Source organism: Trachemys scripta, chromosome 4 (genome assembly GCF_013100865.1).
Source record: "Trachemys scripta elegans isolate TJP31775 chromosome 4, CAS_Tse_1.0, whole genome shotgun sequence".
In the NCBI taxonomy this organism is placed as follows: domain Eukaryota; kingdom Metazoa; phylum Chordata; order Testudines; family Emydidae; genus Trachemys; species Trachemys scripta.
Window position 1 is genome coordinate 102010152 of NC_048301.1, and position 144179 is coordinate 102154330.

General features: G+C 40.9%; 2 protein-coding genes and 2 non-coding genes across 7 annotated transcripts; all 4 read right to left on the reverse strand.

The window, feature by feature from the left end:
• Positions 1 to 14281: 14281 nt before the first annotated feature.
• RPS13 (ribosomal protein S13) lies at positions 14282 to 19037 on the reverse strand. Its single transcript, XM_034770173.1, has 6 exons — positions 18930 to 19037; positions 18183 to 18231; positions 16416 to 16494; positions 15830 to 15999; positions 14988 to 15088; positions 14282 to 14378 (listed from the first exon to the last, which is right to left on the reverse strand). Exons 1-6 carry the CDS (start codon positions 18950 to 18952, stop codon positions 14345 to 14347), a joined length of 456 nt encoding a protein of 151 aa, XP_034626064.1. The 5' UTR covers positions 18953 to 19037; the 3' UTR covers positions 14282 to 14344.
• Positions 14589 to 14684, reverse strand: LOC117877499. Its single transcript, XR_004645725.1, has one exon. It is a non-coding gene; the product is annotated as a small nucleolar RNA SNORD14 (small nucleolar RNA).
• LOC117877498 lies at positions 16068 to 16158 on the reverse strand. The gene has a single exon (XR_004645724.1). It is a non-coding gene; the product is annotated as a small nucleolar RNA SNORD14 (small nucleolar RNA).
• Positions 19038 to 24330: 5293 nt separating the features above from the next.
• Positions 24331 to 112885, reverse strand: PIK3C2A (phosphatidylinositol-4-phosphate 3-kinase catalytic subunit type 2 alpha). Of its 4 annotated transcripts, none has more exons than XM_034770169.1 (33): positions 112762 to 112885; positions 96269 to 97444; positions 83939 to 84039; positions 81126 to 81283; positions 79216 to 79336; positions 76784 to 76895; positions 75367 to 75446; positions 75164 to 75227; positions 71633 to 71776; positions 63880 to 63922; positions 63580 to 63793; positions 63365 to 63487; positions 61390 to 61557; positions 53593 to 53704; positions 51547 to 51689; positions 50116 to 50304; positions 49307 to 49400; positions 46998 to 47092; positions 46434 to 46614; positions 45713 to 45817; positions 42980 to 43072; positions 42092 to 42221; positions 40399 to 40535; positions 38969 to 39138; positions 34875 to 35031; positions 34412 to 34521; positions 33338 to 33545; positions 29475 to 29599; positions 27427 to 27544; positions 27260 to 27341; positions 26618 to 26727; positions 26220 to 26345; positions 24331 to 25600 (listed from the first exon to the last, which is right to left on the reverse strand). In XM_034770169.1, the coding sequence occupies exons 2-33, from the start codon at positions 97376 to 97378 to the stop codon at positions 25418 to 25420; spliced, it is 5106 nt and encodes a 1701-aa protein (XP_034626060.1). In that variant the 5' UTR covers positions 97379 to 97444; positions 112762 to 112885; the 3' UTR covers positions 24331 to 25417. The 4 variants fall into 4 exon arrangements, with proteins under 4 accessions (XP_034626060.1, XP_034626062.1, XP_034626061.1 ...); XM_034770171.1 differs by lacking the exon at positions 112762 to 112885 and adding an exon at positions 112722 to 112737; XM_034770170.1 differs by lacking the exon at positions 112762 to 112885 and adding an exon at positions 102290 to 102326.
• Positions 112886 to 144179: the final 31294 nt, after the last annotated feature.

Here is a 144179-nt window from a genome sequence, read left to right on the forward strand (position 1 = left end):
TTGCTCACTCCAAATTGATTCCCGACTGACCGGTAGCTGTCTGGCGTTGCAAGCTTCCAGAGGACTATTGCCACTCGCTTCTCAACTGTGAGGGCTGCTCTCATCTTGGTATTCTGGCGCTTCAGGGAAAGGGAAAGCAAGTCACAAAGTTCCATGAAAGTACCCTTACGCATGTGAAAGTTTCGTAGCCACTGGGACTCGTCCCACATGTGCAACACTATGCAGTCTCACCACTCTGTGCTCATTTCCCAGGCCCAGAATTGGCGTTCCACGGCTAGAACCTGCCCCATTAACAACATGATCTCCAAAGCGCTGGGGCCTGCGGTTTGAGAGAATTCTGTGTCCATGTCCTCATCACCACACTGCAGTCACCGCCTCCTCCTCGCCTGGTTTTGCAGGTTCTGGTTCAGCATAAACTGCACAATAATGCATGAGGTGTTTACAATGTTCATGACTGCTGTCTTGAGCTGAGCGAGCTCCATGCTTGCCGTGGGATGGCGTCTGCACAGTTCACCCAGGAAAAAGGCACAAAACGGTTGTCTGCAGTTGCTTTCCCGGAGGGAGGGGGAGGATGTACTCAGAACCACCCACGACAATGTTTTTGGCCCCATCAGGCATTGGGATCTCAACCCAGAATTCCAATGGGTGGGGAGGCTGTGGGAACTATGGGATAGCTACCCACAGTGCAACGTTCCGGACGTCAACGCTAGCCTTGGTACATGGATGCGCACCGCCGAATTAATGTGCTTAGTGTGGCCGCATACACTCGACTTTATACAATCGGTTGCCAAAAATTGAATTCTGTAAATTCGGAATAATCCCATAGTGTAGACATACCCATAGAAACTCAAACAGGTGAAGCTGACTGAAGATGGGGGTGCAGACAGGCAGGAGGTAGCTGTGGTTGGGGAACCCAGCTATAGATAATGAGGGAGCAGTCTTGGGTGGGGCCTTGCATTTGTAAATTTGCATAGAGCCCCATAAAGGCTAGGGGCTGCCCTACAACAGATACAACAGAAGTGGCAGACAGGAATAGCCTTAGGATCCATGAGTCCCATGAAAAACATCAACTGGACTGTTGTACTCTCTGCACCTTAATGAAGACTATGCTAATCTAAAGCAGGGTTTCTGCTGTGAAGCCTCTTGGCATTAGGGGTCCGCACTGTCACACTCTGCAAGCACCATGGATAGTGGTTAAAGCAAAGGTCTAGGAAGAATGAGACTGGCTCACCGTGCAATCTCAGGCAAGTCACATAATCTCCCTGTGCCTCTGTTTTTCCATGTGTAAAACTGGGATAAAATTATGTAGCTACCTTTTGGGTCTGACTTTATTGCAAAGAGTTGTCTTCAATGGGACTAGCTCATATGCTTAATTTTAAGCATATGCTTAAGTGCTTTGCTGAATCAGGGCCATGGGAAAGCAATCTGAGTACCTCAAATTAAAAGTGGTATGTACATGTTATAGTGATGTTATAACCTTACTGTAACAATTACTATAATTTCATGTGTATATAGTTATGAGGCTGAAAATGTCTCCTCATGGCTTAAAGCAAGCCAAGAACAGAGTGACAGTTCACACCTCATCAGGGCAAGGATGGGACAACCCAGCCCAGCCTCACAGGAACAATGGACACTGAATTAGGTAGCAACAAAAGAATCTGTTAGACCCTCGAGGGAGTCACCCCCTTCCTTTGGGCAGTTTGGGACTGAAAGAGAGAAGGGGGGGCAAAGCCAAGAGGAAAGAAAGGACATGATAAAGGGAGACATTTTGCCATGCTCTCTCTCTTCCACCTATATCTGCAGACACTACCATCAAGCCACTGAACCACTGATCAAAGGGGAGAGCCTGACTGAAGAGCCAGCCTGGGGTGAGAAGCATCTATAAGTTTGTAAGGATATTGAAAGTGTTAAGAGCAGCTTAGAGTGCATTTTGCTTTTATTTCATTTAACCAAATCTGACTGGTTATGCCTTGACTTAAAAATCACTTAAATCTATATAGTTAGTAAACCTGTTTGTTTATTGTACCTGAAGCAGTGCGCTTGTTCTCCCAAGGGGAGTCTCTGGAAACCAAGCCTAGTACATATCAATTTCTTTGTTAAACTGACAAATTTATAAGCTTGCAGCGTCCAGTGGGCATAACTGGACACTGCAAGACAGAGATTCATAGGGTTGTTTCTGGGACCGGAGATATTGGCTAGTGTCATTCGCTAGCAAGTAGCTGGGAGCAGCTTACATGCCAGAGGCTGTGCGTGAACAGCCCAGCAGTGGGGGTTCTCACAGCACAGCAGGATAAGGCTGGTTCCCAGAGTCAAGGAGTGGAGTGGCCTAGCAGATCACCGGTCCAGACAACACCAAAGGGGAATGTCACAATCCCTTCATACAACTCTGATAAAGACTAAATAACATGAGTAAACAGAGCAACTGAATGTAGTTCCAGAGAATGAAACTTATGTTTTTGTTTTCCCAAAAAGAGAAACTTGCCACTCAAGTCAAACTCCTGTCTACATAAACAGCACTCCACTTCTGTATATTGTAGGATTATGTGTCACTCTGGACTCACATCTGTTTTATTACATTTTATATAGTCTCAATATCTGTGGTCTGACATTTCTGATTACAGTCACTTGCAGACAAGAAATGGCTTGAACTTTTCAGTTTTGGTGGGGGATAAGAAAAAAATCTAATTGCTCCTGAAGTCGAAAGCAACACTGCAGTAGGACGTGATTGTGTTGCTCAAATGATATCATTGGTTCATTAAAGTGCCCCGGGCTGCTGCAAGGGATGAACGCTTCTCACGTCATAATCAGCCCTATTAAGCTGATCTGTGGATTAGATCAGAAACAGGCTGAAGGGCAACCAAATCTCTTCTGTCTGAAACAGAATCTTTTGTACAAGCTTGTGACCCTTAGAAACTTATCATACAGCTGCAGTTGGTGATGCAATTGCTGTTTTCTAGAAATGGAAGGCAGATAAGCTGAGCATTTCTAAAGATTCCTGAAGCAACCACAGGCTCTGCATAGGTTCTCAGAGGAACTATCCATATAAGGCTGATAACTTGGGGTTCTATTGTGTAGTATTCATAATTTAAGCATTTCAAAGGATATTGTATCAGTCAAGAGGTTACAATACTAACAACTGAAGTGACTCAAATACAGCACATCCAAGGCTCCCAACTTCTCTGTTTTAAGTGGCCTGATTTGTAACTTTCCTCATAGCAGTATATGTAAGGACGAGATTAGTGGATTAGATAGGCACCTGGCAGTTTATCCTGAGTAAGGGGCAGTGGGTAGCTGAAAGGCCCCAGGAATTGTGATTCAGTTTGATCCCTGCTTCCTTGTTACTCTATGGAGGAAGTTACTTGTGCCTGCCCTATTGCTAGTACACCAATTCTCCTCTCCACAGCACTATAGTGATGCTGTGTTTTGGAGCGGGGGCTGTGGCTCTGTCCACTCCTTGCCACTGCAAGCCCACAAGTACAGGAGGGGGAGTGAGAAACAGTGGCTGCTGTTGCCCATAGTGTGACCTGCAACATGGGTAACCCACACAGGGGAATAAGGAAAACATCTCATGCCTGCTACTCTCATTTGTGGGTATGTTGTTGTGTTATACAACTTCATACATTTTCCCCCTACACATAAACATCACTAAAGGATTATTTAATGCTTTCATCTACTAAACTGAATAATAGCACCACCTAGCTCTTACATAAGACTTTTCATCCGTAGATTTCACAGTGGTTTACAAAGATCAATAGCATTATCCCCATTGTACAAGGGGGGGAAAAACAGACAAGGAAGTGAAGTGACTTGCCTAAGGTCAGTCAGCAAGTCAATGACAAAGCTGGGAACTAAACCCAAGTCTCCTAAATCCCAGTGCAGTGATCTACCTTTAGGTAGCCACCCTGCTTACCCAAAAACAGTTTTAACAAAAAAACTCCCTCAGCAGGGAATTAAAATCTGTTAAGGATCTGACTTTGCAGGCCTGATACAGACAAGGCTCCTAGGAACATCAGTGGGAGTTTCCCTTTGGCCCAGTACCTACGCAGGTAACAGTTATGAGGTTTTTCTAGCATTGGAAGCAATGAGACTCACACAGAACCCATGCTACAGAATTTTATTTTATTTTTTGTATAACTGGGCTAATATCTCAGAGGCAAAATAATCCATTTACTAAAAAAAAATTAAAAAAGTAACAGGATTAATTTATGGGAAGCATGTCACAATGTTCACACAGATGCAAAAATTAAATAAATAAAAATTTCCTATGATGATGACAGAGTTTAGGACTAACCTCTTTTTAGTAAGAGGCCCTTAGTGCTTCCAGATAATTTTACAACCAGAGGAGCAGCAGGGCAGTTAATTCTGTGCTACATTTGACAGACTAATTTGAACAGACATCTTATTACCCTTTTGCATTTTGTATTTATAGTTTATTTGCCTTTTATTAACTGTTAGGGTGACCAGACAGCAAGTGTGAAAAATCAGGATGGGGGTGGAGGATAACAGGAACCTATTGTGACAAAGTTCCTCCTCTATCTTGGTGGGTCCTGCGCTTATTGGCAGATTTTCTTGCCTCAGAGATTCACCATGTGGGTTGGGGAACAGCCCAGAGACCTTCCCCTCTGGAAGAACCCACAGTCCAGGTCAATTGGGAGGTTTGGGGGGAACCCAAGCCCACCCTCTACTCCAGATTCCAGCCCAAGGCCCTGTGGACTGCAACTGTCTATAGTGCCTCCTGTAACAGCTGCATGACAGCTACAACTCCCCAGGCTACTTCCCCATGGCCTCCTCCAAACACCTTCCTTATTCTCACCACAGGATCATCCTCCTGATGTCTGATAACGTTTGTGCTCCTCAGTCCTCCAGCAGCACACCCTCTCACTCCCAGCTCCTTACACCTCTTGCTCCCAGCTCCTCACACTCCCACCACAAACTGGTGTGAGCTCCTTTTAAAACCCAGGTGCCCTGATTAGCCTGCCTTAATTGATTCTAGAAGCTTCTTCTTAAATGGAGAATTTCTTAATTGGCTCCAGGAGTCCTAATTAGCCTGCCTGCCTTAACTGGTTCTAGCAGGTTCCTGATTACTCTAGTACAGCCCCTGCTCTGGTCACTCAGGGAACAGAAAACTACTCATCCAGTGATCAGTATATTTGTTCTCTACCAGACTTCTGTACCCCACTGGTCTGGGTCTGTCACATATCCCTCCCCCCTGCTCAACGCCAAGGGGTTGGGCAGCTTAGGACACCAGACAGTGCACACGTGACAAGCCATCGGTGTTGCCATGACGGCTCCCTGCTCTGTGTTGCACATGGAACTGGAAAGGTTGGAGGGACCTGTACACAGTTGAGTGTATTTTGCTAACTGACATACTGTCTGCTTTGGTATAGGGCTAACATTTGTGTACCGTTAGCATCCAGCCAAATGAAGCAAGGGAGAAAGACTGTATATTTTATATGCAAAGAAAAAAAGAGAGAGAAAAAACACTGCAAGGGTAAGGATGAAAAATTCAAAGGTAGTACTCTGAGCGCAAAGGACTCGACCCAGCAAATATTTACTCCTGGGCACGGTGTTAACAGCTGCTGCATTCCAAACCACAAGTGGCTGCATTACAGTCATGGCTAGAGTAACATTTAAATCCCCTCTACCTACCTCACAGGCACGCCAGGAAGCTTTATTAGTTAATGCTTGTAAAGCCTTTTAAGATCCTTGGTTGACACTACAGAAGTATTGTTGTTAGCCAATAATGTAATATAGAGGTAGTGCTAAGGAGGCAGGGTTTGGGGTACTGGCCTGAAAGCCAGGAGACCTGAAGTCTGATTCTACTCTCACTTACACCTGTAAAAATCAGGAGTCATTCCAATTAAATGAGAGGATATAAATGATATACTGTAAAATGCAATGATATAAAATCAGTATGAGAGAGCTTAAAAAAGCAGCGCTGGATATTCCTGGCTCTGCTTATGCAGGTCTCTGTGCCTCATTTGCCTCCCTCCTACAATCTGTAAATTGGAGATAACCATACTTATTTTCTTTTGCAAAGTGTTTTGAGCTCTATGAATGAAATGCCCTATACTACTCCTAAGTATTATTATAGCTGCAGTTTATAAACGGTTAATAATATTCAGTCCTAATTTGTTTATGCTGTTTCATAGAGGTTAGCAAGGATGGGGGTGGAATTTTGTTTTGGATAGAGCATTACATTTTTCATTGTGGGGGAGAGGGGAAAGTCAGGGTTTCTCTTATCTGAATTTTACCTGCCCAAACGCTGGATATATCCCAACTGGCCATCTTTAACAGACCCACTTACATAAAGTCTTCATGCTTTTCCACCCCTTTTCCCAAAATTTGTAAATGCTTATCCAAATCCCAAACTGCCAATATCATCCACTTTGGAACTGGTTCTTTGGAATTTGGCTCAACTTAACTGTTCAGTTAACCTGAACTTTTTTTTTTGTATGGCTATTGTACTTCCCACCACAGCTGATTCAGTGACAGTTTCTCCAGCACAAGATAGGAGTTGCCCACTACCTACTCCAAAGTAACATGGGGTTAAGGGATCTATGCAAATTACTAATCTCCATCACAAAGAACTTGCAGGAACCATAAGAGAGACTAGTCCCCAACAGCCCTGCTCAAACTCCCTTCTGGGCTCTGAAGAATGAGAATTCTGACCCAGACAAGGGTCCTAAGTAAGCAGCATCAAAGAGAATAAAATATTAGCTCATAAAACCAGCCCAAAGGCCCTTGCTAGAAAACCCAGGCAATGTATTTTAATATAGGTACTACACTTGCTCGAAGCAAAGCTAGCAGTAATTAGTTGCCACACTATATCTCAGGCTGACCGGTAGATGTAACAAGGCATGCTTCACTTCCTTTTGTCCTAAAAGCTAAATTAGTTAGTACTACTCAGCAATCTCCCAATAATTCTATGCCAGTGAGACCATTTACAGTTGCCTCTGGTATGTGTTTTGCACTGCCATTAGCATTAACCTTTTATATTTATGTAATTCCAGTTACTTGACCTATGCAGGTTAATGTTTTTAATAAATGCTGCCCGTGAAAGGGAAGAGGTTGCACTAGTCACCACACTGTTCATTACAGTGTTATAGTCTTCCAACTTGCATCGGAGGAAAAAGTTGTCACACAATGGAGAGGGAGGGAAAAAAGCCTTAGCCCATCAAACTCAAAAGTATTTAAAAAAATCCTCCAGAAGGATAAAAGGGCAATGAGCACAGTTTGCAGACATCCCATTTGTACAGTGAATATTGTTGAACTATTTCCTGTTGCCAAGGCATGCAGTGACTGCAGGTTACTAGGGTAAGGCAATGTATTATCATGCAGATTATGCAGAGTTATTGCAAGGAACTGCCCAGCAACAGAGCAAATTTTTCACTCGATTGATTCCAGCATTGAAAAGGAAACAAAACAGCTGCATGAATGCACAGCTGCATTGGCCCAAACCAAACCCACCAGCAACCCTGAAAACTTGGGAGCCCAATCCTGCTTTCAGTGAATTTAGTGGGAATTTTTCTATTTACTTCAATGGGAGTGGGAGCAGGAGGCGGCCCTTGAACTCCAGGAAACGCGTGCAATGTTTTTTAACTACACTGCTTGCTGTAAGGGTGGCATTAACAGTGAAGAAACTGACTGATCAGAAACCCTCCAGTCTGAAAGTACTAATGATGGGAGGAGCCAAAACACAGATCTGTTTTGAGTGCAGGGACATTCACAGCTCTGATAATGCTCAAAAAGATCTGCGGATGGGCATATTTATTCTCCAGTGTATTAGCCAGGAAGAACAAGACTAGATACCTCTTTTCCTCTCCCCAGAGAATCAGGAAGATCGGTTTTATACACATTTTGTTATTTCGGATTAATTTACATACAGTGATTTGAAGTCTTCGAAAAGGTAGCAAAACGTTGACTGAGAACACATTCTTGAAGTTCTGTATTTTTTCCAGAGAAAGCAGAACAGCATAACTTGCAGCCTTACATTTCTAAACACCATTAATCTGCTCCTGCCCTGTCCGATTGTTACAGTCATAGATGTGCTGAGAGGTGGTGTTTTGTTTTTCTCTTAATATTTTCAGCAGTCTAGAGGCAGCAATGATTTATCACTGAGATAATCTTTGTTTGTGTTTCCTTACTTGAAATAAATTACCTGAGGAAAAGTCATCTATTTTTCATAGAAGCCCTTGAAAATGGAGCTCTGGACAGTTATAAAATTTTGCAAATATTAAAGGTGGTTCTCACAATCTGAGGAATGGTTCCCCATTATTTATATTTCACAGGGGAGGCATCATAAAATAAACAGTCACATACCGCAGAATACTTCAGGATAATAATATATACTTAGCATTCAAACAGCACTTTAAATCTTTAGAGCACCCTGCAAACATTAACTAACCAGAGGCTTCCTTTCCTTCCAGGCCTTTATGCAGGGCAGGGGTTTGTGGTGTTGCTAATCTCTCACCTTTATATTATCTCCCATACCCACACCTTTTCTCTAGCTCTCTCTTAATGATTGTAGGAATTATGCATGCATATCGAGTACATATGGATTTATTCCTAGGGATGTAGGACTTCCATTCCAAGTAAAACTGTCAGCAGCTGCAAAGTGATGTCTCAAAAGTGGGCAGAGGTGGTACTAACATGTGAAATTATGTTCAGACTCAGATTTTACAGCGTGATAAATCAGGGTAAGCATTGCTTAACCCACCATGACTTCACTGCACACTATTGCTCCAGGATGATTGTTACATGCTCAGCAGAGGTGGATGCTTGATGCTTTAGAGGAAAGGAACAATCTTTTCCCCATAGCTACATTAAGGGATCAGTGTCCACATGGGTGCTGCTCTGACCCTGGTGCGTCAGTAGGACTTCTGGGGTTCTATCCCATGGTGCTTTGCACTGCACTAGGTTGCACCGTTCTATGATTCTTTCCAAGTGAATTGTGAGAGAAACTGTTTCTGGCTATATCATGGAAATTGTGGGAAGGTGTTGGATTATGAAGTCCCCAAGTGGATTAGTCTGTGTCTTCACTGCAAAGTTGGCAGGTTACCATCCCAGTTGAAAATGGGTTTTAGCCTATAACTCCAGACAAGTCAGCTTTACAAGATGTAAAGCACCCCCATACTTGGTGAGAGGTTTTTGTATGAATGGGAGCTAGGTTAACTCTGCAGTGAAGACAATCCCTGTGTGTGACAGAAGAGGAGAGCACTCCCAGGCCAATGCACTACAGCTGCTATGTAACGGGGACACCCCTCCTTTCTCAATGGTGGTTAAGATTCTGTCACATGTATTTTTTTTTAGTAAAAGTCATGGACAGGTCACAGGCAATAAACAAAAATTCATGTAAGCCCATGACCTGCCCCTAACTTTTACTAAAAATACCCGGAGGCGTGTGGGGGGGACTAACAGTGGGAATGCTGCTGGAGGGGGGCGTGCTGCTCCAGCCCCAGGGCTGACCACCGGCCAGCTGCTCCTGCCCAATCACAGACCCGGTCCCCACTGTGCTAGGCACACTGTACAAACGCAGAACAAAAACACTGACCCTGCCCAAAGTGCTTATGGTCCATGTGTAAGTCAAGAAACAACAGATGGATACAGACAAAGGGGGGAGCACTAGGAAATAATGAGAGGATACTGGTCAGCATGATAGGCAGTGATCTTGGCCCTCCAACAGCCAGTTTTTGTAGGCATGTCCAGAAATCTGAGATTTGATTGTTCAGATGAAATACAAATTAGTCCTAAAATTGTCCAACCTTTTTAAAATAAATCTAGTGCAGTATTTTACTTTGATCAGTATCAGCATCTTCAGGCCAGCTAAATCCACTGTGAAGAATACACAGGCTCTGTTCTGAATTTACCTTCCATACACATTCTAAATTAAGGTGTCTGAAACAAACCCTGCTGCAGGCTACCACCTCTCTCCCCACCCAGGTCTGTGATGGGCTTCTGTACTTTTAAAATACTTTTTCCAACCTCCTCTTTCCCTTAAACACTTTTCAAAAGTTGAGAAAATTTAAACATTTGAAAATAGCAGGTTTTAACTCAGGCTCCACTTTGGCAACACAGCTCAGTAGATATAGCAGGGAGAATGGACTGAGCTCTCGTCACTCAACAACATGGCCTTAGAGACTATACTGCCTGTCTTCAACTCCCATGGCTATTCCAGCTGTCATGCTAACTTGAAGGTGGTGAGTACGGGAATGGTTCTGCAATTTATAAGTCAGTGAGGCTACAGAAACTTCCCCCCAGCAAGAGCCAGAAGGGGTACCTGCCTCTTCATCCTTCCCACCAACTCTGCAAGGTGCTGTCACATCAAAAGATATTAGCTGTTGACTTCGCTCTTGCACCTCTATCAGCACAGTAGGCCAGACCTGTTAGGTGCTAAGGGAAAGAGCTGCACATAAAGAAGAAAGCTATTTGCAGCACACCACAAGAAGTTTTACTGGTCCTACAACTACAGGCCCTATGCTATATATTCTTGAGCGCCACCTACCGGGACTGTGCCTGTTAAGACATCTCATAACACCAAAGATAAGTACTCGGGGTGTATGGCTGAGATTAGAAGTGTGGGTATGTCACATGCAATCACTGGAGGCAGTCTTCTACAGATTACAGTACATACATCTCCCCTCCCCAGGCCCCTGTGCTTTTCAGAGGTATTATGTAATTGTGAATTATAATTTTCATAACTAATTGCATTTACATCTCAAAGTATTTTACATGCTGAAGCTGCCCATAAGACAGACAGTACCGCTGAAATGCAACCACCTCTAGGGCAGAGGGCATCAGGCAGGCAAAGAACAAGTCCAAGGAAGTTTAGCAAGAAGGAAAATATTGGCAAAGACATTGGGACAAACAGTTACAAAAGTTGCACAGAAGGAAAAAAAACAGCTCAGGCTCACTATAAGGCTATCAGTCTCCTTCAATTGTATTATTTTGCCTATAGCATCCACATATCTCCAGCACTGAATTATTAGAATCCAGGAGGATGGCTGGTGGGAGCTAGACACAACATTGGTAGTGTTAGGAATGAACTAACATTAACCCATAGGGGAAATTTGGATGGTTTCCAACTCAGCATTTGAACTACAAGGGTTGGTCTCATCTCTGTTGATAATTACTAACCTTCATATAGTCAGCTATGTAGCAATACAAATATTTATAGAATGGTAGCACCCAAAGGCCACCTGGCATTGTACATACAGAAGAGAATCTGTAGCTTGAAAGCATTTGACAGCAAGAGTATTACAAATCCTGAAGTTTGGGGATCAAACTCAAAGCATCAATAACGTTTTGCTTTTATTCTAGCTGCATATGGAATAACTTTTATAGTCAAAACTTTCTTTACATTTTTTTCTGTGGCCTTTCATGAAAAATATTTTATGAAGCATTAGGAATATATGCACTATAGTAATGTTATCAGAGTCCTTTTTAAAACTGCATCCTTTGTTCTCTGCTCCCAACTCCAAAATGACATTTCTGAGGAGAGACCTCTAGAAGATTTTTGGCAATTAGTCCACAAATGTTTGATATGGACTATGAACATTAAAAACCACCATTCAGTATTTTTATATAAATAGCACAATACCAACATTTGTGTTAAGGGAGTTATCTCACTAAGGGCTTGTCAACCTATGTTAGGTCAACTTACAGCCACCACAGTAATTACTGCAGTTCTTCATGTCCACATCACCCTCCTTCTGTTGGTGGTACCTCCCCTCACCAGGAGCACTTGCACCAACTTAGAGGGGCAACACGGGGTGCTGAGAGCTCAGGATGTCTGCTCAGACCACAGCTAACAAGCTGCTGCTTCAGCTCCCCACTACCCACAGAGCTAACCAGCTGTACCCCAGCAGCCACCCAGGCTCTCAGCTCCCTGGGGCAGCAGCTGGAGCCACCCACCCTGGGGTGACTGCCCAAGCTGTGAGCCTAGCCATGTTCACAGCAGGGAGCCTACCAGCTTTTCTTGTCAATTTCACAGCTGCCTCAGGCTCAGAGTAGCAGTGGGGGCTCACTGCTGAAGCAGTGAAATTGACAAGAAAGGCTGGTAGGCTCCTTCTTGTGACATTTGTGCCCAGCACTGGGCTCAGACTTGGGGCTGTTACCCCAAGGTGAGGGTTTGAAAGCTCCAGCTGTGAATCTGAGGCCAGGCTCAATTTCATGGTAGGGAGCCTATCAGCCTTTTTTAATTTCACAGCTTCAGCTGTGAGCCCCTTGCTGCAGAGCAGAGCTGTGAAATCTAATGCTGTAGTGTGGACCAAGCCTAACATCGAGACAGAAAACAGTGGAAGAGGGTGGTAGCTGCAGAAAGATAAAGGATGGGCCTGTGGTTAAGGGACTTAGAACTTTACTAATTCTTCCAGATAACATCAGATGCCAACATTTTTGGTAATGGCTACAATTTTGCCAATGTATGTCAGTTCCCCCTGTAAAATAGGGATGATAAAGCTTTCCTACCTGGGGGTAGACCTACAGAGAAATGCAGTAGTGTTTGTGGGCACAAAAACTGGAGCTGTGAAGGGAGAAGCAATTCTCCACCCCCAATACGCTTTGGCCATTACTAAGTAAATTTAAAACAGAGCTTCAGCATTAACAGTACGGTGCATGGTGGGTATCTTGCCCCTACAGAACAGTTCTTTTAAGCAGGCATTTGCAGAACTAGCAGGGTCAAAATCTCAGAACTCCTTACAGTTACTATTGCTTGCACCTACCCTTTCAAAATGGAGTAGAGATTAGGGTTGCTGGGCAGTCTCTGCTCACTAATTCTACTTGGAAAGAAGTTGTTGTAATGCAATCAAGATGTAAGATGACCACTGAAGTGTTCCACTGGACCAAGTAGGTTACAAGGAAAAATCTACTGCATGAAGTTCTTGCTGCAATTTAACTTACTTGGGCACCAATTACCATAAAACCTGAGCTACTCAATCTTTGATATATTTATCCTCATAACACCCATGAGGTAGGGCAGTACTATTATCTTAATTTTACAGAGGAACTGTCATACAGGAAGTGGGACACAACCAGGCCTTGATAGCCAGTCCCAGGATAGCATCCTAAGCCAACTGGATCTCACAAGAACAGCCATACTGGATCCATTTAACCCAGTATCCTGTCTTCTGACAGTGGACAATGCCAGGTGCCCCAGAAGGAATGAACAGAACAGGTAAACAACAAGTGATGCATCCGGTCATCCATTCCCAGCTTGCAGCAAATCTTTCTACTATATACATAAAGCAACCTCAGCTGCTGTACTGTGTTAAGCTTTTTTAGGTCAGCACAAGTCAACAGGAACACAGCTGGACTGGAGAACTGCCACTGAGGAAGACCACCCTTTCTGAGAGCTCAACTTACAACAGGTAAGGATCGTTCTGTGGAAGCTTTCAGGCCCCTGTCTAGGTCCTCCAATAAAACAGGATACTAGATTTAACATTTTAAGGCAAGAAATTCTGCTTTATATGTACAGAAAGTCTAAGGGGCACAAACTTTTCCCTTTGTCAGGCCATCTAACCAAAATATTTAGAAATTGTAACCTTCCAAAAGTGTTTTGAAAACCTGCTTTTTTAAAAAGGCAGTGAGCAGGGCAATGGACAGATTTTACTGGCACAAGAGCAGGATTACAACTGGTTTTCTTAATCTATTAGAACAAGATGGATCAGATACCACTATATTCAATCAACCTGTACAACTGCAACTGGGTTATTTATTTTTCTTGTATCAGTGGCTGATTTAACAGCACAGACCCTAGATTCAAATAGTGCTAAGGGCATGGGAATCTCTGCAAAATTCATATAATACAGAAACCATTATGGGTATTAAGAGGGTCTAACGAATAGTCAAATACCAGTCAATTTCTCCTTGCAAGGGCTAGATTCAATTATATTTCCAACCCTTTCCCAGATTGAAATGCAGCAGCTCAATTTGAATTTGCCACATTAGAAAAGGCAAATCAATTGTTTACCTGTTTTCTAAGTTGTGGCAGCAAGAGGAACACGTGCTATTGTAAAACCACAAGGTAAGAACAAATAGTTCAGAAACTGGGGGTACAGCAGCAAGATGGCTACTGTCACTAGCTTCACAGATCGGGCACAGGCTTCAATGAGAACCACATAAAATACGTTCAAGCTGGTATGATCCAGTTCACTTCACATCCGTCCAAATATGATCCAGTATACTACACATACCTCCATTTTTTAACGAGCACCCTTCTGTAATATTAGATATAATTTACACCAGCTTCCCAAAACTTATTTATTGAAACTTCCACACAGAATTTAGAAGACAACACAGGTCTTTAATGTGACTTTATTCTTTCAGTAAAAAGAAGAGTGAACTCTTATGCGACCAGAGCAGAGGCAGTGGATGACTCGCTGAAAAAATAAAGAAAAGAAAATTATTTCCCTCTCATTTTGGATATTGCCAGTGCAGTGGCAACTTCTCAGATAAGTTAGTTGCCAAAACAACAAACTGTTGCTTCAAATCAGCTTTGTTATATTTGACTGGAGCAAAGAACAGCTACAATAGCAGTAATTTTTAACAGTCTAACCAGCTGATTTTAGGCTTTCCAGAATTACAGGAGCTCACTCAGACATCCAAGGAAGGTTAAGCCAACACTAAGGAAAACCTTTCTAGTGGAAACTGCAAATGGTTGAAAAAAAAATCAATCATCATAGTGAGCTGTCTGACCTGAGCAATGGAAGTAATGTGGGAACTATAGAGAAAGGCAATTTTAGATTAAAAATATATATTTGAAATAAGGTAGATGAGATAGCTGTTTATGAATGATACTGTATAATAAATTAATCTAGCTGATGCTGGTCACTATAGCAGCCTACAAATTTACTGGATTTTCTAACCTAGCTAAGTTTGTTATCTGTCAGAGTCCTGCCTAGAATGGGGGTGGGGGATTCAACTCCACTGTCAACTAGGCCTGTGGGACTTCCAGGTTGGAACCGACAAGAGAACAGACAAACACTTACTACTTCCAGTTGGGTGGCAGTACTCTCTTGGTCTTGTAATAGCGAGCCAGCCTGTGAATTCTGCTCTCAATCAGAATCAGACGAAATTTGGCATCTTTATCCTTAAAAAGGAAAGAAAGATACAATCAAATCAAGAAATTCACATTATAACATCCAAAGACATATACTTACACTTAAGACAAGCTTTCGTGAAAGGGGAAGTATTTCAGTATTACCCACAGCTATTGTAAAGGGCCACTATCCCCACTTTTGAGTTCAATCCTGCTCTTTGACCCATCAAGTTCATGCAGACTTAAGTATAAGATAAGCATTTGTGCTAACAAGACAGGCAAGTCCAAAATTGTTTGTATTGTTTTATAAAAGTTTTAGCTTTATCAGCTGTGCCCTTTACATTTACTCAGATGAAGTAATGGCCAACATTTCCTGAAGCATACTGAAAATCTCTGCTCAGGCTGCAAAGTTACTAGTCATGTAAAGATTAGAAAACAAACTCTACACTAAGTATCAAAAACTGATCTGCACTTTGTATAACTGTATATAATATTAATTCAAATATGTATAGCAATTTCAGAACAGTATCACAAGGTTCATTTTCAAAATTCAATTACTCTAATAAAATAAGTAAAGCCACAACAGAGTTGCTATTTATATATTTCAAAAAACAAATTAAGAAAAAGCAAATAAATCTTTATAATCCAACTGATTATCGCAAAGTGTAAAATTAGTTCAAAGACTCTTCCAGATTTAGCGTAAGTTTTTAAGGTACTTTACCTTGGTAAACCCCCACTCCTTTTTTTAAAAACACTTTTGCCACTCTCAGACCTTGGCCAATGAAAGCTTACCTTTCTGTTTCTCTCAAGATGTTTACGAACAGCAACAGCTTTCTTGATCAAGTGGTACAGATCCTCTGGAAGGTCTGGGGCAAGTCCCTTGGACTTAAGGATCCTTAAAATTTTGTTGCCAGTGACAAAACGAACTTGGGCGACACCATGAGAGTCCCTTAAGATTACACCTGAAATTAAAAGTTACATACTTTATACCAGAAAAAACATGCCAACAAGTGCTACTAATTCTAAAGGCTCACTCAGACATCCAAGGAAGGTTTAGCCAACATTAAGGAAAACCTTTCTGGTGGAAACTGCGAATGGTTGGAAAACAATCATCACAGTGAGACCTACATCTTACCAGAGCAATGCAACTGCTGGACCACAAAGCACTTTACAAACAATTAAATTAACCTAGCTCCCCAGACCTCCCATATTGTACAAGGGGGAGGGGGGGGAGAGGTCGAGAAGAAAATCAAAGCAGACAGACATTAAGGTTTCACATTAAGATGTACAGTGTCACCAAGAAGTTTTAGCGAAAGTGAGAATTAAACCCAGATTTGCTGTTTAAAATCCATTCTTTATAAGAGTTCAGAAAACTTACCAATCTGTGAGGGAGTCAGACCTTTCTTAGCCAGTTTGTAGATCTGTTCTTTTACATCATCAGAAGTTAGTTTTAACCACTAGAAAAAAAATTGTTGTAAAGAGCCACAGTGATGAATAAGTATAGATTGCATAGGAGAAACTACACCGCTAATAGTTTTGAAATGCAATAATAGTCTATTAAATATTTATGTGCACCATAAAGGGGATATTCTTAGCATTTTTCACTAATAGCATGTGGCATGCATGGAACAGTCAGTGCTAATCATCAGAAGCATATACATGATTACTCTACAATCTCCTCTAGAGGCTGGAGGTAGACTGCTTTGTGGTGCCCAAGAGCACAACAAAACTTAGACTGGCACTACAGCATAACAGTAAAGAAATTATATCACCAGGGAGTTATCACTGAGCCCATAGCAACAGTGCAACTACCATGATCATGTTGTACATTGTGACATATAAAAAACCAGTTCTGGTGAGTGAATTGTTAAAAGGCATTTCGTGGTTTGAAGTAAAAGATTGCCTTAGTGAACAGAACACTAGCTGACAAAACGTGGAGAACTAAAGTTCCACAACAATCTGATAAGAAAACCTAAAAGGAACTAAATGGACTCAGATTTGTAACACCAAGGACCTTCCTCTCCAATTGGATCTTCAAATATGGTCTCCAGTAGTTACCTGGTTTTACTGTCTGATTTGTCAAACAAAACAATCACGTACTAAAAAGTAATGCAAATCTATAAAGTGAATTTAGCATTACTGAAATTTAACTGGAGCCTTAGAGGATCTCAAACCTAAAAACAGCCAGTTTGCCTTATCTATTACTCAATTATCTATCACTAGAAATTAAGATAGAGAAAAGTTACTCCATATTTTTAGTTTAATTTGTGCATGGGACAACAATTTCTGCCTAGTAGGTTAATGTTTATGTAGTTCTTTAACTTAAAAGGGTAACTTGCAAAGGAAAACTATTTTTAATAAAAATATATTAAGTTAAATGACTAACATTTCTAATGGTCATCCTTTTAAGATTTTCTTGAGGAAAGACTACTCTGGTAGCAGCACTGCAGGGTTCACCTCAGTGCTCTAGTCATAGCTAAGGTCATTCTTAGAGGATGTTCAGGAAAGTTATCTTCAGTTACTTCAAGTTATGACTGTAGAACACATTAAACTCCTGTGAGAATGCTCTCTTTCCGAAGTAAAGTGGCCTTAGTTCACTTTAGCTTAATTCACTTACTTCACTTTAGCTTAATTGTGTAAGGCCACTACATCTGGACAAAGGCATTTGCATAAGTGGTTAGTGTGCTTTACATTTACACCTTCAGTTAAAGTTTCCTGTGTCCATGTGCAGACATGTCTTTAGGAAGCCACATATTCTCCAAGTATAGTCAATCCCTTGTCTTTGATACTGCCTACAGAAGTTTTGTGAAAGTAACTGAAAAGATACAGAACTGTCCCATAAACTGCAGAGACCACAAACTCTTTCCAAGGAAATGGGGTAGCCACTAGGACCTAGTTTTCTATTGAAAAGCCAAATTCGTAAGATTTAGACACCAAACTATCTGTCAGCACATGCAACTCATGTAACTAAATATCTACGCACTACAAGCTGTGCTTTGTTTTCACTGGGGGCATAATGCTGCATCCACCAAACTGGAAGCGTGTGTGAGAAAATCAGATCCTTTAACACTGTACACCTGAGTCAAGTCAAACCAATGGTCAAGAGGTGAAAGTAATATGACAAACAACCAAAATGTTTACTTACTGTGGGCACACTGCGCCTATAGGGCAAGGCTGACTGGGACAGGCCCTTCCTGTTGAAAAGAGAGGCATGCGATACTGAGTGGAAAAATTAAAGGAAAAAAAATCTTTACATTTTAGACCTCAGGGCGGCACATACATGTGGCAACCCCCGGGACTGTAACTTACACGGTCACTACTGCCGAGCCACTCAGTGTATCTGCCCTACTTTCCCGCACTGCCCTTTCCCCCTCCTTTGGGGCAATGTATCTATCAACCCCCACCAGCGTGGACACCCCATTAACTGCTCGGCGCTCCCCACAGCCACCGGCCTCGCTGCTCTGGGCTAGGACGAGGTCTTTAACAAGCGCCACTATGAAACTTGGGGGGGGGGGTAAACAAGCGACACTCGGGGGGGGGGGGGGGGCTGGGTTTATCCCTGCAGCCGGGCAGGGGCAGCCTGCGGGGCGGGTGGTGCCAGCACCCAAATACCAGCGCTGCCCTCGGCTGCGAGCGGGATGCAGGGCCCAGCGCTGCCGCAGAGCCCCGCGGTCCGAGGCCGAACCCGACACGTGCCCCTCGCGCCAGCGGGGCTCGAAAGCGGGACTCAGGCCCGCGCAGGGCCATGCCGGACGCCCCGGCCTCACTCTGCCCCCCCGGCCAGGCCCGTCTTCTGCGCGGCGCGGGTCCGGGACACTCCGGCCGCTCCCGCTTCGCTAGGCGCGGCCCCCGCGCGGGGCCCCGGGAACAGACCGGCGCCGCCGCCGCTTACCCCGGAGCGTGCATGCGACCCATGATGGCGCCGGGCAGCGAAAGAAAGACCAGAGAGAGGCGGGGGCCGTGGCTCACCCCTTCCGCCAGAAGAGACGTCAACGCGTAACTCCGCCCTGTCCGCGCGCCGGCCAATCAGAGAGGCGCTCTCCTCACCCGTTCCGAGGGAGGACCATGGCTCCCAGCATGCACTGCGGCAGGAGGCGCCTTCCCAGCTGGCGCTGGGGCCGGGCGAGAAATCCCAGCCTGCACTGCGGCTCCCCCGGCACAGACAGGCCCGGGGGGAGGGTCCCAGCCCCGCTAGCTCCCGCCGCGGCTGGCCCGGGGAAGGGGGCGGGAACAGCTGCCGGAGCGGGACTCCTGACGGGGGAGCGGCCTGGGCGCCAGCGAACCGCTTCTAATTGACCCTCCCCAGCGCCGGTAGCAGGCAGCAGGCGTAAAGCAAACCCCGGGAAGTTCTCCACGCAACGCGGGCGCGGAGCGCGGGGCCAGGGGGCTCGTGAAGGCCAAAACTGTAACCGGGTTTACAAAAGCATCAGCGACACTCGTGGAGGTTGGGTCCAGCTGGTCAGATACAACCTCGTGCTCGGGTGGGCCTGGCCCGCTGGCAGGAGCTGGGGGAGGGCTGGATCCCCTCGAGCAGCTCTCGGCTGCTCATTGCCTCTAAAGCAGCTGATGCCAGCCACTGGTGGATGACAGGACCCTGGGCGGGACAGGCCTTTCGTCTGACCCGCGCTGGCCGTGCTTATGGTGGGAGCCTGCGCAGCAACAGCCCCACTCGAGGCTCAGACTCAAAGAGGCACTGTGTGCCCCCCCAGCACTAACCGAGACTCCAGTCCTCAAAACAAGGCACACGGTCTCTAACCCCTGTTAAATTGGGAAAGTAAAAGCCTGGGTGCCCACAGCACCTTAGCCTGTGTCAGAAGCAGACGGGGCCTGCGCCCACACCTGCTCATGTCACACTTCTCACCAAATCCAGACTAGGCCCCAGGGCACTCGTCTCTACAACTCTGGCAAGATGCAACAGTTGTGTAAACAGCCAGGGAAGAAGGTGACAGCAAGCATGAGGCCATCTGCATAAGTAGCCTCTGTGGTCAGAGTAGGCACAGGGAGTGAAAAATATTTTTCTTCCTAGGAATAAGCAGCACTGCCAATTGTCCTAGCCTGCCAAGCAATATATTCCTTACCATTAATCTAGTACCCTAGAAAAGTATTGCAGTTTCCTAGTCTGGTTAATGCTCAATGTTCTAAAGTGGCTATTTTCTCCTGGTGACATTTCCACAGGTATTGATTAAATTCTTTAATCTTGCCATTTCCAATAATTTGTAAGTTTCATATGCAAAAGATTAGACTATGTGAGATGGTTCATTTTTCCTTGCAAGTCAGGACACTGAGTGCTGCAGTTTATACAGTGCACTCAGCTCCTGCCAGGGGAAGAAACCCCTTTCTGTCAACCCCAGCACCAGATGGGCCATGCACAACTTACTCTTGTAGCATCCAGCAGGTGTTTTGCTCAGAACATCTGTGCATCATGTTCACCAGGCTGCAGTGCTGTTAGGTATTGGTAGTTGAGACAAGCACAGACAGCTGCATCTGCACCACTATCCTATCCCTGTTACTCCCATCTGTAAAAAGCAATAAAGAGTCCTGTGGCACTTTATAGACTAACAGACCTATTGGAGCAAAGCTTTTGTGGGTGAATACCTACTTCATTAGACGCATGTGGTGGAAATTTCCAAAGGCAGGTATACATATGCAGGCCAGAATCAGTCTTGAAAGTTGTTTAATCCTACCACTTTAACCACTACGATTCTTTTAGAAAAAAGTTGGTGCAAATGTGATTCTGGAAGGAGGAAAATACTAAAAAAGTTGAAGGCTTCAGAGGAAAGTCTTTTGAATACAAGTAATATTACTTTATCCATTATTCACTGAGTGTTACTGGACTTCTAACCCAGTAAGGACAAATTATAATTAACCACTTTCCATTGACCTGAGTTGATTGTTTGATACAGGTTTAAAAACTCTTCCTAGAGGTTAAGCTTAGTTGCCCTTTTTTAAAAAAAAAAGTATCAGGTTGAAGGAAGAAGAAATATACTAAGTCAGAATCATACATGCATACCTAAGAAATGGAAGGATTAATTCCTGAGTGAATTAAGTAGTATTTATTGATTTCATGAGATATAGTAATAATTGGAAATAGTAGCTTTTGGTTTTTGCTGCTGATTGCCAGTGCATTAACTAAGACTTTCATAGCTCTATGTACAGAGTTTAGGTTTCCCAAAGTTCAGGAGAGGGCTAATTTATTTTTATTGACCACTTTATTTTTCTTCTATACTCTCCCTTCCTTAAGGTTTCTAAGGATGATTCCAGCCCTTCCCCACTGCCCATCTGTAGAAATAAGTGTTTTGCATTTTACATGCACACAAATATAATTTGGTGGGATTATCACCATGCTGAGGTTTCCCGGTGAGAAGAGGAACCCTAACCCCGAATTTGATAGAATAGGCTTAAGTGAACCATAAGTTAGGCTACGATTTAGTCATGGGTATTTATAGGACAGGTCATGGGCAATGCACAAAAATTCACGGGCCTGTGACCTGTCCATGACACACTAGAAATACAGAGGTTGCTGCTGCAGCACTAGCTGCCTGGAGGGGGGCGGGGAAAGGAGCGGAAAGGGAGGAGACCAATGACCGACCACTGCCCCAGGGAAGTGGCCGCACCAGCTGCTGCTCAGGCAGTCCCCAGGGCTAGTTTCCTAGGGCTGCCCAAGCAGTGGTTGGTGTGGGGCGACTCCAGCAGCAGCAGGTCTGGCTGTCCCCGAGGCCACCTAAGCAGCTGGCCCCAAAGCCAGCTGCTTGGGCAGCCCTGGGGTCAGCCACACTGGCCCCCACAAAAGTCACAGAATCTGGACTTCCATGACACAAACAAACCCCTAACCATGGAAGATACCGGCTAAATCCCCTGCACTGAAAGTTTCAACTAGGATGTTTACAATGCTCACTATTAGGGTTAATTTAATACTGACATACAAAAAAAATAATCTGCTGTTTTTTAGCTTTATAGTCAAGCGTGCACAATACAGCACTAGGTATTTTGAATACTTAAGGCCAAGTTGTATCTTGACACATGTAGACTTTTCCTTTTGGCTTTCAAATAAAGTTGCACACATCTTAGGGTAGAGTTTGGCTTCAGAGGTTTCTGTTTGAGTGGAGAAGGGAGGGAAAAGAGACAGCACAAGTTTTTTTTATTCCAGAATAGTGTTTAATGTAATCTTAAAACAGTTATGGAGTCACATTTAACCCATTCATTACAGGTAGGGTTTTGATGGCAATATTGTGCATCTTTATTAGTTATCAGTATAATTGAAATATTTGGTTCTTACAGATGTATAGATAATGTGAGGCAAACTACCATATTTGCTCCCAATGAGTTTTACCAATACCATCTATGAAATATTTACACTATTTTAATCACAGTATGTGAGTAAATAGCATACAAGGAAATTAATTTCCTGTGGATTATGAGAATGGTGCAACATTGCCCAAACATTTTTCCCCTCTATGTAACATGCATATCCTGCAAATACCAGAAATAAGATTTATTTAATTTGAAAAAAAAATCACCATATTAGAATCCTAGAAAGAGCAGTCACTTTAAGGCAAGATATTGAGATGTCTACACAACCTTATTTTTAAAAATAGAGAAATGAACTTTTTAATCAAAGATCACACATGCTTCTACATATAGGTACCTGTAGATCATAAAAAGGCAGTAATAAAAATATCAGTGCAAAGTCCTAGGTTAGGTTATTTAGTAGAGAAAATGAGGTGGTAACTGTTCGTAGAGCAAGCTGTTATTTTCAAATATCAAAACATATGCTCCTTAGAGACAATTCTATTTCTGGCTGCAGGCCACATATGTTGCATAAAATGTAATCTTTTTACTAGATCAAACAAGGTATAAAAAGCTGTTGAGACTATATTCATTTTAAAACATCAAATGAGTGTTCTGACAAATTTCATCCCAATTTTAGTATGTTCCTTTATCGTGCTTATTTTTGTTTATCCTTTAATAAGAAAAGAAAGTTTCTCAAAAGTCTTGACCACTGATTTTTTTCTAACCCCTCAAGAATAGTGCAAAGAGATGCAAATTCAGTGCTGTTCCTCTAGTATTTTGCTGAGGACCCAAGACTAGATTTTACAGACAAAAAATAAAAACATGATCCTAAAAAGCTTGAGCCAATGTGAATTTTGTGAGGGAGGGAAAGGCACAGAAATCAGTTGAGCTATGAAGAACACTGTTAACCAGAAGTCAGGACAAATGCTAACAATCATACAGTACTACATATTTTCTAACTGAAGTCCAGACAACTGTCAGTCGCAAAATCAAATTTATAAAAAAGCATCAAGTTTCTACTTATATTTTGTGCTGTAAGACACTGTGCTGTAATAACACTGCAAAAAGGCAGTATGTATTGCTTTCAATTTATTTAACAATGGAACGTTTCACAAAAACAGTAGTCTACTTTCCTGTGTCTACGTGACTTGTGGTTTTGATGATGGAATGGAATAAGTCTCAAAAGCATCAAGTGAGCAGGAAATAAAATCTAGTTATATTTACTGTATGTTACTATTTACATGCTATATACTGAAGGAAAAATTATGCACACAATAGCTAATAAAACTGGGATTTCGGATTTTATTTTAATTAACTCCTATTAGTAACAACCCAGTTTAACATTCAGAAAGACATTCTTAGATTTTTATTGTAATAATTCCTAAGAAATTGGACCATGAATGTTTTAGGCACCAAAAGAAGATTTAAGTGTACTTTTCAATTGTACTTTGCTCTTCTGGGTTGGAAAGATGATTGGTCATTGTACTTGGGGGGACGGAAGAGGAGGGGGGGAATCTAAAAAGCATTTTATTGCTGGGCAAATAAAATAGATTGTGACTTTCCTGTGCTGTGTCTTCATCATTGCATATTTTACTTTAAGTTCCTTGCTAGTGACAGTCAGTACTATAGTCTATCACGGTCAGCCTTCATTGAAAAGTGTTTCTAAAATAGTGCTAAAAATTATAGTGTGTGATTTTACAGTCTTCATACAGTTTTGTCCGAAGAGAACAGACTGTGGTCACCATAAAACTGATAGGTGAATAAGAAACCTATACATGTAGTGCAGCCAGACCCAGTGGAGTAACTAATCACATGCATGAGACAGTAAATTGTATTTGCACCCTCTGAATTTAAATATTGTTGTATCACATAAGGGAATAAAATTTATCAATAGAGTTATTTTTACAAGAGGTGAGGGACTGATAATTCTATTATGAGCCAAGTATATCTGCCAATGCAAATCATTTCTGACCTGCAACATATGTGCTCTTGGTGTCCTGTGATTTTCAAGTAGGGAGAATCAATTATGTGAAGTTGTGGGGTAAAGTATTTTCTTATGTGTAATATCATTTGTGACCCGATGTAGGGACTTGGGTTCAACTATGAATCGCGAATGCATTTGCAGACTGCACTACGGAGGTCCTTGAAATTTTAAAGAACCGTTTTATAATGCTGGAAGACCACACACTCACATGGCACCACAAACAACCAGTCTTCATTCAAAGTTTGCAAATCATCAGTGACTTGCACAGAGGACTTCACTTAAAATGAACTGACTAATCTTACTCAGATAGCTGGTATAAAACTCAAACTCTGTCTAGGAAACTGAATAAGTTTCCCAAAGAAAAGATTCAGTAGGTGGTGTCATGCATCTGCCTCTTTTAAAGAGCTGGATAAGAGTTTGTTAAACCTGGCTAACAGGTAACTATTTTTAAATTTCAGAAATGAGGTACAAGAAGCATTTGAATTATAAGGTAAGGCACCATTATTTACAACTTCCATTATGGCACTCATTCTGATAAATGTTTCAGATGCATTTAATCGCAAGATTCGAATGTAACAATTTTTCCAGCTGTTCTGTCCAATTTCATTTCTGACAGTCTGTGCAACCACTGATATTTTACTGATCATTGCTGCACCAATGAATGGTGAATAGCGGATATATCATCAGAAACCCCCCACATCTTTCCTCTGGCATTCTACAGCACCTTGCCATATATAATGTAACAGGTAACAGAAAAGATTACTTATACTATATCCACAGGGCAAGTGATTAAATGTGGTTGAACTGATACAGTAAAGCCAGAATAAACTACCTGAAGATTCCAGGGATGGTTTAAAACTTTAGTTACCCACAAGTACTAGGATTACAAAAATTAAATTTACATTAATGCTTGGATATTATCACATAAGCCTAAAACAGGTGGTTTCTAGAAATCCTGTGGTTTCAGCTTGGTGAGGGGTTGGTCCAACATGTGTTGAAACGCAGAGTCTCATTTTAAAATGTCCAAGTTATTTTCAAGTAGGAAAAATGCACCAAACACAAGTGTGCAGAACTGGTTCACTTTTGTGATTTTCTACTGTAGGAGTTCACAGATATGGCACTGCAGTCAGCTGATACCAGTTAACAGTCTCCTTCCTCAAGTTGAAATCCTTTAGGGACAGCATAACTCCACCCAGAAAGAAGTTCTCACGCAACGATTCTGCACTGAGCACACTTAGCTGAAGTTCCCTCTGCTTCAAAGTCTCCTTACTGTATCCACTGTACACAAGCTATGAAAAAAAACACAGCCAATGAAAGCCAAGACATTTTATTTGTTAGATGTCCAGAATAAGTTATAAGGACTGCTGGTGGTTAAAGCAAAGGATGGGCTCCTGGGTTGTTCTCCTGGGTCTACCACCAACTTGCTGTGTAACCCTGGGCAAGTCTGCATCTCAATTATCCTTTGTAAAAAGGGGATGTTTGTCTGTTAGAGGGGTGTTGTTTAACTTTGTTTAAAGTATCCTGAGGAGCTCGGATGGAAGATGCTGGGTAAGTGAAATGATTGCTAAATCCAATCAGTTCAGAGCAACCAGAGAGCAAGTGATGCGGATTATGGCCAATGCATTTTGTGAATCCTAATTAGAATATGCCAATCAATATTTGTCTAAGATTTTTTCCCCCTTCCAGAGTTACAATCTATTTTGGATTATGGGGTAAGAAAGGGAGGGAAAAAATCTGGAACAGGAGTGTGCACATTTATAAAGGTACAGAGCTTTCAGAGGGGCAAAGCAATTTACTGAGATGTGTTTGACAGCAATTTACCAGAATTTCAAATAAATTGTAGTCACCAGCATGTATTTATGAAAGAAAATATTATGGAATCTTTACCAGGTAACTGATTTTTCTTACCATTTCATTGAATGTTGGGTTCCTTGTTTTTCGTGTGATTTTGGTTTTGCGTTTAGATGTTTTGTTTATATCTGGAAGTAAGTATGTTTTTACATAAGGATTTGGATCTGCACCATCTTCAGTAACCTGTAAATACAGAGCAGAACAACTAGCCTTCATTCTATTTTAATGTATTCCATTTGAATATCTTTTCCTCCAAAGAAATGCATTAGAGTCTATGTTCACCCCAATTACCTAACATATGAGCAACTGCTCATAATCAGACTAACTGAAGACAAATGTGTTTTAAGAAGATACTTCCATTCTGTCTCACATACACACCAAGATCCCACAGCATTCTATATCAGTCATTCACATAATACAAGTTTGTGAATTTTTGGTTCACTTTCTTCACTCACCAGGTCTTTAATGTGCATCACCATGATAAACAGAGTGCTATTTCTATACGAGATAGACAACTTTACTTCTCCTCCCACTTTGCCTGAGGTAGGACTTGATGGACTTGCATCTAAAAATATGGACACATGTTATTATCCGTCACACAATTGTCCATCAGTACCACTGTACTAAGTTAATTAAGTGTACTGAAAACTGACAAATGTAAGACTTATGCCAAGTTCATGTCCTTTTTTCAGTTTTTAAATCAGTGAGTCAGGAACTTTTTACCTCCAAAATTGGCAAGGTCTGGGTACCCAGAAAGAATAGATATTCTAACAGGAATCAACATGGAGGATTAGAGTGAGAGAATTGGAGTATTTATTTGATCTGATTAATAAAAGCATTAAAAATAAGCAAGAAATTCAGTTATGTGCAATTTTTATTTTGATTGATCTGTAACCATATGGTGTAGGATTTACCTTGAAAGACATTTTCAAAGTAAAGGAGGCTTGAATTTGATATGAAGACTGATTATTTTTTCATGAGGGGAAAATGATTAAACTGAGGAATCAAAAGATGGATTTTATACTGTGCAGTACTTTCAAGTTTTTCGTGTTATATTGCAGTCATTCAATTTACCCCCAAATAACTTGTGTGCCTACCTGCAGGCTTAGCTATTCCATCTATTCCTTCAGCTTTCTCATCACGAAGTAGAGGGTGAAAAAAAGTATAAACAAGATCACACTGCATTTGGGGAAAAAGTTACATGTTAGCTTAAAATGTACTAAAATGTGAGAACTAATTGTATTTAAATGCTTTGAGCAGTCACCTCTGCCACCTCTGCTGAACTGTTCATCAAACTCTGTATGTAGCTGTTCAGCTCTACTTTTCTTTTGGCTGCTACATCCTTTATATGCGTTCTTCCCAGAACCATCTTATTAGGAAAGCTGCAAGAGAATGACAAGATGTATTTTGTTGCTAATTTTACTGACTTAAGTGAAGATTTAAGTACAACTTAAATCCTGAACTGGTGATATGCATTCTTGGCGATGACTTGAGACAAAGCACAGTAGTGTATTTGCTTTATGAGCACACCATTACATTTGCTATATTCAACATTACACACAAAAAATACATTCAAACAGCATTAAGGTTGCAAAGCCACATGCTCGTAAGTGTCAGAGTCAAGGTGCAAATTGAATTCAACTCCTTTGTGTATATGCGTTGTGATGCAGTCTAAGTACATGACATACCTTCCTCGAGACCCTTGCCTTAGTCAATGCACAATTAATAAGCAGCTACTTACTATTTTGTTTTCTGATTGTTCAATGTAGTTCAGAGAACCTTATATGTTTAAAGCATAGCTTCCACTGACTTCAGGTGCAGCTGTCCAGCCCTTCTGCAAATTAGACCCCTGGGTCTAAAGTCAAGCACCCAGAAAAAAAACTGAACACACTATCTGTGTTAAGTGACTTGCCCAGCATCAAAGGAACTCTGACAGAATGAGGGATAGAATACAAATCTCAAGGGCAGCATTCAACTGCCTTAATCAGACCATCCTTTGTCTTCCTGCCCTCTCCAGCCTCATTCACTACACACACCTACCACCTTATGAAGCAGGGGTCTGACACACAACAACCTCCTTCACCACATAACCCCCTTCATCCCAGAGCAGGTCCAGCCTGTGCACTGAATGAGGCTGGGGTCCTGTGAGAAGAAAAAAAAAACGCATATGGTCATGTAACCAATGACTACATCATAATGCTTATACACAAACCGAATTAAGGTTGCCTGGCCACCCTTAATTCTAGCACTGCCTAACTTCTGAATGCTTAACTTTGCAACCTTAACATGGGTGTGTGCACGCGCACGTGTGAGAGAAACCTAGGTTTTTAAAAAAAGCTAACTAAAGACAGAAGTTCCATATCGACACACATGGGTCCTCAGCAGGGTTGGAATCTTGAGAGCCATCGCACAAACTTCTACCACTTGAGCTAATGGAGTGATTGACAGCAGGTTGATTGATAGGTTATCATCCTGCATGTGGACTAGCACCATAGCGGGATGGGACACTTGCTCAGTGGGTTTCACAGATCTTTTCTGACAGCAGAGATAGGGAGACTTTATCCCAGTCTACCACCCACAGGTGCAGCTCTTGTCTGAATCAGGTAGCTTCTTCCTCCATGCTACCTTGGCCCAGCAGGGGCATCACAGAGCACAGAAAAGACAGGTCCCTGGTCTCAGATCCAGCCCTGGTACAGCCCACAGCAGCAATTGCAGAGAAAGTACTCATCAGTTATGGGCTGAAGCATGCTCAATGTGGACAAAGTCTTTGGGGAATTTAGCTGCTAAAATATAAGAAGTTTCTACTGAACATATGCAAACTGATTATTCAAAGGTTTAGATCTTAGTCAAATTCGAGTGGATTTTTATAGGGATGGCAAAAGGTACATCCCTTACAAAAAGGCCACTTGCCAAATTTTCATTATAATTTTATCAGGGTATCGTGGAAATTGTTGTGACCCAAATGTAAGCAGCTCTGAAATGCTTTCAAAAGGGAACTAAAGATAAGTCTTAAAATAAGAAATGCTTTGTAGATCTGAATGATCTGAACTTAGGAAAACCAAGTACAGCAACTTGATGTCTTACTAAGCAAAGAAACACCTCCCCTCTTCAAAGAGAGACAGTGGCTAGTTTTTCTGTCATCTATGATTAGCTATATTTCTGGATGTGAGCCCAATAGCAGAGTAAAGGGTGAGAACTTCCCCTTTTAACACTTATGCCAACACTGGAAAAAACTCCATGAAAGAAAATTTAATATAAAATTCCTTTGTCTATATAAAGGACAGGAGGTGTCTTAGTTAATTAGGAACATACCCTGGTAACTTCCAAAGAGGAAAGAGAATACCGAGTTTGTTGTGAAGTTCCTGGAACTCATCAAATGTCCGGAAGACAAACGTTGGTTCAACTTGTCCCTCTCTCAAGACTCTCACCACATAGATCTGCCAATAAAAAAAGAATACTTAAAGACATTAATTAACAGCAGCTGTTTTTCCACCCAAATAGATTTTTCTGTGCAATATTTGTATTCCAAGACTAATTGTGGCGAGCGAGAGCAAGTACGTACACACACACACACCCACCCCTATTGTCTTCATAAAGGACATTAAATTCGTTCATCCTGTAATGTAGATCTATGTATTAGTACATACAGATGAAGAAAATTACTGAGCCAAACTGGCACTGTTACTCTACCCTTCTAAACCTGGAGGTTCTGGGTTCAGATCCCACACCAGGACTTGGGTTTGTATGGATAAAAACACGAAGCTAGTTTTAATAGAGTTGTGAGTTTAGCCTTTCATCAGTTGGGCAAAATATCTGGTCTGCAAAGTTCAATTATCATGAATGCTGATAATTGGTTATATTGATAGGATTTAGACTAGGACACTAGTTTAGGAGCTCTGTGAATCAAAGAGTTAAAATACTTTTGAAATGTATAAGCAGAACATAATTTCTAGGAGCGAAAATACTAAACCTGGAGACCGTAAATAACGAACACCTCAGATTCTCAATGATTCAACATTTTTTAAAAAAAATGTAATATGGCTGGCAGACTGCAACTTCATAGAGCCCTGCAAATCTGCTGATATCCACAGACCATGTATGCAGTTTGGACGTGGATACAAATTTTGTATCCACACTGGGCTCTACAAATACAGTTTAATCACTATGTGGCAATAAAGCAAGCTAGAGAGTATGTTCCACAGGGGGATAGGGGTGGGGAGGGGGGGGGAAAAAAAAAAAAAAAAAAAAAAATCAATGAACCCATGAGACTAGTGGGGAGAAGCAGTTAAAGGAAAACCAGATATTAGATTTTATTAAAAGGATAGTATACACAACATGTAGAATTCAATATACAAATCTACATAAATCCATTCATAACATTATGTGTGGTACTGGTCACTAAGCCATAGGATGGTTATTGCTTAAGAGAGGGTGCTGTGCAGGGCAACAAAGATGACAGCAGGTCATCTTAAAGGTTAAGAAAGTTCTCATGCTTGGGCAGAAAGGACAGGAAAAACAAAAAGAATTTTAAATTGTCAATAGGAAGATGTTCATAGTGTCAAGGGTTTGCAGTTTAGAAATTTGGTTAAAGTTTAGTAAATTAAGAGTAAGAACTCCAAAGTTTACCTGATTAGATCAAGGAATACCAGAGACCCTCACTCATCCAGCAACTTTATAATTCTCACTAAGACTCCCGGAAGTTTCACCATACTTTTTGAAGTTTTAATAGTAGTAAGATGTATTACAGTGACTCCATTAGTATATTATGAAGTATTATAGTTTATCTAGACCACATGTGTCAAAGTGATGCAAGGTTGATGAAATAATCTAATCTTCTCACTTTTTCTTCTAGTTTCAATTAATCAGCCTTTAGTGTAAATTAAGGAAGTTTATTGCAACTGAAAGGCCCTTTCCCAATAAGTTTATCCCTATTCCTTTTGATTTCAGCACTAATCGTATGTAGCTACTTGAAGATTGCTTATGGCAGCTGGCTTTTGTATCTGGCATGTTGGAGGATCTTTATATATTTGCAGTACTGGAGCGCTGTGGGTCTCAGGAGCTGCCGCTGGATACCCTGCATTGGTTAGCTGGATCAAAATTTAAGTTCAGTGACTTCATTTGTAGCACATGAGTTAAGTATATCATGACTTCTAAACACAAGGTGTGGCCAGTATACATTAGTGATCTAGCCCCCTTAAAAACAGAGGGACAGCTGGAGTTGTCATCTCCAGACATGATGGAGCGGGGTCACCTATGCATTACATGACTGGCTGCTGGAAACTATATAAAGAAATTCTCCAGGCTCAATCTGGGAAAGATGAGGGTTTAGGTCAGACCCTGAAGGAAGCCACTCCATGGGGACCTGGCAAGAGACCTAGGCATTAGCAGGAAAAAACTATCCTGGGGGAAGGTTGTGCCCTCTCCCCTCCTAGCTTGCTGTAATCTAGAAAGGCCTCTGGTGGCTGGGACCAAGCATTTAATTGTTTTGCTTGATTTGAATCCTTTTGTGAGGATAAAGCCAGACCTGAGGAAAGAGAGTCTTGCACCAAACTGTTGTCTGGGCTTTATTTTACCTTTCCCAGCTGGTGCATCTGCCCCGGACTTACAGAATTATTCACATCATTTGAACTAGATGAAAGATATGTATGATATATACTTGGTTTTCAGTTGGTATCTACCGTATATACTCGTTCATGAGCTGAATATTTTTGGTAAAAAAGTGATGCATCAAAGAACGGGGGTCGGCTTATAAACGAGTCTACACCGAAATTTAATGATTTTAAACTCTATGGAATCATTTAATTGAATATCTAATATATTGTTGTTTTGTTTACCTGGAGCGTCTGCAGACATGGAGCCCCTCAGCTCCCTGTGGCCGCGGTTCACCGTTCCCAGCCAATGGGAGCTGCCACTTCCCGCAGCTCCCATTGGCTGGGAACAGCGAACCGCAGCCACAGGGAGCTGAGGGGCTCCATGCCTGCAGACTCTCCAGGTAAACAAAACATCCCCATCCCCCAGCAGCTTACCCTGACGGGCCGCAGCCAAAGTCTTGCAATCCCTGAAATATAGGGTCGGCATATGAAAAGGTCATACAGTTTTTGCTATTTTTACTTATCCATTTTGGGGGGTCGGCTTATAAATGAACGGGCTAATGAACAAGTATATATGGTAATTCATTCTCTTACTTTAGAACAACAGTTTAGAGGAAATTTTAATTAGGACAACAGCCTGAGACCAGTATTCTAGACTAGAGCACTATACAGTGGATCAGAAATACAACACTAACTTTGGAAATTGGACAATTCTGGTTTCAGATTTGCATAGTTGTACTATGTTCCATTTAAAGTTGAAAATACAAGCCTGCTTTTTCAAAGATCATGGGGTTCTTGAAATCATAGCCTGTCCAACATGATCAAGATCTGTGGCTTGAGTCCCCCAATTTTGGGATGGCAGATTCCAATGTTTGCTGCCTCTAGAGTCTGTGTTCTGGTTCTCAAAACCCCAAGTGAAAGATTCTGAACAGACTGGCAGAGCAGCTACATTCCAAGAGGAACACGATGGTTTGTTATATATTTTATTATACACTAGAAATTCAGAGTTAAACACATTAAAGGTATGGAAATGCAGTTAGGGCATTGCAATAACCATAACTGTAGTGACACCATGCGGAAAAAAAAAATCTAGTGAGTCTTTAAAAACAATTTAATCTCAGTCCACAACCTTAATCATATTGTTATTGCATAGTGTTACTACAGGGTTGTTTGGGTACACTAACTGTATTTTCTCCATACCTTATCGTGTCTTTTTTTTTTTTTAAAAACCACATTTAATCTTAACTCTTAATTTCCTTATAATTCTTATAAATGTTTGATTTAGGAAGAATTATAGTAAGCCTGTAATGTATTCTACACTAAAATTAATTATGTACACTATAATGTTCTGTTCCCATTCTTGATAGATAAATATGCGGCTGAGAGAAACAATGGAATCAAGCCATTTAGGAATAGCTATGTTTTGCTTTTTTACTTTTGGGGCATACACTAATTCTCTGCTGATGAGTTGAATTTATTTGGAGGAAGAGAACATGTGACTAAAGTGAACAGTGGAGAGGAAGTATGGAGGTGGCAGCGAGCACAGTGAGTATTTACAAATTGGAAAAAAATCCATACACTTACATAATGTTTATCTGGGTTGTACCTCTTTTGGTACGTAAACACGGACACTTCCTTGATTCGACCATCTTGTCTAAGCGAATAGGTTTTGGGAGAAAATGAGAGAATGGGTTCATCATTGGAAGGTAGGCCTGAAAAACGCAGCTGAGCCAGGTTGTGAATGAAGAAATTAAACTTTGTGGCAACACTTCCCAAACTGGATTCAATCAGCCTATAAAAGAGAAAATAACTTCAAATGCTAGAGCACAATTACATATTCAGAGCACACATTCCAATTTTGTTAGAACCTTAAGCTTCCAAGTTCTAAAATATATCAAATCCTCACTGAGGTAAAAGGACACATTATGTTTTGACAAAAAATGGTCACTGGTCCATTGACATGACAACATTTCTGCATGTACTAGGATATCCAATACTCCAATTTTGGGTAAAGTTAAAGATTGAACAACAAAGGTCATCCAGAGGTTTCTCAAGGCTGTATGCATATAATATTTTTCATTAACTTAGGTTAAATGATCAATGAACCATATACTGCAGGAGATCCAGTAGTTCACTTAATGAAAACTGGATACAGTGAAAATATTTATAATTAGATTTCTGAACTGTTTCCAAAACATGGCAAACTGCAGTTCCAGTGCGAGCTGTTCACAACAAGAGGGTTCCCACTGTAAACAGCTTTAGAAGAGTCATATTAGCTATGGAATCAATGTAGGGAATATTTCCTCATGAATGTGCAAGTCTGATGGACAGCTAAATAAAGCTGTTACGCTATCACTACTCCCAGCATTTTATGTATTAGAATGTTCACTATTAGATTTTTTTTTTAAATAAAACAGGCTCAACATTTTAGCCCAACATTTAAGCATTTGAGAAAAAGAAGTTATGTACATCTCTCAATTAGTGATAGATAACAGATTAGTATTTTATAATTACGATAATTTCAAAACTACTGAACTTTTATAAGCTGTAAGTATTACAGTGTGTCAGTGTTTTAGTACCACAGTGCAGAGCTTCTAATAGAAAAAAGTAGTGAGTTTATATATTTTGGTTCTGTTTCACTTGTCACTTATCTAGTACCTTGTAAAGAAAATAGTAGCTTCTGCATCCGTAGTTTGGGGCTGAAGAGCATCTTGGACATATTTTAAGTCTTGAAGTCCAGTAAGTTCTGGTAACCCTGAAGAAAGCATCTATAGAAGACACAAGTTACTATTTTTACCTGGGAAAGAATATCAAATCTATTTTTACATTTAAATAATTAAAACACTAGGGCCCCAAACTTGATTAGGGAATTGTGTACTACATTAAATACTATTGCTATTAACCAACAACTACTCCCACCACCCTCAGTATTTCCACAGGAACACTACCAAATTTCTGGCTCGTAACAGCACATGTTTAGAAGTGCTTCTAAAGTATAAATGCCAACAATTTAGATTTTCTGTATAGACTGGATTTGTCAGAAGCTATAACTTCCTAGGAGTGAACTTAATAAAATCCACAGTTAAACTACAAGAAAATTATGTGCAATAAAAACTATTACCAGTGAAAGCAGGTTAAGAAAGAGGTTTGCATGTTTCCTGATCAAATTGTAAGCTTGGCAGCAGAGATCCACAAACAATTGAAAACGAATAGTAGGTTTTTCACCACCATTAATGACATAGGCCATATCTGAGGTTAGCACAAAAGGAGCCCGATCCCTGTTTAAAAAAAGCAAAATACACAGTTTATTAAAATAACTGTTTCTTGGATTTTCATGGACTTTTAGTTGCAATTTACTAAATGTAATTACTACTCTAAAACAGTATTTTTCCAAGAACTTGAACTACATGCATTCATCAGTCACTGCACTTGCAGGGAGCACGTCAGTCTCACTCACAGGGTATGATCCATTCTTGCTAATTATAATGTTACAGCCATGATTTTAAAGGGAAGATTATTCTTTCCAAAGAAATCATATTTAATAATTCATTAATACAAAGTTTTCCTCTGTGATCAGGTAACATCAGAAAGTAATAATTCCCAGCCAAAAAACAACTTTAACCTAGCTTAAAGTTGTAAATGTAAATCAATTATATTTGAAAACATCCAAACACCAGGGAATTAAAAGTTAAGTTCTTCAAGTGCCTGTTCATGTCAATTCCAATCAGGTGTCTGCGCACCACGTACACAGTTGTTGGAAAGTTTTCCCATAGCAGTTCCCGTCAGGCGCCCTCTAGAGTGGCGCCTTCATGGCGCTGGATACAAGACCCTGCCGACCCCACGTCTCCTCAGTTCCTTCTTACTGCCAGTGACGGTCGTTGGAACTGCGATCGCTTGCCTAGCAAGTGCTTCCCTTAGCGTTCTTTCCATAGCATAGTTAGTAGATAGTGTATATAGTAAGGTTTGGGAGCAGGGTTTCCCCAATCCCTAGCCCCCGCCTTGGGCTCCGGGACACGCCGTGAGCTTTAAACCCTGTGGAACCTGCAATAAGCCTATGCCAACGAGCGACCCCCACGACGTGTGTCTGAATTGTCTAGGGAAGGCGCACCAAAACAAGATTTGCAGGGCTTTCCACCCCAGAAAAGGAGCGAGATTTCCAACAAACAGTTGCTCATGGAAACTGCTCTTCATCCCCAGTCTGCTGCGGACCACCAGGACCCGGCACAGAGTGCATCTGTATGTAGTGCCCCGACATCGGTATGTGACATGGTGCCGAGGAAGGACTCTAGTCTAAGAGATCCTCAGCACTTGTGCACTCTGGCACCGCATGTTAAGGAGACAACCTGGCCCCCATACGAATACCGAATATTATCCAGCGCATAAGAATGATCCATCCATCCAAACATGAATTCTGTTCCTCTTCACTTTATCCACTTGCTGACAGTCAGAAACATGGATGTTTCAACTCATCCTCCATATACGTTATAGGAAAATGTTCTCATTCAGCATTGGTCTGTGACCCAGATAGTGCAATTTACTTCTTGCACGCTCCAAAGTCTATAGCAGATAAAACCCTTGGGTCCTCTTTCAACTCCTGATAATGCTTAGGGTACTCCATCGTGCAATATACAATTGTATGCCCTCCAAAACAGCAAACAGAAGCTATGTCATGTTATACACAGCTATTCCTTGGTGATCATAGCTATGACATGGTAGCTGGGGTCAGAATTAGAATTCCCCCAAACAATCTCAACATTTAAAAAGGCTACACTAACCTCATCTTAGAATATCCTGGTTTCAAAATGTTTGGTTTTTATAACAACTTTATTAGGTTTTTCATTGATTTGTGCTAAGCTCTTTTGGTCCAGGAAATTCACTTAAATAAAATCCTTAAGGAAAAAGTGATATTCCTGAAAGTATAGAAATGAAATGTCAGATGACAGTTGTGCCAATTGGCACATTTTGGTCTTCCAATTGCTGGAACAGAACTACTTTAAAGCTACACTTGTGCATCTAGTTTTTAAATACACAGAACATCTCTAGTATGTAGGAGCAGCCTTCACATCTTGGCGTTCTTCAAGCAGACTTGTAACTACCAAAGTTGACGGCCAGGGGGAGATTGTAGAGACTTTTCAGAAGCACAGTAGTCTACAATGAGAATCCAAAATAGATTTTTGAAATTGGGTAGTTCAACCTAAAAGAACGGATACTTACCTTACAGTAAATGATTTTTCTAGATGGTCTACGCATGTGGATCCCACCCCTGGTGCACTTGTGCCCTCTGCACAGGAGTTAAGAAAGTTCTTTAGCAGTGTCCACTAGGAGTCATGCATATTCTTTACGTGCACTCTTGCTCCCCCACCTAAGAGCATATAGGGAGGGGTGACCCCAATTGCTACTCAATTTCTTTTGCTGCCCAGAGTCCCAATGATAAAACTAAGCTGCAGGAATGGCGGGTGGGTCGTGGGATCCACGTACGCAGAACATCTTGAAGCATCAGTTACTATAAGGTAAGTAACCATTCTTTCATCTTTGAGCTCCTGAGCACGTGGATCTCACTTACTATAATTAGTGAGCAGTTTGATTATTTGGAGGTGAGCGCTACGAGGTTATCTGAACAAAGATTGGAGAACAGCTCTTCTCTAAAGAGTAATGTCTACTAAGTGTGTGAACCAATTACCACAGAGCTGCTCTACATATTTCTATCAGTGGAAACCTGCTGAAGCAAAGTGGTCTGACCTGAGCCTTTTACCATATTCCACAAATAACCTAAGCTTCGTCCTCAACCGTCTTGTTTTGTTTAAGATAATACAAGGGGGCTCTTTCTGACATCCAAAGTGTGAAGTTTTGTTTTGATTATGCAGGAGAAGCAAGAGTCCTAGGATAGAAAACTGGTAAGTGACTATACTGGTTAATGTGAAAATCCCCTATTAACTTGGGTATGAATTTGGGACGAGAGCTTAATGAAAAAGCGTATGGGGGGTAGACGTGAGAGCTTGGATTTAGCTAACTCTGGGGGCTGAAGTAATAGCCATTAGAAACTCAACTTTCATGGATAAGTGATAAATAAAACAAGATACAGACTCAAAAAGACATTGCATTAAAGCCACAAACACTAAATTCAAATGCCAAGGAGGTGGCATTTTTCTAACTTGTGGAAACAGAAGATATAAACCTTTTAGGAGTGATGACTGATGGGGAAAAAACTGAAGGTCCTTGTCACAAGGTGAACGCACTGCTGGCGCCTCCTCTTGGCCATCCTAGGAATTAGCTCTGCCAGGTGCTGCACCCTCCTCCAGCAGCATCTCCCCTCTCACTCCAGGAACTGCAGCCTCTTTTTGTGACTTGGCCCTCTGACTAGGTCACTATCATGGTTTTCCTTTCTGGGGAGGCAGTTTTCTTATGCACTGCCCTGCTGGTGTCACTTCCCCCGTGGCTGGTTAGGAAACACAGGCCCACACTCTACTCTGGGTTCTGGCTCCGGGATCCTCTAGTCAGCAATCAAGAACTGTTCCACCCCGTACCATGCTGCATTTCCCTGAGCCCTCTCCAAATTTTCTGGTTCTCCCTTCTTTCTCTGGGTCTGCCAGTTTTACTGCTCCCTCCTTCCAGGGAGTAACTGCAGCCCACACATCTCTGCAGCCTCCAAACACTTCTCCCTCTTCCCATGTGTGTTTGTCTTCAAGTGGAATTACTCTTCTACGCAACAGGCAAGATTTAAAATCCGGTAAGCATGGTTGAGACATCATGGCCAAAACCCAGTATTGCTACCAACTACCTATAAAAATACAATTTTTTTTTTTTTTTTTTTTTTAAAGCCAAGAGGCAATAAAAGAAAATATCAAAAACTAATTAACTTTCTCCTAAACTACAATCTTAAAGCTGTAAAAAAGAGATACTCAGAAGTTCCAACTCTCTGCCAGGATAGTCAGAAGGAACGGACTGACAGTTGGTTACCCCGCCCTTTATGGTCTTGTGTGGGGAAATGGAAGAGCATGTCCGACCCCTAGTGGACACTGCTAGAGAAAACTTTCTGCATTTCTGCGCAGAAGGCACAAGTGCACCATGAGTAGGACCCACATACACAGGAGCTCTATGAAGACAATACTAAGTTCACACTGAGGACAGTGATAAAAATTCAGATGTTTAATTGTGTGAGGAAAAATGCAAAAGGGAAGTTGCTTGCATTCTCAAATGCTAAACTGCAGGAGATACCTTTTAAAGCTACCAAACGTCTGTGCGTGGCCCAAAAACTTTCCAAAGTCAATATGGAACATATGTCCCGTGGTTCGAAGCATTATGTTATCATTGTGACGGTCACAGATTCCCAATACGTAGGTGGCTACGCAGCATCCTGCACAAGAATAGATGAAGTTTTCTGAAGCCTGAAATTAGCAAAAAGTAATGAAATCAGAATGAATCTACCAATGGGAAAAAATGCACTTCAGTTTATCGTTCATTCAGAGTTCACTTTTTACCAGAGGGATGTGGCTCTGGGCAGCTGACAGTTCTTAAGTAAACTTCCCTCAGACTACTTGGGAAGCTATTCATTTAGGAAAAATTCTGTATGCTGTACTGCTAAGGGGAAAGGCAACTTGATAGGTTTTTGGGGACAAGAAGGCAGATAAGGTAGAGAAAAGGCTGTTCAGAGATAAAGCACAAGCAAAGGCCAAAGACATTTGTTTACCAAATCTGCATACCCCTGCCTGGTAGAGATGAAATGTTGCATCCAAAGGAGAAACAGCATGAGAAGGGGCCATATCTTCTAACCCAAGATTAAAACTGAGACCTGTTCTACCCTATAGAGTTAGATCAACTTAAGGCAGCTTACGTCAACCTAGTTATGTCAGTGTCCATACTACAAGGCGGATTCCACTGATGTACGTCCTCTGCTACACCACCACAACAACTCCACCTCCACGCAAGGCGTAGGGCTTATGCTGAAATAGTTAGGGCGATGTATTGTCCATGTAGACACTGTTACTTACATTGCCTGTTGTCTGTCAGCCTTGAATTGGGCTGACAGCTGAAGCCGTCCCCACACCCTCGGCTCTTACAGCCAGACCTGCCAGCCAGGCACCAGGCTCACAGCTGTGAACCCCGTACCTGTCTGACAGTTTGGACCATCAGAGCTGGGGGTGTGGGGCCTCAGCTGTGAGCCCCAGGATTGCTGGGATCCAACTGTCAGTGTCCCACAATGCCCCACATCAGTTGGCAGAAGCACACCTGGTGAGGACGTGCACCGCCAACTGAAAGAGCAAGTGTGGCCGTGAACCACTGCTTCAATTACTGCGGTGGCTGTTCGTTGACTTAAGTAGACTTAATTTTGTCATGTAGACAAGCCCTGAATGTCATGCTTCCCCCCACTTTTAATTTTGGAGTGAAATTTTTTCTACATTTAGAAGGCATTTCCATAGACCTTTCTGAAATGAAACATTAAACTGCTGTTTCCAAAAGACTCCTTTACAATCCTACAGTCAATTTTGATTCCTTTTCTGAAATATATACAGTACAGAAGAGTCAACTTCCCAAATAGCTTAAAACAGATTGTTAGAAAACTTATTTAGTGGCAGAATCAGAATAAGAGTTGTATTCTCCTGTAAATTAAAATGTTTACCATTGTAAAGGAAAACTATGGAAATTACCTTTTCATATTCCTCCTCTGTAGGATTATACTTTCGCAGCCATTCTGCAAGTGGCTTGTCTTTAAAAGATCCTGTCACTCCATATTCCACTTGAATTTTCCTAAGTGTATCTGAAGCAGGAACAAGTTCCACCAATCCTATATATAAAAATTAAGTTGTGTATTATATATATAGAGAGAGAGAGCACACGAGAAAGACGACTGCTCTGGTTTAAATCCTGTTTTTACATTATATTTTCCTCCACCTCTCATTTGGTATGAAGTCTCTTGAAGACATTTGATTTTAAAAATGTAGAGCCCAATCCCAGTCTCAAACAGTGAAAAAATATTTCTGAACTTTGTTAGTCTGATAAACCTCTCTGCAGGCAATTTTACAATGTATACTACAAAATATATGTAGCCAAATTAGGCTTGTGTTATTACTACAATCAGTTAAGGTTTGTGGAATATTGTAGGTAACTCCTACTTTGATTTCAAAAGCCATCAGCTGGTTAAATATGCAATGTGTGTAAAACTCGTATTGGGTCTAATCATTACTTAATGACTGTAAAACATCTCACATGCACTCATAAATAATTTAGATGTCTAACTCTGTAGTACAAGTGAAGTGCTGAGTAGAAGCTGCTCCAAGTTGACATTTCTAGAGCAACACAAAATACTCAATATGTGGCACTACAAAGGGCCTTATTTAGGAGAAAGTGGCTATTAAAAAAAATTTTAAATTCCTTTAGCTAAAGCACAAATCCCTATTTGGATAGTAGGTTTTTTGTTTTGTGGAGAAGGAGGGGAAGTAGCAGAAATCTGTAGTAGAGCTTCCATTTTTGTTTAAGATTGACAAGAAAAAATGAGGCATTACAGGGTATGCCAATCTAGAGCACAGTTTTAAGCTGGGAAGACGTGCTTTCTGTACATTCCAAAAGCAAAACTTCCGTATTCCAAAAGTAATTTATTCTCAGCCACATTTATCTGGATGCCAATATTTATAGTACCTAAAGTTGTCATTTGTGCTTTTGTGGGTGCCTTTGGGTCAGACCCAACTGACTTCAAAGAGAGTTGCAGGTTCTCAGTGCTGCTCAAGATCAGGCCCACAATGCATTAGTCAATCATCGCCTGTGAAGGACACCTTCCACTATTTAAGTTCCAAGGCATTTAATGGATTGTGAATCCAATCCAGACAGAACGATGTTGAAGAAAAGGGTGCCTCATTCCTGTCTAAACATTATAGAGTATGTGGTGCAAAGTTTATTGGATTTTTAAAATTTTCCTTTTAAAAAACTAAAAGTATTAATACAGGTACACAAGTACTGATTTTAACCTGTCTCCCTGTGAGTTTGATCATCTTTTCTGATGGACTGATGTAATGGAAGTGGCTTCAAACATTTTAGCAGTTCAATTTTGATCTAAATAGATCTCTGAAAATATTATATGGGGTGCCAGAATTAGCATTGCTCCTGTATTCCCTCCTTCCTTCTCAGTTCTGTTTTTCTCCACTGCATCTAATTTGTGTTTCTCTTTCATTTCCCGTTTCCTTCTGGGGGGTCTATTGCTAACGTTCATTGTTACATATGTCTGCCATTCACGAGAAACCGGTGGGTTTTTAACTGATTGAAGCATGATGCCAAGAATGTGTTGTAGAGCCCTTTAAGGGGAGAAGTGCAGGAACACATTGGGCAGTGTCTATCTGGCTACTGCACCTCGATCTTTTCCAGTTGAGAGGCACTTGAAGATAACCATCCGCAGGTCCAGTCCCTCCTGCAGCCAGATTTTGTCCATAATCTTTATCATTTGTAAAGCCAACATATCTTGTCGCAGATCTTCTCCGACCTTAAATAAAAACAAGTAGAGAAAGGATACTTTGAACAATGAACTAGACAGATTATATCCCCAGTAAGAGACAAACCATACTTTTCTTCTTAAATTGTGAACGACTTGTTTCCTCGGGTGTAGAGAAAGGGTAAAATGATGGGCCATAATGAAGCTTGTATAAACTGAAAATTGGCATTTTATATTTACAGTATATTCAGACATCTTAGTTAGCCCTTGAAATACACTGTTTGAAAGATGAACATAGTATTTTTCTTTTTAAACGTTACACTTTCACTCCAAGAAGGGGAGGAGAGGTAAGCTGGTCTAGTTGTTAGAGTACTAGACTCGGCCTTGGGAAACAGATTCAATTCCTAGCTCCACTATGGACAGGGTGTGACCTTGGGAAAGTCACTTACTGTGTATCTGACTCAATTTCCCATCTGTAAAATGGGCTAATAGTACTGCCCTACCTCACAGGGGTGTTGTGAAGATAAATACATTAAAGATTGTGGAGCACTAAGATATGACCATGATGGGAGCCATGTAAGTACAAATAAGTTTTCAACTTTCTACAAATGTGAACCACCCTTGTGGGGTTAGCTATTTTCATTCATCCAATTACGTAAGTCAGTTTCTAAATATAAAGAGAAAAGACTTGAGATGCAGTTAATAGCCTGTAGAAATGTGGCAAAGCTAGCTAGTTTTGTTGGCATTAGCTATCATAACCCCATATCTTTCCTCCAGTAGAAAAAGAGAGAAAAAAACCAAAAACTTACTTTAAACATAACATTAATTTCTTCTCCCAGAGGATCTGCATTCACCAATGTGACTTTTAGTGGTACTGCATTAGAATTGAAGAACGAACATGCCTGCAAGTACATGATAGTTTAATCCTTAGAAGGATAATTACTGATAACATTTCTGGCTTTCAAATCAAATAGAATGTCTAGTTTGAAGATGAGATTTCAAATTGCCAGCATGCCAGAAAAAGTTACTAATACTTGGAATGTTTGCACACCCTATAACAGCGCAAGTTCTGAGATCGATGAAGTGGCAATATATCACAAAGTAGTATCTCTAGAGTGCGTGGTCTCGTACTCCCATTCCTGAGAGCATCACACAACCAGTAACTAAAAGTTGCTGCTTTTGAGAGACCCGCAAGATTTTTAAATTGTGGTGTTGATATTTAATAGACTCACATCTGACATGCATATTTAAAAAAATCAGGTTAAAATCTTTCATTGCCCCATGATTCACCATACGATACACCTAACATCTTGGAATGGAGTTTAATCTTCCATTCACTATCTCTTGAATGCCCAGTTCTGACATGCCTGTTCGTTAACAGTAGTGACAACATTCCTCCTTTTGGTCATCCTGCCTCTTCCCTAACAATGTCTTCTATATGCTTGTATACAATCAATTGACATAACATTTTATTGGCATGTGTATTTTAATATGCAAGTATCACTAACAAATATATTCCATAACTTGAAATAGATATTTAAAAAAAAAAAAATCTTCAATAGGTTGTCTTCCAAGTTGGAACCATTAATTGTTCAGAAATCTGCACACCATCGCCCATTTCTCTTAAAATATGGTGGCAGGGCTGCAGAGAGCTTTTTGGAGTCTGGGGCAAAATATGAAACTGAAGCCTCCCACCCCTCCAAAAAAATTACCACTAAGCGGAGGTGGGGTGTTGGAGAGTGTCTGCATCATGCTAATCTGGCAGCAGTGGCTCCTGTCCCACGGGGCTGGTCCCAGCTCCCCGCTCTGGGTATTGCAACCCGGCACGCAGGGTCACACTGCCACTCAGCTTTTGGCCCAGCTGCCTATCACTCACAACGGAGAGGCCACCAGGCCAAATATCAGTGAACAGTGCTGCGACTGTGTGCACCAGATTGCAATGCCACTTTGTGTACTACCCTTTTTGCCCCTCCCTCTTGGTGGCCCTGTATGATGGACATGACGATTACCTTGAGTTTGGTGGGATAAACATGCCCCAAAGAAAACATGTCCATGCCTCTCCTTATGTGCTGTCACAACAGCTTAGATAGTCCGGACACTTTAGACAAAAATCCCTAGAGCTGAACATCTCTGGGCTAGAGATAGAGCATTCTCCATATGCCTCATGATTTTTGGATTTACTGGCTTTATTAGACGGAAGGTCAGTTTAGACAACCAACAAATGGTATAAGTCCATGCAGGTACTCAGGCTCTTTCACCAAGATGATTATGGACAATATATCTGCTTACTTTGGGCAGAAACGCCTTGACTTATTTATGAAATGTTTGTACATATGCCGGTATTGCAAGATAGAAAATATCCTAACACACAAAATAAAGAATGAATAAAAACAGGGACCGACATTCTAACTGAAGAAGCTATTCAAAGTTGGATTTACTGCTGCCTCTGAACTGTAAATTTGAGATCCGAAGAGAATACAAAGTTTGGAGCTTTCGCATCTCTCAGTTTCCAACTTTCTATTGATTACGTAGTATGGTTCCTTCAATTCACTTTCTCCACCAGGTCCCTCATGGGGATTAGGACCAATGTTCAGTACATGTGAGTTTGTTTTGGTATCAATTTATTCAGAAGTTTTACAGATGGTCGTTTCTCTGCCCTACACCCCTTAGAATCATATTACTGTAGCTTTCTCCTGGAAAATTCTTGTTTCTATTGGTTTCTGATTTAAGTGTCAGCAGTGTTGAGGCTTATACAATTTCTGAGATACTGTTCCTCTTTTCACAGCATGAAATTCAGAACACCAATGTTTTCTTGTTCCAGACAGTCTTCTGCTTGCATTTATAACTTCAGCCTCATAAGGGAATGGGATTATAATCTTATTTTACAACCTTAGTATATGTATTGTGTAATGCATAAGTGTTGTATTATTATTAAGCATACAGGACAGTGTATGCAACTTATGCTTCAGAGGCTCTGAAGACTGTCAGAACTTGCATGTTTTGCAACTTCACACTCACTAACCTTCCCAGTTGCATAAAAACTCTTATTTTAAAATAGAATCTTTGCCTCTCTAGCATGGAGTATCTGAGAAATACATCCAATCACACAGCTGGTTAGCTCCATCCCACAATATATACTTCAAAATATTAACAGCCAGTCTTGTACATTTCCTTCTCCTTTGACCATTGCTGGAGGCTGTCTAACTTTTCCATTCACATGCTTTGAAACTTCCTCTGTTCTCACACAATGTTTTTATGACTTTCATGTATGACCAGGTCCTTGCTGCTATGTAAGGAGAGCTCCACTAGTATCTGATGAAGTAGCAAATTAAATCAGACCTTGGTCTGTGTACCAAATATTTCCATAATCTTTGTCTCTTCTCAGCTAATTTAATTTTATTGTCTGGTTCTAAAGGCTCTTTATTAAAAAGCTCTCCCACCAGTGTAACACTTTTCATATACATTAAATACTCCTTTCTACACGTTGATTTTCTGGAATTACAAGCATGTAATGCTGATTTAAAAATCTTTCCATACTGTACCTTGACATTTAATTCTTTTGCCACAAGGCTGGGATTGAGAGGCAAACGGCATTTGTTCTTCATGAAAAAGGACTGTACACGTTCCATACCACTTTGCAGGACAACCTGAGAGCAAAAAAAAATAAAAATGCAGAACTGACATTAATCCATTAAAATACCTACAGGGAAATTTTTGACAAGCAAAGTAATTATGCAGAACAGCAGAGCCAATGCCCTAATTCCTGAAGAGTGCCATGGGACTTTAAGTGACCACAGTCATAATGTCTATTTTACTTCTCATCCAAAACAAAACAAAACAAAAAACCTACACAACCCCACCAGTACAGCCCTAATGCCATGCCAATAAAATTTTTCAGTTCTGAGTCTATAAAATTATAAATTTACATTAGCAGCCTACTGCCAGGGCCCCATATATTATGAGAGAATGGGGCCAAATTCTGTAGCAACATCAATTTATTTCATTGCCAATTCTTTTCCTCCCATCATAACCACTCCTCTCACAGAGCTATGGCTAACATTTGAAGATTAAAAAAAAAACACACTTATCAATGACTAAACAATTATTCTGTTGATGAAATATTTAACATCTGTTGATTAAATACATCTTACTATACTTTTATACGGTGCTGTATTTAATGTGAAAGCCAAGTAAATTTACTTTGAAATTCAGGTCAGTTGTATCCCTCTCTAACACACAATATTAAAAGTTAAGCATACGCACCTGCCTAGCAGATCCACTTGTTTGTTTTACTTTTTCTGCTACCACTCCCAAAAGCTGTACCAGTCTGGTCTGTTTCTCCAGCTCTTCCCGCAGCCCTTGCCCACAGACCGAGAGGAAGGCACCAAGAATATGCTCATACCTTACCCCAAATTTTGCATCATGTAGGGTATCCTTCAGAAGCCTGAAATAGCAGGTATTTAAGTTAGTAGTTTTCCCTACAAAGCAGTATTTCCCCTCTAAAGCGAACATTTTAGCTAGAGTTCAAAGGCAAGCCTTTTTTAAGAAGTCCATTAACAAGGGGTATTACACAACACTGCACACACATACATTACTTGCTGTAAATCAGTAACTTAATTCTGAGAACTATATGTGCTTGGTTCTTATGGATTCATTTGGTTTTATTACAAGGAACACTGTTTATCTTTTGCACATTACGCTGACTTGATGCAACATCTATTGATCTGTCATTTTGATTAATGAAATTTTAGCATTTAGACAGCAAATTACTTTGTTCTGAAAACACCAATCTGACTGTAATTAAATGAAAGAAAGACACGTTCTTACCAATATACACAGTGTGCTATCTGAATATTTCCTAATGCCCGAGCCAAAATGAATCTGACTAAAGAGTTGTCCAGGTATGTTTCATACTTCAATGCCTAAAGGTAAGAAAATCAGTCAATTTTTAGATTAGATTATACACTGCCTTTGGTTGTTTTGGGGGGTTACCTATAACATTTAAAGTTCAGTGGTGGCCAGAGGATCTTTAGGGGCTCAAAGCAGAGTAAACCCACTAGCTTTGCCTATTAATTCCAGATAATCTGTGAAGGTTTAGGTGATTGAAAAACTAATATAAAACAGACACCTGAAGCTGTAGTGGTATTTTAAAGAGTGACCATTTAATAGACTATATATTAAAACAAATTACCAAGGATGTAAGTAATGACATTTCCCCCACTTCTATCCTTACTCAGGAGAATACAAATAGCCAAAATAAATATCTGCCCCAGATTGATTTATGTCATTGGCCTATTGCCTTTCAAGGTCACTCCCTCACTTTTTGCTCAATAAATTGGCTTATGCAATTTATACGGGATTAAAAACAAAAACAAAAAAACAACATCAGCCTCGTTTGTCACACAAGACCCTTAAAACGTTCTAAGTATGGGGTAGCCAGATTTGTACCTATATTATCAAGCATTTCAAATGTGTCCTATTGTAAGGTGGTTCCCGCTCCAGTGCCTCTGTATACATACCAGCCTGGTTTGAGACCAAAAACCCACCGCACTTAGCTATGCTATTTGGTTCCCTCTCTTCCATACTTTAAGAAGCCACCCACATCCTTAAGGGAAAATCCAATTTTTGCAGCTACATGGGGCATCCTGCAATGTGTTAAGATGATTACAGCATCTGATCTTACTAATTCTCTTCTCATACCACTAGGGGATAACCTGTGCCTCAGGATCAAGGCCAACTCCAGAACGCTTAGACAATTTGGATAGAAAAAGGATTAACAAAAATTAAAGATACAATACAAGGTGATAAATTGTTATCATATAATCAAGGGAGACCAAACAACAGCTACCACTGTGTCTCAGTTCCTTCCTTCAGCAGCTATGCTTAAAGATTCATGCAAAGATAGGGAGACAATTGCTCTATTTCAACTCTCTCACCTCTAGAAGAACATGTTAAGAAATAAGGAAACAAAGTTAACTTTGGAGGAATTACTTAAAGTGGCTTAATGCTTTGCAGTACTTTCTCGATCTCAGTCTGAAAGAAAAACGGGGAGGAAAAAACCCAACAAAAACAGCCTTAGTACCACAACAGAAATCCAGGAGGATAACTGGCTTAACATGAAAGATATTTCAAGTTCTTTATCCTTGTAATTCTTCCAGAACAAAATACAAAACGGGCATTACTGAACTCCAGAACTTTTGTTTAAGTCTCGATTGGTAACACATGGCAAGCGTTAGAGATGCAAAGAGCCACATGCCAACATTTCACACATCCTCTATACCTGTCAAAAAATGCATGTGTTCTGGATCACCATATTCAGTGTGCTCTCAAACATGAAGTGTCACCATCCTTCTTTGTCCAAGCTTGTGTAGTATAGGGGTGCTGGATGATTTGTTATTACCAGAGGGCATGAAGAAATGGATTGCAATAACTATTGTAGTGGCCAAAAGTTATTTTGAGAAGATGGAAATCTTCAATTCCTCCTTCATACACAGACTGGATTAGTGAGAGTACTCTACTACTGCATTATTGGAAAAAAATACTTTAATAGAAGCACTTGGGAAAAAAATACGAGGATGTCTGGTCACACATGAAAATTATTGCTTGCTTTTGCAGTTTAGTATATATTAGTCCCTGATACTCACAGGTTGTTTGCTCACTTATTTACCTATTTAGTCATTTTAGTAATTGATGCTTTGCATGACCTTTATGGAGTCAAGTCCCCCCCCCCCCGTTCCCCCCCAAAAAACAGGTTTTACAAATAATAAATGTTGAATTTTGTTATTTATATGCTATTTCCATCTTATGCATTTATATATGTTTTGTTTCACTGTGTTTATTTTTATTGATTTTATATAAAGGTAAAGTTTAAAAAACTGACCATTTATTTAGTACACAGAAGTCTCACACGCATCCAGAAGGTGCTAGTATAATTCTATTTTTTGTTCTACCTAACCCAGAATGTGAACTAAGTAATTTATTTAATATATCACTTACAGCACCTCTGTTAATGGCAACACTAATTGAAGAGGACCCAGATGTGTTTTCACACCCAAAATACACAAAAAAATCATTTTTTGTTCATCGACAGTTCTAATGTTGTAAAATGTACAAAAAGGGTAAGCAATAAATGTCACCTGCACAAACTGCGGGAGGAAGTCTGTTAACTCATCATCACTTATTTCTTCAATCCAATTCACAGCTGTGGTTCGCACTTCCTGATCTGCAAACCTGCAAGAGTATCACAAGTCCACACTCACTGTTTGTTTTAACTTCAGCAGAGATAGTTCCCAAGATTTAGTCGTGTAACATTTTTTATTGTTGTAGTGCTTGCACGCCCTCAACAGGATCAGACCCTCCACGTAGAAGGCACGGTATAAACACATAGGCGCAGGGATGCCTACCTCTTTAACAATTTATTGTCTTAGCAGCTTGCTTAGATAACAAACCTATTCTCATAGTAAAAGGACAGATTTTGAGGTGAGTCACGTATGTCTACTCTTGTAATGTCACAGTAGGATGTCAATTTGGCTGAGTTTATCAAAGAAATTAAATCAGCTTTTTAACTTTAGACAAGGTGTTTTTTTGGGTACAAAAATTTAGGCCATATTTTACAAGTGAAGAAAATTCAGATAATCCTCCTATGAAAGATAGTTAAGAAGTCATCTTTAGTTGGTAATCAAACTTTTTCTGTGCACTTTTTAACTAGAAACCCATTTCAGTAGCTATCTCTAACTATGCAAGCCAAACAGAAACAATTTAAGTTAATGGAGGCTATAACTTGTAAACAAAATTACAGAACGTGCAGTGGACATTAACTTGTGTTAATTCAACAGCTGATGACCAATTCTACAGTGAATTACAAATGAGCATGCTAACTATCTGCACAATACAACAACACTGGGGAAAAATTAGACATCCAATATAATTTGTGGAGTTCACTTACTTTGAATCCAGTAGTTCCATAGCAGTCAAAGGAGGTAGGGGAGGCCACTGCTGAAGCAGTGAGTATATTTCAGGAAGACTTGCCCAGTCCCAGTGTGGGGCACTAGCTAATATTTTTGGAAGGCTGTGTGTGTGTTCATGGCAATAATGTCGCTTCTCCCACAAAAATTCTTTATCTTCCTTTGATAGCCTGCAGACAGTCCAAACAGCAGTTTAGTTTATAAGAATGACTATCGTTACTCAGAAGAATACCAAAGCACTTGCCAAAGTACATACGTAGATCACTTCATCTACCTCCAAGTTCGAATACAACCTAAAAGTTTAAGTAGGCAGTGAGGAAGATACCGCTGAAATGGTAGATTGCTTTGAGAAACAATCAGAACTTTATCGTTTTAAGTTTCATTCGAAATTGAGCAGCGCCGAATGCCATACTGCAGTGTTAGTTCAGCACGGATGACACAGGAAGACTGCCACGTACAATATCCTAATTTCTCCTAGTGATCTCTCAAGCGTATATAGCAACTTCAAAAAACTTATCAACTGTTCTGTGAAAAGTTAACTTACTACATAGATTCCCCCCCAAAATGGGTTCCTGTGTTTCTAGTTCTACTAAAACTCTTCATAATGAGAGCTGCACACCTAAACCCAGGCACACAAGCCTCATTTATGCGAAAGAAAGGGGGCATATGTGGCTGTAGATTATGTGTCAGCCTTTAGTAAGGACGACAAGTTTTAGGTGATAACAAGCAACACTGTGTCCCATCTTTTTCCCAGCTAGGAAAAAAAAAAGTCAGGATATAGTCACATAGCAGGCTCCCCTCACAACAGCATTTCAGTCTTATTAATGGAGAATGTTGTGCTGTTTATGAAGTTAAGACGGTTAAGCGTATTTTAAATACAGAATCCTGGCCAGTAATCCTGCTGTAATAAAGGAACTGATGTTAACAGATATGGCATTTATAAAATTTTGTCAGATGACCCCCTTAGTAGAACTCTAGTCTCCCATTTTCTCCTTCCTTCTCCAGTTCTCTTGTAGCACATTTTAAATAACCCCTGCCCTCATCTCCCAAAAGCCAGAAATTCATTCACAGCACCTGCCAGATTATTAATTTGCCACCACTGTCCTACAGTCTGAAGAGCTCCAAGCAAGCACATTTTGCAGAAAGGGGTCAAAAAAGAGAAAAAAGTCTAGTATAACAAGGGAGATGCCATGGTACAAGCTGTGGAAAGCAAGTAGGTGTTGTAATTTCAAAACCACTGTTTTCTGGGGTACATACAGAACACTGAAGCCAGTCACAGGACTTCAAAAACACTAAACTAATATTTCAGACTAGTACAGAGGAAATTTAACTAAAGTTATGTACTTAATTCCCTCTTCACAGAGTTTCTTACATGTAGAAAGATAAAATATTGCTACAATAGATTAACATACCCAAGGGTGCCATCTTTGGCAAGAATAGCAAGAAGACGCTCCTTTACATTTTTTTCCAATGTTTCTATTGAATGATGTACCAAACCGTTTGCAGCTTGAGGAATTTTGTATACAGTATCAAAAGCCAGGGAGGGAAAGTCAACCTGAAAAATTAAAACAGAAGCCAGTCTTTAAAAGCTTTCAGAAAGCTGAAAAGGCTCCCTTAGCGCTGAACTACTGCATCACTGTTTTTACTAGGGCTGTCAAATGATTAAAAAAAAATCCACAATTAAATCGCACTATTAAACAATAACAATGCCATTTATTTAAATTTTTGATGTTTTCTGCATTTTCAAATATTGATTTCAATTACAACACAATACAAAGTATACAGTACTCACTTTATATTTTTTATTACAAATATTTATGCTGTAAAAAAGAAATATTTTTCAATTCACCTCACACAAGCACTATAATGCCATCTCTTTATCATGAAAGTTGAACTTACAAATATAGAATTATGTACAAAAAACCCTGCATTCAAAAATAAAACGTAAAACTTTAGCGCCTGGAAATCCACTCAGTCCTACTTCTTGTTCAGCCAATCACTCCAACAAGTTTGTTTACATATGCAGGAGATTATGCTGCCAGCTTCTTGTTTACAATGTCACCGGAAAGTGAGAGCAGACATTCACATGGTACTGTTGTAGCCGGCGTTGCAAGATATTTACATAGTAGATTCACATGTCCCTTCATCTTCAACCACCATTCCAGAGGACATGCATCCATGCGGATGATTTGTTCTGCTCGATAACGATCCAAAGCAGTTCAAACCGACGAATGTTCATTTTCATCATTTGAGTCAGATGCCACCAGCAGAAGGCTGATTCTTCTTTTTTGATGGTTCGGGTTCTGTAGTTGCCGCATCAGAGCGTTGCTCTTTTAAGACTTCTGAAAGCATGTTCCACACTCAGTCTCTCAGATTTTGAAAGGCACTTCAGATTCTTAGGTTGAGTGCTGTAGTTATCTTTAGAAATCTCACATTAGTACCTTCTTCGCATTTTGTCAAATCTGCAGTTAAAGTGTTCTTAAAACGAACAACATGCAGGGTCATCATCCGAGAGTACTATAATGTGAAATATATGGCAGAATGCGGCTAAAACAGAGCAGGAGACATTATTCTCCCCCAAGGAGTTCAGTCAAAATTTAATTAACGCATTATTTTTTTAAAAAACATCATCAGCATGGAAGCACGTCCTCTGGAATGGTAGCCGAAGCACAAAGGGGCACACAAATGTTTAGCATATCTGGCACATAAATACCTTGCAATGCCGGCTACAAGAGTGCCATGTGAATGCCTGTTCTCACTTTCATGTGATACTGTAAATAAGAAGCTGGCAGCATTATCTCTTGTGAATGTAAACAAACTTGTTTCTCTTAGTGATTGGCTGAATAAGAAGTAGGACCAAGTGGACTTGTAGTTTCTAAAGGTTTACACTGTTCTGTTTTGGGTGCAGTTATGTAACAACAAAAACCCTACATTTGTAAGTTACTCTTCCACCATAAAGAGATTGCATTATGGTACTTGTATGAGGTGAACTGAAAAATACTATTTCTTTTGTCATTTTTACAGTGCAAATATTTGCAATAAAAATAATATAAAGTGAGCACTGTACACTTTGTATCTGTATTGTAATTTAAATCAATATATTCGAAAATGTAGAACAGGCAAAAATAGTTAATAAATTTCAATTGGTATTCTGTTGTTTAACAGTGAGATTCGAACCACGATTAATCGCAATTAATTTTTTTTAATCATGATTATTTTCGAGTTAATCACATGAGTTAACTGTGATTAATCGACAGCCCTAATTTTTACATTGGTATTTTGGTTTGGTATCACCTACCATAGCCTGCACAATGAAGAGGTTCCCGTGGCCCCCCCCCCCCGAAAGTGATATCAATCTATTTCTGCCGATAGACAAAATTCTTGAATACATACTGTTTGAATGCCATACGTGATCAAGTCAAAACAAAAACACTAAACTAAATCAGAAAGAATACTACCTGCAAAACTATTTTTTCCATGAGATTTCCTCTTTTATGGGCAGTTCCTGATGCTGGAGTCACATGTGATGAAGTCCAAAGGTGTAAGAGCTTAGTCCCACAAGTTAACAAACTAAGAACACAAAGGAAAAAGCACAGTATTTCAGTAACTATACCTTGTGTCTACTCCTCAAGAAGTTCATTAGTTATGAGAAACAGTAAGAAATCTGGGAAGCAGATCAAACACCCATTAGAAGATGGTAACTCACAAATGATAAAAATATTAATCTGCTATATCTTCATAATTAAAATGGACTATCAGTAGGTTCCCTAGGAGGACAAAAATGTGTCACAGAATACAGATGTTCTCAAACTGCGAGCAGGCCAAGTATCAAATGATAACCTTCCTTGAAAGAGGAAACTATTCTTATTCCAAAGAGGTTCTATATTAAGCCTCTGGATTCAGAGGGAACATTGGAAGCATGCCATTTGTTGGCAATTGTGATTTTGAGCAGCCAAACAAAGAATATGATCGCTACTAAGAAGAATTTCATTCTCCTATATGTTCAGACTATCTTCCATATTTATTTTTCAAGTCCTCAAAATGCTTAAGCCTGTGAGCAGCTCTAAGCCGGCAGAGGCAGAAGGATAAAGTTCAATATTGAAATGGTGGACTTGACTAAGGGAAAAAAGTTTAGCCTCTCAGATAAATAAAATGGAACACAGGTTGCCCATGTGGAGCAAATAAAGCTTGCAGACAAAGTAAATATTCTACAGGCAACAATCCTGCACCAACAAGGGCCTTGGGACCTTGTTTCATCTCTAGCTTCTATGATTCAATCAAATCACATATTGATTTAGCTGCAGGTGCAACATTTTGCAAATAACTTCACATTCCTACTAACCAATTATGCTAATTAGTATGAGTCACTGCAATTATATATTTACAGAGTTCTAACAGTGTGCTGGGCATTGTACAGAACAGATAATTCCTGCCTCAAGTAGTCAAAAAAAAAAACAAAACCAAAAACAAAACCTTTTAGTCAATACAGTTTAATTTCATGAGAAAAATGTAAGGGGACAATCAAGGCTTCAGTGTGTTGGGGAGAAGGGGCTGGGAAGGAAGAGGGGGAGGAGAGAAGAGGCAGTGATACCTTAGTCTTCATTAATGAGGTTCATAATGGAAAAAAAAAGAAAAAACCCTAACCACCAGCTAATTGTGCCACTGAAGAACAAATGAACACAGAGTTACACAGTATTCTTTCAAGCACTTGTTCAATCCCTTATGTGGTAGCAAGAATGGAAGAGCTGTATCCTTTCCAAATCCACACTTCATCACAAGTGCTTCCAATCTGGCTTTAGATTCTCACAGCACAGTAATGACCTTTGAATTTTCAGTGTTCTAGTTAGAAGCAATTTTTAGATCCCCTTGTTATTGATGTTATTTGAAAATGCAGCTGGAGTATTTGGCTTGTATCCCTCAACTACCTTGGCCTGCATTCAACTGTAGTAGTCCACTGTCAGTCTCTGCTAGCATTTCCACATCTACTGTATGCACATTATTCATCCAACTTTGGTCCAACATTCTTTTTGATCCTTGTGCTTCAGGGAGTTGAAATAGTTCTCACATGTGACGTACGATATATCCATCTCTCTGCTCTTCAAACTGTTGATAGGATTCTCTCCAAGTAGCCCGACATTACGATATAATTAGATTGACAACTTGACATTCAGCTGAAGATAAGCACTATCCTATTTGGTAAAAAACTTAGATGCAGGATCATAGGACCAGCTCCTTAGCTGTATAAGGGCAGTTGTGTGTCCCTGACAATAGGGGATCCTCAGGTAACATACAACCGCTGTAATGCATCACTCCTTCATGAACAGTGCAGTGGGTGTGGTCAGAGCACTCCTGTGCTGCAGAAATCCCAGTTGCTGGAATGGTTTCAGAGCAAGTCTACACTGCGAGAAAAAAAACCTGTGACACTAAGTGTCACAGCCCAGGGCAGCTGGTTTGGGCTCTGGGGCTGAAAAATATCAATGTAACCCAAGTCTAAATGTCTAGGCTGCAATTTTATAGGCCAAACCCTGCAAGCCCAAATCAGCTAACCCAGACTAGCCATGGGTGTTTTATTGCAGCGTAGACATACACCAGTCAGCAACTGTAAGGGTAAGTTGCAGAAGCAAGAGATGTTAAGAGTAACAAGAAAGGTTTCTTCAGGTATGTTAGCAACAAGAAGAAAATCAAGGAAAGTGTGGGCCCCTTACTGAATGAGGGAGGCAACCTAGTGACAGAGGATGTGGAAAAAGCTAATGTACTCAATGATTTTTTTGCCTCTGTCTTCACGCACAAGGTCAGCTCCCAGATTGCTGCACTGGGCAGTACAGCATGGGGAGAAGGTGACCAGCCCTCTGTGGAGAAAGAAGTGGTTCGGGACTATTTAGAAAAACTGGACGTGCACAAGTCCATGGGGCCGGATGCGCTGCATCCGAGGGTGCTAAAGGAGTTGGCGGGTGAGATTGCAGAGCCATTAGCCATTATTTTTGAAAACTCATGGCGATCGGGGGAGGTCCCAGATGACTGGAAAAAGGCTAATGTAGTGCCCATCTTTAAAAAAGGGAAGAAGGAGGATCCGGGGAACTACAGGCCAGTCAGCCTCACCTCAGTCCCTGGAAAAATCATGGAGCAGGTCCTCAAGGAATCAATTATGAAACATTTAGAGGAGAGGAAAGTGATCAGGAACAGTCAGCATGGATTCACGAAGGGGAAGTCGTGCCTGACTAACCTAATTGCCTTCTATGATGAGATAACTGGCTCTGTGGATGAGGGGAAAGCAGTGGATGTGTTATTTCTTGACTTTAGCAAAGCTTTTGATACGGTCTCCCACAGTATTCTTGCCACCAAGTTAAAGAAGTATGGGCTGGATGAATGGACTGTAAGGTGGATAGAAAGCTGGCTAGATCGTCGGGCTCAACGGGTAGTGATCAATGGCTCCATGTCTAGTTGGCAGCCGGTTTCAAGTGGAGTGCCCCAAGGGTCGGTCCTGGGGCCGGTTTTGTTTAATATCTTTATTAATGATCTGGAGGATGGTGTGGACTGCACTCTCAGCAAGTTTGCAGATGACACTAAACTAGGAGGCGTGGTAGATACACTAGAGGGTAGGGATCGGATACAGAGGGACCTAGACAAATTAGAGGATTGGGCAGAAAAAAACCTGATGAGGTTCAACAAGGACAAGTGCAGAGTCCTGCACTTAGGACGGAAGAATCCCATGCACTGCTACAGACTAGGGACCGAATGGCTAGGTAGCAGTTCTGCTGAAAAGGACCTAGGGGTCACAGTGGACGAGAAGCTGGATATGAGTCAACAGTGTGCTCTTGTTGCCAAGAAGGCTAACGGCATTTTGGGCTGTATAAGTAGGGGCATTGCCAGCAGATCGAGGAACGTGATCGTTCCCCTTTATTCGACATTGGTGAGGCCTCATCTGGAATACTGTGTCCAGTTTTGGGCCCCACACTACAAGAAGGATGTGGAAAAATTGGAAAGAGTCCAGCGGAGGGCAACAAAAATGATTAGGGGTCTGGAGCACATGACTTATGAGGAGAGGCTAAGAGAACTGGGATTGTTTAGTCTCCAGAAGAGAAGAATGAGGGGGGATTTGATAGCAGCCTTCAACTACCTGAAGGGGGGTTCCAAAGAGGATGGAGCTCGGCTGTTCTCAGTGGTGGCAGATGACAGAACAAGGAGCAATGGTCTCAAGTTGCAGTGGGGGAGGTCCAGGTTGGATATCAGGAAAAACTATTTCACTAGGAGGGTGGTGAAACACTGGAATGCGTTACCTAGGGAGGTGGTGGAGTCTCCTTCCTTGGAGGTTTTTAAGGCCCGGCTTGACAAAGCCCTGGCTGGGATGATTTAGCTGGGAATTGGTCCTGCTTTGAGCAGGGGGTTGGACTAGATGACCTCTTGAGGTCCCTTCCAACTCTGATATTCTATGATTCTATGATTCTAAGCCTTCAAGCTGTGCCTGGGGACTAGCCTGGGGCAGATCAGCTCAAGGTCAGAGGAGCACAAACATGACTTAAGGTTACCTTTGCATCTCCAGCCTGAGCTTTGCTCCTCAGCTTTCTTGAGCAAGGTTTGGATCTGGGCTAGTGGTCTTCAGTGATGCAGAGCTTTCTAACAGTTACCACTTTATCTTTACATTCCTTTAATTGCAAACTTACTACACCTTGTAAAAGTTATTTTAAATCCTATAATCCAGATTTTATAGTCATTAAATCTGGTAAATAATGTCTGATCCATCTTCTGATTCTTCTTCCAGGAGGCCTCTGAATATTCCCACTTGTGGAATCAAAACACCTTATGAGCTTCTGGAATCTCCTAGCCTATATTAGCCACTCCCCCCCCCCCCCCCGGGGATTCCAAGTGGAATGGCTCCAACTGCCTTTTAGTTCCTGCTGAACAGCTGAAGGTTTAAAACTCAGTGTTCAAAATGTTTCTCTTAGTTTTAATTGTCTCCTGCCCCTTTGTATCCACTTTTGTTTATAGTTAAGACTGCTGCTTTTCATTAAAAAAAAAAAATGAAGAAGGTTTCTTTATGGCAGAGGCACTATCTGGATCAGCAAAGCCCATGAGAGCTGCCTCAAAATCCCTGATGGTGTAGGGTCTTCAGACCTAGTTGACTAAAATTGGTATGCTGAAAGTCCAGCATTGATTTTAAAGAGCCACTCAAAGTTTTCATTCATATTATTGTAGAGAGTAGAGGCCATGACAAAGATCAGGGTCACATTGCACTCGATGTAGCTCTATGTCCATCTTTAACAGTATGGAAGTCCCTGAGCTTATCACTGAGTTCAATGTCAACTATCCAGCACCAATAACTAGGGACTGAAGAGTTTCTTGCTAATGTAGCTGTGTGTCCAGCATTAGTGGTACCAATGTCCCCAGATCTATATTGTCAACTAAGTCCTTTGCAAAAAGAATCCAGCACTATTAAATACGTGTGAACGTACAGGGGGAGAACACTAGTTACTGGTACATAAAAACTATCCTAAAAAGACAGATAAATTAAATACCTTGATCATTTATACTCTCCTTTAAACTGACCTCAGATTATTATACTGTTCAGCGTCTATAAAACTAGAAAGCCTTCAGTTCTAGTTTGTCTAATCACTGGATGTAAATTTGTGAACCAGTAAACTTTTCCTAAATGTGGATAGGCTGAAAGTGATCTTTGTTACTTACAAACTATATGTGTTTTGCTCAGAGCTTCCATAATCATTTTAACTACTGCATAAGCAACTTACAGAATTAGTGTACTACATTAGTAACACTAAAGCAGCTTAAATGTATAAATCAATTCTATCCACTTTTTAGTTATTTTTTTTGTAGACAGGATTAGAGGCATTGTATTTGAGTTTTTAGCTCTTTCAAAGTTTGCTATGGTTTATCTTCCAAAAAAACAAAACAAAACAAAAAACCACTTACACCAGAGTAGTAAGACCAGATGTTGCTATCATGTGAAGACTGGAGACTAGAAGAGACTGACTGCTTTCTAGACCACTGTAAATTGAATTTCACAAAAGGAATGTAAAGGAGTCCTAGATGCCATTTTTAAAGAGCCTTTCTTTTCCTCCAATCTCCATTTAAGAGCACTGCAAGAACTGAATTTCTCTCAATGATATACAGTCCCAAAGAGTTGTTCATATATAAGTTCAATGTCCTGGCTGAAAAAGGTTTCAGACAATGCCCTGTTTGTTCAAGGTGATGAGCTGGATGAAAAAGAGCTCTTAACTCCCAAGTCAACTCCTGCTGAGTAAAGCAATGGAATTTAGCTGCACTAAAGCAAGAGTTGTGCTACTGGGAAGAGATTGGAGGCCTTGTGAGAGAATGAATTGAGGTCCCCAGAACTAAAAATGCCTCATTGAGAAAGCTATAGTCAACTTATAGTTTCTCTCTGCACAAAAGTATTGTGCTAGGACAAAACTATTCCATAACAGACATGTTAAGCAAGAAGTGTTTTCTTCAGAGAGCTTGCTGCTCTGTGGTGTCTGCTTTACTTGCTTGGTGTGTCTGCCCTCTATGTGGTGTTGCGCTGTGTAGCTGGTGTCACATGGTTGGACCAGTGCTTGTGAGCGTGCTATGAGCAAGCTGCTCTGACCAAATCTGTTCTACCACCACATTGTTACCAGCTCCTATCTGCTTAACAATTGCATACATAGTGAACTTGTCTGCCTTTCACACCTTCTAGCCCAGGGGTCGGCAACCTACGGCACGCGAGCAGATTTTGAATGGCACGTGGCTGCCTGCCGCAGTTCCGACCCCCAGCTGCACTCAGCTCCCCCGCCCACTGCTCTCCCCTGCTGGGGCAGGACGCAGAAGTTTTGTCCTGCAGCAGCCAAGCTCCCCCACTCCTTCTCCCAGCCGTGGTGCAGCCTGCTTTCCTGCCCCTCCTCCTCTCCTTCCCTGCGCCGCAAAAGCCCCGCGGCCCCGCTCTCCCGGCCGGAGCTCCAGCCGACGCACAACAGCCCCGCGGCCCCTTGCTAAAGCTGGCCCTGGGTAAAAGAGGCAGAAAAGAGGTAGGGATGGAGCCTTGGGGAAGGGAGTGGAACAGGACATATCCCTTCCAGGCCCCTGCCATGAGCCGCTCAGGGCAGGGGGCTGGGAGCACCCCCACAAGCTGAGCACCCCAGTCCTCTGCCCTGAACCTTCCCCCACACCCCAGCCCTCTGCCCTTCCCCCAACACCCAGCCTTCTGCCCTGCACCTCCACACACACGCAGCCCTCTGCCCTGACCTCTGAAGCCCCCCCCACCCACCCACCCTTCTGGGGGTGCGGGGGGCTTCAGAGGTCAGGCCCCACTCAGCCCACTGCCGGCCTAGGTGAACAGAACCCCAGGCTGGCAGCGAGCTGAGTAGGCTGGTGGCGTAAGATCAGCATTTTAATTTAATTTTAAATGAAGCTTCTTAAATATTTTGAAAACCTTGTTTACTTTACATACAACAATAGTTTAGTTATATAATCTATAGACTTATAGAGCGAGACCTTCTAAAAAACGTTAAGATGTATTACCGGCACGCAAAACCTTAAAGTAAATAAATGAAGACTTGGCACACCGCTTCTGAAAGGTTGCCTACCCCTGTTCTAGCCAAACGCCCCGGATGCTGTTCATTAAGTGCTATTCTCTCCCTCCCTATAGAATGTTCTGTCAGTGGAGAAAGGAGTACATTTTTTAATTTCGTAGACAATGTTGGACAACACTACTTGTGGACATATACGTACATGTAATCTACTGTTCACAGATCCTCAGTGGACTGCCTCAAGGATGCTCTCCTATTATGCTACAAATTGCTGCCACTCTGAAGTACTGCTCCACTCTATTCTCTATTTGGGAAAACTAGCATGTAAACAACAAGAAGTCTGGTGGCACCTTAAAGACTAACTGATTTATTTGGGGATAAGTTTTCGTGGGTAAAAAAAACAACACCACTTCTTCAGATGCTGTGGGTGAAATATGAACAGTCCTTGATTATTAATATAATCCAAACAGCCTATCAACCCAATCCTACTAATCAGTCAGTCTGTTAGGCGAATGCAGAACCATTTGAATAGCAGCATCTTATAAGCAGATTTCTATTTACTGTTGATCCTTCACATCTAATTAAGAGTAACTTCCAATGCAGCACTGTCTACAAGTCTTACCTTTGTCATTCTATTAAAAACAATGGCAAAGAAACAGCTTCTGAACTTGTGGCGATCTAAATCCTTTTATACACCCAAGTCATTAGTTAAAATAAACACACATTTTGGATGCTTACCGTCTAAAGTCAAAAAGAGGTAAAGAAACTTGACCCAACATCTCTGGGCCCTTTCTCTGTTTATTTGAATCAGGTGAACTTCCACTATTTTGATTTAATATTCCAAACAGAGTAAGACACAAGATCGATTCCAATGGCAATTGTGAAATCTGGATGGGGAAAATGATTCTGTAAAATAAAAGTATGTTAAAAAAGACAACTCAGAAGACAAGAAAGCATTAGAATCTTTAAAGGAAGTTACAATATATGTTAATGCTTTTTGTTCTCAAAAGGAAGTGAATTGGTGTTGAATGTTACTATGCAAATTTCATTCATTCACATGCTGCATCACATCTCTAGTGTCAGTAACAATTTCTGAAGGGTGCAAGGCAACAATCCTGCATCATATCTAAGTTCAAAAGTACCTCTTAATGGACGAGATTTCTTGTGTAAAATTACATGTTCTTTCCAAGGAGCTGGACTGTCTAGTATAAATTTTTCCACTTTTTTTGTTCACTATCAGGGCCTACAGATTTGGTTTAACACCTCTACTTTTCTAAGTTTAAACTAAAGTCAAGCTTTGAGACAACAGGTTTTCCATCCAAACGAAGTGCTGTTTCATGTAAGCATTTACATGTACTGAAATGGCACACAAAGTAGAACCTTCAAATCTTGCTGAACACTAATAAAATTCAATGGACAGAGTGAAGTTCACACTATTATTTTTCCTGCTTTGAAGTATTCTTTAGTTTTATTGTAAGGTCAGTTTTATATGCCAAAACCCTACACAATTCCTACATTAAATGGCCTGGAATTAGCCTGAGAGACCACCTGTCTCAGGGATACACTGCCCAGTTACCATCAGCAGACACACTCAGGTTAGATCCCTCAGTATAACAGAGGGCAGCTACTTGGTCATTCTATATAGAGAGTCCCAGGGAGTTTGAAATACTGTTCTGCCCTGGTGTAAAATAGCCAGGATTTTGTTGACCTATTTGTTTAACCTGGCCTTTGAAGAGATAGGTATAGGCAGGTGTGTAGGTTTGTAGGCATTTGGATTACAAGATGTTGCCTAGAAGAAGTGGAGAGTTGAACTGTATATTTAAATTTATAATTTTAAACAAAGGGAAAGGTGCTCAAGCCTATGTCTGGGCACTTTTTATTGTTTTAAGTGTGACGGGAGATGGTACTGAAACATGTGTATGGGTGATGGGAGCCAATTTTTAACCCCCAGGACTAGAACACTATCAATCCAGAGTTTTCCTTTTATTTTCTGCCCCCCCACGCTCAAAATCTAAATTAGCTCAACGACAGTTAAACATTCTCCCACACAGAAGATAAGATTTAATAGCAAAAAAGTCTGATGTTCTTAAGTGAGCATTTAAAGAGTCTGCCTTCCTGCCAGTGACAGCCCTCCCATCTAAGATTATTTTTAGAATGAGAATATATGCACAACTGTTGTCATACATTGCAAAGAACTGTTAAAACACACTGCTTGCATTTAAGTGAAGATTAGCTTATCACTGAAAAATGCTTAGAAACTCCAATGAGAAGGCAAGCTTCCAGAGTACTTACAATACCATAACAAGTTTTTCCCTCCCTAGACATTCAGGCCATAATGTCTAGGGAGGGAAGAAGCCTTTTTCCTGTTTTCTTCTTTATAGGTGCAAACTGTGCCCACAAAAAGGGAAGAGTTTTTTAAAATGTAAGTTTTCCAACAGTTTATAAATGTGAACAATCAGCATATTAGTAGAGAGCATTTGTTTCTTACCTCAACCCCCACACTTTTTCAAAATTAGCAGGGTAAAGTGCTACTCTAAGCCAGACAGTATTAACATGTCAGACATTTGTGATCACAGAAAGTCTAAGTTTACTAAGGAGTTCAACAGAATTAGCATCTTACACATCTCTATTAGCTAAGTATAGTTAGAAAATACTATAATTAAAAGATACAGAAATATTTTAATGAAGGAGCAGAAGTACTAAAATTACTTACAGTTCATCCCATTTAATCAGATAGAAGAAATTCTTGTATGTGCCAACCTTCTTGGACTGAACGGGTTTAAACAAATCTTTTCCATTATGGGTCAGAGAGCAAACCAAATAGTATTTTTCATAACTGGAAAGGAAAAGTCAATATGTTGAAGCAGGAACAACAAGAGATAGATAACTGATTTGTAAAAAGGGACATCAGTTTAATAAATTACTCACTTTGACACCCAACCGGTAAGAATTCCATGAGCAGCAAATATTGTGAATTGCAGGTGCTCTGTGGCAGTCCATGCTTCCTTAGTGCTTCTATTATTTTTTGTTGCAGAATTGCTGCTACTGCAGCCTGAGTTTAAGTGGAGGTGAAGAAGAGCATAGACTGCTGCAGTCAACTGGTCTATGCTCACTCGCACAGGGTTTTCAGGCTGCAATGAACCTAGATTATAATACATCTTTAATGCATATCTTCCTAAAACAACCATCTGAAAACTATTCTGAAATAAGATTAAAAGCTTTACTTACCAACTGAACTGTTGCTAGTGTCATCACTGGGCTTTAAGGACACCTGGCACAGTAAATTATGGCAAATTTCAGAAAAACATTGAAGCAGCTTACATCTAAATAATCCCCAATTGCCATTCTTCTCAATGACAAGCTTTGTAGTTTAAACACATTATGATTACCTGAAACACTGGGCTAGATTTAGGCTCACACTTTGGTCCCTTTACACTCTTCTATCACAAAAAGTCCATAAAAGCTACCATATGTGACTATCTGAGGATTCATAGTGAGTGATCAAGACCAGAGCAAACTGCTCTGGCAAGCCACAATCAGTGAAACAGCTGCTAGAGGACCATTTAAAAAAAAAAAAAAATCAGTAGTGCTGAGGATGCTCTAACTTACACCAAGGGACTAGGGGAACACAAAGGTGGTATACAGATCAGCTACTCCAAAGGAAAAGGACTGTTATAGTCAATATACCACTGCTAGAAAAAAACTGAAATACAATAGTCAAGATGTTTCTTTTATTTGATATGAGAACTTATTTCTCAAACTATGCAACAAATTTAGTGTGCAGCATGAACTTATACACCTAGGGAGCACCAAACTTTTTCAAAAGTGTATTCTATCAAAAGTATCTTTACCATACAGCTAGCCTCTACATTTTATTTTTTTGTTCAGTGACTAACTGATGAGACCAACTAGAAGTCAGTGCCTTAATTTTTCCATATCTGTTCCATTATTCCCTTTTAACAATTTCTTGTGTAAAAAGCAACCTGTATAATATGATGCAATAGCTGGATGCTCTATCTTCCATTACACCACTGTCATGTCATGAAGGGGTACTGCTGTAGCATAAAGAATGGAAAACCTCTTACTGATTACTTCCTTTCTGCTAGCAGCACCTCACACAATTCTGCATGTCTGGCCTGCTTTCCTCTCTCAGCAGCTCCGAGAAGGATCAGTGTTTTGGTGCTCCACGGTCTGGCCACATTACCTCTGCTCTTGCTTGCTGCCAGATGAGTTATTCCCAAGCTATGAAACTTGCATGACAACAAGTATTCCAGAGACAATGAAATAACTGTACCTTAGACCAAGACAGTCATATGGTAACAATGCCACTTAATATCTGACCCTGGACTCATGAGCCATCCAGGATGGCTAGGGCTATGGGAGACGCTGCTAGCAGAAAGGAAATTAGTGGTAAGAAATTCTGTTCTGCAGCTCTCTCTCTCTCCCCCACAATTCTAGACATCTGCGAAGCAGTGAGCAGTGAAACAAGTTTGGTAGGAAAGAAGTACCCTGCCCTTTTTGTGAGCTCGCTCAAGTCTATTATTTCTGGGCTACCGCCTGCAGCACTTTCCTGCTAAAGGAGATCTCTGCAGAAGACAGAAGGGCCACCCTGCAGTACTTTGAAGATGTTAGCTGTAGACCAAGTGGCCCACTTTGCAAATTTCCAAAGTGAACAAACCTGCTTGTTTCACCCATGAGGTTGCTAAGGATCTCATGAAAAGCACCTTGATCCCTTTGGGACAGGAGCCTCTGATGATCTGTAGGTTTCCACAATACACAGTCTAACCTACCTATCAATGGCAGACTTGGGGTATGTCTACACTATGAAATTAGGTCGAATTTACAGAAGTTGATTTTTTACAATCCATTGTGTATGTCCCCACTTAAGACCATTAACTCGGCAGAGTGCGTCCACAATACCGAGGCTAGCGTCGACTTTCGGAGCGTTGCACTGTGGGTAGCTATCCCACAGTTCCCGCGGTCTCCACCGCCCACTGGAATTCTGGGTTGAGCTCCCAATGCCTGATGGGGCAAAAACTGTGTCGCAAGTAGTTTTGGGTACACGTCATCAGCCCTCCTCCCCCTTCCATGAAAGCAATGGCAGACAATCGTTTTGCACCTTTTTTCCAGGGTCCCATCCACCGGACCCGCTCAGCCCGCTGCCTGCCTGGATGATCGGAACCCAGGCAGGCAGTGGGCTAAGAGGGTCGGCGGACAGCGCCCCAGACCAGCAGCGGGGTGAGCAGCTCAGCCCGCTGCCGGTCAGGGACTCCGTCTGCCAGCTCCTGCCAGCCAGGGTCCCGCTCAGCTGGCAGACCTTGGTGAGGTCGATCAGGGGTGCCTGGACAGACGTGGCTATCCTCCTCTTAGAGCACTGAATGGGAGTGACTCCAGGTCATTCTCTTCTTTAAGTTTCGTCTCATGGAGATTCAGTCCTGCCTGGAATATCATGCGAGCTGGAGGCCTCTGCCTCAGGCTGCTCTCCCAGCCGGAATTACGGCACGGTCGCACCTACTCCAGCCTGCTCCTTGCTCCCATGGCTCATGAAGCCTGGACAATAGTAAGGAGCAGTTCAACTTGTGGAATGACAAATTCAGAACGAAGGATTGCACTCTGTGGGCCACGTTTAGATTACTTCAGAGTCCTAGATAGCATTAGTCCCTAGGAAAGGCTTCATAAAAATTTTCCCCCGCCCCTAACAAAAATGTTAATTTATCAGAGCAGCTGAAAGGGTAAGGAACCCAGGACTGTAACTTAGAGAGTTTCCATATTATTTAACTCAATATAATTCAAAGTAAAATTTCACAGTGTGGTCTATTCCAAGACTAAAAATGCAGGAGGGGAGTCAGAAAAGGAACAGTGGCCTGTTTCTGCCCGGTTTTGAACCGGAGACATTCTGTGTGTTAGGTGAACGTGACCACCACTACACTATGGGGCTTCTCTTTTTTTTTTTTGCGCCACAGACTTTGCCGAATGCACAGGAATGTTTTCTCTAGCTATAGAAGCTACCTAATGCAATGTCTATATCTATGGCTTTCCTGCTCACAAAGTGGTCATGGTAAGCCTCCTGAAGCTCTTCCTGGATGGAACCAGAGAATCTTTCTTGGCACTGATTATGAAGCCATGTGCCTTGAGGAGAGTCAATGTCTGAGACATGCGCCCCTGTGCGATGCAGATTGTGATGGAGCTCTGATCAGTATGTCATCCAGGAAGGGGGTGAGTTCCCTGTGACCTGATTCTGGCTACTGTCCCCAACATCCTTGTAAAAACCCTGAGAATCCAGGACAGGCTGAATAGGAGTGTTCAGTACTGAAGTTTCCTGCCATAGGCAAACCCCAGAAGTCTGATGGCATGACATGATGGGGATATGGAGATAAGCTTCTGCTAGATCTACTGAAGTCAAGAATTCCCCTCCCCATCCTCCAGGCCAGGGATGACATTGTAGAGGCCAGGGTCTCTATCTGAAACTTCATTTCCTTCATCTACTCTGCCTTTTGAGGCAGAGAATGGCTCCGATAGCTCCCTCCCTGTCCCCCAATGGGATTCTGTACAATGAAGATGATTAAGTAGAACCCAGAGAACCTTTTTTCTGAGGAAACACACTATCACTCACATATCCAGAATATGAGATTTTGTTCTGGATCAGACTGTTTTACAGGGAGAGTGGAGCTGGATGACTGGATGAAGAACATATGAATGAGGTGAGCATCCCTGGCTTGCTACTTCCCTGACCCACTTATTAAGGAAAGCCATTCCTTTAAGAAATGGGAAATCCTGCCTCCTAGTTTCAGCTCTGGGCACAGGTCTGTGCGATCCTTGTCATAAAGTGGATTTTGGCAGGGCTGAGGTGATCTCCATCATTGGAGATTTTTAAGAGCAGGTTAGACAAACACTTGTCTGGAATGCTCTAGATAATACTTAGTCCTGCCACGAGTGCAGGGGACTGGACTAGAGAGGACCTCTCGAGGTCCCTTCCAGTCTCGCAAGTGGCTCACTAACGTGCCTCATGAGGCTCTTTGCAGCACATATTAAAAACACTAAATTAGTTAGTAAAAGCATCCAGATTGGTTATGTTATTAACCAACTGTAGTTGGTAAAATAATAATGCCTGGTCAGTCACTTCGCTGAAAATGAAATAATGAATTCATACTACTGTGGCACTTCTGGGTAATGCTGATGGCTAATTTGGCTCCTGAGTACTGAGGTCTGAGTATCGATGCTCTGGACTTTTCCCCAGACCTCGATTCCACTGTTCTCCCCTGGGGAATTTGATGTCTGTTTGCTGGCACCTCTGTGAGGATAAGGAATGAAAGGAGTGCCTCTGACAGCCGAACTATGTTGCATTTTGTCGCATTGTCAGCCATCACCTTATGCACCTTCTCTCCACAAAGGATGGAGCCTGTAAACCTGGCCAAGCACAGACCTGCTTAGTGAGTATCCAACTTTCAGGGCCAGAGCCATGGCTCAAGCTGTGAACCTCACTGCATCTCTTGAGGCATCGGCTACAAATGCTATTGCTAGGGCAACTTTCCTTAAAAGTGGAGCCAAAGCCAGGGTGATCTCTGTTCAAGGGCTTTGAGATCTTCCAGGCAGGAAAGAAATGCTCTTCCAAAGCAGATGGTCACCAGGATGGTGGCACAGGCACCTTCAAAGCCCTTTTTAAGAGAGTGACCTCCATCTTTCGATCCAGAACTCTACTTCTCAGGGAAGAATCCTATCCTGCTACAGCAGTGTCACCCATTGGTATCTCATAGATAGACCCGGTCGATTCTGGAATGTTATAGAGCCTGACATCGCACTTATTAACATGCTAGCCCTTATCAGGCTTGTTCCTTTTATCCCTAATCACCCCCTGGAAGGTTTCAGAGCCAGACAGCTCACCTTCATCAATAAAGGAGTGGAAGGAGGACGATAACTTGGATCTCCTGGATTTTTGTACTTCTTTCCTTTTTAGGTTTTTTTTTTCCCCTCTACCTTTTTAGAGCACTTTGGAACCGTAGCTCTGCCGCAACTTTGGTAAGGCCTTTTGCAGCTTGTCTTCCTTTGGCCCTGGAGCCCTCTTGAGAGGTCTGACTCAGAATTCTGTCTTGCTGGGGCCCATTCCCCCTCAGATCTCCTGGTCAGCTTAGGAATGAGAGGGACTGACTAGAAGCTTTGATTTTTCCCCAAGGTGCTGAGGACCCACTTTAAGGCTGGGACTTCTGGCCCCACAAGCCTCCACTCTTTGTTCAGCAGGGGTCCACTGGGACCTACTTGAGTGGAGTGATCAGGGTCCTTCTTGCTTTCAGAGCCTCTCTCTGCTCTGCACTGGGGTTCCTGGTCCTTTCCTTCCCCCATTAGAGTTGCAGCTGCCTCAGTGGGTAGGGGACCCCACCTGCCTATCTGACTCCTAGCCCCAGAGTTAGGGATGGAAGGCTGGGCACAACTTGGCATCTGCCGAGCCTGGAGAAGGTTGCCTCACCTATAAAGCACTGTTTGGATTTAACCTGGTGCTTTATCAGCTGCTCTGCCATGCCTGGAAGGGGCAGAGGAGACAGCACAGAAATGCTGCAGCAGAGGCTCAGGGAGGGCTAAACCAAGCCAGGGAGAAGAAGAAATGCTGCAAGAGAACATTGCTCCCACTGTGCAAAAAACTAGGCAGAACAGTTAAAATATGAGAAAGGGTGAGAGCAAAAAAATAAATAAAACAAAACCCACCAAACCCTGCCACTGCCTATTATCGAGGCAGAGAACGTCAGAGAAGAGCAGAGGGGGCATATCCAGACCACGTGGCACAAAAACACAGATTGGCCTCTGTGAGTTGCCTGCAAGAGACAGGAGAGCAGCCCAAGCATCCTCCAGAATGGTGGAAGATACTGGGCTGCAGAAATTGGGAATAAAATGCACAGGAATGTCACATGCCTAGACAAAATGAATAAGGGCTTGCTGGTCAAATTCCAATTCTAATAAACACACTCCATGCAAGTTCTCCCTTAGTTTTAGTTTAGTATAGGCTCTCTTAACTTCTTATCCTAAGTCATCAGGTAAAGAGACTATAAATGATTAAGTAACTGACAATCGATCCCAGAGACAGCTAAATTTAAGACATGGATGAAGTGAATCTTATACACCTCATGCCTACCTCACAGGAGTGTTAAGAAGTTTTGTTATTACTTATTTGTTGCTGATATGCTCAGTCAGATAAGACAGTTAAGACTATAAATATAGATAAAACCTAAGAACCTTGTAGTTATCAAAGATCTTAAAGCTTGGAAAATCAGTTTCCACAAAAGAGCTAACTACATTTTCACTTACAGAGTGAGTGTCTCCACACTATTTATAAAACACTCAGAGATCCTGGGATGACAAGTGCTATATACACACCAAGCATTACTAAAACATGATTGTACGTATATTTTTATCCAAAGATCTATTGTTTATTGTTACCCCTTGACTCGTCGTAACTGCTAAACATTGTATGTAGAGTTTTGATAGAGACTATTAGAGAATTCCAATTAAATGCAATTTTTTCCTTCTCCAGAAGTGAATGTCACTTACCTTTAACAAGGGTAATCTAAGTAAATATTTATTGCAAACAAATAGAAGATTTTTTTACATTAAAACAGATTACAGAAGTACACTAAGTTTTTATTATGAAATCATGACTCCACTCTCTATATGTGAGGATTTTTACATTCTAAGGACCACGCTCATTTTCAAAGTTTTCTTTTAGGCTTTGGATCAAAAATTTTGGAAATTAATCCAGTAAGGTTTGGAGCAACACTGAGTTTTTTTCTGTGACATTCCGTGGAGCACAGACTTTTATGCAGATTTTCTACATTTCCATGCCAAATTTTACTTTTCAGAAGCAGTCTGAAGGGGACTGTCTGTGACTCCCTGTTTAGGCTGTTATAGTGCCTGAGAAGTTTACATTTGGTAACTGGCTGGTGAAATCTAAGTATACATCTCACAACCAATTTACAAATACTACCGCCATCACAATGGTGAACCCAGGAAGGTTGGTGCCAGTATGATATTAGCATGGTGGAACAGCAAAAGGCACAACTCTGCAAAACTCTGGATTTTACGTTTTTGGCAGAGTTTTATTCCTTTCTGACAAAAAATATTTTCCTTCTAATGAAGATCCCCTTTTGGTATAGCTAAGTCAGATCTTGTCAAAAAGTAAGCCAACTTCAATGAAACAAACTGCTCAATTAAGGCGGCTTTTGGATGAGAATTTGCATAATTTGGGATCATCTTTGGTCCCGGACTCAATATTCAGAGAAGATGGAGTTTTGAAGTGCAATTGGTAGTTTACACACTACAGACAAGAACACTGATCATTGCTCATAAGAAAGGAACAGAAGTTCTTATCACTGCAGAAGGGCATGAACTAATCATTAAAGCTTCATTCAAATTTAGTGCACCCACTGCCATGCACAAGTCCACACAGCACAGTCTCAGGTTCTTGTATTGTACCCACATAATGTGAAAATATCAACACTCACTGCAATTTCAAAAACATTTATTTAAATAGGAGAGGATGCCAAGAGTTCACCATCAAATATTCTTTTGAACAGACTGAAAAGGGAATTTTTTAATCAAGCCTTCCACATTTGGTAGAAGTGTCCCTTTAAACTTTTTATTTTTAAAAGTCAACCCTACTTAGAAATATTGCAGGAGGTTTCAGTTATCACTGCTTCTGAAATAACTTTTTATTAAAAACGAAGAGTCCTTGTGGCACCTCAGAGACCAACCAATTTGGGCATAAGCTTTCATGGGCTAGAACCCACTTCATTAGATGCATGGGTTCTTGCCCATGAAAGCTTATGCCCAAATAAATGTGTTAGTCTCTAAGGTGCCACAAGGACTCCTCGTTGTTTTTGCTGATACAGACTAACACGGCTACCACTCTGAAACTTTTAAATAAATACTGATAAAATACTTCTATCAGAATGCCATTGATACAATGTGTTCAAGTTCACATGATAAACATGCTTACCTCAGGACTTTTACTCCTTGGAAGATTAACAACCCTCCTCAGCTTCTTTACAGAGTCTGTTATTGCTTGAGTTTCTACGCCATCCAGTGCATAACAGATTTTTCTTACAGCCTTGATTACATGATCTACTGCTTTCTGTTGGTTCTAGTGAGAAAAGTACACAGACAAAGAAAGGAAGAATTTTGATGATGTTTGCAGAAATTGAGATTGTTGCAGTCAAAAAAAAAAATCAAGATAAAATTTTAGAGGGGAAGTCAAAAAAACAACAACACGGTTTTGGACATTATCTATGGATATAGCTGCTCAGTTCCACTGAAAAGTTAAGTTTTTAAACTAAAAATCAGTTTTGAAATCACATACGAGTTATGACATCAACTTATAAAGTACAAGTCAAGAATTCTTCCTTGAACTAAACTGCTTATGGCTCATTTATCAAGGTATGAATCACAGGCCTGGTATGGATCCTAGTATATATCCTCCCAGAAAGAGCTTGCAAGATTTCTAGCCATATCTTCCTTTTACATCTATATTTCATGGTACAGAGACAATTAAGACCAAATCTTCTGCTCATGATCCATCAGCTCCAATGGAGTGTGATTCAACGTGATGGAGGAATAGTATGAGTAAACAATGATTCTGTTCAAACGCAGACTTAATCATTGTTTAATGTGTGGCCCCATGCTTCAGACTTTATACTATCTAACCTCTCTTCTTATTGAGGTAATGGTCTGCAGAAACCTTACCTCAGTCGTTACACACCAAAATTTCTGCAACAAGGCAGAAGTGCTCCAGACTAGCTTCTTACAGCCTTGCCTCATCCACTATCAAAATTGGGCAATGATTGAGACAGGAGTCCTTTGGGACATAAGGAAGTGAGAATAGGGACTATATAACCGAAGATCAAGTAGACACACGTGCACACGCTGGAGAACTTTGCTTAGTAGTAACCATCATGGAAGCACACATGCCTTTTTGAACCCTCATAGCCCCTCCCCGGGGTACTTATGGGCAGTAAGTACCCCCCTCAATTCTTTCACATTGAAAGCCAAAACTGGCGACTGATGCAGAAGGGATGGAGAGTCTGTTATGGAATACACATCTGCACCCACTTCTCGAAGAACAATTACAGCAAAAGTAGATCATTTTTCTTTTTTGAGTAATTACAGACATATATTTCACTCAAGTGAGTCAAGCAGTAATGGAAGCGGTGGGGCTCAGTGTCTACTTAAAACAACTGAAGAACTGCCTGTCCAAAGTTTGCATCTGATCTAGAGATAGTTGTAATAGCATAGTGCTTGGTAAAAGTATGCACGGAAGACCGGGTAGTGGCCCTGCATGTGTCCAATATAGACACATCACTGAGAAAAGCGACTGAAGCCGTCTGGGTTCTCATCAAATGAATCAGTCTATTGTGGAGGTGTAGCCTGAGCTAGCCCACATGCTGTCATAATAAAGGACGTAATCCACGTGGAAATCATCTGTGTGCCTGACATCCCCTCTTCTGATCCACTCAGACACGAAGTTGAAGTGATGCACAAAAGTTTAGTGCTTTTCAGATAGAATACCAAGGATCATCATACAACCAACAAATCAATGTGCTGCTCATCTGCATTCAAACGAGGCTTAGGAAAAAGATGCAGTAAATTTACTGATTTGTCTAAAGTGGTTTCACAGTTTCACCAGACCACACCCAAAATTGGTTATGAAGGACACCCTGTCTTTGAAAAAACTGTGTATAGAGGCCTGGCCATTAGGGCCTGCAGTTCACTTAGTCTCTTATTGTTATCATATTCACAAGGAGAGTGTCTTTTGGCAAAAGGAAGGACAGGGAACAAGTTGTTAAGTGCTCAAATGGAGGTCCCATGAGGGAAGCTAGCACAGTGTTACGATCCCACAAGGGAACAGCTTCTTTTACAAGTGGATAAAAGGCAGACAACCCCTTTTAGAAATCTTCCATAGAGTGAGAGAAAAATATGGAATCCACTTACCTTGCTATTAATGGTTAACATAAGCTATTTGAACACAAAAATATTTACAATGTTTACAGAATTAGTTATCTGGCAAGGCCTAAGCAACTTGTTCACCAAACTCAGGAAGACAAGAAGAACCATTTCAAAGATGAAGAAAATACAATATCTTCTTTGATAGTCTTTAAACTTATCAATAAATGGTTAAGAATCATTTAAATTTAAGAAATACTTTTAAACATAGAAAAAACAGCTGTAATCTGGATTAATTTAAAATGGAATTTTGACTCCTATTAAATTCTGATAGAACCATAAAGTTGAATTACAACCCTGTTGCTTACACATTCCCAGAATGCACATGCAGGAGCTGAAGATGCTAGCAAAGTCCTCACATATAACTTAGACAATGAAGCTGTCAACGGATAATATTTGGATCCAGTCATGCCCCTGAAAGAGGTGCCTCTTCGATCCTTAGTAAGGCTATGAAAGCCAAGAATTTGGATACTAGCTCTTGGCATTCTTAGCTTCATCTCATCCACCTCATCTCATTCAAGCCAGCAAACAGAAGCAGCAAAAAGACAGCTAAGACACCAAAGAGCAAAGAAACCACCACACTGCATCAAGAAATAATCTTCCAGTTCAGCATTGCAACATGACATCACCGAGAATTCAACGTTAGTGCTTTTACACACTCAGGCTCACCACTATCAGTGGATTAGATTTGAGTTATAACCTTAAATTTATTTTAAGGTGATATGTAAATACTATTGTTGTTTAAGATACTAACTGTTTCTCCTGTTAAGCAAAAGATTGTTTAGACTATGTATTCCTGGAGAGATACAAGCTAATCTTAGTAAACAAAAAGAAACAGTAGGATTTAATTTGAGTACAAGACTCAAAATTTTAATTAAGTTGCCTGTTCCAAGACTGTTCCCTACAGTGAGTTGATGAGTTTAAGAAAAACATTGCTCTTATAAATGAGTAATTCTTTAATTACCATCTAAATAAACCAAGTTAAATACTTTCTTCAGTTTTATAGGATTTTCAGTTTTTCATAGTTAACAAGCAGTAGTATTTTGCTTTTCTTTAGTCGTGCTGTCCTCTAAGGAATGGTAAGAGCCATAAAGGACTAAAATAACTGAGGTGTCACATCTCTGAACTGGCAGTGAGATACAATCATTAAGATCTGGTCTATTGCCCTTATTTCTCTAGGCTATACATTTTTAGCACTTTGGGGGATAAAATTACTTGGAACGCAACGCTTGGAAAACCACTCCATTTACCCTTATGGGTAGATGAACAATTATTTTAGTTGTGTGTGATGAGGAAGACAGACAGGAAAGGAGATCTGAAAGCCTAGAACTTGGGATCAGATTTTAACAGGGAGAACTGAAAGACCTTGTTAGTTCTTAGTTTTTTAAATGCCATTAGTATTTTTGTAACTCACCTTCTTGTATTGAGAGAGTTAAGATGCATATAAAGTGTACAAGATCATTCTTATGCAAGCTTTAGTATAGCACTAATTTGAAGGAGAATTTGTACTAGAAAAAAAAAGGTATCTTACCTTGTTTTTAAGAGCCATGTCAGTTTGAATATGGTAAGCCTCTAGGAGCTCTTCAACAGAATGCCTGGAATACATGATTAATTACTGTACAAGTGGAAGTTCATACTATATACCAACTTCTCACTAAAGGCAAATATAGTAAATTGTTCGAAAATTTAGCAGAAGACGACTTGATCATGAAGGCTGTAAATTACATATGTTACCTTGAAATATTTTCTCTGAAAGGCTTTTCTGTTTTGTAGAGGTGTTTTGTTAAATTTGTAGGTGTCCTATCATCTTCTTCCTAGTAATGAGAAAAATATTGGTAATTCAGTCAGTATTTGACATAAAAAACAATTCCCTTAATTCAAGTTATAAAATGTAAACATATTTTAGACACAATATTTTTAGATGCAAAGACTGTAAAAAGCAACTGGGCCAAGATGTTTAAAAATGGATGCCTCAAGTTATGCTGCTAAATCCATATTTAAAGCACCTAAATAAGTGACCCAATTCTCAGAGACACCGAGCACCCAACGATTCCCATTGATTGCATCCAGCAGCTCCCACTGCAAAAAATATTTTCCATCTGAGGGTCTCAAAGCACTTTGAAAACATAAATGAAACCTCAACATCCCTTTAAGGTAGGGAAAGTACAGATTGACCCCTCTGTGCCTCCATTTCCGAGAGTCACATAGAAGTCCAGATCTCTCTTCTGGTGTGTGCTTTAGGTATGTGCTGTCTTCTATAAATATAAGCCAAAAATGGCAAGACATTTTGGAATAGATGGGGGGAGGGATAGCTCAGTGGTTTGAGCATTGGTCTGCTAAACCCAGGGTTGAGAGTTCAATCCTTGAGGGGGCCATTTAGGAATCTGGAGCAAAAATCTGGTCAGGGATGGTACTTAGTCCTGCTGTGAAGGCAGGGGACTGGACTGTATGACCTTTCAAGGTCCCTTCCAGTTCTATGAGATAGGTATATCTCCATATAATAATTGGACTTGAGGGATTCTTAGAGAGTCTACTTTTCATGAGAGCCAGTTTAGTATTCATTTTGTTCATGACCTGCCCTCAGTGGAATCCTGCAAGTGGAAGTGGCTGCTGTTTGTGTAATTGGCTTAATTTCTGCAAATAATAATCAGCCTTATTCAACAGGACTACTTTCTTCTTGGTTGGGGGGAGGGAGAGCAGTGGTGGGTGGGTGGGCGGTTTCCTAACTCAGAAAGAGGACAGTAGAAAAAGACCAGCTCCTCCTCTACTCCCTCCTACACAACCATCAATTCCCACCCGAAATGATAGCCTAGTCTAAAATGGTAAATTAAAAATGCATATGGATCACTGTATTTCCTCTATTTAGAGGAGAAAGTCAAGCACAACACTATGTGGATTAACTACAGTCTGTTACTCATGTAACAAAGTTATATTTCAATCAGATCATAAAAACCTTTGTTGTATTTTCTTATGCTCTCAAAGTCCAATCCAGAGGTTTAAGAGATTATATAGATTTGTAAATCCATAAAGGATTTTTTACCCATTTGGCGGTATATTCCACCTTCCCCTTCCAGGATGGCAACATTACATATACAGTTTCAGCCATATAAAAATCAGGATTATTATAACTGGAAGTTTAGTTTGTACTTACTGTTCGTGCCAGATCTCTGCATACTACACTATGGGTCAGGAGCTGCAGTTTAATCTCTGCATCCCATTTTCGACAGTTCTGAATGTATTCATGACTTCCTACACAGTGCTTACTGTTAAATGAATGAATGCTGTAGTTACCTGCCATTTCAAAATATGCAACAAATGTTTTTCAAACAGCACTCAGATAGTCAAAATAGCCCTGTCTGAGTCCTCCTCATCCTTCAGAAATACTTTGAAAATCCAAGATCTAGGTTAGACGTTAATATCTTGATTCAGCATTTAGTCCTGCAGAACATCTCTGAATTTTCAGCCATTGAAGAGAATTAAGACTGCCACAGGACGTAGGTGGTCTTAAAAACGTAACCATTTACAGAATCCCAGTAGCATGCATGGTCAACCGCCAATTCCAAATTAAGTATTTAAGAGTGCATCTTAATTCTGATTTAAAAATCATCAATTCCTTCTGTGCCTACAGATTCATTTACCAGGTTGCTGACATCTGAATAGCAGCTGAAAACTGTGTTCTCTCACTATAGTCAAAAGAGCCTAGAAGCCTGCATACAAGCACTCTCATTCACCACATGATTTAGATGAGGAATAGACAGATTTCTAGGAAACTTTTCAAGTCGTCTTAGTTTCCTCACTTTGCAGGATATGGGATCCCAGCATATGCTCAGATGTTAAAACAGGAAACAGATCCCATATAACAAGTCTCTTTAAAATTCTTATCCACAAAGAGAAGCAAGAAATTCCAGTTACAAAGCCTTCTTCAGAGATTTGAAGCAAAGGAGAATTTGGTCGTTTAATTTTTTCTTTCAATCCATGAAGAATTTGAGAACCCCAGTCACACCACAGAATGCTGAATCAGACTATCAGGGTTGGAAGGGACCTCAGGAGGTCATCTAGTCCAACCCCCGGCTCAAAGCAGGACCAATCCCCAGACAGATTTTTACCCCAGTTCCCTAAATGGCCCCCTCAAGGATTGAACTCACAACCCTGGGTTTAGCAGGCCAATGCTCAAACCACTGAGCTATCGTCCCCCTCCCTCCCCAAGATTCTCTAACCCCCCGTTTAATTTCCTCCTACTTTTCTCTTGTGCAATGAGGTTCTCTCCTTGGTTATGAACCCAGAAACAGCCCAAAATACTACTTGTCTATGATAGATTAGAAATGACTACATGTTTTCCAAGTGTATTCCACATCATATTTGAAAAAGAGCATTCAGAAGTAAAAAGGTCACTCGGGGGCAAGGGGCAGAGGGAGGGAGAAGGGGTATCCTTACGTCACAGCCTCAAGAGAGGTGAGAAGGCAATTTAGGAAAAGGCCTAAAGCCTGTTAAGGCAGAATAGGAAAACTTAAAATTTTCCCAAATGACAAAATATAAACATGTAACTAGAATCTACCATCAATAAAGAATGCAAATGTGGCTTGTATTTTGATGAGTCTAATCCTCCACAGTACTTTTATTTTTAAAGTGAGTAGGAGGGGCTACAAACCTCAGCACAACTGATTTAACATCACTTCCATTTCTATACCATGATCCAACACATGACAAGATTTGAAAGATGTTCATCAGAGTCTAGGATCATGAAAACAGCCTTAGTGGAAACAGGATTCTCATTACAAGGTTATATTCCAAACCCCGAAGTTAGCTTTTACTGAACTTAAAGCAGTGTGAACTTTGTTCAATCCCTTATGATCTGACAGCCTGTTGCTTAAATCAGCACTTTATCCACAACATCAATTTCTAATGAAGAAGGCTCAGAAAACAGGAAGTTCAGGTAAGAGAATGAATATGAGCTGAAGTGTGAAAACTAGTGCCGTGGAGAGGCAAATAAGGTGATTTATATAAAGTTAAAAAGTGAATTCAGTGCAGGGAAGAGCGGACATACTGAGACCTAAAATGTTGTCTCATTTATTTGCTGAACAGGCAAAGAGGTACCTAACAGTTTTGAAATGCAGCATGGTACTCAAGCAACTTTAAATTCTATAGCTTTTCAAATGCCCCCCCCGGACCATGTCATCCCCACTTCAGTCGGACAGTCACACAACAGCTACTGTAACCAAGCTAGAAGAAACTCAAAGACCAGAGTAACTTTTGAAAGATTACTCTCAAGAGGAGAGTGGAATGAATATAGAAATGGGAACTGATCATCACATGATGTAGTAGAGCACAAAAGGCTAATACATGCAGGAACAGAAAAGCCAGTTCCCAGATTCATTAATCTGCAGGGACATAGTACCTATGCACACACACTTCCTCCCCTGTGTCCCCCACTACAAAGGAAAAGTAGTAATATTCAAATTCTAATATTCACTAAAAATTCAAATTTTACAAATTTACTTTTACACATTTAATGGATAGATTTTCTAGTAACTGTGTCCCGAACTGAATGACAGTTAAACATTAATAAAAATTAAGTTGGCTTACTTCTGTAGAACTTCTTCTTGACCACAGACTTTCAGGATATAGCTGCTAATGTCCACTTCATTCAAGTCATCATGTACCCAGCAAAGTGCCTGCATTATTATAAGCTCGACAGGAGAACTCCCTGTTTAAAAAAAAAAAAAAAATCACCACAACCCACATCTGGAAGTTAAATAGCAATTACTGTACACCTCTGCTAATTCAATTGTAGTTGCTTACTCTACTTTTACAGAAGCAGGCAACATTATCCTCAACACACACACACACACACACACACACACACAGTGTCTTATCTGAAAGGGTCTCAAAGCACATTAATTACAGCGCTCTCTGTAATACACATTACAAACGAGAAATCACTCTAGTCATCACTGAAATTCAGCCACATGCTTGAGGCAGAATGCGGCAGCTGTTGAACAAAGGTGCGACACTACATAACTGTTTAGGAAAAGAAAACCACCTCCAACTGAAGCTGGAAAGGGGAATTTTTTAGGCATGATGCAATTACCCAAATTGCAATCTTGCTGGGACAACCAGAAACCACATTCTGAGCCGGATCTTAGAATCTTTAATAACCAGAAGTGGTCCAAAAAAAATCAGTAATTTTCTTCTCAAACAGGAATCCTTATTGTACTGGAACACTGATTTAGACCCAACTTTGATGGAAGAAAATTAAGTAGGTTACTAAGGGACCAGGAGACGGCTCTGACAGATAACGTAGAAAGCCACCGCTTCTCGCAGCTCACATTGGCCGGGAATGGCGAACCGTGGCCACTGGGAGCTGACAGCAGCTGTACCCGGTAAAGAAAGCGTGTCGCGGCCCGCCAAAGGCTTACTCTGAACAAGCCGCAAACCAAGTTTGGGAACCCCTGCTCTACAGCAAGGAAAGTACCTGATCTCTCACATCTCGCAGAAGAGTCTATTATTCACAGTGGAAATATCCATATGCTGGTGGAAACCAATACAGGAAGTTGAGGTTCCATATGTTCTCATTCTGAGTTGCCTAATGTAGCACCTACAACAGCAGTGTAGTTTGGCATTTGTGAAGCATGTAAAAATTCTAGGCGTCTACAGTTTCAGCTACTGCAGACTAGAACACCAGGGGAGTGCTGAGGCACCCATTTTCTTATGAGATAATTAACCCTCACGGAAAAGAGATTCTTAGCTGCCCAGAGGTCAGAGATTCTTAGCTGCCCAGATTCTTTCCTTCCATAGGCCATTCAGTATTTCCTGCTTGTTCAGGTAGGACAGATAACCGCAGTTGTCACCTAACTTCCTTACCAGGGATTGCTAAAAGTTAACAATATCCACATTTACGGCTGAGTTTTAATATACCGTGCAGTCTTGTCCCCGAAAGGGACATAACCTTTGCCGCCTTCTTCAAGGCAGGTTAGATCTTAATTCCCAGAGCAGTGTTTGTGATTGAATTGGGCTGATTTGCAAGTGTCTTGCTGAATCCATACTTTTTTGATGACTGGCATCATGTGCTCAAAAACTTAAGCGATTAATTTAAGTCAAAGTATCTATCCCTTATAAATCACAAAAATAACTTTTGAAGTGTCAGCAGAATATGACATGATGCAAGGATGTCTATCTGACCCTGTAGACAGCCTCAAACAACTTTGAGGGAAGTCTGAATTGCTTTGTTTCAGTGTTTTCAAATACATTTGAATAAAAAAAAATAAATAAAATTTAATTCATAACTAGGCTGAGAAAGGTCCAAAAGGAAAATTTTCCTTGAAAAGGCTGTAAGTACCAAAAAAGTAAGGTTTAGAATGGGTGTGCCATCTCAATATTTATAATTAAGACTTTCAGAAGTCACTTTGCTAATTTTTTTTGAGTTACTTATTCCTTTGAATTCAATCTGTTGAACTACAAAAATGAACTGTGAACTATAAAATGGAAACACTTACCATCGCATGTAAATGTTACTGGCTGTTGGAATCCTTCAATTTCTATAGAAACCTTGATACTGGCATTCTCCCCACTTATATTTCTTTGCAACATGACTGGACTGAGCACAAAGCCTGGATTTGTGTGCTGATTGGTATAGGGAAAGTTGGTCCTCAATCTGTAAACAAAGAGGGTTTTAGTTTATGAAATATTCTATGTATAAGCCCCTTGTCTGTCATGCACTGCAATGGACTTGTCTGAAAGTAGTACCAAAGCCCAGCAAGCAGTTGAAAAGGCTTTTTCATTCTTAATTTAAGCTGTAGATACAGAAACATTTGACTTGTCTGCTCTTTGCACCCCAAGACTGCCCACAACAAACAGATGAGCAACTAGTTTAAAATTAGTGTGTAGGCTGGAGCAAGAGATGACTTTCATAAGCTCATTGATACCCATTATCTTGATATTTGCATGATGTTCTGAATTTCCATGTTTAACTTTAAGTTACAATATAAATTTAAGAGAGCAAACTATACTGTAGCATCTGCATAAGACAACTAATTTTCATTCGTTAAAAAGAAAATCCAACAGTTTTGGAATATAAATCCTCAAAGGACTCTAAAACGTTTAGTCTTTGGGCACTGCTGATGAATACTGTTCAAATCCTATTATTTCAAACACTGAAATTTAAATAAAGAAGCAATGAAAAGGAGATAAGCTAAGGGCAAAAAATTTTGAGGACGAAGGGAGCTCATTTTGTTTTTAAGTCTTGTAAACCAAATTGCTAAGGAGAGCCAGGTATATGTAATGTTTTCCCCATTTGTTAGAAAAACTGTTCTCAGAAGTAAACTTTTTATTGTCAGTAAAAAGCAGCCACCAAAAATGCTATTAAGAATTAGTCATAATATTTAAAGTAATTTTAACTTTTTGCCGACATTACAGCAATGTTACATGAAATTAGGAACACAGGAATTATACTGGTCTATAATGGTCTATCTAGCGAAGTATCCTACCTGTGTAACTAAGTATCCTGACAGTGACTAACAACAAATGCTTCAGAGAAAAATGGAAATCCCTTATATGGCAGCCTATAGAAGAGCTATTAGTGGTTTAAGTCTTGAAGCGGATATATTTAATTGTAACTCATTTTAAAACATTCTTATTTCTATCCAATACTCAAAAAATTTGCCTCAGGATCTTGTAACAGTGAGTTCCACAGTTTAATTATGAGTTGTGTAAATAAAATTGATGAAAGTTACCCAATGAAATAAAGTTATACCCCCACCCTTTTTGTATTTGGAGATGGAGTAAATGATAGCAACCAACTGACAACCTCTATCTCATTCATTACTTTTTGTACTTTTTAAGTCTTCTTAATTTCCTTTAAACTAAATATTCCTAATTTTAGTGCATTTAAATATACGGAAAAATCTTACATTATTGTTAAAATAGCACCCAGAATGTGCTAGGTGCTTTCCAAATTCAAAAGAAAGCAGTCCTTGTTCTGAAGAGTAATATTTCATGCCTTTAGTCATTTTTGTCATCTTTCTCTTGACCTTTTCTAAGTCTACTTTGTCACTTTTGAGATGGAGTGACCAGGGCGAACAAAGTATTCAAAGCAATACTAGTTGGCTAATTGGATGCATCTTTCACAGACACATACACATCCCTACAAAGAATACAATATATTCAGGATCTTGTGTATAGTTTTAAAGCAAACAGACTCTGAGATCATGCAGTATCCAGTTCACAAAAACAAAGTAGAACAGAGATTGCTATTGAAGTACAGATACAAAATTGTAAGGATCTTAAGACAAATCAAATATTCAGGGTTCCACTTCTTAAATGATTCAAAAACACATAGGACTTGCCCTACCCTATCTGCAAATCATGTAGTTGGTCAGAGAGGAAAAGTTGAGGGGGCAGCAGAAAAGCAAGTCGGGGGGGGGGAGGGGAGGAGAGAGAAAAGAAAGTCTCCCTTACTACCTCCTCTTTGTCTCTCTTCCTCCTCCCAGGTCTTTACATTCTCCTTGCTTTATGCTGCTCAAGGGGAGCAGCATCTCCCTTCTCCCAGCTACCTCTTTCTCCAATACCAGTAATAAGCAGAGACTCTAATAGACAACTCACTCTCCCTGGTGAGAGACTAGATTAGAGAACAAGTTGAAGTTTGATCATTGCAGTCAGCCTGGATTTCAGGTCTCTTGCCCAGGGAGGGCAAAGGCTGAGGACATCTTTCCTCAAGAAGTTTATGCCTGTCTGAAGGAGGTGGCAGCAGCTTGTGTGTCTGGAGTTGGGGCCAGGGGACAATGGCAATGACTGAATCCATTTCAAATGTAGAGATAGGGCTTGTTGTGGGGGGAGAGAAGGGAGGAACTGACTGGGAAGAGGTAAGAATGAAGAACTTTGAGGAGAGATTGAAAAACCATGTGAAACCGAGGGACAGAAAAGGAAGAGAAAAGGAAAAGCAAAACCTGTACTCTAGAAAAATGTGTGTAGGGGAACAGGAAGAGGCAGGATGTGATATCAGTAGATAGTCATATCAGTAGATCAAAAAGAAAAAAAGCATGCAAAAGACATTTACTGCTTAACAGAAAACAATGCCAAAATGTTAAGATACACGCCAACGAAAGAAAGGACAAGGGGTTGGACAGAACAGACTGAAGTGAGGAGAAAGACATACTGAAGTTCGCCTAATGCAGCAAAGAGTGCATGGCTAGTCCTGTGAACATTACTGGAAGTTTGTGATATTTGAACTTTGATATTTATTTCAACTTCAGGACAGCAAACACCACCATTTAATTATCTGAGAATTAATTTGCAATCAGTAACTTCTTACTTGGTAACTGCTTGACAAAAAGCTGCCAGCTCTTGATTCCGCCCTTCAATATCTTGGAGAAGTGCATTTTCTGTTGTCAGGCTAGTGGTCCCATTGTCTTGCTACAGTTAAAGGATAAAACAAAACTTTAAACTGGTTGAAAACATACTCCCATAAACCTTCAGATCACTAGTCAAACCTCAGAGCAATGCTGTGTCCCAACTAGATTTCAGCTACATGAAATGTGAATTTACAGATATTAGCATACATATGTAATAAAAAAAATGAATATTTCAGTTATGATTGAATTGGTTTTATATTAAAGTTATCAGAATTGATTCTTTGCAACATTAGCGAATTGGAAAGGGAACACTCACGGAAGCATAGAATCTGGCTTAGATGGCTATTTATAGTCAAGATATGTGACAGCTAACTCTCCAATATGGCACTAAGTTCCCAAGTAAATGTAGCAGATACTGCACGCACACAATGATTGTCAGTCTTGTACTCTTATCCCATTTTATTAAAGGAATGCCAAGAGAGGATATTAGGTCTATTCTCTATTTTATGCCCTGGTACAACTTCCACCTGGTCAGTCAGAGAGCAGAATGAATTGAATAATGGCACCCCTCACAAATCAGTAACTTTCAGCATTCTGTATGAGCTCTATTGCAATCCTTGAATCCACGGTAGTGTTCTACCTGTGACCCCTGAGACTCCACACTGCAGTCTTTGAGGGCAACTGTGTTCAGAGGATTCGGATTTATTTCCAGCAATTTTTAAATGGAAGTGTTTGAATCAGCCCCATTACTAAGAAGAAAGCACCACTGCAGCCCAGATGCAAGCCAGCAACACCCTGAGCAACTGCTGTCTCTTCCCAGTTCAATAGTTCTCACACTGGGACACACACTACATCAGAGGTGGGCAAACTACGGCCCGCAGGACCCTCCTGCCCAGCCCCTGAGCTCCTGGCCCAGGAGCCCCTCCCCCACAGCCTCAGTTTGCTCTGCTGCTGGCGCAATGCTCTGGGCAGCGAGCTCCTGGGGCAGTGCAGCTGCAAAGCCCGGCCTGACCCGGTGCTCTGTGCTGCGCAGTGCATGGCTGGCTCCAGCTGGGCAGCACAGCTGCAGCGCCACCAGCCACCGGTGCTCCAAGAAGCGCTCTAGCCACTCCCTCTTTCTTGCCTGAGATAGCCTTGATGCAGAAGAGTATGTTAACACTACAGTTACTAGGACTTCCTGAAGGGGAATTTTGGGGTGACATAAGTTTCCCCTCACACTGGTTAAATAGTGTAAATGGAACAGAAAAAAGGCAAGAAATCTGCTCCCCAAATACTAATTTAGGCCCCTTGACCTTTTTGAAACCTGTTCAGCCTTCAGGCTAAGGAGGGTGGCACCACTGCTCCAGCCTGAGAGGAGGTGTTCTTGACTATAACTGTCTATAGGTTATTGACACCAGTTCTGATCAAGCAATAGAAATATTGGAAGATCTGGTATAAACAGGTCACTGGGAATTTAAGCATTGTGCTAGCTAGTAAGACCAACTCTTGACCAGACACTCTCTCAAAAGTAGATAGGTAAGACTATTTATGGGGATACAGAAGAATCTGTTTGCCCTTCCCAACTCCTCTCCCAATCCTCCAGGCAACAGAAAGGGAAGAAATTGACTCTCTGTAGTTACTTCTGAAGAAGCTGAAACATTACTGTTCAATTCTCAATGGGAATGTTTAATCATATATAGTTCCAATTTTATGACTTCTACTTTAACCTTCTAAGGTCTAAAATACAAGTACCTTTTTATGGTAATAGATTGAATAAAATACAAGTGAGTTTATTTCAGAAATCAGTGCAACGTTTTCATGTAATAACCTGCACAAACATTCTGACAGCTGCTGTTAGTGAACTCTATGTCCAAAAATCTCAAGTTTATCTCTTGGCAAAAATGTACATTTGTTATACCAAATAAAGCTATTTAAATACAAAGCTATCATATGTATAATTATTATATTGAAGTTACACACTTTATTGGGATTTTAGCTTTAGAGCCTTCTGCCACCGTAGCATTTTTGAACCAGTTATTTTAATCATGCATTTGCTTCCAATTTAAAATCAGTTTTGTCACATAGCCATGCCATAGCAGAAAAATGTTATCCTTAGTGCAAAAAACACACTATGAAGAGATTCATAATTGCCATTTGCTCTTCATTCAATTGTGCATGTTACTTACCACACAAACAGACTGGCCCAGTTTAACCAACTTTGATCTGCTGGGTTATTGTTATCAGTGTATTTATGCATTACCTGTAAGCATCTATGCTTCTGTGGATGCAATATGCTGTTTATTATACAGTAAGGAATTTTTGTTCACATTATTGAGTGTGTGTAAAGCCAACCTTTGATATTTCAAAACTGAAACATCCAGAAGTGCCATGGCACCAAAGACAAGATAGACTTCTAAACAAGTGTTAAGTTACATTGTAGTAAAAACTGCAAGATACCATCTCTGCTGGCTTTATTATAATGGCGAAAGCAGCTTTTCGGATATCGAGTGTGGTAGCCTGCAACTACACCAATTTTCTATCAGAGTTTTCAGCAAGATAGGAGATTTGAGTCTCTGAAGGAAGCACTGGTAATTTGAATTTGTTGTTTCACTTGCAATTACTGGTCCTACTTCTTTAGTGTCTCATATCAAGGCATTCAAACATTTTTCCTTTCAGGTAGTGCATCTTCTAAATCCAATGTGGAGGGTAACAAGACTACTACTCTACTTTTTAGGATCCTTTCTGGTTTGAGTTACAGGGAGAAGACTCTGGATGACTAGCTATGTTAAAGGGCATTGTAGGTGTCATTAAACCAGATCTCAGGGAAGAAAAAAGTTCAAATGACTCATCTGAAATCGGACCATAAAGAATGATGGTTAACTGCAATCAGCAATTCAGACTTCAAAACTTTCTTCCTTATTTGTTGGTAGTCTGGGGGAGTGTAAAGGCAGAGGTATTGCTCTCAATCTAGCATTGGCCTGCTAAACCCAGGGTTGAGAGTTCAATCCTTGAGGGGGCCATTTAGGGAACTGGGGATTGGTCCTGCTTTGAGCAGGGGTTTGAACTAGATGACCTCTTGAGGTCCCTTCCAACCCTAATATTCTAAGATTCTATATATCAATAATTCCCATGCCATGTTGTTTTCAGCCACTCTCCCCAACCAAACAATAAGATGTGCAAGGGTGGGAAGATTATTTGTGTCTGAGATCCCTTGAAGGGAGTTCCAATTCTCCAAATTCAAAGGACTAAACACAAAGACTAGTTGGAAGTTTCACCTAACAAGGTACTGTGGTCTTGTGTACTTTAGACCAGGATTTCTCAATCTGTTGGTCAGAACCCCAAATTGGGTCACCAGAATGGCTCGCCTCCCTGATCCAGGCACTGCAACTAGGGATGTAAATATTGTTTTAAAAAGTTAACCAGTTAAATGATTAAAATATCGTTTAACCGAGGCCGCCCCAGCATAGCTGGGGTCCCTCTGGCTGGCACGAGGCCATCAGGGCTGGGGCTGCTCTGGCTGGCATGCACAGGGTTACCAGTTAAGGTCGGTTAACGGTAAGCCTAATGCTTACCAGTTAACCTTTTACATCCCTAACTGCAACCTCTGGGGTCCCAGCACCACTCAGGTTTGGCCCAGCCACCATGACGACAGGTGTCTGGGTAGGCCAAATTTAAGTGAGTGGCACTCAAGCTCCAAGAGCCAAGTCACAACTCCACTCTCACAAATTTGGTCCTGTCAGGGGACCAGGGCCAAACCTGAGTGGCACTGCAATCCTGGAGGTTGCAATGCCCAGAGCCGACAGCCAAGTGCAGCCAGCCTCAACACAGGAGCTACCACTGTGGGGTGAGTACTGGGCAGGATCCAACCAAAACTACCCCAGGGCCTCCACCTCCACACTATTTACTCGGTCATGACAGGCCATAAACATTTACAGTGAGAACCACTGCCTTAGATAATGCCTCTCTTTCTATAGAGAAGGCAGGTGAAAACACATGAAGAGCCCAAGCTAGCAGCCCCCCATTTAAATTTGTGGACACAGTGCACACAATGGAAGGCCACTCAATTCAGGAACTCACATACACTCAGGTTCAGACAGAGCACATTTGCTTTTTCCCAGGACATTCTGCAAGTCTCATCTTTTTCAAGGCTTTTTAGAAAGAATGGATGCCTTTTGAAAGACTTGTGTAATGCATTGGATTGGTGGCCAGGGAAGGGTTACTCATAGTCACACTAGGGCAACTCGTAACTTGTGTCTTTTTAAAATGTGTTTCAAGCTTTGGAAAGGTAAATCTAAAGAAATACTTGAAAAAAAAACCTACACTGAACTTCAGATGTGTTATACTGTCACTAAATTACCTCTTGGGATGTTTTGATTAGTGACATTTTACCTTTAATACTTCTTTGCAAGATATTTAAATTCCAATTCCAATTAATATTAGCAGAAAATTGCTAAATCACCTCAAAATATGAAGCCATTGCATAGCATGCATAGTTCTCTTGTACACTAGTTAAGCAAACAAAGGAGAGGAACTAGAAGCAATAACTTGACCTTTTCTCTGCTAGATCTCTGGTTTGACAAACTTACCAACAGGTGGCTGTTTAAAGACATACAAAGTACATAGGAATGTGCTTGACAGTCACAATTCAATACAAAGTGGATGTGTGTCTACAGCTCTCACACATATATATCACTTGAGTGCTAACTTCAGATTAGCAAATTAAAATGGCCCTTAGAGATGGCTCCCACATGCAAGGTCTCTTAAACTGCCTCAATCCTGACATTTTGCTATCGGAGCTAAACTGGTGCTGGAAGTAATGATTAATGCTTCTCAGTGAAATTTACAAACATTAATGCAGTCATCTTTTCACAAAAGAGAGGAAGTGTGCACATGATGCCAGTCTTTCAACTATTTTACTATATGTCTTGTCTGCTAGCTTCCAATTACTTACATCGATTATGGCCTAAGCCGTTTTTAAACTGGTAGGACTGGAGCGAGGCAGATCTGTACAGAAAGCAGGTCAGAATATACATGCATTCACGTAACTAACTTAAAATAAATCTTTACACTGCCTTTATCCTGCTGCAGGTCTATGCTAGGACAGTTTAAGAGCTGCTCTAATTTACGCTGACTACTAACAACCCTAGAGGACTGAAATGCAGCCAAGAGTGGCAAAGGGATATCCTGGCACCATCCTCTTTCCTTCAACCACACCCTATTTTTCCTGTTAGCATGGAAGACAAGTGGTAAAGTCATCTCTACACAACCAGAGGAACCTCTGGCACTGGGCAAACATCTCTGGGCTAATTATATCAGTCTGGGGTTCAGTTTATGTGGCAGAGGATGAGGTCCTCATTGTATATAGTACTGCTCAGTTGAAAATATAAGTTATGTAATTCACATTGCATCCTCAAGTTTTAAAATGCTATGAAAAACCTTGTAATACATGTAGAAACAGTAGTGCCAGTACTTCAGCAAGTCAACTTCATATTTATTCATATTCAAATATTGCATCTTGAGTTAAATAACTAGTTTCCAATTAACCTAGTCAATTGGTAACAGCTGCTCATTAAATCCTGACCAAATGAGCGTATGAATTCATAAAGCACTAAAATGAACTACGTAACATACATACAGACTAGAAACATGGTGATCCAAATTTGCCTGGTCTAGACCAAAAAGTTTAGTTTTCAAAATTGCATGTCATAGGGTTGTCTACACGATGCAACAATCTGGACTAGAGAGGTGTAATTTTCTAGATGTGTTGTGCACTAACTGACCCACCTGAAGTGGCATTATGTTAATATGCACTAAGGAACTTTTAGTTCATGATAGCTGTGTCTACATAAGCCAGTTATTTGTTAAGCACACTAGTGTGCTGTCCACTCACACCCCTCTAACTCATGTTGCTGTGGCATGTAAACAAGCCTATAGTAGTTTTGTTTTTTATACAGTTTTATAAACAGTTTATTTTGTAATCGGAGTCTGGAAACATTGCAAACAGTTTAGTTTGCCTCGTATCTTAAAAAGGGACCACAAATCACTTCTGCCAAATTTGTTTTAACCAGCTATAGTTACTAGTGACAACGTTAAATTTAGCTGGAAGGTTACAAACTAAACTGAACAAAAATAGGCAGTTTACTTTGGGCATTTAATAGCATTATAGTCAGTTTCACTGTTTGGGATTTTACTAATCCCTATTCCTATGTAAAATTTAAGGAAATTGGATAAAGACTGTAAAAATCACAAAAACTGGAATGTGGACTAGGTTGCAGGTGTAATACTTGCAACTACTTTTAACTTTTTTAAAATGGACTAGACTTCAAGGTAATGATATCTTTAAGTAACTCAAATTTGTCAGCAATCCAGTACAGCTTCTTAGAAGTTAGGTGATCAAGTCAGCAACACACAATACCAAATCACGCACAAGGAAACAGGAAGTTAACATACAAAGCGGAAGGCAAACCCATGATAAAAGGTTCAATTAATATCACGTAAACTGCAAATCAGGAAAAACATTTGAATTTAAGTCAAGGATATCACAGCATAGCTTTAGAAGTAAAAGTGTTTCATCACACTTAATCCACCAAGAGGAGGAACTGTTCTATGAAAAACACTACCCAGTAAGCTATAACCAGAATCAAAAAGAGTAATCTTACATTTAGAAAACACCTTTCAATTCAAGCTGTACTGTAGTCTACGCAGGGATCACAATAATGAAATACAATAATGTGATACAACATTGCCACTTCGGTAACATCACACAACTGTTTAAGACAGCTAACAAACAATACCTTACCCCACTGGAACTTCAGGGGGCTGTTTAGGGAGGCAGAATGTAGTCACTCAAGTTGAAGTTTGACTAGGGTTAATAATCCATTCCTATGGACAAATGTTATGGGATTGCTGATAACCACCAGTAAACAAGACATTCATTTTACGGATCATACAAAATATGGCAGCTCCTCCAGCACAACATTACAGAACCAATACTCAATCAAGGTATTAGGAATGACTGAAGGAAAACTGTCAATAAAATGAGTAACGAACTTCCTGTAACGCGACAGGTTTTCTTAGGAGGTTTTACATCAAAATATTGATCCAATTTACAAGTATAATTGATTTATCGCAGGCCATAATAGTGTGGCTGAAGGCCATGATGAACCTGATGTTTCTGGGGAAAGACATCTGATATGTTGTCATTGTTAAAGGGTTGGCTACAGAAGTTAAAAACAAGGAAACTATGTTTGCCTCTCTAAACACAGACTACAGGAAGAATGAGTTCACAGATCTCAAAGGTTAAAATTACACACAAGACAAAGTTATATTGACATTCTACTCCTCAAGCAGCAGCTTTTCAAACCTCTAGTCTCTTACAAAATAGAGGGAACCATGGTGGGAAAAAGCCTTCCAAAATAGGACAACCAGCCCAAAACAGCAGGAAACACTCACTGAGATGCCAGGAACATTACCAATAGAAAATTAAGGAAGACAAACATTTATTCTCTTGCTTTGTCAATATTTCTTTTTCTAGAAAGAGCATGGTTAGAGGAAAGTCTTGGAGAAGATTTTAGGGAGCAAATTTAGAACTATATTTGCTTTATAACAAGTATTTTAGAGATCCAGCAGAAGATCCATACTTTTGTTCTGTTTGGATGTTGTGTGGATAGTGTATGATGAAATTCAAATGACTGCTTTGAGAATTGTACTTTGGTATTGCAACTAAATCCTCTAAATCCCTTTTCTGTGGACACAATTTCCACAATAATGACTTTCCAGAGTGTAAGGGGGAATTATAGCAGAAAAAAATTCCTGCTGAAGTCTTTAGAGATTTTATTGCCTCTTTTGACAAGTATGAGGAATTCCATAGCTAAAGGCTATTTTCTGGAGAGATGGCAGCTCAGGAAAGCAAATGTGGCCACTTTAAAAAGGTATAATTGCCAAACTGAATCAGTCCCTTGGTCCATCAAGTCATGTACCCTGTTTGACAGTGACCAACACTGATTGTTTCAATGGAAAGCACAAGAAACCCCACAGTAGGCAGATGGGAGATAATCTGCCTGCCACAAAGGTCTCATCATAATCCCTAATAAAATAGTTAAGGCTTGAAGCATGAGGTTTTATCTCACTTCCAATATTTTTATTTGAAGAACAACTCTGGTCGTTCTCGACCCTATAAACATTTAATTCCTTCTAGATCTTGAAAAAAGAACAGGAGTACTTGTGGCACCTTAGAGACTAACAAATTTATTAGAGCATAAGCTTTCGTGGACTACAGCCCACTTCTTCGGATGCATATAGAATGGAACATATATTGAGGAGATATATATACACACATACAGAGAGCATAAACAGGTGGGAGTTGTCTTACCAACTCTGAGAGGCCAATTAAGTAAGAAAAAAAACTTTTGAAGTGATAATCTTGGTAAGATCTTGGTCTCAGCATCCTGTGACAATGTTTTTCCCTCATTTCATAACTAGACTGTGGAACTCATTTCAGTTTTGAATTTGTCACCTGTTTATGTTATGATGGGACAAGGACAACAAAAGCTTCCAATCTAGGTTCTCTACCCCATTCATTATTTTGTATACCTGCATCATGTCCTCTCTCAAGATAAACAACCTCAGCCTTTTCAATCTCTTTATATGAAAGTCATGTACCTTCCTAATCATTCTCATTGATCTTCTCTGGACTCTAATTCTGTAATATCCTCTCAGATGGCGACACCACTGATTTTTATAATGCCATTGTATGACCAGTTTTTGATTTAGTGCACTTTCACAGAGACACTTGAAAGTCTAAATCACCAAGCTAATATGTTTTTCCTGGAGATAAACTAAATAAAGCAGATACACTTGGCAAACGTGTCACCAGTTGCTGGAAGAAGTGTATATCTTCATGAATTATTATGAATCAATGTAGTAATATTTTAAATGATTGCCTCGCCTCAGCATTCATGACACATTGTGCCAAGAGTCACTGATTAAAGTTCTAGCAATACTGGAAAATAGTAAATGGCTTATGAACTGATTTCTTAATTTTTTCACATTAAAGTAATTTTAATAGCACTCAGCAAGGATTTAAAACTATTCACATGGCTACATATTCCTAGCAGTTTAAAACAAGAAATCCTATACATCTTTAAGATGTCTGCTAATTATATAGCTTGTTATCCAAGGAACGTAGTTTCAGCAAAGGTAACATTTCTGTGGTAACTAGGGCTGTCGATTAATTGCAGTTAACTCATGCGATTAACACAAAAAAATTAATCCCAGTTTTAATCGCACTGTTAAACAATAGAATACCAATTGAAATTTATTAAGTATTTTGGATGTTTTTCCCTACATTTTCAAATATATTGATTTATATTACAACACAGAATTCAAAGTGTACAGTGCTCACTTTATATTTTTATTACAAATATTTGCACTGTAAAATACAAGTACCACAGTGCAATCTCTTTATCGTGAAAGCGCCACTTACATAACTGCACCCAAAAAAAAACAAAATATAAAACTTTAGAGCCTACAAGTCCACTCAGTCCTACTTCTTGTGCAGCCTATCGTTGACAAACAAATTTACATTTATGGGAGATAATGCTGCCTGCTTCTTATTTACAACGTGACGTGAAAGTGAGAACAGACTTTCGCATGGCACTTTTGTAACCAGCTTTGCAAGGTATTTATGTGCCAGATATGCTAAACATTAGTATGCCCCTTCATGCTTCAGCCACCATTCCAGAGGACATGCTTCCATTCTGATGATGCATTAATTAAATTTGTGACTGAACTCCTTGGGAGAGAACTGTATGTCTCCTGCTCTGTGTTTTATGTGCGTTCTCCATATATATCATGTTATATCAGTCTCGAATAATGACCCAGCATGTTTTTCATTTTAAGAACACTTTCACTGCAGATTTGAAAAAACACAAAGGTACCAATGTGAGACTTCTAAAAATAGCTGCAGCACTCAACCCAAGATTTAAGAATCTGAAGTGCCTTCCAAAATCTGAGGGACATGGTGTAGAGCATGCTTTCAGAAGTCTTGAAAGAACAACACACTGATGCAAAAACTACAGAACATGAACCACCAAAAAAAAAAAAAAAAAAAAAAAAATCAACCTTCTGCTGGTGAAATCTGACTCGGATGATAAAATAAAATAAAATAAAAAATAAAATAAAATGATGATGAAAATAAACACACACTGGTCTGCACTGCTTTGGATGGTTATTGAGCAGAACCCACCATCAGCATGGACGCATGTCCCCTGGAATGGTGGTTCAAGCATGAAGGGACATCTGAATCTTTAGCACATCTGGCATGTAAATATCTTGCAACGCTGGCTACAACAGTGCCATGCAAACCCCTGTTCTCACTTTCAGGTTACATTGTAACTAAGAAGCAGGCAGCATTATCTCCTGCAAATGTAAACAAACTTATTTCTCAACGATTGGCTGCACAAGAAGTTGGACTGAGTGGACTTGTAGGCTCTAAAGTTTTACATTGTTTTGTTTTTGAATGCAGTTATTTTTTGTACATAATTTGACATTTGTAAGTTCGACTTTTTTGATAAAGAGATGCACTAAAGTACTTTTATTAACTGAAATGAAAAATACTATTTTTACAGTGCAAATATTTATTATAAAAATAAGTATAAAGTGAGCACTGTACAGTTTGTATTCTGTGTTGCAACTGAAATCAAGATATTGGAAAATGTAGAAAACATCCCAAAATATTTATATAAATGGTATTCTATTATTGTTTAACATCACACGATTAATCTTTTCAATCGCGTGATTAATTTTGTTAATTGCTTGACATCCCTAGTGGTAATTGATTTAAGCTATCCACTAAATCCTCCAACCAGAAGAAAAAAAAGGAGGGGAAGATGACTAGACTTGACACACTGATATATCAAAGTAAAAGAACTTTCGGGTGTGTGGGGGGGAAAAAACCCACAAAACTTGTGTCTACTTTATACATCATAAAAACACCCAATATTTTCTCTTGGCAGGTAGATCAACTTTAAGAGGCATGTTAAAGTTATTTGTTTTTAATCATTCACTTGATTGTGCAATATGGACTGCAGCCCTGATTTTTAAAGTATGGAATGTAAATTTTTCACTGACATAACTGCCTGGGCAGGCAGCCTATTGCCTTCTTATGATACTGTCAGAAGTTTTGATCACCTGTAGCTCTAATTTCAAAGGGAGTTGTGCATGCTCAGCAACTCTGAAAGTCAGGCCAATGGCATACATTAGCAGTTAAGTTGCTCTGGATCATTTAAATCTTCAACATGTTTAGGTGAGAACAAAGGATGGAATCCCATCTCTCCTCTGCACTCTATTCCACGGGTTCATTGCACCACGACCCCTTTCTGACAACAAAAATTATTACATGACCCCCAAATTGGTCCATAATGATCAGATGTTCTAATTCAGCTGCTTCTGAGGGTAGGTCCACACAATCACTTAAGTTGATCTAACTTATGTTGCTCAGGGTTGTGAGAGTAGAGCATCAGCATAGATAGTCTTCACCAGATGCGCTATAGCAGTGAACAGCGCTGATGTAGCGCTTCTAGTGTAGACATGCCCTCAGGAGTGATTTAGAAGAGATTAGAATCCACTGGTGACACGCATGCTCAAAGTTGAACTTGTTAACTAGAATTTAAAAACAAGACAACAAAACTGCAGCTACTCATTACAGCTATTGGATATTTTCATTCTGAACATGAATGTGGGGAACTTTATATGGTTATCTGCATATAATTTTCGCGGAGGTGTCTGAGTTCCAGGAGCAAGGGCAACAGTTTGAGTATGCTTATTGTTTAATTATAGAGTTAAAAGTTGAAATTTATGTACTAGGTGACCCTCAGGTTAAATTAATCTTCATAAAATTTATGTAATATTAAAAAAAATCCAATCACTACAACAGGAGTTACCATACAGAGAAACTGTTTTTTAAAAAACACCCAGAATCACTCTTCCTTTCACTGAAGGGGTCACAGAATAGCAAATGCATTTCACAACTTCTTCAGTGAACCACAAACACTTCTTAGGAGGCAACTACTTAAAATTGATTAGATTCAGTTAGGATCACTATAAAAGAACAGTATTGACTATTCCAAAATTCATCAAAATTACACACAACAGTCTAATGAGTGCTGGCTTATTTGAAGATTTATCCCTGCCAATGGGAGTCTTTTTAAAAAGATTCCATTTATGGTTTATATTAAGGACAACATAGATGAAAATTTTAATCCAAGTATCTTGAAAGATATCGTAACCAGTATTAGAAAGATTTATTATACCTGTGGTGTTTGGCCCTGTAACTTTGCAAGCTGAGTTGTTCGAATGTTTAAAGACTGGCTTCTTGTAACTGTTGCCCCAGCAGTGGATTTCCCATTCACTTTTCTTTCAAGATGACACGTTACTAGCAATTTTTCTTCTAGTAGCACAGCATCCCATGGATCTTCTGCAACTGTACTTGAAGTCACCTTTGCATCATCCTCTGCATTACACAAGATCTCCACATTATCCACTTTTGGTTTACTTAGAGGATCCAAGTCCAGCCAATCAAATTTACTAATATCACTGGAGTTTTCTGAGGTTGGTAGTTTAGGTACTATAGACTTAAAATCAGTCATCTCTAAGTCAGTGCTGGATTTCCCATTTTTCAAGAATTCGGAGGTGCTGGCTATTTTGTCAAATACTTTTGCCATTTCTGGCGTGAGTGTTGGAGGATACATGGGCAGGCTTCCTCGTGGATGGAAAGGTGTAGTAGTTGTCAATGGGTATGAAATGTATTGAGACCGCCCGGGAAGACTAAGATAAACAGGTTCTGTAGATTGATAGGTGGACATGCTTAGGTGGAACCCATTCTGAAATACACCAGCTTGTTTATTGTAAGAAGCTGATGGGTAAATAGGAGGTAAAGTGCAAGTCACAGGCCCAGGTAGCCGAGGTGTCCACTGTCCTCTTTGACCAGTAGGCCCAATATAAAATGGTGAAGAAAATGATGGGCTCAGAACAGGAGTTGCTGGTAATGCAGGTACTTTACTAGATTCAAAACTTTCATCTAGAAGCAGTTTCTCTAATTCAGCATGGGTCATTTTATCTATATCAACAGTGCTTAATTTATCTTCCACCCTCTTTTTGGCAGCAGCCTCTGGAAACACCATGAGATCATGGTCCTGTTTATTATGAGTTTGTGCTTTTTGTCTGGTGCTGCTTAAAGACTCAGAAGTTTGCTTATTACCAGTTACCACTCTTTCCTTTTGCATCTTAGCTAGTGCCTCAGCTTCCATCTGCAATGCCTCTTCTTTGTCCACATCTTTTGTCCTTGCAGTTCCCAATGAAGGAGATGAACGCTGTCCATTGCTACTGGATATCTGAGCCATAACGTGAAAGCAGATGTCCATTTAAGAGATCAATCCCTTCTTCCTAACAATCTTTGGCCCTTGACTTTGAAAATAGATTCAGTAGACCTGAACAGAAAAAAAAAAAAAAATTAGAAAGACATGCACAGGCATAATTTGTACACTAAGTACATAAAGAACTGTTTAAGCTGTAAAATGTAAATTTAAAGCTTTACGTTTAATCCATTTCAGAATATCATATTTTCTAGCCAGTTACAAACCTTTCCTACTATTCTGACTGGATTTATGTAGTTAAACTAGGTACAAATTTTATAAACACACACAGTTCAGAGCTTAATTTTGTTGGGCTCTTTGCTGATAACATAATAAATTATTGCAATGTCATGCAAAGAGCAGTTATGTTTTGACTGGAGGTGAATGCTGGTCCAGTAGTTAGGGCTGTAGCCTAGAACTTAGCAGACCTGGTTTCAAGTCAGGAAATCTGTGAGACTTTGTACAATTCACATACCTTCTTTGTGCCTCAGTTTGCCACCTGTAAGATGGGGAAGTTCCCTCCCTCACAAATGTATTGAGGGACCCTGAGTACCAAAGACAGGTAGTGCTCCCGATGCACACTCCAAAAAGGACCTGCTCCAGTTTACCACCAGTAAGTTTAACAAGGCAATAAGGACATGTCAGACTGATTATTAGGGCCCTACCAAATTCACTGCCATGAAAAACAGGTCATGGACTGTGAAGTCTGGTCTCCCCACTCATGAAATCCGGTCTTTTGTGTGCTTTTACCCTAGTATGCAGATTTCACAGGAGAAGACCAGTGTTTCTCAAATTGAGGGTCCTGACCCAAAAGGGAGTTGTGGGTGGGAGAGGCGGGGGGTCCCCGCAAGGTTATTTTAGAGAGGGGGTGCTGTGGTATTGCCACCCTTACTTCTGCGCTGCCTTCAGAGCTGGGTGGCCGGAGAGTGGTGGCTTTTGGCTGGGCGCCCATCTCTGAAGGTGGTGACCTGCCAGCAGCAGCGCAGAAGTAAGGGTGGCAATACGATACCATGGCATCTTTACTTCTGTGCGGCTGCTGGCGGCGGCTATGCCTTCATAGCTGGGCTCCTGGTCAGCAGCTGCCGCTCTCCAGCCACCCAGCTCTGAAGGTAGCACCACCAACAGCAGCAGCACAGAAATAAGGGTGGCAGTACTGCAACCCCCCCCCCCACAATAACCTTGTGACCCCCCCAACTCCTTTTTGGGTTAAGACCCCTACAATTACAATACCATGAGATTTCAGATTTAAATATCTGAAATCATGAAATTACAATTTTTAAAATCCCATGACTGTGAGACTGACCAAATGGGACCATGAATTCGGTAGGGCCCTATTGATGATCACAGAGTACCACACTTAAGATGCATCACTATTAGCAATACTAAACTCACGATGAAGGATTTCATGGCCTTTGGAGGAGTTTCATCATACTTTGTCATCATAATTAAATTAAGCATTTAAAAAAATGCTTTGTCACATACAAGCCACATATCTAGGTACATTCATACTTAATTCCCATAAGAGCAATATAAAATAAGTGGGTATTATTCCTCATTACACAAATGAAGGCAGAGAGGCTAAATGACTGCCCAAGGCCAGAGAGCAAATCAGTGGCAAGGCTGGTGTTTGTTTCACAATCCCATGGTTCAAACCATTAGACAGTTCTTCCCAGTACTAACTAATAAATTGGAACACATTTTAAAAAGCATCACTATTGTACAATAGACTGCCACAAGGACTCCGGTCTTGAGTCTGAATTTTCAGTGTTTACCATACTATACCTATTTCCACTTTCCTCTATAGCTGTTAAACATGGGCAACTTGCTGCGGAGCCAGAAAACTTTCACCAACAGCAGCTGAGCTATTATACATATTAAATGGCAAGATAAAAATCACGAATAATGAGTTTCTGCAAAGAGGTTATACAAACACCAGTGAAGCTATGCTTATTAAAGCATAGCGTTACTGGGCTGGATATGCCCTCTACATGGAGAGCATTAGGCACCTAAATAAACTGTACAACAATATGCAAAGGGAAACAAAAATTGGACTTGTATGTGGTTTTGGTTCTTTATGATGTACAAAGTTTACATGAATTTTTCTTTTGCTCTTTTAAAAAATTCTGTTTTTAAAATTAGAAGTTGGTTTTCTACACAGGATGAATCTAGACGACAACTGGTGAAATAAAATTGTAAGCCAGAAGAGTGAAAGCTGAGCCTTCTTGAGGTAACTGAGGAAAGGACAGGAAGAGATTTTTAATGCAGCTGTTTACAGCTCTGCTTTAGGCTTTTATTACACCTATTTATCCTCAATGACAAATATTCTGGAAAGAGGAAATCAAAGGTTCTACACCCTCATTCTTCAGTTAAGGGTTGAGAATACGCATCATCTGTGGCTCCCAAGCCAGCCCTGCAGCAAGACCAGAACTGACATTCCTGACATGAAGATAAAATAAGGCTTCTTTTTGTTGAACTTTTCAGGCCTTCTTTATTCATTATAAAGCAGTAAAAGATCAATTTTTATAAATACCTTTGCAGGTCACCTCAAAAGGCACAGAAAGAAATCAACATGTCCTAAAAGAACACCTGTTGTGACAGAAGTTGACATATGGAAAGCTACAGCAGCAAACAAATTAGTTTTTGTGAAGTACATCCAGTACCAAAAGCTTATTATAAATAATTGCTGTAGAGCCTGCAATGTATGGGGCACTGTACATAAAGGCAGTCACTGCTTTTAAGAATTTACAGTTGATTTAGTTTTGAATTGAGATTAACAATAAGAGTGCCTCACAAGCAAGTATTGCAGACAGCTAGCAAACACTACGACATTTCGATTACTGATCTATGAAAAGTCTGTAAATCAATAAATGGTTTCATAGATCTACAAATCAACTGCTCTTCATAAATGATTAATCCTCTTCCATTCACAATTACTTCTGTGGAGGAAGAGAGAGTGGTACAGAGCAGAAATCCATATGGAAAAAAGGAGAGTGACTTTCCTGACCTCCAGCTAAGAATCCACTATTATGTTCTAGAGGGGAAAAAGTCCTTGAAACTAATTTTCATTCCCCATTCCCAAAACCAAAAAATTCTTATATGAAGGATTCCCTCTTATGCCTATAACTAATCGCCTTAGTTTCAGGTCCCTGTTAAACTTATAAAAGCAAATTCATATCCTTTTATTTAAAAACTTAAGTCAAACTCACAACACACATGCAAACCATATTTGAAAGTTTAATCCAAGCAACAAGGCATTCCAAAGCACAATACATTGTGTCAAAGTCTATTTTAAGTAAATGTTTTATGTTTGTGCTAGGGTAAAGACTACCCAAATTCTGTGGTTAGACGTCAAACTGCTAAGGGTAGGTGGAGGAAATAATTAAGCAGGGTTGGGAAGCAAAGGCCTTTGGTTTTTTTCTTTGTAACAAACTTTATAATAAGTCCTTCACAATAAAGCCTTTAGGAAGGACTTTGCACTAAATAATATTTTGATTGCTAAACCAGCTGATCCACTCCACCAGCTTATGATACTTTATAAAGATGCACGCTACCAAAAAAAAAAAAAAAAAAAAAAAAAAAAAAAAAAAGGGTGGATCAGTTCCCCCATTGCTTTGAACCTTACGTAGCTCCGTATGCCAGTGCAAAGTGAGTGTAAAATGGACACAAAATGCTTCCAACAGTCGTGTTTCACACTCACTGTACACAGATATGCAAGGTGCAGGGCAATAGATAAATCAGGCTCAGCATGTTAAACCTGCAATAGAATTGAGAGCCTAGATTTAAAAAATTTGTATTTAGCTGCCTCCAAGCCTTATAGCTACAGATTAGTCTGTTCCATTTCCTTCTTGATTTCAACCTAAATTTCTCACTGAACTGATTTGCCCTCAACACCCATCACTATACTAGTGCAGGAATATGGTTCCTGTGTGTTCCTTCCATTACATGCATACACAAAGAATATATTTAAGGCATAATTCAAGGGGCACAACATCCCTATACACCTCTACCCCGATATAACGCAGTCCCCGGGGAGCCAAAAAAAAATCTCACCGTGTTATAGGTGAGACTGTGTTATATTGGGGTAGAGAGAGAGAGGAACCACTTCCCGCCCCAGCTCACCTCCGCTCTGCCTCCTCCCAGAGCGTGCCACTCCGCTTCTCCCCGCCTCCCTCCCTTCCACACGTGCCGTGCCAATCAGCTGTCGGCCCCGGCAAGCCGGAAGGGGGGGGGGGGGGGGAGGAGAAGAGAGGTGGAGCTGTGGCAGCATGCTCAGGGGAGGAGGCGGAGATGAGCTGGAGCGGGGATCGGTTCCTCTGAGCCCCCCCCCCTCATTACTTGCTGCAGCCCTCCCCCCAACTCACCTCCGCTCCGCCTCCTCCCATGAGCACGCCGCAGCTCCGCTTCTCCCCCCTCCCTCCCAGGCTTGCTGCGCCAATCAGCTGTTTGGCACGGCAAGCCTGGGACGGAGAAGTGGAGCTGAGTGGTGTCTCATAGGAGGAAGTGGTGCTGGTGGTGGAGGTGAGCTGGGGCGGGGAGTAGTTCCTCTGCGTCCCCCGCCCTTACTGTGGCCCCCCTCCCCCAGCTCACCTCTGCCTCCGCCTCCTCCCATGGAGGAGGAGCGGAGGTGAGCTGGGGTGGGGGAGCCCTGGGGAGGGCCACAGCAAGTAACGGGGTGTATGTGTGTGCGCACGGAGGAACCGCTTGCAGTAATACAAATTCTGATATAACGAGGTAGAGCAGCCCCGTCCCTGGAGTGCTGCTTTACTGCATTATATCTGAATTTGCGTTATATTGGACCACATTATATCGGGGTAGAGGTGTACAAACTTTCTTGTAGGGCTGTCTATCACAGTTAATGCCTGCAATTAACTGAAAACAAAATTCATGTGCTAATTTTTTTAAGCAGCATTAATCACATACCTCTGGGCAGGAATGGCATCATTGGCTGCACAGTGTCCGGTCAAGCCAATAACCCAACCCACCTCTAGAGGACAGGAAGAGAAGAGGAAATGAGAAGAAGAAGAGGCTCCCATCCCAGCTCCAATGGAGAGGTAGGGATCTTGACCCCACCATGCCCCCCCCAAGCTCCAGGGACCGACACCCCTCCCACACAGTGTCCCATTACTCCTGGCCAGTCCCCTCGCTCTGGGGACTGACACCCACCCCCTCGCCATGTGCCATTGCCCCTGGCTGATTCCTCACTCCAGGGACTGACATCCCCACACCATGCTTCAGTGACCCCAGGCTGGGCTCTCATTCCAGGGGATACCCATAGAGAACAGGGGTCTGGCAAGCTCAGCCTCTCTTCCCCTGCTGCATGTGGAGTCCCTCGGGTAATAATCTACCCTCCCTTGCAAACTAGGGCTTGCTCAGCTGAAGGGAGCCCACCTAGCTCAGTAAAAGGAAGCAATCCTGGTACCAGAAACCACCCTTTCCCTAAGCAGCAGCAAGACACCTCCTGGATCCTCCTCATGCACAAGTCATTGCTTGCTTCCCCCCACCCCACCCTCAAGCACTGAATGCAGATTTCTAAGATGAAACTCTCTGCAGACAGGAGGTGAATCCAGAAACAACTGGAGCAGCATCAAGAATTCACCCTTTTTCTGCACAACTCTCACCCTCCCATCTCCAGAATATTGACTTGCTGAGATAAAAAAAATCTTAGCCCTTCAATAAGGCAAGATTCCTCTAAAGGAGGAACAAGAATTTGGACTGAGTGGAATTGTAGGCTCTAAAATTTTACATTGTTTTATTTTTGAGTGCAATAATATAAAAAAAATAATTCTACATTTGTAAGTTCAACTTTCATGATAAAGAGATTGCACTACAGTAATTGTATGAGGTGAACTGAAATACTATTGCTTTTGTTTATATTTTTACAGTGCAAATATTTGTAATCAAAATTATTATAAACTGAGCACTGTACACCAGTGATCCCCAACTTTTTTCGTCTGGCGTGCGCCAAAAAAAGGCGAGTGCTGCCGGTGGAGCACCCCTGCTGTACACTTTGTATTCTGTATTGTAACTGAAATTAATGTATTTGAAAATGTAGAAAAAACTTCTCAAAATATTTAAATTAATATTGTATTATTTAACAGTGCGACTAATCACAATCTTTCTCGTCGTTTGACAGCCCTACTTTCTTACTAATATTTTCTTTTAAATTTACTTTCCCCTTCATACTGTTTATTTTTACATTTCGCTCAGCTTGAACATAGACTTGCCATCAGGTTCTGCTGTTTTGTTTGGGTTGACAACAGTTTATGGAAATGCTGAAAAATAGAACACTAAATTGAAAATTTGAAAGAGTTCCCTATTTATATTAGGTTTTATAAAGCCTTTTTTCCCCTCCTCCCCCAAAGTCTAGTCTTTGGCTTAAATCTAGTTTATGCTAATGGATGTTTACATGTTAATGGAATTCTTCAGTTGTGAAGACTAAAGAAGTGTTGTACACACTTCTTTGTAAATTTATCCTATCACCAGTTTGCATAAACATACCTATGTTTTTTTTAGTACCAGACAGATGTTTTGCATCTTTCCCAGCACACTTTAAAAAAATATGGTCCCAAATGAGAGTTGTTATGGCTGTCACAGCTTCTCAGAAGGTCACCAGTTTTCCTACTCCCCCAAGAACATTTCAGATAAGTCATAAGGGGCATAGCAACAATGTTAGAAAAATCATTGAAGCATATAGGAATCTGTGGTGAATTAAACTCGTTTTTATTCTACACACCTCTGCAATCAAGGCATTTTCTATGAAAGCAAATAGAGTACTGTACTCCATTGATGCAAGGTAGCGGCATGCCTGTTGTGCCCACTGCTTTGAAATGGTGCACACTTATGTATTCACAATTCTCTTGGTAGCAGAACATTGCAATACAGTTTTCTGAAAAGGTTTCTCTCAAAATATTTACTCGTCACCTACTGAAGGACTGAACCTACTTGCCACAGACTGCTAATCCTGTAGTTACTTCTCACACCAGTTGCTGAGGAGGCAGCGTGCAGTGCCTGGTTCCCTCAATCTTTTATACCAGCAGCTGGCTAGTTAAATAGATGTGCAGAGATGAGGGATAGAGCTTCACAGCCATCATTTCCTTTCCTCACAAGGACTAGAAGGGAGAAACTTCGGTCTCTCCCTTCTTCACCACCAGAGATTCATGGGGCTATGAGAATGGATGTGTCCACTATTTTATCTTTCTCCAGCCTGCTGTACTTTTTGATCATCCTCTGAATAAACTCCAGGCACTACTGCTTGACAAAGCTCTGAGTAATAGTGTGAAATTGGTATGATTTGTAACAGTTTCACTCTTGCCCGGAGGCTCCTTAATAGCAGCAGGAAAACTGCTTTGAGTTCAAGTATTATTCTGCTGTTGCTTGGGAAAGCGAACGAGATTCAGCATACTCACTGGCACTATTCAGAACCCTTTGGTCAGCAGCAACTGTCAAGAATTAGAGTAACAGCCGTGTTAGTCTGTATCCGCAAAAAGAAGAACAGGAGTACTTGTGGCACCTTAGAGACTAACAAATTTATTAGAGCATAAGCTTTCGTGGACTACAGATGCATATGCATCCGAAGAAGTGGGCTGTAGTCCACGAAAGCTTATGCTCTAATAAATTTGTTAGTCTCTAAGGTGCCACAAATACTCCTGTTCTTCTTTTTGTCAAGAATTACATGATTTTCACTTTGGTGCTGCTTGGAAAAATTAAGAGCAGCAGAAGCAATGCAATATCTTTCTGATTCATCAAAACTGCATCAGTTTACACAGGCTATTTTCAAACATTAAAGGGATTTAAATAAGTAAAGCTTAAGTTTTGAACAAATTGATGACTCAGGCACTCATACTTTTCCTAGAAAAAGTATCCGATTCTCCATGGGCAAGTGGATATCTTTAGGCCCTGGTTTGATATCAACACTCAATATCTTGTCTCTCAAGTACGGTGCAGTGCTACACATCTGTGGCAATATACCCATGATTACCAACATATAAAAGAGCCCATCCTTAGAAAAAGTTGTCTATTAATGACTTTACAAGTTCAGAAGATCTTCTATCATGAATCACTTTCATACAATGAAGTAGTCAACAGTTGCATACTTCCACCGACAGAAAAACCCCAATTACATCTGATAGCCAAGAAAGGCTAGGATAGAAGTATATTAATGGAAGTCAGAGTTCCTTTCTAGTTTTATTTTTGCCAGGCAGACATTCTGTCATTGCGCACACACTTAGTTTGATCACAGCATTCAAGGCTTGTCTTTAGACAGGGTATTCAGAAAGCCAAACCAAATGTCTAAACCTGTTCTCCGATTCTCCATCATTGGCTATAACTGGACTGCAGTTTTCTAGTAAGGGGGGGGGGGGGGAAATCAGATGCACTTGGTGGGACTGCAATAGCTTTAACAGGACTTTATTTCATGTATGCCAACATTTTAATGTTGAATTCATATGATTAATATATCACAGCTAATGCTCCTTCAATTTGAGTTAATACAAAACAGACTGTCTAACTTGGTTTTGAATGTGGACTGCACAACATCTGCCAAAAATTCTCTTATATACCAGAGTGAAAAATGCCTAAAATTGTAACTTATCAAATTCGGAAGGCAATTAAGAGTACCTAGTTAAACTTCCACAAGATTTGCAAACAGAAGGGTGAGTGATCAGAGTAGAACTCTTTTCTCAGGCTCTAGGATTCACAGCAGCATTGCATTTAAATTCAAATCTCAGGGGCAAGAAAAATGAGAGATGCCTGCATTGTTACTGATCTTGTGTTAAAAATTCATGAAAGGTGTTTGACACAGCTGGAATTCATTAGAAGCTCTAGGCCTAGCTAACAGCTAGGTGTAACTGTGCTTTCAGTCAAGTCTTCCAAACACTGGAAATAACCCCAAAAGACTCAAAATTGTTGCTCTTATCTCAACTACTGCGATATACTGAAGCCAATACCATTAGAATGTAGATCTAAAGCAAGGTGCTTCACCTATTTGCCTTCAAGAGCACAATTCTCCATCCAAATACTTAAATGGCATTTGTCAAATACCTATGTTTTTTTTAATTGATTGCAAGATTTTATTTTCAAATAAAATATTGCAAGTTTCCCTTTTCCACTTCGCTGATTTTCCCCTGCATTTGAAGTTGAACTAGGACACCTGTGTACTTTGTCTATGCATTAGCATCAATTATGTCAACATAAGTCTGGGCTGTATCTGTTGTACATATTATCTCCAACACCTTTGAAGGATACAACCAATAGACAATGATGCAGTTCTAGTTACAAACAGATCTAACAAGCAAGTTTGATTAAAGTTACAAGGCAAATACCTTAACTGGTTTCTTTGATTCCTTGCTCCACTTCCGGGAGAAGTTTTATCAGTCACCCCGCTGCCTAGTTCTAACTCTATGGTCACCCCCATTTCCAAGCTTCCAAAAGAGAGAAAACAAACCATTCCCACCCCAAAAAAACAGCAGGGAAAAAGAGGCAGCAGGGTCACCTGAGGGCAACTCCAGTGTTAAAATGCATAAAGCTGATGGGATCAGCATTAATTCCCACAGGAATACAGACACACCATGGAGTGGGAACAGATCACAGCATGAGTGGCTGAGCCTGTACCCACCCACAAAATCTAATCCAGGTATAGCACCCAGAAAGGGACTTCTGTGGAGCCAGAGACAGGATGCCATAAAATGGACCCTCTATGTTAAGACAGCAGGTTTTCTGCTCCTGTCCACTCAGAGGATCATTGAGTCCCACATCACTATCAACGGGGAAGGAGCAAAGAAGTACCTAATTGTTTGTTTTGTTTCTTCTATAGATTCCAAAGACAGCATGTGGAAGCAGAATTTCACACTGAACAACATCCAAAAAATAAATTGCTCTTTTTTCTCCAATTGACAGAACTGAATTAATCTGTCTTTAGCAATGAGAGTGAATAAACTTATTTACAGCAAGTGTACTGCTATTTGATTAGATTTACTAAGCCATATATCTGCCAACTATTATGCAACCTGTTTTCATGGCTCTGAACTAATTGAGTATTTCCCCCAAGCAATACTTTAACAAAAAACATTCATCAGACGTTGACATTTATCTGTTTACTCAATACTGATCTCCAAATAGATCATTTTATAAATCTATTAGAAAAGTAATATTTTAAAAGCTGTATCAATATTAAGGTTGTGAGGAAACTGCAAGATGAAATGTTAAACTTATCTGCTACAGATAAGGCTAGCCAGCAGGAACATGATATTCCCTAAGTTACAATATATTATGTTTGCCTACCAAAACAGGAAAATTGTAACAGTGTACAACATTCTAACAGCAATGTCACTATTGAGAAGATTAGGAATGAATTTATAATTTTAGGTGGAAAATCCAAATAAGGAATAATTAATTCCAGAGTACTTTCATTTTTCCAGAATTTTAAACTTCTAACAAACTGAAAACTTCTCAGATCCAGATTAAAAAAAATTAATTGGGAATTACAAGGATGTCTTTTCTATAGAGAAATCTTATTACCCCAAGCAGATGTAATCACCAGCTGCTCACACTACATTTAACATTCTTGATCTACTTAAGCAGAGTTGGACAGCAATTTCCTGTCCCAAAATATGAGGTATTGATCACAATTTCATTTAACCTGTTATTTATAATCATTCATTTCAGTAAGGTACACAACGGTACACTCAAATGCAGTGTACATTATTTATCAGTCATTTTCTAAGAGAAACTTTACAACTATCAGCAATCTGACCACCCAATAAAGTTCTAAAAATTCCAGCACTAAATACTGATGGTAAATTATAGGTACATGTCCAACCTTCTTTTTAAAGTAATGCCTTGATGTACAATAGCCCAAGTTTCTTGAAAATAAAATTAGGGTATGTCTTCACTAGCAACGTTAAAGCGCTGCCACGGTCACGCTTTAACGTGACTATGTAGTCGCAGCTCCAGCACTGGAAGAAAGCTCTCCATGAGGGGAGTAGCTCCCAGCACTAGTGCACTGTCTACACTGCCACTTTACAGCACTGAAACTTGCAGTGCTCACGGCGGTGTTTTTTCATGCCCCTGAGCGAGAAAGTTGCAGTGCTGTAAAGTGGCAGCGTAGACAAGGCCTTAGGCTGTGTGTGTGGGGGGGAGGGGGGGTTTGTTTTTTTTAAAGTAGTCTCTATGGTTGTTTTGCTTTTAAATATCACAGAATTAAACTACTGTGTATTTGCTGAACACATAATGATGGCTTAGGTGGAATTTAAAGAATGTACAGACTTTTCCTGTTTAAGGAAAAACTATCATTGCCCCTTTAAGAGATAGTGGAGAAAACTCATACAGAATAATATGCAGCAATAAAACACTAGAGAGGACTAACCAAATGGCAAGCAATTTATAGCAAGATATTCTCCACAGCAGGAAAACTTCACAAGTAGGGAAAAAACATGAGATATCTTGAAACTTGTATGCTATGAACTCAATTTATACCAACTCATTTCACCAAGGTAACCACACAGTGATAACACTATTGACATCTAGGTCTGAACTGATGACAGTATATCCTATTGCAAATGTCCTGAGCCACCTACTTCCTTCACACCTGCTACACAGAGTTTATGAAATCTGCATTGTATATTATAATCACTACACATTAAAATAGTTACGTTATTGTGGGTAAGCTTTCCCACAAAAATTTCATCATATGCACTTTGAAAAGCCAACATTTGATTCCAAATCATTTTCAGAATGTGCAGATTTCATTACTACAAGTACATTTAGCAAATATTTCCTCCTTCACGTACTTGCCAAATCTAGAATCCAGACTTCTTCACTCTCCTGCAATAACGATACCGCAACTACCCTTTTTGATGTATAAAAAAGTACAAAGAGTGCTGTATTAAGAGGTTGTGTCACTGACTGTTGTGGGATAAATAATGAACTCTATCTAGCCTTGCCAAGTAGCTAAAAATCCATTTCCTCATTTTTTTTAAAATATGTACAGCAAATTGTTAATTAGATCTACACATCCATGCAACTGATTTATATTCTTTAACAATTTTTTTTTCAAACTTTGCTGTACTTTCCCCAATGAAAATGGAATGCTACAGTAAATTCTCCAACCATAGATACGAAAGGCAGTCACTCAAATTTCAGACAAAAACTTTTTCTCTTCTACTTCAGTAGGTTCAATTCAAAATGTAATATTGCATTTTACAGGGTGGGGTTTGGAATTCTAAAGAAAAAACAAACCCCATACACTGGAATGTTTACTACATCAAGAATTGTTAACTCTTTATACATTGCCATTAAACTTCATTTAAAGGTTTATAGGTGTACACCCCCAAAAAACAGTTAACATTCCATTTCAATGTACTTTTCTGACTGGAGTTCAGTGATATTGATTCTAGGAGTTAAAATGTATTTCAAATCTCAGTTTACTACATTCAGATGGTATTTAAAGGACCACACAGAGACATTACCGAATGAGGAACTGACAATGGGTCGAACAAAAACTCGTCAATTGCATGAAGCTATTTATTGATAGTAGCAATCTAGAGCCCTGCAAATCTGCAGCAATCCACTTTATATCTGTGGATATCCACATCCGCGGATGCAGCTATACACGGGCCATATTTGTAGAACGCAGATCGGATGTCGATACAAAATTTGTATCCACATGGGGCTCTACAGATAGAGATACTATTTTAGTTTTAACTAGCAATCGAGGGTAAGGAACATAATCAATTTCAAATCCAGTCAATTTAAAGAGAAGAAGAATGAAATGAAATTTCAGATATTAAATCTGCTCCCAAAGACCTGTGACAATTTTTGTGGTTTTACAATCATATTTTCCTATTTTTAAGTAGCTTGTTTCTTGATTACTGTTGAATGTCCCACACAAAAGGGAAAAATGACTAGACTCTCCTCCCACATTTATTTTTGTTGATTTGTGCAGGTGAACCTTATGCCCCGCAGAGCCCCATCAACAATGGTACTCCTTGAGGACACAGATCACCACAGACAATCCACTAGCAGGATCAAGATTTAAATGAAATCAAAACTCACTACATAAAGCATTTTAAGTTAAAGAAAGCCAACTGGGGGGGAAAAAAATGTTGTCTAATCTCTTTACTGTGATTTTCTCTATGTGTTATTAGAAGTAACAGCAGATAAACCATTTTCAGACTGAAGTACATTTTAAGGTGATTATGCTCCTTTAAAAAGCACCACAATTAGATTGTTAGTCATTTTTCTGTTGACTACCTCACCCCTTTAAAAGCAAGCATTCATTTTTTTGTTTCTCTGGGTCTAACCTTCTTCCACCAGGCATTTTTTTTTACTCAGTGCTGCTTCCTTGTTCCATCACTCCTTTATTCATGCTCATCTTTCCTCACTGCACTTTATTTCAGTTTCTCCTGTTTTTAATTGCCCCTCTGTCCCTCTCCATTTTTCTGGAGAGGACCTGATAACATAATTAAGTTTAACTTATTTTCTCCCTCAAGGCCACCACAGAAACCTCTCTTTCAGGTCTAATCTGCAGGGGATGCGCAAGAGGATCCTTGGGAGTGCACGGCAGGAGGAGCGCTTTTTTGGGGGGGGCATACTTCGGCATGGCAGGGGTGCATGCTCAAAAAATTTTTACTGATAGGCATGCACGATCAAAAAAGTTTTGAGACTACTGAGATAGAGTGATGAAGTATTACAGGGAAAAGCAAACAGCCTCTGCCAGAATGAGGGCTGAACTCCATTCTGAACTAACAAGCATTATCAGTGGACCACAAGGTACTTCCCTTTTTGTAACTTAATTTTTCCCCCTTACAGTTTATCCTTCCCTTCCATTTTCTTTAGGATTTCACTCATGATTGCTGCACATACTACATTCTCAATAGGAGCTGTAAAGGTCTCCTCTGCAAATATTAGGATTTCCAGTTATTTTACATCCATCCATTTCTTCAAAATAGGAGATTCTCCTCTACCGAAATACATTAGTTATTTTTACACCTTAGTTCTTTAGTCAACAAAACACCATCACGTTCATTTCACTGTTTTTGGGAGCACATTTAACACAGTAGTTATAAACATCACTAAGACTAATTTTCCTTTCTTCAACCTTCCATATTTCCCTCTTCCAGTTATTTTCTTGCTAGTGTCCTCTTTGCCAATCTTTCCTCCCCAAGCACTAGACAATCTTCAAAAAAGTTATTTATACTACCAAAAACATGTGCATGTTTTATATTTTCTTGGCTTCAATAAAAAATAAGACTTAGATGAAAGTACATAGACTACTATGATTACAAAGGGGAAAGTGATTATGTCTAAAAAGTAATTTAAAAAGAGACAACTTAGTGGTTTAAGAATCAGAGTTGAAATGCTCAGCTTAACTGGAACAACAGGGTCAAATACCAACACGTGATCAGTTAAGCTCCTCAGCCATCCATGATACAATAAACCAAGTTAAATGCAGTTTAACTTTTGTGGTTTTGGCGATAACAACTGAGATCCCATATACTCTACATTGGCATGGGGGGGGGTGTACTTTACATAAGAATGTACATTTGATTCAGTATGCAGCACCAAAGTCTTTTTTGCTTTCATGGTTGTTCGCTAAGCTAGATACCAGTTAACACCTACCCCTCCAGTCCACCCAAGGTAGCAACCCTGACATCATATACACTCTCCGAAATGCAATCAGATCCTTGGGAGTGAATGATGTTATATAAATGCAAAATGTTGTTCAAGAGATCTTGCAATAAAGATCTTGAGATTAAAAGAAATGTTGTTCTACCGCTTGAAATAATGCGATTAACAGGGAGAAGTTACTAGATATTTTTACGTGACAGTTTATGGGCAGCCACCCCCCAGACAAACTTGAACCCACATAAAGAAAAAGCACGTTACAGCGACGGCTTTAGACCCGGGGCTAACTGTGCCGGGATGCCCCGCTGCGTCCCGGGCCCGGCCCGCCCCTGCGAGGCGGAAAGTCACCCGGAGGGATCACAGCATCCGGAGCCCCGGGGGACCGACACCAAGGGCGGTAGGAGGCCCGAGCCGGGGGGAGAAGCAGCGAGAGTTGCCGACACGGCCAGTCCCCCTGCCCCGCACGGCACCGGCGAGAGCTGAATCCAGGCAGCTGCTCGGCGCCAGCCTCACTGGCCGTAGCCCCGGGGGAAGCGCCCGAGCAGGAGCCAGGCAGGCCCCGGGCACAGCGCCCTGGCGGCTGCGGGACGGGGCGGCAATGCCGGGATCCCGGCGGGAGGGGCGCCAGGCGCCGCAGGGGCCCCAGCCCCGGGAAAAGGACGAGCCCGGGTACCCCGGATACCGCACAGGGCCAGCCGCCGGCACCGAGCCGCCTCGCAGAGAGACCCACCGCGCGGGCCAGGGGTCCCGGCTACCGGCCCCGCTCTCACCTCGCCGCGCCGCTGCCCCGCGGCAACAGCCATTTCCCGTCCCTGCCGCCGCCGCCGCCGCGGATAAAGTCACTGGAGGGACGAGCCCGCCGCCGCCGTGCGCTCACTTCCGGCCCGGCCCGAGAGCCCGCCCCCTGGGGGCGGAGGCCAGGCGCTGAAGAGACGGGCAGGAGGAGGAGCGACTCTGATGGGGGGCGGGGAAAGGGGTGATAAGAGCGGGGGGCGGGGCGTGGCCTGTTGCGCAAGGGTGGGGCTCTGCGTGAGCCCACACATGCGTTCTTATTGTTACGTCATTGTTTATGGCTGTAATGACGGGGGGGCTGAGTCACTTGGACCATGGCCTATTGCTCACAGCACCACGGGAAGGTGGCAGGGCAGCCAGCCCCAGCTTCTCCCTTTTATACTGGAACCAACCCCCATACCCAACAGGCTGGTTCCTGTAATGGTGATTTGGGGAGGGGCCAGATTCCATGTTCCAGCTTAGACAGCCTGGCTCATGTTGTGGGCATCCTACATTCTGCAGAGCCTGCGTATTTTGTAGCAACAAAAATCCCTGCCAGAAATTTTTCACATGGTATGCACAACTGAACTACACTTGCTTTAGGGGTCATATTACCATCAATCAAGGGGCTGCTGGGCCAAAGTTCAGTAAGTAACGTTGTGACCAGCAACCTCTGTCAATGTGTTGCCAGGCCAAAGCTGAGTGGTAATGCAACCCTGCACACCAGGTCATACTGCCTCTCAGTTTGGAGGCCCTCTCAAATAGGGCCTGGGACAAACTGGCCTGTGCCATCCCTTGCATGAACAACATGCAATCAGCTTGCAAACACTACTCAAGAAAGACCATTGTGAAAATTTTCCCTTGAAATCAATGAACTACACAGGCAGGAAAATGCCTATTGTGTCATTGCACAAACAGCACAGGCTGTGTCAGAAGAACTGAGGGAGATTTTAAAAATCTGGTGGAAAACCACATTGCAGCAAAAAGGACATATTTTAAAGACTGCCTTCAATTTAATTTAACCTAAAAATCTTTGACCAGGCTGTAAAGGCTGGATATTGTCATCAAAATGAATTGCCATATCGAAAGAGATGCAGAGATTTTAGGGGGAGGTGCTACTCAACCTAATTTCCTTTTCTTATCGTCTGATCTACGTAAGAATTTTCAGAATTACTGGAAACTTGCATAACAAACATGTCCTTCTCCGGAGCTGCAGTTCAGTACAAATACAAAGAACTTCCTTTATCACATGCTGTGGAGGAAGGGTACTGAGTGTGCTTTCTGGGGAAGAGAAAATAAATCAAACTAAGAGTTTTGGAATGACGCTAGTAAAATAGAGTTAGATATATATAGCTTGTGATTTTTAATAGCAGAAGTAGTATTTCAGCATTTATCAGTGGAAACGGCTCTAATGTAATCAGGGACATCTTCCATTAAATAAATATTCACTTACTGTAATTTTACAAAATATTTCATAGCCCCCAAATTATCAGCATTTGGAGTACTGAATTTTTCTGAACTGTCAGAATGAAAAAGAAATAAAAATTTTGTCTTAGTAATCTCTGAAAAGTACAAATTGTTTTTTGTATGTTCAAAAGTATTATATATGGCATTTTAAACCAAGGTTAGGCAAATATAACATCTCATAATATCTAATAAAATGCATTATATGTACTGTAACAAAAATATTATTTTTCAGTATTAATTTTGTAAAAACTTACCAAGAGAATGACACCGTATTCTCTACATTCCAAGATGTGTCACTCACAATGATCAAATGATTCACTGTGACTATTGACATTTTATTCAGATAATGAACAACTTTTGACATTTCTGAAGACCCTCAAAACAACAAACTATATAATTCCAGCTAGATGGCACATGAAAAACTCTCAGTAAATTGCTCAGTTCATGAAGAAATTACATATATTGCTTACCTGGAATATACTCTTGTCTTAGTTTTTATATTGGCACCCATCATGGCAGTATCTGACTGCTTATTGTAAGGATTAATCAGTTAGGCTCTGATCCTGTACCATTAAAATCAATGGGAGCTTTGCTATAGGATCAAGACCTTTAGGTCTGATAGTGAAAACACCCTGCATTCAGGGGCTTGCATGATTGGGCTTTTAATGATTATAGTTGTAAAACACTACAAAGGTGCTAGATATTACTTAAAATATGACTGCCTGGGACTGGACCAAATATGAGTCATAGAAATTTGATACAGAAAGAGACTAATTTGGTAATTTAGTCCATTTCACAGACCAATGCAGAATTATTCTCTTCAGTCTATTATCAAGTCTATTTCCAAGTCTAGATTAAATGTCATAAGCAGCAGGGGCTCTTGCTGTCAGGAAAGTTTCCTGATATTCAGCCTACATTTTTTTTATCTCATCATAACTAGTTACCTAACTATCTACTCTAATCTATTTAAACACATTCCTATAGTGCCCATCACTATGGTATATAAGTACTGATCCCCTTGTATACCCTAAAATATCCCCTTTTTTTGTTTGTTTGAAAAGAAATTCTATAAAAATAGCAATGTGTGGTACAATGGTCATAGTTTCTCAACTACATCCACATTAAATTTGCTCATTTTACACCTCCTGCCTTTGTACCATTAGATATACTTTAATAGAGTTCCCATCCAGCTTTCGGAACTTGTCTCCTATTTGTTATGTGTCCAGTAGGGGTTCTCTTATATGTAAGGTATTATGGCACCAACACACCTTTTTTGAGTAGTCAAACTTTCAATGATGAGTGGATCCAACCAAGTGGTTCTGCTTCTATAATGGTAACTACTTGGTACAAGCCCAGCTTGTAGGTAGGACAAAATTATCGCATTCTTATTTGAACTGATGAGGGGGATGCTGACACAGCCCACAGTTGTGGAAAAGCAACATCACTTGCCCCATAACCTCAGCCATGCTGAACACAACGCCATCTACAGCCTCAGAAACAACCCTGACATCATAATCAAAAAGGCTGACAAAGGAGGTGCTGTCGTCATCATGAATAAATTGGAATATGACCAAGAGGCTGCTAGACAGCTCTCTAACACCACATTCTACAGGCCATTATCCTCTGATCCCACTGAGGATTACCTAAAGAAACTACACCATCTGCTAAAAAAACTTCCTGACAAAGCACAGGAACAAATCTGTACAGACACATGCCTAGAACCCCAACCAGGGGTATTCTATTTACTACCCAAGATCCATAAACCTGGAAATCCTGGACGCCCCATCATCTCAGGCATTGGCACCCTAACATCAGGCTTGTCTGGTTATGTGGACTCTCTCCTCAGGCCCTACGCTACCAGCACTCCCAGCTATCTTCGAGACACCACTGACTTCCTGAGGAAACTACAATCCATCGGTGATCTTCCAGAAAACACCATCCTAGCCACTATGGACGTAGAAGCCCTCTACACCAATATTCCACACAAAGATGGACTACAAGCTATCAGGAACAGTATCCCTGATAATGTCACAGCTAACCTGGTGGCTGAACTTCGTGACTTTGTCCTCACCCACAACTATTTCACATTTGGGGACAATATATACGTTCAAGTCAGCGGCACTGCTATGGGTACCCGCATGGCCCCACAGTATGCCAACATTTTTATGGCTGACTTAGAACAACGCATCCTTAGCTCTCGTCCCCTAACGCCCCTACTCTACTTGCGCTACATTGATGACATCATCATCTGGACCCATGGAAAAGAAGCCCTTGAGGAATTCCACCATGATTTCAATAATTTCCATCCCACCATCAACCTCAGCCTAGATCAACCCACACAAGCGGTCCATTTCCTGGCCACTATTGTGCTAATAAGCGATGGTCACATAAATACCACCCTATACCGGAAACCTACTGACCGCTACACTTACCTACATGCCTCCAGCTTCCATCCAGGACACACCACACGATCCATTGTCTACAGCCAAGCTCTAAGATATAACCGCATTTGCTCCAATCCCTCAGATAGAGACAAGCATCTACAAGATCTCTATCAAGCATTCTTAAAACTACAATACCCACCTGCTGAAGTGAAAAAACAGATTGACAGAGCCAGACGAGTACCTAGAAGTCACCTCCTACAAAACAGGCCCAACAAAGAAAATAACAGAACACCACTAGCTGTCACCTTCAGCCCCCAACTAAAACCTCTCCAGCGCATCATCAGAGATCTACAACCTATCCTCAAAGATGATCCTTTACTCTCACAGATCTTGGGAGACAGACCTGTCCTCGCTTACAGACAACCCCCCAACCTAAAGCAAATACTCACCAGCAACCACACATCACTGAACAAAAACACTGACCCAGGAACCTATCCTTGTAACAAAGCCCGATGCCAACTCTGTCCACATATCTATTCAAGTGACATCATCATAGGACCTAATCACATCAGCCATACCATCAGGGGCTCGTTCACCTGCACATCTACCAATGTGATATATGCTATCATGTGCCAGCAATGCCCCTCTGCCATGTACATTGGCCAAACTGGACTGTCTCTCTGCAAAAGAATTAATGGACACAAATCTGACATCAGGAATCATAATACTCAAAAACCAGTGGGAGAACACTTTAACCTGTCTGGTCATTCTATGACAGACCTGCAGGTGGCTATTTTACAACAGAAAAACTTCAAAAACAGACTCCAACGAGAGACTGCTGAGCTGGAATTGATATGCAAACTAGATACAATCAACTCAGATTGAATAAGGACTGGGAATAGTTGAGCCATTACAAACATTGAATCTATCTCCCCTTGTAAGTATTCTCACACTTCTTATCAAACTGTCTGTACTGGGCTAGCTTGATTATCACTTCAAAAGTTTTTTTCTCTTACTTAATTGGCCTCTCAGAGTTGGTAAGACAACTCCCACCTGTTCATGCTCTCTGTATGTGTGTATATATATCTCCTCAATATATGTTTCACTCTATATGCATCTGAAGAAGTGGGCTGTAGTCCACAAAAGCTTATGCTCTAATAAATTTGTTAGTCTCTAAGGTGCCACAAGTACTCCTGTAGCTTTGTTTATGAAGGCATAATTATAATGATCTCTCTGTGCCTTGGGTCAAAGAATGGTGTCACCCTTAAAGTATTTATGATACAGGAAATCACTAATGTGAACATATAAATGCTGTACACATGTATAACCAGTGTCACTATTTTGGCACGGTATGTGCTATCAATGATACACTGATAAAATATCTAAATTGCCCTGTACATTTTCAGGGACCCTTTTTCAAACACATGTTTTGTAAGGGTAGATTTGTATGACAGGCAGATTGGAAATAAAGGTTGGTCCTTGACTAAATAAAAATTGTAAATTCAAAGCATACATTAACAAACTTTTGTTACTATAAACACTTTCTCCAATTAATGGGAAAAATGTCTTTTAAGGATCAACTCTGCCACTGCTATGCTCACCATCCTTGACACTCGTAGGACACTAAGCTTGATTCTCATATGTTTTGTCTTAACTGCATATTTCTTTCCTCTGTAGTTTTGTATTACATCTTTTTATTATTTAAATATAGTTATTTTGTAGGAAAATCAATATTGGTATTTTATGATACATTATTAATAATTACAAATGTGGATTTATGAACTTCTAATTAAACAAATGGTCAGCTGCCTAGAACTAACTTCTCACAAAGGTATATTAAACTTATAGGATCTGATCCAATGCCTACTGAAGTCGATGGAATTCCTTCTTGGTATATGGCATTAGTTCTCTTGGTTAAAAATAGGAATGGTTCTAGCTCCAAATTCAGAGCTGTATTTTTAAAAACTTACCGTCCAAATTCTGGGAGTGTTTTTATTTGGGGTCCTGTTTCTGTCCTTTATATAAGTAGGAGTAGCTGTGAAATTTGTACCAAGATCCAAGTTTGGTTTCTGACCTCCTCACGCCAATGTTTGGATCTAATAGTTTGGCTTACACCCATGTTTAGTTTAATATAGTTTCAGGTTCATTTCACTGCAGTGTTTTTCACAGAGGAATAACAGAATAAATGTATGCAAAAGACAAATAACACTGTGCAACTAATTATGAGAATAGTTCTTCTGACAATATTCAAGACACAATACAACTTTTATGTATGCCCAGTGCAAAAAGATAAAATATGTACATAAAAATTATTTTTAAGCTTACATGAAAATATTAAAATAGATTTTTTGTTAAACTTCTACAAAGTTACACCTTAAACAGTTATTCACAACCTATTCCGGTGATTCTTCCAGGTTACCCGACCAAGATCTTAGCTGTATTATTTGTATTGCTAGCTAGCTTTTATTAACTGGTGAGAGTAAGCTCAAACACCATTGTGAGTTAAACTGTACTTCACTGAATTGGAGGTTGGTACTGGAAACACACCTGTCATTAAGGGCCTGAACCTGTTTCCATCAAAATCAGTAGAATAGGATTAGGCCATAATATAGGAATGGGGAGCATAGCATGCCAGTCACAAAAGCCTAAAATCCTAATACTGACATATGGATCAGTAGTTGAGAACAACTGCTTTAAAAATAGGGAATTAGATCCATAGAGCTATTCTGATTTGGAGCTGAGGATTTGACCCAATATCAATTTAAAAAAAATAAAGATTTGGTGCAATTTGGATCTTAGTTTGTACTATATACACACAATATAAGGAGAAGGGGGAAATTTTTTAATTTTTAATAACTAAATAAAATATACCATTTTATTTTTCTCAATGTACTACTCATATGAGGAAAGTTACTCATCTGCATGCAGGATCTGGACCTTGTTCAGGAAAACTATAAGATCCATTTACATTTGGGCTAATGGTTAAATATCTTAAAGGCATGTAAAGTTATTTTATCTTTTGGATAATTAGCTTTTACAGATGATGGAAATAATTACATGTTAAGAAAATATTTTCAAAGGTATTCAACAATTACACCTCTACCTCGATATAACGCTGTCCTCGGGAGCCAAAAACTCTTACCGCGTTATAGGTGAAACCACGTTATATCAAACTTTCTTTGATCCACCGGAGTACGCAGCCCCGCCCCCCCCCGGAGCACTGCTTTACCGCGTTATATCCGAATTCGTGTTATATCGTGTCGTGTTATATTGGGGTAGAGGTGTATTAGCTAAAATGGCATAATAGTTGCAATTCTAGAGCTAAATCTTTCTTACCTTACTCTTACAACTAGTACTAGTGCTCTCACTGGGACTATTCAAGAGTGTAATGTGAGCAGGATTTAATCCCTGTCTGCACATTAATTAGAACTTGTATAAAAGCTTCAGTTAGGATTTTTTTAAAAAAAAAAGAACTTTTAAAAACATAATTTTAATCTAATACCACCAGGGGGAGACAGGTTCATTTTGTACTCCAAAAGATTGTATTACTTTATCAAAAATATGCCTGCAGGACTTTCAGTGTGTTTTCTTAGTATACTTTCTCTGAATGCCTTTTCTTGAGTAATCTTTACACTCTGAAATGTGTGTGTGCTTGTCATGTTTAAATACATGCTGCTTCCAGCTACAGGTGTTTATTCAAGAGAGTGCTGCTGTTAATATATTATTGTGGGGATTTTGGGGGGCGGGAATGCAGTTTTGGTGTCAGATTGCTGGTTGACTTGAAAGAGGAGAATAGATTGGGATTACATTTTGTTATAGTCTTATTGCTACGCCACAAACTGTAGATTTTTCACTGTCAGTATAGTCTGTCTACCTATGGTACTTATATGAATCCCATCAAAACTATAAAAATGAGGACTTGGGTCGGGCAATATAAAAATATATTATTGGGCAGAAAAATAGCATTCTGCTATGCAATTAAAAGAGTGACAGTGGATTCAAACGAAGGTAGATTTAAAAGAAACAACATTTTGTAGAGTACTAGTGTGGGTAAATCCTTTATATGCTAAGTACATGTACATTCTTTAGTCAACACTACAGTGCAGTATGGAGAGATAGGACAAACAGCAGATATTCATAACAGATTGTACTCATTTAGCTTGATAGTTAACCCAGATAAATTATATCTGGAAGTCTTACTAAACTGGCACCTAGTAATAAATACAAATAATTGAATATGTTTTATCCATTTGTTTTACCACAACCAGTTAATTGGTATAGTTTGAATTATAATCATCCATATCATAAAGCTTTTAATTTTATTTGCTTTTTCAAATACCTTTCATGTTACAAATAGTTAATAAAAAATGCTAACCGGAGGAGTGATAAACTTTATTTACTGGATAACAATGAGAGTACAACCAGAGAAATTTACAAAGGTATTCCTGGCTTAGCGGCTCTAATTAAGCATGTAATTTCTACACTGGAAAAAATTCTGAATACCACACTTAAATGTTGGAAATATGAGGAACAACAAATCTAGTCTTCCATGCTTATGATGGAGAATTTCCTGGATGTCTCAGAGTATGTGTATTGTGAGCACTCAAACCTTTAATTGAAGAGGCAGGGTACCTGATCTTCAACAAAGAAGTCTTTTGTTATAAAATGCTAGTCACTAAAGTTAAACAGGTGTTAACAAAAACAGAGTTTTGAACTTTCTAACTAAAAATCCCCCTTCTCACTTACTCAGTTTCTAATCTCTTGCTTCTTCTGCTGTCATCATTTCACTATTTCTCCAGTCACCACAGTGTCTTCAAGGGCAGACATGATCTCAATCACTAATGTAAAAACTAAGCAGGGGTTTGTTTGTTTTTTGTCTTTTGAAAGCAATAAAACTTGATATCATGAAGCAAAATAAAGAACAAGTCCAATTTTTATTTTTATTTTTTTAATTTGCAAAAGGGATTTTAAAAATAAGGGACAAGGTAAGGACAGCAAGGGAATGAAGGAAGGAGATGAACTATTTAGCATAGTTAAAATGATTATAACTAGGTAGAATGGGTTGAAGTTACAGAAACATTTTCCAATGTTAGATCTATTAATGTGGAATAATCTTTCAATGGAAATAGTGAGACATTGCTTGAAAATAGCATGGACAGAACACTAAAGTGTAATTATACGGAAGAATCCTGCTTTGCAAGAGTAAGGGACAGATGAGCTAATAGAGCTCAATTCAGCCCTGGTGTAAGTAGGAACAACTCATGGGGTGAAATCCTGGGTTCACTGAAGTTAATAGGAGTTTTGCCATTGACTGCAATGGGGCCTAGATTTCATCCATGGAATGAAATGAAGTTACACCAAAGCTGAATCTGGACTTGCGCTTATATTATATTGTCTATATTTCCCTGTAACAGAGGACTCTGAAGTAAGTGTTTTGGATGGAATTAAATATGTAGAAGCAATAGCATCTGCTGAAGGTAATATACTCCTTAGTGGCTTTAGAACAGTTTATATTCTTGTCTTTTATCACTTTGTTCTGTAGACCCTGGGCATTGTTCAACACTGCTGATTTTCTCTTGTTAGCAATCCAGGTGCATCGCACAGATGTTTTTAAACATTTGAGCGTAAGTGGAAAAGGCTTGCCTCAGCTCCTTTCTGTAATAGTACTTTCAACTTATACAACCCCTTTAATGCAAGGATTTCAAAGAATTTTACAAGTATAGGTATTATTATCCCCATTGTATAGATGGGGAATATGCAGCAACGTTGACATTAACATTTTCAGACATGTCCACTAATTTTGAATGCCCAGCTTGAGACACCTTTGGGCCATGCAAGAAGATTGTCATTACCTCAGCAGAGTGGTCATGGAGCTGCTTTGTAACTGGCAGTGAGTATCTCTCTTCTCTATCCCGCGTATCTGTCCACATCCTAGTTCGGCTAATCAGGCTGGGTACAGGGCTCTGAATTTGTCTTTGGCTGACAGGAAAAGCATTGACTTGTTAATGTGCTGAAAAGTTAAAAAGTTGGTCTCCATGTTACTGTGGATACAGTGTTCTTTTCCTAGCACTTAAATCCCAGTACCGTAACCATTGGGGGAAAGTAAGGGTACATTCTTAACATTCCATTAGGTTTATAATCAACAGTATCACTGGGTTTCTGTTCAGCACAGACACTAAATGTTCTTTTGCTTGACAACAATGGAGACAACACTTATAAAGGTGGTGGCATGGCCCTCAGATTTCAGATACCGTAGGAGCAGGATTCAGATAGCAAGTCACTGAAATTTGCATGCTTACTCAAAATTTTAAATTTCTCTCACTGGTTTTAGATACTATAAAACAAAATATCCCAGATGAAAAAGCACCTCCAGTTCTTTGTACTTTTGTTTTCCTCACAAAGTTTTTATGCTCTACTTAGTTGTTCTAAGTCAGGAAAAAAATATGACTCTCTCTTACCCCAACTATATCACTACACCACAAGGGAAAACATGCTGCATTAGAAAAAGGTACCTATGTAGGTATATAATAAAACTAGAGGGTCACACACTTTGTTGCTTATATAGGCTAAACTGTACACCCAGTGGACCTTCACCCTTACTATAGCTGGGTAGCTCACCCACACTCCAGCCAGTCCCTCCATGTGTGCCCCATGGCTCTCCATTATGGCCAGGTGTGGATAGGGGTTGGGGCAGTCAGGGGACAGGGAGTGGGGGGGGGAGGGGTTTGGATAGGAGGTGGAGTCCCAGGGGGCGGTTAGGGTGGGGGTCCCAGAAGGGGGTGGTCAGGGGACAAGGAGCGGGGGGGTTGGATGAGTTGGGAGTTCTGAGGGGGGCACCCAGGGGGCAGGAAGTGGGAGGAGGTGGATGGGGGTGGGGGCCAGGCTGTTTGGGGAGGCACAGCCTTCCTTACCCGGCCCTCCATACAGTTTCGCAACCCCGATGTGGCCCTCGGGCCAAAAAGTTTGCCCACCCCTGTCCTAGGATCATTTCCACAGGGTACAAAAATAAAAGACCACACTTTTTGGTTATCAGTTTCAACTCCCTGTCTTGCTCCCCTGTCAAACACACACTCTCTCCTCACCCCCACCACCCACATCTGGGATTTTCACTGATTTTGTAAAATTAATCCTAAAATCTGCCAGAGGCCTTTATTATTATTTCTATTGCAATAGCACCTAAGGACTCTAAAAAGAGCATAGCCATTGTAGAAACAACAAAAAAGAAGGCCTGATTCATCATTACCTTGCATCTCACGTCGTCATTTATACCACAGCAGAGGGAGTGTAATGTGGGTGAAAAGTGTTACCAAATCAGAATGGTAACATTTTATGCCTATTTTGCACTGGTGTAAATGGTGACATACGGTGCAGGACAGTGGCAGATTCAGGCTCATACAGTCCCTGCTCCAGAGAGCTCACAATCCCACTATTTCCCCATGCTCACAACCCAGCTCAAGTCTCTACAGGACATTCTTCATTTTCTACTATGAGTGATCATAGTTGTGCAGCCCAGAAATGAGGGTTATAATTGGGTGAACCCAACTTCCTCATAGGACTTGGACATTTGTGGTTGTTTATGCAGTGTGTGAAGCCTTAAAGAAATAATTCAAGTATAAAAAATATGTAGGTTTCACGAGGTTTAAAAAATTTAACAGAGAAAACATAGTAAAATATTCCCATTACTTATCCAGCATATAAAAATATTCTATGTGCCTTACAGGACACAAAGAAGATACAATTTCAGCTCTAAAGTTTACAATCTAAAGCTCTGATCCTACAATCAGATCTGTGTGGATATGGTGGCAAAAATGGGGCCTAAATAAAACAAGCAAGACAAAGCATGTATGAAGAGATTACAACATACAATACAAGCTAAATATATGAGGTGATGTTAGGCACATGTCTTTGTTAGGCACAGGTTGTTTTATTATTACACAGCACACTCTCCTTTTCTTTTAAGCGGATATCCCAGCCACTCTGCTCACCCACTTCTGCCCCAGAATAGACATGTAAATTCTGTCTTCCCCACACACAAGTTTAAGAGTGAGAGTGAGAGGGGGAAAAAAATGAAAGCAGGCCAATCACTGGATTAATGTTATATTAATGTATCCAATTAGAGAGAAGAAGAACACAACTAGGGTTGCCAGTTCTGATTGGACGTATTCCTGGAGTTTAATCACATGACAATTTTAATTAAAGATTAATCTTTAATTCCTGGAGACTCCAGGCCAATCTTGGAGGGTTGGCCATGGAAACACAGCCCATTTTAGAAGAAACAGTTGCACCTTTTTAAATATGCACTGTAGATTTTTGTTTTTATTTAAGTCTATAGTTTTTGACATATTTGATGGTGATGTGTACCTAGCCAGATGTTCAGGTACCATCCAACTCCTTTATAATCACCACTTCCCATGGTCCCCCCGTCCAAAGTTTTTTGCACTTGTTCAAAGTTCCATAGGCTGTGGAGTCATGGGGGCCATGGCCCAACCACTTTTTAAGCACTGGTTTGTACTAAATCAGTACTGCTGCTGCCAGAGTGGTCTGGAGAATCACTCTGACTGTGTGATTGCAATGCCACTGAAATCTGACCCAGCCACGCCTCCATCCAGATGGGTGTCCAAGTCAAATTTCACTGAGTGGTGTTTTGACCTGGCACGAGGGGTGTTTGTTCCTGTGTGACAGAGGGCAGGGGAGTTGTCAACTGAGAACTTGACACCTGGCAGAACCGGCTCACGCACTCTGTGGGTAAGAGAAAGCAGAGACTCCTCGGCTGAGGGAAACCTGGATTTCCTGTGGAAGGAGGCTGGGGTAAGGTGGGGGACAAGTGGGGACTGGAAGGGCAGGAATATCAGGGGCAGGGACTGGAATTTGCCCTCCCAAGAAATATCTGAATTGGCCGCACTGATAATGACAGTGGCATTTTCTGAACTCCCAGTGATCTGAAAAAAAAAGTAATAAAAATAATTCAGAGAGCAAATAAAAGAAAAACTTATGCGAAAATTGAAGTGTTACATTTTCTTTTAGTTAGACATTTATGGTTCTCTTATTCCTGTTGTTTAGGGTGGGATTATTATGAAATGTACCAACACTGCACATCCTTTCATCCCAAACCTTTTTTTAGGATAATGTTTCCATTAATGAGCATCAAGAAACTGAAAAATGCTGCTAATGTTTACTTCTTCCCTCTCTGACCACATTACCCTGGTCTCTGAATACCTCCATTGGGTTCCTGTCTCTTACCACATCACTTCAAGCTCCTCATCCTCACATACAAGGCCCTACATAAACTTGCCCCGGTCTATATCTCTGTTCTCATTCTTCCTAATCTCACTCCTATACTTTATCCTCTTCCTAATCCCCTCACTTTACTGCTCCCTTTGCCTGCTTTTCCCACTCCTATTCTGTGACTTCTGTCATACTGCCCCTCATGTGCCTGGAACAATCACTCTCTTGCCCCCTTCAAATACCTCCTTAAAACCTCTCTCTTCAAACAAGCCCTCTTTTCCATTAATAATCTCCACCCTACCTCCTCCTGAACCCATCCTAGATCTTCCCTTATTTATACTGTAAGATCTTTAGAGTCAGTAACATGTCTTTATGTATGTAAAGCACCATGTACATATATGGTGTAATATATATGTAATAATAATCCTTCTCAGCATCAAAATAAACACTGATTATCTATGTATTTTTAAATAAATCCAGTGTAAATACTTCTCTTCCTAATTCCTACTACTAAACTAAAGATGTAAAACCCTGATTCAGCAATCCATTCCTATTCAACAAGGCATATAAGTACATGGTTTGACGATAGGCACATTCTTAAAGGAACTTAAGCACATGCTCAGAATTACATATGCTTCTAAGTGTTTTGATAAGTAGGGATGGATCTAAACATGGCTGATTTAGTTGGGGATTGGTCCTGCTTTGAGCAGAGGGTTGGACTAGATGACCTCCTGAGGTCTCTTCCAACCCTGATAGTCTATTCTATGATGTGCTTAAATGCTTTGCTGAATTGGAGCCTAAATTCCTACCTTCCTATACAGTTCAGCAGCTAATAAATTCAGATTCTTGTAACTCTTAAAGAGAAAATATATTGTATCTAATTCTGCATCTATCTCCCTGAGAAAATGAGTCAAATAAAAAAGAACTCAGATTAAACTCAGATTTGCTCATTTGCTTTCCACTAGTAATCTCTTTATGTGAAATTTAATTTATCTGGAATTCTTTTAAATATGAAACCTTTATCCCAAAATTAGAGCTATAACTTTAATCTCCCTTTCTCCCTTCAACTTTTTTTTCTGCTAAATTTTAAAATAACGATATATCTTGGGGTTTTTATGTTGTTTTCTTAAAATTACAGTACCTAGCAATACCAAAAATCTTTTATAATTTTAAATGAGTGAATCCTTGTGAGAATGTTTATACTGTGTCTTTAGATCTGTAGCTGGAAGCCAGCCAGGAGCGTGCTGGAGAAGGTTATATAGGGTTACCATATTGCAGTCCTGGAAAAAGAGGACACTCCAAGGGGCCCCGGCCCCGCCCCAACTCCACCCCTTCCCCGCCCCTGGCCCTGCCCCAATTCTACCCCTTCCCCGCCCCGTCCCTTCCCCAAAGTCCCCGCCCCGACTCCGCCCGCTCCCCTGAACGCTCCGCCTCCTGCTCCTCCCCCTCCCCTGCTTCCCGCGAATCAAATGTTCGGAGAACGGAGTGGTCTCTAGTAGTCAAAGACCCTTCTTCCCCATCCCCTCCAGTCTATGTCTATCCTATTGCTGTCTAACCCGCCCCAGCTCCTCATCTGATTTCAACTGCCCCCCACTACCACTCTGGATTCCTTGTCCTGTCTCACTCTCCTCTCTCCCTGCTCCCATCCCTCAGATGGGATGTTTGTTCCAGACTGGCAAAATTATAAGGCTTCCCAACATTTCAACACTTCCCATTCTAAATTTTCAGTTGCTTAACTATAGGCTAGCTCTGCCTACAACAAGCATATTCAGAACCTCTGATTAAAGGGATGGTAAGTGTAGCAACCTCCATCATAGCTAGTCACCAAAGATTGAACCCGAGCCATCCAGACTTAAAAGCATGAGCTTCTACTACTCGAGTTCAAGATATAACTCCCTTAACTGGTAGCTATACAGTTATCCTCTAAAAATCCACCAGAGGAGGGCACAAAACACATGTTGGACAGTGAATTACAAAAGTGCCAAATATTATTATTAGACCTGCAATACTTTTCACAATGAACATCAGCGGGGGATAAACTGGGAGTTTAAGAATATTTGGAAAACAATTTTAGAATAACATTCAGTGCTGTGGTTTAAAAGAAAAAAACCTGTTAAAACTCATAACTTAGCAGCATTCAGTGTTTGAAAAAAAACAACTTCTAGGAGGGATACAAATTAAGAATGTTGAAACAGGAAGATGTTATGCTTAGTTACCACTTGGGCAAGACGGCGTGCTATGTAATACTTGCAAGATTTCACTGTAATGTTTTACAATATATAGCAGCGAATGCTGATTCCATTGATATTGTTGAGCAATTCATGCTGATTTTATTTCAGCCCACATCTTAATAGTTTTGAATACAAGATCACAATTTTCAGCTCAGTTGGTCTGAACATGCAGAGCTCTAAACTGTATATTAACTACAATTTTATAAATCTGCATGTCAGAGAACTGTGTGCCACTACTACTAGACAGTGGCACAAGGCAATTCAGTGTGAATCACAGAAATATAGGACTGGAAGGGACATCAACAGGTCATCTAGTCAAACCCCTGCACTGAGGCAGGACTGAATAATAACAACTAGACAATCCTTGACAGGTGTTTGTCTAACCTCTTAAAAAACTCCAATGACTGCTATTCCATAACCTCTCTAGGTAATTTGTCCAGTGCTTAACTACCTTTACAGTTAGGAAGTTTTTCCTAATGTCTAACCTAAATCTCCCTTGCTACAATTTAAGCCCATTGCTTCTTTTTCCTGCATGTCCTGAGTGGGACGGGGGTGGGTCCAGGCAGTGGGATTGTGGGGGAGGGAGGTCGAGGGAGTCAGTGGGTGTGTGCGGATGGACTGGGGGAAGCAGGGTGGAGGAACTGAGGGGGACAGGACTGGGACTTGGGGGGGCTGAGGGGGATGGGACAGGACTGGGATGGGGGGAGTAGGGTAGAGTCTGAGGGGAGCATGAATGGGACAGGGTAGAGAGAGCTGTGTAGAGTGGGGGGGAGACAATGGGGCTGGACTGGGGAGGCTTGGGGGGTTGGGGGAGGGACAGGGTCTGGAGGGGATGAGACAGAGGGGAGCAGGACTGGAATGGGGGAAAGTTGAGTGGGTGTGACAGCAGGGGGAGCGATGGGGGTGGGATGATGGGGGAGGGCAAGGCTGAGGGCAGTGGGTTGGGGGGAGCAGGGGGAGTGTGGGGGAGGCTGTTGGAACGGGGGCAGGGACTGAGGGCAGTGGATTGAGGGTGGGGGACACAGGGAGGACACTGTGGTGGGGGCTGAGGGAACAGGGTCAGGGTGGAGGCTGAAGGCAGTGGGTCGGGTGAGATGATCGGGGGGGAGGGGAGGGACTGTGGGGGAGGCAGAGGGAACAGAGTCAGGGGGGCTGAGGGCAGTAGATTGAGGGTGGGGGCACAGGGAGGACTGCGGGGGAGGCTGAGGGAACAGGGTCAGGGTGGGGGCTGAGGGCAGTGGGTCTGAGGTGAGCCCCCACAGAGGGACCTGCCAGGGGGCCAGGTGAGCCTGGCAGTGCTTACCTGGAGCGGCTCCCAGGAAGCATCCAGCAGGCAGGTCCCTCCCAGTCCCTCTGGCTCCTTCGTAGGGTTGGGTCGGGTCGAGGGGAGGGGGGCAGGGGCTCTCTCTGCCAGAGTCTACAAGCCCCGCCCCACTGCAGCACACAGGGGAGCGAGACCTCCTCGCTGCCTCTCTGTGTGCTGGGGACAGGGGCAGGGCTGCACTCTGCAGGCTCCTGTCGGCCGGGCGGGGGGCCCCGTGAGCGGACACCGCCGTGCCGGGAGCTCTCAGCTGCGCGCTGCCCCAGGGCCCAGGGAGGAAAGGTGAGTGGCGCCGGTGGCGCCAGCTTGCCGCGGTTCCCCCAGCGCGGCTGCCCTGTCAGCCGCTTTTGGGTCTTTAAATAGCCGTCCGGGGGGAAATCCCGGACATTTTTAGCTTTTTACAAATTCCCCCCGGAGGGCTACTTAAAGACCCAAAAGCCGGACATGTCCGGGGAAACCCGGACATATGGTAACCCTAGGTTATAGGCAGATACTCTACTGAAGCAGAGAAAGAGACAAAGTAGCTGGAGACTGCTCCTGGGACAGAGACAGTCTTTATATTCGGTATTTGTACAACATCTTGCACACTGGGGTTCTACTCCATGACTGGGGCTTCTAGTTGCTACCACAATACAAATAATAATAATAATAGTAAGGATAACATAGTTTTCCTTTTTCTAATAAAACCTTTCGTCTAGTGTTAGAAGAAAAGCAGTTGACTCATGTCCATAATCACAGAATCATAGGACTAGAAGGGACTCGAGAGGTCATCTAGTCCAGTCTCCTGCACTCATGGCAGGACTAATTATTATCTAGACCATCCCTGACAGGTGTTTGTCTAACCTGCTCTTAAAAATCTCTAATGATGGAAATTCCACAACCTCCCTAGGCAATTTATTCCAATGCTTAACCATCCTGGCAGTTAAGAAGTTTTTCCTAATGTCCAACCTAAACCTCCCTTGCTGCAATTTAAGCCCATTGCTTCTTGTCCTATCCTCAGAGGTTAAGAAGAACAATTTTTCTCCCTCCTCCTTGTAACAACCTTTTTATGTTGTACCTGAAAACTGTTATCATGTCCCCCCTCAGTCTTCTCTTTTCCAGACTAAACAAACCCAATTTTTTCAATCTTCCCTCATAGGTCATGTTTTCTAGACCTTTAATCATTTTTATTGCTCTTCTCTGGACTTTCTCCAATTTGTCCACATCTTTCCTGAAATGTGGCGCCCAGAACGGGACTCTAGTTGAGGCCTAATCAGAGCAGAAGAATTACTTCACATGTCTTGTTTACAACACTCCCCCCAATACATCCCAGAATGATGTTTGGCTTTTTTGCAACAGTGTTACACTGTTGACTCATATTTAGCTTGTGGTCCACTAAAACCCCCCAGATCCCTCTCCACAGTACTCCTTCCTAGGCAGTCATTTCCCATTCTGTATGTGTGCAACTGATAGTTCCTTCTTAAGTGGAGTACTTTGCATTTGTCCTTATTGAATATCATCCTATTTACTTCAGATCATTTATCCATTTTGTCCAGATCATTTTGAATTATAGTCCTATCCTCCAGGTAATCTCCTATAATCTCCAGGTTAACTAGTATAACACCATTGTCTTCACTAGATGCAGCTATTGGATTGTGACAACTTTTGCTCCACGCTGACAGAGCCAAGATAGCAATATCTTCCAAATTACATTGTTATCGTTGTCTTCTCTTTGGCATCACAAGTATCTCAGAAATTTTCCAAAAGAAAATAATCAGATCGTCTTGTAGAGACTGGAAGTTTGTACAGACAACATCTGAGTTTATGACAGACAAGATCGTTGAGGTACTATCTTTTATTGGACCAACTTCTGTTGGTGAAAGAGACAAGCTTTCGATCTTACACAGAACTCTTCTTCAGGACTGAGTTTCTGGGAACTCAGAGGAGAATATCATATAGGGTTAAAAAGTTCCAATGCCAACTGAGGCTGCTGAATTAAATTTTAAGTAAAGAAAAATCAATGGTACAATAAATCCAGCTATTGTTCTTAGGCCATGTGATTGACAAGTACTGTAGTGCAATCTCTATCGTGAAAGCATAACTTACAAATGTAGATTTTTTTTTGTTACATAACTGCACTCAAAAACAAAACTATGTAAAACTTTAGAGCCTACAAGTCCACTCAGTCCTACGTCTTGTTCAGTCAATCGCTCAGATAAACAAGTTTGTTTACATTTACGGTAGATACTGCTTCCTACTTCTTGTTTATAATGTCACCTGAAAGGTGAGAACAGGTGTTCGCATGGCATTTTTGTAGATGGCATTGCAAGGTATTTACGTTCCAGATATGCTAAACATTCATATGCCCCTTCATGCTTCAGCCACCATTCCGGAGAACATGCTTCCATGCTGATGGTGTTCGTTAAAAAAAATAGTGCATTAATTAAATTTGTGACTGAACACCTTGGGGGAGAATTGTATGTCTCCTGCTCTATTTTACCCGCATTCTGCCATATATTTCATGTTATAGTAGTCTCGGATAATGACCCAGCACATGTTGTTCATTTTAAGAACACTTTCACTGCAGATGTGACAACGTAAAGAAGGTACCAATGTGAGATTTCTAAAGATAGCTACAGTCCCAAGGTTTAAGAATCTGAAGTACCTTCCAAAATTTGAGAGGAACGAGGTGTGGAGCATGCCTTCAGAAGTCTTAAAAGAGCAACACTCTGATGCGGAAACTACACAACCCGAACCACCAAAAAAGAAAATCAATCTTCTGCTGGTGGCATCTGACTCAGATAATGAAAATGAACATGCATCGGCCTGCTCTGCTTTGGATTGTTATCTAGCAGAATCCGTCATCAGCATGGATGCATGTCCCCTGGAATGGTGGTTGAAGCATGAAGGGACATATGAATCTTTAGCGCATCTAGCACATCAATATCTTGCGATGCCGGTTACAACAGTGCGATGCGAATGCCTGTTCTCACTTTCAGGTGGCATTGTAAACAACAAGCAGGCAGCACTATCTCCTGAAAACATAACCAAACTTGTTTGTCTGAGCAATTGGCTGAAGTAGGACTGAGTGGACTTGTAGGCTCTAAAGTTTTACATTGTTTTATTTTTGAATTCTGTTAGTTTTTTGTACATAATTTGACATTTGTAAATTCAACTTTCATGATAAAGAGACTGAACTACAGTACTTGTATTAAGTGAATTGAAAATATTATTTCTTTTGTTTTTTACAGTGCAAATATTTGTAATCAAAAATACAAAGTAAGCACTGTACACTTTGTATTCTGTGTTGCAATTGAGGTCAATATATTTGAAATTGTAGAAAACATCCAAAAATATTTAAATAAATAGTATTCTATTATTGTTTAATTACCTGATTAATTTTTTTTATCACTTGATATCTCTATTCCAAACCCAATTGTTTACAAATGTATGCACTGGCAGAGAGAGCAGTTTAGATTGCTACAAGAGTTCTACAACTAAGGGAGGGCAACCATACATCATGAGCTCATCAGCTGCTTAGGGGTAAACAGATCAGACCCCCATCTCATGTACCAGTGTAACAGCAGCTCAGGTGCTTATGTGTCAACAAGCTAAGAACAATGCTACTGATACTGATCTTAGATGTAAATCTTCCTCCTAAGCAGCCCTGCTTAGAGAAAGTGAGGTTGAGACATGTCAAATCTAAGATGCCTCAAGTTTTCTGTAACTATTAGAATGCAGCTTGCCCATGCTTAAACCAGGAGATCCAGTCGTGTTAAACCCCAGTTAAACTGTTGTGTGTGACCTTTGTAGCAACGGTACTTGTGACAGTGTACCCCATAAGGCTTTATGGGGGGGTGCTTATAAATGTATGTATGATATAACTGGAATATGTTTTGTGCTGCCTGTGCCATGTAACATCTCCGTAAAGGTTATGGTCTACTATATCTATTCATCCCATTTGTACATATATATCATTTTCTACTTGAGGTTAAGAATATGGGCTATATGCTTGCTTGGTTTCTGAGTAAGCTTTGTGAGGCATTTGGTCAGCTTCTTTAGGAAGGAATTCGCCAGGTTAAGTACCTGATCAGGAAACACTTGGGGAACAATGCATCTCGGAATGCTCCAATCCACATAAGAAGTCTTCCTGGAGACATGCAAGATACCATGTGGACAATGGCTTCGGCCTGTAAAGACTGAGTCATGCAGGGACATGTGACTTGCCCAGGTGATTCCAGAACTCCATCTTGGAGCTGGACTTTGCATAGGAGGGAGGTCTCCACCCACAAGAGAGTCTATTTAAACCCGTGGGAGACCCCTCCATTTGGTCTTCAGCTGGCTAAAGAAGGAGCCTCTCCACCCCCCCAGGATACTTGAAGGAAATTGGAACAAAGGACAGTAACTACAGGGGGTGTGAGTGATTACTGGACCCGGGCTAAAAGGAGATTAGCCTGTAAAAGGGAGCATTCTGGAACTGGTGAGGAACTTATCTGTATTTAGTTTGATTAGACATAGATTTGCGCATTTTATTTTATTTTGCTTGGTGACTTACTTTGTTCTGTCTGTTACTACTTAGAACCACTTAAATCCTACTTTCTGTATTTAATAAAATCACTTTCTACTTAGTAATTAACTCAGAGTATGTATTAATACCTGGGGAAGGAAACAACTGTGCATATCTCTCTATCAGTGTTATAGAGGGCGAACAATTTATGAGTTTGCCCTGCATAAGCTTTATGCAGGGTAAAACGGATTTATCTGGGTTTAGACCCCATTGGTAGTTGGGCATCTGAGTGCTAAAGACAAACACACTTCTGTGAGCTTTTTTCAGGTAAACTTGCAGCTTTGGGGCAAGTTATTCAGACCCTGGGTCTGTGTTGGAGCAGACGGGAGTGTCTGGCTCAGCAAGACAGGGTGCTGGAGTCCTGAGCTGGCAGGGAAAACAGGAATAAAAGTAGTCTTGGCACATTGGGTGGCAGCTCCCAAGGGGGTTTCTGTGATCCAACCCGTCACAGTACTCATGCCAGAGTTTTAGTGAAAAGGGACAATCCTGCTGAGAACAACCCTAACCCTGTTCAACAGAAGACTATATCCCCTATGGGATTTGATAATCCAAGAAGTGAATCAACTGGATAAAACTCCCCTAAAGGCCAAAAGATGATCACATCTGGTCAAGTGGTGATGCCAATGAATCACTTGGATATATAATTTAAGACTGCTCATATATGTAAAAAGGTTGCTGGTGTGAACATGTGAGGCTATGTGCATGGTGTGTTCAAAAGTGTAGCAGGAAAGGACCGGGGAAGATATGAGGCCGAATCATAGACTCAGAGACTTTAAGGTCAGAAGGGACCATTATGATCATCTAGTCTGACCTCCTGCATAATGCAGGCCACAGAATCTCACCCACCAACTCCTGTATCAAACCCCTAACCTATGTCTGAGCTACTGAAGTCCTCAAATCATGGTTTAAAGACTTCAAGGTGCAGAGAATCCTCCAGCAAGTGACCCTTGCCCCACGCTGCAGAGGAAGGCGAAAAACCTCCAGAGCCTCTGCCAATCTGCCCTGGAGGAAAATTCCTTCCTGACCCCAAACATGGCGATCAGCTAAACCTTGAGCATGTGGGCAAGACTCACCAGCCAGACACCCAGGAAAGAATTCTCTGTAGTAACTCAGATCCAGCTAATATCCCATCACAGGCCATTGGGCATATTTACCGCTAATAGTCAAAGATCAATTAATCACCAAAATTAGGCTATTCCATCATACCATCCCCTCCATAAACTTATTAAGCTTAGTCTTGAAGCCAGATATGTCTTTTGCCCCCACTGCTCCCCTTGGAAGGCGGTTCCAGAACTTCAGTCCTCTGATGGTTAGAAACCTTTGTCTAATTTCAAGTCTAAACTTCCTGATGACCAGTTTATATCCATTTGTTCTTGTGTCCACATTGGTACTGAGCTTAAAAAATTCCTCTCCCTCCCTGATATTTATCCCTCTGATACATTTATAGAGAGCAATCATATCTCCCCTCAGCCTTCTTTTGGTTAGGCTAAACAAGCCAAGCTCTTTGAGTATCCTTTCGTAAGACAGGTTTTCCATTCCTCGGATCATCCGAGTAGCCCTTCTCTGTACCTGTTCCAGTTTGAATTCATCCTTCTTAAACGTGGGAGACCAGAATTGCACACAATATTCTAGATGAGGTCTCACCAGTGCCTTGTATAACAGTACTAACATCTCCTTATCTCTACTGGAAATACCTTGCCTGATGCATTCCAAGACTGCATTAGCTTTTTTCACGGCCATATCACATTGGCGGCTCATAGTCATCCTGTGATCAACCAATACTCTGAGGTCCTTCTCCTCCTCTGTTACTTCCAACCGATGCGTCCCCAGCTTATAACAAAAATTCTTGTTATTAATCCCTAAATGCACGACCTTCCACTTTTCACTATTAAATTTCATCCTATTACTATTACTCCAGTTTACAAGGTCATCCAGATCTTCCTGTATGATATCCCGGTCCTTCTCTGTATTGGCAATACCTCCCAGCTTTGTGTCATCCGCAAACTTTATTAGCACACTCCCACTTTTTGTGCCAAGGTCAATAATAAAAAGATTAAATAAGATTAGTCTCCAAACCGATCCCTGAGGAACTCCACTGTCCTCCAGCCTGACAGTTCACCTTTCAGTATGACCCATTGTAGTTTCCCTCTTAACCAGTTCCTTATCCACCTTTCAGTTTTCATACTGATCCCCATCTCTTCCAATTTATCTAATAATTCCCCATGTGGAACCATATCAAATGCCTTACTGAAATAGAGGTAAATTAGATCCACTATGATTTCTTTGTTTAAAAGATTTGTTACCTTCTCAAAGAAGAAGATCAGGTTGGTTTGGCATGATCTACCTTTTGTAAAACCATATTGTATTTTGTCCCAATTACCATTGACCTCAATGTCCTTAACTACTTTCTCCTTCAAATTTTTTTCCAAGACCTTGCATACTACAGATGTCAAACTGACAGGCCTGTAGTTACCCAGATCGCTTCCCCCCCCCTTCTTAAAAATAGGAACTATGTTAGCAATTCTCCAGTCATGCGATACTACCCCTGAGTTTACAGATTCATTAAAAATTCTTGCTAATGGGCTTGCAATTTCATGTACCAGTTCCTTTAATATTCTTGGATGAAGATTATCTGGGCCCCCCCGGTTTAGTTCCATTAAGCTGTTCGAGTTTGGCTTCTACCTCGGATGTGGTAATATCTACCTCCATATTCTCATTCCCATTTGTCATCCTACCATTATCCTAAGTGCCTCATTAAAGACTGAGGCAAAGTATTTATTTAGATATTGGGCTACACCTAGATTATCCTTAACCTCCACTCCATCCTCAGTATTTAGCAGTTCTACTTCTTCTTTCTTTGTTTTCTTCTTATTTATATGGCTATAGAACCTTTTACTATTGGTTTTAATTCTCTTTGCAAGGTCCAACTCTACATGGCTTTTGGCCTTTCTCACTTTATCCCTACATGTTCTGACCTCAATAAGGTAGCTTTCCTTGCTGATCCCTCCTATCTTCCACTCCTTTCTGCTTTTTTTAATCACTTCTCTGAGATGCTTGCTCATCCAGCTTGGTCTACATCTCCTGCCTATGATTTCCCCCCCCTTTCTTGGGATGCAGGCTTCTGATAGTTTCTGCAACTTTGACTTGAAGTAATTCCAGGCCTCCTCTGTCTTTAGATCCACAAGTTCTTCAGTCCAATCCACTTCCCTAACTAATTTCCTTATTTTTTTAAAGTTAGCCCTTTTGAAATCAAAAACCCTAGTCACAGGTCTATTTTTGTTTATCCTTCCATTTAGTTTGAACTGAATTGACTGCTCGAACCAAGGTTGTCCCCTACAAACATTTCTTCTATGAGGTCCTCACTACTCACCAAAACCAAATCTAAAATGGCATCCCCTCTTGTTCGTTCAGCAACTACTTGGTGAAGGAATCCATCAGCTATTGCATCCAGGAAAATCTGAGCCCTATTATTATTACCAGCACTTGTCCGCCAGTCTATATCTGGGAAGTTAAAGTCTCCCATAATCACACAATTCCCATTAGTATTTACTTCATTAAAAACATTAAAGAGGTCTCTATCCATACCCAAATCAGATTCTGGTGGTCTATAGCACACACCCCAATGTGACTTTTGCCCAGACTCTGTCTTATCCATTCCATCACTTCTTATTTCTTTACAGTCTACCTCATCATTGATATACAATGCTATCCACCACCTTTGCCTTTGTTTCTGTCTTTCCTAAACAGCACATACCCTTCAATACCTGTACTCCAGTCATGACTACTATTTCACCATGGGTTACCTAGGGAGATGGTGGAATCTCCTTCCTTAGATGTTTTTAAGGCCAGGCTTGACAAAGCCCTGGCTGGGATGATTTAGTTGGGAATTGGTCCTGCTTTGAGCAGGGGGTTGGACTAGATGACCTCCTGAGGTCTCTTCCAACCCTGATATTCTATGATTCTATGTTTCTGTTATCCCTATAATATCTGGTTTCACTTCCTGCACCAGTAACTCTAGTTCCTCCATTTTGTTACCTAGGCTCCTCGCTTTGGTGTACAAACATCTTAATTTTTGCTCGTTGGCTTCGCTCACATTATTTACCCAATTATGCACAGTCTACCGCCAGTAGCACCTATTAGACTGGTATCTACACTACCGTTCCTCCTTATGTCCATTCTCCTACCCACGGCTGTATCCTTTCTTACTTCATTTTCTTCCCTCTCAGTGTTAAAATCCGGCATGGATATTACCTGGACATCTCCCAACCATCTCCCCCAAATTCCTAGTTTAAAGCTCTCTTAATCAGTTGTGCCAGCCTCCATCCTAGAAGTCTATTTCCCTCCCTACTCAGGTGAAGTCCATCCTGAGAGAACAGTCCTCTGTCCATGAATGCCTCCCAGTTGCCATACATCCCAGAGCCCTCCTTATAGCACCATTGCCTGAGCCATCTGTTGATCGTCGTAATCTTGTCACACTTTTGTTTCCCTTCTCTAAGAACAGGCACAATCCCACTGAAGATCACCTGAGCCTCGATTTCCTTAAGCATCTTCCCCAGCCTGGCATAGTCTCCCTTGATACGTTCCAGCGAGAATCTAGCCATATCATTTGTTCCCACATGAAGGACAATCAGTGGATTCTTTCCCGCTCCCGTTAGGATCCTCTTCAGCCTCAAGTCCACATCCTGTATCTTAGCACCCTGCAGACAGCACACCCTTCTGTTCTCTGGATCAGCTCTATTTACAGGCCTGTCTATTCTTCTCAGTAAGGAGTCCCCAATCACGTAGACCTGCCTTTTCCTGGTGATGTTGCGATTCTCCGGTCTATCCCCTGTTCCCTCTGGCTGCAAGTCCTCTCGATTCCTATTCTCCCTTGCAATCCTCCACAACCCATCCCGTATCCTCCTGGGGCTCATATTTGGTGCTGCTATCTCCATTGACTGTTCCCCTCTTCCTATAGGACTAGCTGCTCTTCTCTTCTTCCTTGCCCTCTCACCTTCAGCGACCACCTGCTGTGCCCCTTCTTCATTTTCCAACTCTGCAAACCTGTTCCTGAGCTCTATTTCTCCTTCACTAGCCAGTCTTTTCCTCTGCCTGGTTCTCTTAGTCACATGCTTCCACTATCCACTTTCCTCACCCAGCAGTCTCCCCTCAGCGTTCTTTGGTCCTGCTTCCATCTTCAAATCTGAGCTTTTCCCTTCAGCTTCCTCATGTCTTTGCTCCATCATCTGCTCGAACCCCCTTCTAAACTCAACCACAGTTTCCACCTGCAACTCCAGTCCTCGGATCTTTTCTTCCTTCAGCTCTATCAGGCGGCACTTCATGCAGACGAAACTCTTTTCAGGTACCCCCTCCAGAATCACGTACATGCTGCAGCTTCCACATCCAGTCATCTTCATTGTGTCTTCCACTGCTTGGGTCACTACCACTGCTGCCTCTGTATCTGTCATAGCCTTCCCACCTAAATCCTGCTAGTCCAGGAAACACAAACCAAACTAAACCACCACCACCCACAGCAAAACAAACACCCAAAGAGCACCAAAACACTGCCAGAACACCACACGCTCCCTTTACTAGCCTCTCTGTTCCTCTGCCTGCCTCTCTTAATCTTCCCACAAACTACCCCTTGCAAACTCCCACTCAAACGCCCCTGTTTACAGCTCTGTTTGCTGGCTCCTGTGCTGCTGCAGCTTTACAGTGAAGGAGAAAGAGAGAGAATTGATAGGCCACATCCTCAGATGGAGTAAATTGGTGTAACTCTACTGACGTCACCTCCTACACAATGAGATGTGAACCTGTGAAGAAACGTATTTTACTGTATCCCTCCCAATAATTAATCATGTTTTCACTAGTTCAACAATCAAAACCATCACATACTGTCAACACTCGCTCTCTGCAGCACTGGACTGATCAAGGAATTACAGAGGGGCTTTTCACTTTTACATTCAGTATGTCATTTCCAATCCATGTTTGTAGTGATGAGTCTGTTACCTGGTGGCTGTTTTATTTTCCATAGGCCACCAATTTGTCAGTCTCAATTCAGTTCCTAGCAAACTATTGTGTACATCACACAAAACCAGCATCACAAGGACACCAATTGGTCCTTGTGCTGTCCTTGTAGCAGAGAAGCCAGGATTATACAAGTATGGAGAATGAACTCTCCTCTCACCAAGCAGTGGTTTCTCTATGTCAGGACTGAGGAATACTGTCAGGGTAACGTAAATTTCACTGCTGCTGCTCTCTGCCATAGGCAGGGCTGTGGGAGAGGGAAATTATTTTAACAGCAGTTTGAACAGTCTGGAGGGCATATGACTATTCTATGGTTAAATAGAGGGCGGCTGCTTACATGTAGATTTTTCTCCCCACTCTTACCCTGAGTAAATGATGCTAACTGTAATCAATGGGGAAAATACTGTATTTGCCACTGCATTTATCGTGGAGTCAATTCTTGAGTTGGGAGAGAACATGCAGTGGCAGAAACTCACTATTTACACCCCTGGGGAACTTTATAATAGATTTAACAGCACTCTGATGAATATAAAGAGCACACTGATATATGTAAACCCTGTAAAAATTCTCCCCAGCTACTCTAGAACCCTGGAACACAAAACACCACTGTGATCAAGGAAAGTCCCTTCCCCGTGCTGTGTCTTGATAAGTCAGAAAAGTGCTTCTCAAACTTTGGATGAGGTAACTGCTTCAATAGCAACACTGCAGCACTTACTTGTCAGTTTTCAAGCCATGAAGACTCCTGCAAATTGTAGCTCAGTTCCCGGTGTTTAGGATTTCCAAAGGCTTTTTGTTTGTTTTTAAAATAGACTAAAACAATAAACCTCTGCAAAGTGCAGAGACATCAAAATTGGAGGTATAATAAAAATACAAGACTACTGAATCAAACTGCAGTGACTTGCAAATTTTAAAGCATTGTTGGAGGAAGCCAATAAGTGGAAAAACTATCTTCAAGGGTAACACCATCTTGTAACCAGCAAGAGTAGACAAATAACAGAGAAATAAAATGGGAGTAATAATGGAGCAGCTTCCTCCAGTGCATTAAAGTGAGTTTCCTGCACTCAAGCTTGATAAGGACTAGTCTGCACTGACACTTTGGGGGAAACCTTACACCACTGCACTAACACCACAGGTGTTTGGATTGCTAGTGTAGACTAACAAATACAGGCATTTGACCATGTCTTCTACACCTGCTCTTGAAGAACTTGGTGTACTGTCTAATTAGGTGTCAAGTATCAGGGGGTAGCCGTGTTAGTCTGTATCTACAAAAACAACAAGGATTTATTTATAAATCTGTTAGTCTTTAAGGTGCCACCAGACTCCTTGTTGTTTTTGTCTAATTAGGGGAGATAATACCTAAAAAGCCCCATGCTACAACTGTAGCCAAGTGAGAGAGGCTGGTAACAACACAGTCATCATCTAACTTTGTTATAACACAATTTGTAGTGTACCTGGGTCCAACTGTGTCCCTGTAACAAGCTTAGAAAGTCCCAGCAGAGTTATAACTTTTAACAGTGCTGTAACCAAGTCACAGGACAACCATGTTATAAAGGTGTCCCCTGACCTGGGCTTGCATGCTCCTGGACAGGAGATGCATATCACTATGTGGAAGGGACTCCTGTCTGGGAGCGCGTGAGCTGCTTGCGCACACTAGCATGAACAGGGACAGCTGCTAGTGAGCCTGGTGGTGGCTCCAGTGAGCTGGGCTGGGGGCGGTATAGCCACAGCGGAGAAGCTACTTGAGCTGGGCGCTGGCTCCTGCAAATGGCAGCCTGATATCCTGCTGCTTTCACCGCTGCAGTTCCTGGCCTGGTCGCTGACAAAGGCCCTGCTGGTCTCACTCGTCGCTAGAGCTCTGTAACTCCATGGATATCCGCCTCCACAGATACAAATTTTGTATCTGCACAGGGCTCTACACATTGCTTTGTTGTCAGTCAGGGCGGCTTCTGGAGTGGTGCATCTCACAGCTGTCTCCTCCCCAGCTGCACTATCTCTGTTACCAGCAACCTCTGGGTGAGGTGGTCTCTTCCTATTCACCACCCCTTCCTGTGTTAACTTACCCCCTTTTAAACTTCTCCTCTTCTAGGCTGAACAAGCCTCGCAGGTGCATCTCATTAGCATGGAACAGGCCCAGAGGAGCTCCCTAGTCTCCTCCATACCAGGAATGCCCCTTCACACCTACTCTTAGATGTTTTCTTTTCTGCCTTAGCAGAAAGATCACAAAGTTATTCCAGGGAATTTATACAAGATGATGGTAGTTTAGTGAACCATGACAAAACCCTACTGCCTAGAACCAATCCTGCTGGTGAGTCCTGTGATATGTCTGTGTACCAATCAAGGTGGGCGGCTGCCTCCCAGCACTTATTTATTATGACACTGCAATTTACATTGATAAAAGGGGGTTACAAATTGACAGGTATCTTGTTGTGCATGCTTTTTCAAAAATCAGAACATACTCATACTTAGACGCATAGACTCGAGACACAGAAGGGACCATTTAGTCTGACTTCCTGCACATTGCATGTAACAGAGCCTCACCCCCCCACATATCCTTATAGTAGGCCCATAACTTGGTTGAGTTACCAAGTCCTCAAATCTTGATTTAAAGATTTCAAGTTACAGAAAATACACCATTTACTCCAATTTAAACCAGCCACTGGCCTGTGCCCCATGATGCAAAGGAAGGCAAACCACCCCAACTCCTCAGATCTGACAATCTGACGTGGGGGAAAATTCTTTCCTGACCCCCAACTATGTGATCAATTAGACCAGAATACCCAGGAAAGAATGTTCTGTAGTAACCCAGAGCCCTCCCCATCTAGTGTCCCATCTCTTCACTTACCCTTGTAAACTAGTCATAGTGGACTTGCTGTTTAGATTTTAGAACTATAGATGGTTCATAGTCATTGTAGTGCACACAATAGAAGTTTAATCAACTTTAATTCTTAGGGTGAATGAAATACTTGATCTCATTTTGTTTCCCTCTGAACACATTGTAGACTTGAGATAATTTTCTATCATAGTGAATTGTTAATAAAATACATTAGTGATTTTCCCATAATTGGCATACCAAAGTCTTCCAATTGAAAATTCTTACTTGTGTAAACAAGTTTTAAGGTAAAATTATACTCAGTGGAATATTTCAAATGAAAACAGGGATGTTTTGAAGAATATGATCACTTCAGACTTTTTTAAAATTTGTTAAGTATGTTTGTCTCAACCTTCATTAAGAGCTCAGTTTCTTTTTTTATTCCTCTTCCCATCTCAATTAAAGTTATTGGACAAATAAATTCTAAGTTACATTTAAAATGTTTTCTCAAATTTGGTAATTAAAGAAGGCAGAACAGTTAAGAGTTGTGTTAGACAACTTTTTAAAAAATAGCCTTAAATTTATTGGTCAACTTCATTATACAAAATGTATACTTCTAGTTCTCTTTTACATAGATAAACATGGAGCCTGAGATTTCAAAAACCACCTAGGAGATTTGAACACTCAATTCATATTAAAATGAATGGTAATTGGGTGCTGAAATCCTTTAGCCAGCTTTGAATCTCTCACCTGGATTGTATGCATCCCACTATAAACCTATTCTGTCTCAGCTGCCTTTATTAATTACTACATACCTTGAATACTGCTAGCTTTTTTTATGTCTGCAGTGTTGGTGTAGCTGTCTGTCCCAGGATATTAGAGAGAGAAAGTAGATGAGATAATATCTTTTATTGGACCAATTTCTGTTGGTGAGAGAGACAAGCTTTCAACCTTACACAGAGCTCTTCTTGACCTCGAAAGCTTGTCTCTAAGGGTCTCCTAGCCATGGATCAAAGAAAAGCAAATAATGCAATAAACCAAAGAAAAATACAGTCTCTACATTGGGAGTCATTAAACATTTACAGCCAAGGAAAAGACACTTTAGAAGAAAGATGTGAGTTTTTCCAGAGCTAGTCTTCAATATAAGGCAGATGAGTCACTTTTGGGGGACCTCATGGACAAGGTCTTAATTTTACATTGGAATTAACAAAACTGTACATTTGGAACCTGCTCTTACAAGGTGCTGAGTGAGCATGCTCAGCTTCCTTGAGACCATCCCTGTGAAAAATGATTGCTCTAAAGAGTCAGGGCACGTCTACACTTAAACTACTGCAATGGCAGCTGTAGTGCTTCAGCGAAGACTACTATGCTGATGGGAGAAGTCCTCCACAAGAGGCAGTGGCTATATCAACAGAAGAAGCTCTCCAG

What these genes read in the sequence shown, in the direction of transcription:
- PIK3C2A (XM_034770169.1), bottom strand. Translation starts at nt 97,378, where the DNA reads ATGGACATCTGCTTTCACGTTATGGCTCAGATATCCAGTAGCAATGGA. An exon ending in CAAGGAGTAAAAGTCCTGAG is followed by an intron (nt 63,923 to 71,632) that starts GTAAGCATGTTT and finishes TTACTGTGCCAG; the next exon opens with GTGTCCTTAAAGCCCAGTGA. An exon ending in ACCCAACATTCAATGAAATG is followed by an intron (nt 25,601 to 26,219) that starts GTAAGAAAAATC and finishes TTTTTTTCATAG; the next exon opens with CTTGTGTACAGTGGATACAG.
- RPS13 (XM_034770173.1), bottom strand. Translation starts at nt 18,952, where the DNA reads ATGGGTCGCATGCACGCTCCGGG. An exon ending in TCTGACTCCCTCACAGATTG is followed by an intron (nt 16,000 to 16,415) that starts GTAAGTTTTCTG and finishes TTTTAATTTCAG; the next exon opens with GTGTAATCTTAAGGGACTCT. An exon ending in ATCTTGAGAGAAACAGAAAG is followed by an intron (nt 15,089 to 15,829) that starts GTAAGCTTTCAT and finishes TTCCTTTTTAAG; the next exon opens with GATAAAGATGCCAAATTTCG.